This window comes from Podarcis liolepis, assembly GCF_965112155.1.
Source record: "Podarcis liolepis genome assembly, chromosome: 1".
Lineage (NCBI taxonomy): Eukaryota > Metazoa > Chordata > Lepidosauria > Squamata > Lacertidae > Podarcis > Podarcis liolepis.
The window spans coordinates 30,195,481-30,339,659 of NC_139554.1; the positions used below are offsets into that span (position 1 = coordinate 30,195,481).

At 45.9% G+C, this 144,179-nt stretch overlaps 1 protein-coding gene and 2 long non-coding RNA genes across 5 annotated transcripts in view; 2 read left to right on the forward strand and 1 right to left on the reverse strand.

The window, feature by feature from the left end:
- The window catches only part of IRF2BPL (interferon regulatory factor 2 binding protein like), an 8,395-nt gene extending 2,468 nt beyond the window's left edge, over positions 1 to 5,927 (forward strand). The window contains exon 1 of the mRNA XM_083499872.1: positions 1 to 5,927. This exon is cut by the window's left edge and continues 2,468 nt beyond it. Within this exon, the coding sequence (XP_083355998.1) occupies positions 2,931 to 5,117 (2,187 nt within the window). The 5' untranslated portion in view covers positions 1 to 2,930 and the 3' untranslated portion in view covers positions 5,118 to 5,927.
- Positions 5,928 to 11,033: 5,106 nt separating this feature from the next.
- On the reverse strand, positions 11,034 to 33,938 carry LOC310707334. The gene is made up of 2 exons (XR_014526432.1): positions 33,865 to 33,938; positions 11,034 to 12,149 (listed from the first exon to the last, which is right to left on the reverse strand). It is a non-coding gene; the product is annotated as an uncharacterized lncRNA (long non-coding RNA).
- On the forward strand, positions 12,658 to 112,864 carry LOC310707234. Of its 3 annotated transcripts, none has more exons than XR_014526397.1 (7): positions 12,658 to 13,041; positions 13,715 to 13,825; positions 50,490 to 50,608; positions 50,728 to 50,948; positions 60,344 to 60,672; positions 63,811 to 63,956; positions 111,458 to 112,864. It is a non-coding gene; the product is annotated as an uncharacterized lncRNA (long non-coding RNA). The 3 variants fall into 3 exon arrangements; XR_014526398.1 differs by lacking the exon at positions 111,458 to 112,864 and adding an exon at positions 99,463 to 99,690; XR_014526399.1 differs by lacking the exons at positions 60,344 to 60,672; positions 111,458 to 112,864 and adding an exon at positions 99,463 to 99,690.
- Positions 112,865 to 144,179: the final 31,315 nt, after the last annotated feature.

Sequence of the window (144,179 nt, forward strand, 5' to 3'; positions counted from 1 at the left end):
GTTCCCTGCAGTCCCATGGGACTTACTATTGGTAAGTAAGTCCCTTTAAACACAGTGGGGTTTATTCACGAGTAAATGTGAAAAGAATAGTGCTATAACAAAGCAGCCCCTTTATACAACACCTTGGAAGCAATGCCCATTGAGTTCAATGGGACTTTCTCCCAGGGACTTACTATATAGGACTGCAGCCTAAATCTTGACTGCAAGAATGTAATATTTGAAAGACAGTGGTGCTAATTTTAGCAGAAGAAGGCTATTTCCTCAAGATCTCAAACAAGGATTGGTGAATCCTTGACACACACAGGGGTTGGTGACTGAAAGCTCTATGCAAACTGGGGAATGAATGTGTGTTCTGGTCCTCCTTGGTGACACTTGTAAACCCAGAAGCAGGTTGCCCTAATGATTCTGGATTGAGATGAAGCAGAAGGGCGTGGCCCTCTGCATGCATAAGCACTTTGAATAAAAACAAAGGCTCTTTCAGTGTTTCTTCCCCCACCTCTCTTCCCTCCTCAGCAAAGAGCTAAGTAAATATTATTCCAAGGCAAGGGTTAGCCATCCCAACCCAGCTCATAATATCCTACGGTTTCTCCGCGGATAGCACCCTTTCTTCTCCCCGAGGAATGTTGACTCACCCCCGGGCAGCTCATTACTCTGCAAGGGCAGGAGTGCGAGTGGGTGACGCAACGCGGATCGCAGCCTGCCCAGGGACGCCTGGCAGGCAAGCCTCTTCGCAACCCGAGTCCCGGCAGGGAAAGTTTACGAGGATTGTTCTTTGGGGCGTGGGGAGAGCAGCTCCAGGCTCTGCAGGCACGGAAAGCGGCGAGCTGCGGGGAGAGGAAGCCGGGCTCGCAGTCACCCCTTTGCCTTGGCTGAGGGAAAGGGGCTTGGGCATGCAGAGCCAGCAAGGGCGGCAACTTCAAAGCAAAAGTGCGGCCCAGTATCTTAGGTCTTTGCGGTGGGGGTGGGGGGCGAGGGAGAAGCAGCATCAGAGAGACGCTCACCTGCTTTGGCCCAGTGGAGAGCCTTCCAGTTCCTTGCAATCCCAGACTGGAAGGCAGGAAAATGGGCACACAATGCTCCCTGCCTCCCTGATTTTACAGATAGATCTCACCGAAGTTCTTCACTCAAGAAAGACTCTCCTTGAAACGGAGCTGCATTAGAGAGCCCAGCCTTAATAGCAGGGGGCTGCAGCACTGACAAAAATATTTGTGTGTATGTGTGTCATTACAAGAAGATCCAAAGAGGGAGAAACATTCCGACCTGATACTTTTTGAAAATGATGCTCTGTTCCTAGTAAGCGAGCAAGCAAGCTCGCTCCTCATGTAAGTTATAAACAAGGCAGACCAGCCTCAGGGTACCAAAGGAAATGTCTCCAAATCCTCCTACATATTCGCCTTCCATTTTGACAGCAGCGAATTGTGCCGTTGCCAGAGCCTAGAAGGAGCACTTAGCGCCGCCCAGAGCTGGAAGGAAAACAAAACAGGGCAAAAACACCTCACCAAAACCCCCCCCAACCACAATCCACAACCCGACACGTTCGTGCAGGCAGGAAAACTCCGCCAGGAAGGCGCAATAGTATTCTCCTCCATGTGCTTTCCTGGCCGCGTTTTCCCTTTGGGGGAAGCTGCCTTGAAGGAGACGGGAAGAAGAGAGGGGCGGAGGAGGGGGAAGAGCCAGTGTTTAATTTTCCAAACATAGCCTTCGGTGTGCGTGTGTGTGAGAGAGTTTCCTTGGTTTCCAAGGGGCAGCTCGCCTCGCTTCAGCGGTTGTACACACACAAGGGGAGGAGGGAGGAAATGGGCAGGGTGCCGAGCATGCGCAATTTCCACGCAACAAGTGGGCTCCCTGTCCGTAGACACAGAGGAAGCGCGGGGCGGGAGGGGAGAGGAGAAGACGCGGGAGGGAGCTGCCCAGCCAGCCAGCCAGCGAGCGCTACGAAAGGGGAACTGCAAATGCTAGGGGGGGGGGGAGCGAGCGCGCGGCGGTGACGTGAACGCCCCACCCAGGTGGCATCCGAGCTGGGGGGAGCGCGGGAGCGAAGCGAGCGAGAGGCCAATGGAGCGCCGCGCCAGGAGGAGGGGCAGAGCCGCACTCGGAACGCGCGGCGGCGGCGGCAGCCCAGAGTGACACTCCGGCTTCCCCCTCGATTCGAATTCCGAGCGGCGCTCGAGGATGTGAGTGGAGGAGCTGGCGGCGCCGCCGCTGCTACTACTCGCGAGGATGCCGCCGCCGCCGCCAACCTGAGGCGCGCGCAGCCGCCCGCCTGCCAAGACAGCACCCCGCCACCGCCAGACCGCCGAGGCGCTCGCTCCGGGGGCGCCCTTCGTCCCTACCCCGCTCTGCCCACCCGTCCCTCCTTCCCCCCCAAACCACCTCCACCCACCTTGCCGCGCTCGGGTCAGCAGCAGCAGGTAGCGGAGCTCCGCTTGTCCTGTGCCCCCGCCCCGCGCTCAGCTTCCCTCCTCGGCGACGTCTCTTCTCGCCCACCCCTTTCCTCCACGCCGCCAACAGCGCGAAAGAAGAAGAGGAGGAGCAGCAGCAGCAGCAGCAGCAGCAGGAGCCGCTTAGACACACCGAAGAAGCGGCAGAAGCAGCTGCTGGAGGGAGGAAGGAAGGCGGGAGGGAGCAAGCGAGGGAGGGAGGGGAGCCAACCCCTCCCCGCGCCTCACGCCCCTCGCTCGAGGAGACTCGGAAGCGCTTCCCGCCAGGCCAGGTAAAAGGAAGGAGAGAAGGAAGGAACGGAGAAGCAGGGAAGGTTCCCCCCCCCCCGCCTCTCGTTCGCCCGCTGCCCCCCGCCCCCTCCAAAGAGCGGGAAAGCGGGAGCCGGTCCCACCCCCAGTGCAGGGTGGCTGGAGCAGGTTAGCGGCTGAGGCAGCAGCGCCCGCGCACCGGACAGAGCCCGAAGCCGCCCTCCTCGTCCCCCAGCAGCCATGTCGGCGGCGCAGGTGTCGTCGTCCCGGCGGCAGTCGTGCTACCTGTGCGATCTGCCGCGCATGCCGTGGGCCATGATCTGGGACTTCAGCGAGCCCGTGTGCCGGGGCTGCGTCAACTACGAGGGCGCCGACCGCATTGAGTTCGTCATCGAGACCGCGCGGCAGCTGAAGCGGGCGCACGGCTGTTTCCAGGATGGGCGATCGCCGGGGCCGCCGCCGCCCGTGGGCGTCAAAGCCGTGGCGCTGTCGGCTAAGGAAGCGGCGGCGGCGGCAGCTGCAGCAGCCGCGGCTGCCGTACAGCAGCAGCAGCTGAACCATGTGGACGCTGCCTCCTCGAAAGCGCCGTCGGGCCTGGAGCGCTACGGACTGAGCGAGCCGCGCAGCCGCTTCGAGTACCCGCCGCCGCCGGGCAGCCACGGAGGCCGCATGCCTAACGGCCTGGGCGGCCCCAACGGCTTCCCCAAAGCGCCAGACGACGGGCCGCCCGAGCTGAACCGCCAGAGCCCCAACTCCTCGTCGTCGTCTTCCTCGTCGTCGTCGTCGCGGCGAGCGGCGCACGGCGGCTTGGTGAGCGGCCTCCCTCCAGGAGGCGGCGGCGGCGGCGCCCAGCTCAACGTGCCGCCCAACCTGCTGCCGCAGACGCTGCTCAACGGGCCGGCCTCGTCCGGGGTGGCGCTGCCTCCTCCGCGGGGCCCTCCGGCTTCGTCGTCCTCGTCGTCTTCGTCGTCGTCCTCGACGTCCTCCTCGGGCGACCCGTGCGGGAAGCGCCCCGGCTCGGTGTCGAGCAGCGGCGACCAGGAGCGGGAGCTGAAGGAGAAGCAGCGCAACGCCGAGGCGCTGGCCGAGCTGAGCGAGAGCCTCCGCAACCGCGCCGAGGAGTGGGCCAGCAAGCCCAAGCTGGTGCGCGACACGCTGCTGACGCTGGCCGGCTGCACGCCCTACGAGGTGCGCTTCAAGAAGGACCACGCGCTGCTGGGCCGCGTCTTCGCCTTCGACGCCGTCTCCAAGCCCGGCCTGGACTACGAGCTGAAGCTCTTCATCGAGTACCCCAGCGGCTCGGGCACCGTCTTCTCCTCCGCCTCGGGCGTAGCCAAGCAGATGTACCAGGACTGCATGAAGGACTTCGGCCGCGGCCTGTCGTCGGGCTTCAAGTACCTCGAGTACGAGAAGAAGCACGGCTCCGGAGACTGGCGCCTGCTGGGCGACCTGCTGCCCGAGTCCGTGCGCTTCTTCAAGGAGATGGTGGGCGCCGACATGTTGCCGCAGCCCTACCTCGACGCCTCCTGCCCCATCCTGCCCACCGCCCTCGTCAGCCTGCCCAGGACCCCCACCTCCTCCTCCTCTTCTTCCTCCGGCGGCGGCGGCGGGGCGGGCGGGCCGGCCTCCAGCCGCGGGCCCGGAGCGGGAGGCGGAGGCGGCGGCGGCCTGCGCAAGAGGAAGGCCTCTCCGGAGCCTTCGGACTCGGCTTCGGAAGGCGGCCTGAAGCTGAGCGAGGAGCAGCAGCGGCAGCAGTGGATGGCTAGCCAGAGCGAGGCGCTCAAGCTCACCATGTCGGCGGGGGGCTTCGGCGGGGTGCCTCCTCCGCCGCCCCCTCCGCCGCTAGGGCCTCACTCCAACCGGACCACCCCGCCCGAGTCGGCCCCGCAGAACGGCCAGTCGCCCATGGCGGCGCTCATGTCGGTGGCCGACACGCTGGGCAACGCGCACTCGCCCAAAGACGGCAGCTCGGTGCACTCGACCACGTCGACGCGGAGGAACAGCAGCAGCCCCGTGTCGCCCGCCTCGGTGCCCGGCCAGCGCCGCAGCCTGGCGTCGCGCAACGGGGACATGAACCTGCAGGTGGCCCCTCCGCCGCCCAGCGCCCACCCGGGCATGGACCAAGTGCACCCGCAAAACATTCCCGACTCGCCCATGGCCAACAGCGGACCCCTGTGCTGCACCATCTGCCACGAACGCTTGGAGGACACGCACTTCGTGCAGTGCCCCTCGGTGCCCAGCCACAAGTTCTGCTTCCCGTGTTCCCGGGAGAGCATCAAGGCGCAGGGGGCCACGGGCGAAGTCTATTGCCCCAGCGGCGAGAAATGCCCCTTAGTCGGTTCCAACGTGCCTTGGGCATTTATGCAGGGCGAGATCGCGACCATTTTAGCGGGGGACGTGAAAGTGAAAAAGGAGAGAGACCCTTAAAAAACAAAACAATCCGAACAGCCAAGGCGACTCCCTTCAGACGCCTGAAGATGGAGAATTGTGAATATCGAGAAACAACCCGCGGGACAATACTGCAAAAAGTTTAGTCTTATGTATAGACCTTATTTTCGTCGTATGTTTCTATATTTTGAAACAAAGGTATGTACCCTTCTTCATTTGAAGGATAGAGCTGTTCTTTTTTCGTTTTGTTTTTGTTAAAACAGAATATAATATTGTTTGGTTACCACATAATACCTGTTTCTCATTTCTTTGGCAGTGTGTTGGCTAGGTACACAGTTAAATAGCCCTTAGCGATTACCTGCTGCTGGTGTGTATTTTTGTAAATGTATGCACTTCTCTAAAATAAGAAAATTGAAAAAAAAAAACCTTTTCTTTTTGCCAAGGCCAGTGTTGATGCCTAAAAAAATGCTACAAAAATGGTGACAGCTTATGTTTTAAAAGCCCAGAGTGTTAGTCTTTTACTTTTACTTTCCATCTTTTATTGTTTGTTTTGTTTTTTAATTTCTTTTTGTTCGTTTGCAAAATGGTGGGAGTGGTATAGGGGTGGGATTTTTTTTGCAACTTTGTAAAGAAAAAAAATGTTTCATTTTGTTTCTATTGACCTGAACATTTTCGATCTTCATGTTTTTGTTTTTGCTTTATTGATGCACGAAAGCTTTTGAACACTAGAGCAAAATTGCTGTACATGGAAAACTTGCTCTGTTTGTCCTTTATACATTTCTGTAGTTAACAGAACACTGTAATGTGCCTTGGAGCTTAGTAAATTGTAATAAATTCAATTGATATTAATAGTTTCTGAGTAAGTTTTTCTTTTCCCAGTAGTTGCCCCTTTTTGATTGCCTCACTATTCTGCTTCAAACCTGCGTTTTATTCTGTGTCATTTGTACATGCACAACTAGAGATTTACCTAATGAGGCTATCTAACATATCTAGCCATTGGCACTGTGCCTGCTTACATTTCACCTTTTAATATTGACAGAACAGTTGCTGACTAAGCATTTCCTATTCACCATTCTTGCCTTTCATTTTCCCTTCCCAGCTGCAAGGATTTTCTGTTCCACAAGAGACATCTTTTGTGTGAGGAATGCAATGGAATTAAATACTAATACTACATTTTCATGCATGTTTACTCAGAGGTTAGTCCCACTGAGTGCAGTGCGGCTTACTTCCTGATAAGTGTGTGTAGGATTATAGCATGAATTGGTTTCAAGCCTTTTTCATTAAAAAGAATAACACAACAGTATCTAATAACATTACAGTACTAAAATGGTAGTCCTATGCACAGTATCTAAGAGTAAGTCTCAGTGAATGTAGTCAACTATTGCTGAGTAAACATACATAGGGTGATGGCAGTAGTGATTGTGGATGTTACTATTTTCATGTATATATCATACTTCATAAAAAATCACAAAGCCTTTAGGCACTAGCTAATTAGGTAGTGCAGAGGAGGGGTCAGGAAAGGTCTCCACTGAATTTTGGCATTGATGATACACACCAGCCTAAGTACAAGGAGGATTGGTGATAATGCCAGATTTATGTAGCATGTATTTTAGTTGTAACTTGGCAGCTTGAAAATAGTTCTTAATCAAATAAATCCTTATCTGTGTTTGGTAAGCAATAGGGGATGTAAGTTGCTTCCTCTTCCTCCACCCCATTGGAGAGCTTTTATTGACTTCAGTAAATGAAACTGCATTCCTCCTGGCAATGGACAAATGCATTCATTCTTGCTAAGTTTGTGAAAGTAACATTTGCATTTTCAGGAGATCTGGATTGGTAGAATGCCTATTGGGTGACCAGATCAACAGGCAGAGTCAACACACACAGGCCCCTCTGACTGGCTGGAAAATGCAAACAAACCTCGCCTGAACTTTGCCTTTTTTCAGTGAAGCAAACTAGAGAAAAGGTACATAACAATCCTCACACCGAAACATCAACAATGTTATGGGGGCCCCAGTCCATTGTGCCATAGGTTGCCAGCAGCCAGTAGCATTTGCACTTTTGGTGCACTGAAAAACAGATGTGAAAAGACATTTTAATACAGCCCTCTTGGCCTTTGAGTTTGTATTTGGTTACTGCTAGTACTACAGTTTTGGTTTCTGTTCCTCTCAGTAGTGATAAATGAAGCTCTAAGGTTCAGGACTTTACTGTGTACCTAGATTACCAGAGCTGAGCCTCTTTGTAGTGTTTTTCTTTGCCTGTTTGGGATTCACCTCTGGATACTACTATGTTATTATTATTTTTTTAAAAAATATTAACTTTCTTTTTACTTTTTCTGCAAAGGATTATATTAATGCTATGAATCTCATAACCTACTGAAGTCTTTTTAGATTGGAATAAACATATACAAAATAAGAATCCTAAGTTTTGTTCTGTTAAAAAATAAAAAGTTTTTTAAAATGTGTGATTAGCATACAGGAATACTGTATATATTATATGGATTAAAATTATTTAAGTGATCAATGAGCAATATATATGTAAGGCTGTAAACATAAATACAGGTATTTATTAGGAAGTAAGCTTCACTGTATACATGCTTCTTATTTCTGAATAAACAGGAATAGGATTGTGCTGTATGTTTATCCTAATCCTAGACTTTTAAAATGGACAAATCATAGAAATAATAGCATCAGTCAACAATATGTCATCAGAAATATAGCAAGTTCCTCCCCTCCCTATGGTGGATTTATTGTACCCAAATATTCCCCAGAGATTTCTTTTTAATTTGCAGGGTTTCTCCCCCTTTATTCATTTTTTTCAAGGTAGTCTGACTCCTTCCCCCTCCCCCTCCTATTTCTGTTGACAAGGAGACTGTCAAGAGACAGTGGGCATGTGTGAAAAACAAGCTTGCTGTGAATTGTAATACTGTAGTTAATTAAAGTTAACCATAGCTAGAGGGCATTTGTTGTATGGAGGTCTTCTGCAGCCATGTGACCTTTCATTTTACTCTGACCCATTAAGCAGCTAGTCTGGGCATATGAGCCAGCTTTCTTTGATCCTCACTGCAGATGCTTTTCAAAAGTCATCTAGAGCTGACAAGCCATAATCTTTTCTTTTTGGTGGAGAAGGGTGTGCGTGTGTCACTTACTGGAATTCCTTCATTTCCCCTGCAATGCTAAGGGTTTCTTTGCTTGGGGGTGGTAACTAAACATTTTGAAAATACAGCTTTCCAAGAGTAGCTTATTCCTTGCTATGTCCTAAAGCAGCTGGGGGATTTTCGGGAACAAGGCAGAACATGCGTATCAGGGGAGACATTTTTTTTAATGTTCAGAAATTCCTTAGCTGAGAAGCTATGGAAAACACACCAGATATCTGCAGTAAAGAGGGATGGGCTAATTTTGAGGTGGTGGTGCTGAATCAGGAGGTGTGGTCCTAGTTATTCTGGCTACAACAAACGGAAACAGCAAAGCAGTTCCCTGCATAGAAATGTGGCTCAAGTGTCACTCAGATCCTATAAAGCCCAGTCCTTGTGCTTCAGGTTTCTGGATTTCATGCTCTTTGCACTGAGAGCCAATCTGCAACCGTGTCAGAGAAGCTGCACATCTCCTTGAGCTTTCTTCTCCAATTAGCCTGTTCTTTGTTTTTAAAGGGAGGCATGTTGTTTCCTGAGAGCAGCAGTGTGCTAGGGGGTTAGCAAGTCTCCTCTCCTGCTTCTGGCCATTTTCTTCCTGCTGATGTGTTTCTCTTTCTCCCCCCCCCCCAACCCCCATTCATAACAGGGTTGCTTGTATTGTGCGCCGGCAGGCAGGCCTGTCCGTGCCAAAGTGACACATCCTGTTGATTTGCATTAGAGGACTGGAGTGTCACTGTTATGCTGACTCTTACAAAGTTAGTCTTGAAAGCAGCGCAGCTTCCCCCTTGGCGTCGAGCCATTATTCTCCATTTACAGCGTGTAACTTCTATCAAAGCCACATATCTCCTCATATCGGTTACAAGAGCCGAAGGCCAGTGATTACTCTTTGCATGTCTCTTAAAGAAAACTACCTCTGGATTAACAGTTGGGTGGAAATAGGATTGTAGCCTGGGATGGATGGCGATGGTGGCATTTTTCTTTTTGGAGGGAGGCGAGACATCCTACAGTGAAACACATTAATTCTCCTGCTAGATTGGAAGTCCTTTAAGAGCACATGGGGAGAAGCGCATCTGTTTGTAGTCAAATACGAAAACAGTTCCAGGCAAGAGCATTTCCCTGGTGTGCATTTTTTTTTAAAAGGCAAAAAGATGGTTCGTGTTTGTAGCAAAGGAGGCTTGGTTCGAGGCGAATAGTATGGGATGGATTGCCCTCCTCGCCTCTACACGTGTGTGTGTCTCTCTGTGTGTGGTGAATGTTAGAATGCCTGTTAAACTCGCTTTCTTAGTCCTCCAAGCCCCCTTCTCTGCTCGTTCGCTTTTATGTGTGACTTCCACGATTTTTTCAGAAGCCCCTCGGTGTTGTAGCTGGACGCTTCAACCAAGGGGAGGAGTATAAACAAAAATGCGGATGGGGCGGGGGGCAGGGAATAAAAAACAGCCACTGGCTAGGCTCTCTGGGGCCATATTACCAGCCAGGGCGGCCTGTTTCCCGTTCTGTGTATGTTTGTGTGGTTACACACTGGCACAACTCGGCTCTTTCCAGCTTTTGGTGGTCGTCTGAAAAGCCAAGGCGAAGCGCGCATGTCCCCAGATTTAGCAGGCGCCGAGTGGCCAAGGCGGCATCCTTGCTGAGGTCTGCGACCCTTTTCGGAGGAAACTTTGCCTCTGAAACCCCGCGCAACCCCTTTGCCCCTCACCTCCCCCCGGCGCCGACGTCTGCTGTCCTCCATTTTGGGAGAGAAAGTCGGCTGCAAAACGAAACACAAAACACATTCCTGGGTGATCTCTGGATGGCTTTTCTCTAACTGCAGATTCTCCCTTCGCTCTCTCTTCCCGCCCTTCCTTCCCAGAGCGATGATGACTCTGCCCAGCTGTTCAACATTTCCCCCTCCTCCGCCTGCCTGCCTGCCTGCCCCATGCCTAGAGCTGCTGAGGCTGGTTTGTTTTCAGGCTAAAAAAAGAAAAGCAGCTTTAACTGTGGCGTGTGAGGGAGGGAGGGAGAAAGGGCGAGCTCCGGCTGGAAACACCGCTCGGGTTGCAGCTTTCGCAGGGAGCTCCGCCTTTGGCTGCTCTGCAGAACCAAACCCTGGGAGAATCAGCCCTGGAATGCCGCGGCCTGCGAACACAGAAGGAAATTAACTCCACTTGACTGGGCCTCGGACTAGACAGTCACGTGTCTCTCTCCCTCCCCCCCCCCAACATTGAGAAGGGCTCCGAATGGGGACACGCAACGCGCCTGCGCGGCTTCGAGGAGCCCGGGCAGAATTCCCCGCTGTCATCCTTTTCTCTCCCTGCTCCGGCCCCGCCAGCCAGGCTGCAGCGATGATACAGTCCCGCCATTGTTCCAGTGATATGAGGGGGCGTGGCGTTGTCGTGACAGGATTTGTTAACCGAGGCTGAACAAACACATCAGGATTATTAATCTCGGGTCTGAAAGGCTCTTCCATGTGGGGCGGCGGGGAGGAGCTCGATCCCTGCCTGAACCATTATTATTATTACTCGCCCCCTTCACCCTAAGCTTACAAATAGTTTTATAAAGCTACAATGGAATCACAAAGAACCCCCAACTAGCGTGGCTCCTGACAACGCACGTCTCAGGTGTCAAAAGCCAGGGCAGAGGTGCCAGGAAAAGCCTTTCTGCGTCAATTCTCAGCAGAGAAATAGGCTCAACAGCTTCTGCATCCATTACCTTAGAAAAAGTGTTAAACCCTGTTAGTTCATCCAAGACTGGATAAAGATGGGGGGGGCCTTGCCCTGTCCCCCCCAAAAAGGTTACCCTTTCCCACAAACTCCAACGAAAGGAATGCATGAAACAGAAAACTCATATCGAATTAAAGTTTATTCATTTATTGTACGTATGAGTATACCGAAGCACACGTAGGTGGAGAGGCAAAGCAGTCAGCTGGCAGACAACAAGAGGGCTTCTTGCAGACACAGGCCCTGGTGCAACTGCATCATTATAGTCCAGCTTTGGCTGCATCAAGTGCTTCCAGGAAAACCTGCACTTGCAAGACTTGTGTTTTCACCACTTGGGACCTTAACGTTGACAGTCCAGGGGTCTGAAGTGTCGCACTTAGTCGTTCACGTCCAGTTCAAATTCAGGGTACAAATCCTTGGTGGTCACCCCTCGGATCACCGCCAGCCTGCCCAACAGCATCTGCCCGGCGTCTTTTATCTCATTGTATTCATGGAGCAGAGAAATGTGGGTTTCTAATTCCTCCGGGCTGTATCCTTCAGCTGTCAGCTGCGCTATTTCCTGATCGAGGGCGAGGTCTTTGCGTTTCAGCTCTTCGATCTCGCGCTGCAAGGCGTCCTTGTCACTGGCGGGCTGACAGGCCGTCGGAGAGGAGGGGACGGGAGACTTGAACCTTGCACTGCAGGCTCTCGGGGTCCCCCCGGGCGTCCTCCTCGAGAAGGGTCTGGCCGAGGGCCTCCCCCTGACTCCTGGGCTCTGCTCCCATCCCCTAGCCAAGGGGCTGCCATCTCCTGGTTTATCCAGCGCGCCTTGGAAAGTGCGGGAAGGAAAGGCTCCGAAAGAAGCCGCGTGCCCTTGCAAGGGAGAGGGAGGAGGAAGCGGCGGCGAGCTCAGAGGCAGGGCCAGCGCTTCACCTCGGCTTCAACTCGTAACCTCCCACCCGCGCAGCGCTCCGCTCCGCTCCCTTCCGCCCCGCCCCGTTACTACAACTACGCTAGTTCCGCTGGAATGACTCAGGGTAGGCAGAGCGGGAAGGGGCGGGAGAAGGAGCCGCCGCCGCCGCGGTGCACCCTGGGATGGTTTTCTCTCCTCTTGGCTGTGCGGGGTGGCTGGACCCAAGTTGCCCGCTTTGCCAGAGCATACTGTAGCTCTGTTCCACGTCGAGGCGTCTCTCTCGTCCTCTTCTCCCAGCCCCTCACCCACTTCTCTGTGTGGCTTACAACAGTCTAAAACCGCAGTGCCTTAAACTGCAGAGATGTAAAATAAAAACAATTAAATGCACAATATTTCAAAATGCACATAATGAAGGCAAAGTCAGCAGGGCTTTAGAAAAGGCTATTCACACGGTTGTCCGAAGGCATTCTGCTGCCTGAGGAGGAACAGCAATTCCACACCCCAAAATTCGGGAAGGCTTCAATCTATTGTGCCGCCTGAGGTAGAAAATGCTGTAAGCGGCTCTCCCTCAATAATAACAACAATAATAAGGAACAAGAGCTAACAATTTGCTGTCATTTCATGATAATCCCAAATCAGTAGCCTGAATACTCAGTGGTGGGGTTGACCCTACTACATAAAAAAAAAAAATCCTGCAGGAGAGAAGCCCTTGTTTTTCAAGCTGTGCGTGATTTGGGTGCGCAAAGCACCAAAGGGCTAGAATTTGCCATGAGCCCCTGCTGGGCGTACACGCAGGCTGTGCATTATTTGCTGTCAAGTAAGGTTAGTGAAACCATCCTCATGAGACGGCTTCATAATACCTGAGGGACAAGCACCAGTGAAGTCATCTCCCTGCTAAATTGTTGTAGGCGAAGCCCCTGTCACTACCAATATGCAGAGAACAATTTTCTGATAAGAAGTGCAGTCCTGTGCATGTTTTCTCAAAAGTAAATCCCACTATATTCAATGGAGTTTACTCCCAGAAATACGTGCTTAGAATTGCAGCCTCAGTAATTTACCCCTGTGCTCAAAACATTTAGAAGCACATTTTTAGTTCTTAACTGTCAGAAATATTAAATACGTAGTTGCAATGCTTAGATCAGGGAAGGGGAAACTGTGGTCCTAAGTAAGCCTGGCACAGGTTACAGTTTGGCCCAGAGGCTGTTTCCTCAAAACCATGCCTCCCTGCCCCACATCTGACATCAGGTATGGAACTAGTAGGGCTATGGCTGTCGATGCACAATTAAAAGCCTTAAACAGTAGCATTAGGTGGGAGGTGGGCATTGAGGCATTTAATCCTCTCATCTAGTTGTAGTTTACCCTATTTTTGTGCATGATATAGAAAAGAATCCTATCCCAATTCTGCTGCCTGTAGTAACAATGACCTAATACTTCTGAGTGAAGGCTGAGAGTTGATCCCGTGCTCTCTTAACTCCACTGTAGCAGATGGTTTTTTATCAAGTGAAAGGGGAGCAGCTTGAAAATAGCATAGTAGTCTGCATAGCACAAAAAGAAGAATGATCATGTTTGGACTGGTACATCATTGTTGAATTAACAGAACAGAGAAATGACTGCCTCTGCAGCTGTGTGCATGGAAGTAGGGGAAGGTAAGGTAGAACAGGTCATGTGATGATGATGATAATGATAATGATGATAATAATGATAATGTATGAAATGAAAGTGTGTACCCCCCCCAATGTTATTTGGCACAAAGCTTTATTCAGCTGGTCCAGGGTTGAATAAGTTATCTTGAATGTAGTACTTGTGCAAATACAGAACTATCATCTGAGAGCATCCTTTGCAGTACCAGAGCTGTTTCTCGTGCCGTACATTCTTCCCACAACTAGTTGTCAATTCTGTATTGTGCCACATTTGTTAGGATCCCCAGGAATTGGGAAGAAGGGGTATGTTTCAAATGATGAACCCTGGAATAAAGCTCTGCAAGTTTGAAGATATACGCCTCAAGGAACTCAACGGAACCCAGTTTTAAGTAAGTGCACTTTGGATTGCGGTCCAAGTTACTAACCACTGCCGAGATGGAGCTTAGGGTTCATGTAATATGTTACAAAATGTTTACATGTATGCACAATTACATGCGTAGTAGGTTGCATGTTATTTCCTACACAAAAGGGTACATTTTCTATGAGTTTGTAAAACAGAAACAACATACAGATTTAGAATTTCATGCATATAGAGTTGGGCTGTTATTTGGGGGAGAAAAACCGAATATAAACCGCTAGTTTCAATCTACTTTTCAGTCATTGGTTGGTGGTCTTTAACATTCTCCTGTTCACTCCAGAACTCTGCAGGACCAGGCAGCTCTTCCTTTTCATTTCCATTTGTTTTTAATATGCCTAGACCCCTAGGTAAATATGTCACAAAGACACAGGGAAGAGGTCAAAGTATTGAATATGTATGAAAATAAACAGACATCCCTTAACACCTTCTAGCCAGGAATAAGTCAAAACATTTGTTTTCAATATTTTCATGATTTATTCAGTACTGATAAGGCGCTGTCTGCTGTGCATACAAAAACCACAGCTGCTTCTTTGAAGAACTTGCAGTGTGAATCTCAAGAGTTCAGTGACTCACTCTGGCTACCCTGGAGCAAGCGATGTTGGCACAACCTGACACTCCTAATATTTGGCAGGAACATTTTATAATGGGGTTCCAGCTGACAGGCAATTTAGTGAGATCAGTAGAATGCTGCTTCTGTTACATTGACACAAACCACCCAGAACTTCACCTCTGTTGCACTGAGGTATCAGAAAGCCTTTCCTGAGATACCAGATAAGAGCTGGAACTGGATGTCACTTCCCATGCCCTTATTTTCTTTTCCTTCTTTCATCCATAGACCTTAAAAGAACAATACTCAAGGTTTTTCAATTCTTTTCCAGTTTTTATGGCTGCATAAAAAAAGCAAATTGCACATGTTTTACAGGTTAGTACTTGAAACCCCTTTATTGAATAAGGCTCTATCATTTTGAAAGACTCCTTCTTCTGTGTCCTTCATCTTTTGTGTGATGATGCACAATTCACTGTTAAGTCTAGACATGTGTAGGGGGCCAGTTAAAGAAGTATAGATGCAGTGTGGTGCTGCACACCAATGTGCTCCATGTGCTCCTTGCAGTGGAGGATTTATTTCTGCATTCCATTTATTAAGCAAACAGAATCCTACAGAAGTACAAAATATTTGACTGACCCAGATTTTTGTCATGTTCAGACAATCCAGGGCAAGGGCAGTGCCCGCTGTAAATGGATTTCCTACTTTTCAGTGTTTGTTTTAATGCTGGCTTTCTCTTTGGCCAACTTGCTAAAGCTTTCTCCTTCAATTTTCTTCAGTTGTGAAATGTGGATATCTCTGATTTCACCACAGGATTGGGAGGCTTAATTATATCTCTATGAAATCTGTTGAGTCATTGAAGGCTGTTTTTAATGCTGTTGCCAAAATTGAAAGCAATATATTTTTGGTATGGAGCAAAGCCCTTTTTTATTTTTTATTTTTTTACCTCACACCAATTATGGTTAACTTCTTTAGCTTAGGTGGGTGAATCCTCTCAGGAGTTAACCTTCCACGCAGTAATGGGTGTCTTTATAGGGCGTGTGCAACTTCCTAGGCTGAAAGAATCAGCAGTTCTCTTTGGACAGAACAATCTAAAGAAAGCCTTGGCAGCCTCCATTTTTGTACTGAGAGGGGCACCTGCTGGTTTATGTGATAGGAACATGACCATAAAGCTGCTAATCTTCCCAAGGTTTATTAACATGATCAGTTAACCTGGGTCAATGGCCTTGTAATTTCTGATTTGTTTACATATTCAATGGGTGGATTAGAGGCTGAAATGAATAGAAAGAGAGGAAAGGAACCTCAGTAAAACTAGAGTCTCTTGATTAACTCCTCTTTCATTACTGGCTAAGGAATGTAAAAAAAAGTGTTTTAGTCTCTAGTAAGCATATGTGGGGGCACAGAGTTTCCTGAAAATCCATGTGGATGGAAGCTGTAGTCTCAGAGAAATCTGAGAAACAAATGTCAAATGTGGGGGTTTTCTGACATTACTACTTTCTCTTTCACACACACAGTTTGAAATTTGCACTCAGTGCTGACTTTAGTTGAATATATACTTCATTCATTCATTCATTCATTCATTTATTCCCGTCCTTCTGCCTGAAGGAGCCCACTATTGAAAAGGTCCTTTCCACTGATCATATTGGGATGGTCATTTCTGACAATAGTAAACCACCTGTTTAAGGAATGCAGTTCCCTATCCCTCTAAAGAACAGTGACTCTTTAACAGAGCTTCAAATATGGACCTTATTTTCAAATCTAGCCATGGTAATGATGTGAACATTCCCAGAAGGTGCTGAAAGAGAAGTACCACTCATCATGAGAATCATCTATGGAGATTCTATTTGTGTGGGCCATTCATAGTCCTGCAAAATGTAGTATTGTTTTTGTTTTTGCTGGCACTGAGTTTTCTACAGGGACATGGCTTGCCAAAGCTGAACTTTTATTGCATTCCATTTTCTGGACTGGGCTTTAGCTTTTATGCAAACTTGGCTGCTCCTTTGCAGGCCCCCTTCTCCTGTGGGATCATACGGGCAATACTGAGTATTTTCAAGTGGTGATGTAGGTGTTCTGTGCCTCAGGAGAAGCTAGGGGTTATTTATTTTGATTTCTGGCAAGGTTATTATTTACTATTTTTGTTATCTTTTTAGATACTGTGTTCCCAAAGCCTATGCATAAAGCCTTATGGTAAAGACTAGCAAATGAATGGAAATACATTAAACTTTGTTTTAAAAGCCCATTTATAAGGAGCAATACTAAGAGCCTGGATGGAAAGTTCCAGTGTGTGTGTATATGTGTGTGTGTCTTAGGCAAGATGCCCTTAGTAAGAATGGGGAAGAAATTTGTTTCAGTTAACCGAATTCACACTTCCCAGAACAATATGTGAACTGAAACACAGACATCCTTCTACATTAGCATTTCTCTGAAGTTTAAATCCCAGTTCTCTAGGCAAATATTCTGTACAAAAATGCATATACTGGGTAAAAGTCTGCATATAAATACAGGCAACTATCAAGTTGTGCACATTTGATGCACGCACAATGCTTGAGGAGTTTTTTTTAAAAAAATCTACAAACTGATGTGGAAAATGTGGAGAACTGAAGAATGGAAAAATGAGAAACTGAAAGCAATCAAAATTGACAGATTTGCTCAGTTGATCCCTCCTCCCTCTAGATCTCTGGGCCCAGTCATGCATCAGCACTCATTTTTCCAGACAGTATAGCAGAAGCTCACATTGTTGATGCACACTTTTTATCTGTTATAGTCAGCAATACTTGAATTCTGAGGAGAAAATTAGGGAGGTCTTCACTGAAACCAACAAGCCCAACTCCAAATTTAGCAGAATCACCACCCGCTTCCAGCTTCCTAAAAACAATACCTAAGTGTACTGTGACAAAAGGCAATGGGTCTAACTCCCAATGATTTTGAGCACAGAGGGCTCAGTTTAAGAGTGTCAGCCCAGCGCCTTCATATCAGCAAAGGCAAGCCCTCCTTCCCTTTGTGAAAGGTCATGGTGTTTAATGTTGAAAATGTAAATCATCCCGAAACTGCTGCTCCTGTAGTTGATGTTCCTGTCCGTACTTGTCAGTTGGAGAAACCTGACCTATTTTTGAAAAGATTTCAGAGTGACATTAGGTTGTGTCAGAGAGTGGAGACTGAGTGAGGAGGGAAGTAATTTATTTCAATAAGAGGCAAAAATTTCAGTGGCTCCAAATTATTGTCACTAGTTTAAGTCCACAAAAAAAGAATAAAGAGTTTTCAGAGCAGCTGGCTATCAGTAGGTGCAGTGATACCACTAGGGCCAGATGAATAGGTGAAGGTCTGGGGTTCCATACAGCACCCACCCTGTGGGGTGAAACAGGATGAGACTGCCCCTTACCTTAAACATGTGAGATAGCCAAGGGTTGCTGTGTGTCTCAAATCAGTTAAAAGCAGAGGAGCAAACCAGGCAGGGTTTTCATTTCCTTTTTCTGGCCGGATGGCAATCCTGTATATGCCCCAGATTCTGAACTAGGTAGTGTCTGCCCTGTTTGGTGAAATCATAGCAATCATAGCAGACTTTAAGACTCCATGGTCCTCGGTAATAAGCCTATTATTAAATGAAAGTTTAGAGGTATGAATGAATCAGTTATATAAATGGTACCTTGCTGAAGTGTGACTAAATAATGGATGGCGTAGACAGGGCAAGCCAGAATTGTTCAGAGATGCTCCTCACTTGTTTGCTTTTGCAGGGCAATCCACGTTTGGGTATGACGCCATAGTGACAAATACAGTGAGGTTTTAACATGGCGGTTGCTTGTGCTCAGATATCCCACCCTCAATCTGAAGTCATTCATTTCCCATGATTCTACACAGTAGCACAGCAGTTTCCTGAGAACTGCTGATTAATCAGAGAACAGAGCCACTCTGTCCTACTGCCGGCTCCTGTCCCCGGCCCCCTTCTCCTCCTCTGAAAGACAAACTAGACATGATGCAGGAAGTTTGTGAACAGGATATGCTGCTTTAAACAAGGCAAAAACAAAAAGCAACCCCCTAATTATTAGCAGTCATGTGGGGAGGGAGATTTGCTTCGGATCTATAGTGCTTTCTCTCCCAACAACAACCAGCAGTGTTGGTGTATGTATATGTCATTTCAGTTGGGATGGTGAACTGATTGTGAAACGGATTAAGCCGCCTTCCCTGCAATGTTTATTTGTGAAATCAGGTGTTAGCTCATAAAGTAGCTCCTAGGTCTTAGCTCATGACATTGATCCTTCCTGCTGTTTTGTCCATGTCATACATGTTGGGCAGCAGATTTCATGTTTCAAGTTGCTCAAACTTTTTCTTTTGCTAATTGCCCAAGTCCTCTGATGTGGCGTGGGCAGTGGATTCTCTCTTGGATGAAGGTGGCTGGGTGGAACATCTGAAAAAGTGTTGTAGTGGGTTGCCCTTCTGTCATAAAGCTATGTGTCATTATTTGGAGTACATATTATTAAAGACCTGTAGTCCATTCTCCATAGGTTTAAAAGTCCACCCAACCCCCAGCCTCCTAAAGACTCTGTTGCTTGTCCATTTTTCAGCAGTGTACCATTTCCCCTTCAGCTGCAGTTAGGAATGAGCCATAGCTCATTGCTATTTGAATTGCAGCACCATCTCAGTGCTTCGTATCTCCCGTTCAAATGTTCTTAAATAGAAGTTTTGGGGAAAGGTTTCCTTTAGACCTAGAAGGGCCATGCCAGTGAGAGTAGACTGGGCTAGATGAACCAGTCTGCTCAGTATCAGGGAGGCCTATGAGTTTATGTGTCCTTGGTCTGAAGACAGGAAGATTACAGACTGACAACAACCCATTTTTAGCCTATATGTTATGGTAAATGTCAGAAATGTTTGTTATTGCAATGCTGCTATTTTGGACATTTACAAACTAGTCATGATAAATATTCTTTGGTGGTATAAAGGAAACAAAAATGAAATGTTGTGATTTACTGTGGGAACTTGCTTGAGTTTCAGTTTCTAGATAAATGCTAGATTTTTTTTAATTTATATTATTACATTCTAATTTGATGTTCCATATAAGAGATATCCCACTAAGTAACACTTAAGTCAATGAAATCTTAAGTATTTATGCCCATTTATTTCAATGAGTCTACTGTGAGTATGACTTAGTTGGCTTTCACTCACTGACAGATTGGTAAAGGTGTTGGTTTTTTTAAGGCCTGCTGGACTTATTTTCATAGCCTGCTTCCACACTCAAAAGAAGAAAAAGACAAACCACCATGTCAGTTACAAGCCAATCAAGCCACTCATGTATAGCTTTTTGATAACTAAAGAAACAGAACACCCTAGAATCACAAACAGCTTTTAAAAATCAAGGGTTTGTCTCACTTTCTGAGGGAAAATTTGCAGAAGTGTCTAAACTGTAGTGCCTCTCATGCTACATTTTCTCTGTGAATGCAGAAATCTACATGCAAAATATCAACGTACATGTGTGTGTGTGTGTGTGTGTGTTCAATCCTTACATTAGTTCAGGGAAACTGTCAATTTACCCCACAGACCCCATTTTGCACTGATGTTTTCTGCCTGAATTCATAATGTAGCCTAAGATGCTCTCTAAGAAATAAAAGGCATGTTGACAACTCAGTCCTATGACTCACAGTGGATGCGTGTTAAGTGTTTTTCGAAGAGGAAGTGGCAACTATTGCGACATCGCAAAGCGCCACATCACTCTGACACTGCAGGAGGATTTGCTGATGAAAAAGTCATCTGATAATAACACATTTTGTTCCATGCAGGCGGGATAGTACTGAGAGTGAAACACTCCTCCCCTTCAAGCGATTTTATTCAGCATAAAGGAGGCTTTGTTCAGAGGGATGTCCTTCTAGCTGCCCATATACCATACTGGAAACATGCTAATGAGAACACATGTCAAACAGAAGGGGAAACATTTCAAGCCTTGTGCCAATTCACTATTGACTTAGTGTTTTCATTCACTCCAGTTCCCTGACTCAGATATAGGACGTTATTTAGCAATGCATCCCTCCCTCCCCCCCAGCTCCCCCCCCATGAAGGCTTTCCCCAGAGTGCCTCCTGTCTCATCCATGATTGACAACTGCAAGGCCCACACTATTTCTGTACCAATGATAACCGAGCCGGTTGTCAAGGAAATAATTATTTCTTGATTGCCTCCATTCCCACTGAATTGAATACAGAATGCAGTTTTTCTGCCATAATGAAGGAGCGGGGGGCGGGGGGGGGAGGGAGCATTTAAAACGTGGAACGCTTTATTCCAGCTTCAAAATAATTGGCTAAAATGTTTACAGTTGAAGCAGTATGTGCAAAAGTGAACATAATGGATATTTGGTTAATGAGTTTACCTCTTCCATACACAGGCATTGATTTTCTGTCATTTTGTATGTGTGTGTGTGTGTGGAATCCATTCAGTGAAAGTTTTCCACTATAAACTACAGCCTCCATTTGCTTTGTGTTTTTATTGTTATTGAGATTTGTGATGGCACAACGATCGCTCATGTGTAACATTTGGACCCTTATTACAGTGGAATTGTATACGAATATTGGAAAACATCAAAGAGGGATAATGTTACAGGATTAGTGAACTGTTTCAGTGGGTGTTCTTATGCAAAATGTACTTTATTTATTTTTAATTTTTTTTAAAAAAGAAGGTCTTTGTAATGAAAAAGTGGTCTGCGACAGTGAAAGATGAAAAATATTTGTCCAGACTAATAATTGGAGGATTTGCAACTATTTATTGAGACCCAAACATCTTTCATGAGCTGCAAAAGTGTGTGAAACAGGAAGCGGAATCCTAACTGGTAACAAACCATGAAATGAGGTGAAGTCTGGCTAACTCATTGAACTATTTTCAGTGGCAGATCACACAAAAGTGTGCTGGACTGGACATATTTAAAAGCCTGCCAGGTTACTATGAGGGGCATGATGAATTCACAGTTGGCAGCACTGACCCTACCATTAAGCAGAGGGAGGCAGCTGCCTCAGGCAGCAGATTTTTGGGTGTCATGAACAGGCAGCAAATTGATAGATGCTTAATTGTTTGTAATTATAATTAATTATTATATTTTTACCACCAGGGAGTGGAAAAGGTGCTTTCAGGATTTTCTGCCTCTAGTGCCAAAATAACTTGACTGCCCTTGGGTTCTGCTCTAACTCAGGAAACAAAATGTATTAGGCTGGCCCTGACAGTTGGTACAAATGTCATTGTGATTTCTCATGGGGAAGCATATTTGATGCAGGAATATCACTCAATTGTGTATCTCTCTGAAAAAAATACACCTCCCCCGTACACACAACTAATATTTCCATTGTACTAATGGAACATGTTTGGAATGGGTTTCCATAAGTGTTGAAAGCACCTTTAAATGGTACCCATTCTTTCACTGGGGATTAGCGTAAATTGCCTTTCCTGTGTTCACACCATTTTGTGATTTTCGTTTTTAACTTCTTTTTTTTTAAAAAAAATATTTTTTATTACATTTTCAGATGCACAGTCAGGAATATAAACATAGAAAAGAAGAAAAGAAACAAAGAGAGAAAGAAAAGAAAAACAAATTCCAACTTTCAGATCCATTTTTACATATCCAACTGGACTTCCCCACATCTCCCGAACCCTGCGTTCTTTACAATAAAGTTATCAGCAAATTAATACCTTGTTTCATACCTTACTTGTATCTTTCAAATATTATATTTCTGGATTTAAAGTACTTTTTATCAATTACTTATACCTTTAAATAAACATATTAATATTACTTTAATTTTCCACCTTGTCTTACTTATAACTTAATTTCCAGTTCACCAAATCTAGTTGCTGAAGCTGAAATTTCCAAATCATGCAATTTCTTAACATTCATACAACTTATAATGTTTTTGTAAATAGTCCTTAAATTTTTTCCAGTCCTCTTCCATTGATTCTTCTTCCAAATCTCGGATTCTGCCCGTCATTACAGCAAGTTCCATATAGTCCATCAATTGCGTCTGCCACTCTTCCAGTGTGGGAAGATCTTGTGTCTTCCAATGTTTGGCGATGAGTATTCTTGCTGCTGTAGTCACATACCGTATTTTGCGCCCCATAAGACGCTCCGGCCCATAAGACGCACCTAGTTTTTTTGGGGGGAAATAAAGAAAAAAATTTTTATTCCCCCCCCCCAGGTGCGGGGTTGGAAGAACCAGGTCGGGGAACAGTGGGAAGGCACGCTCTGCCTCCCCGCTGTCCCCCGAGCTTGTGGGGCTGGCGATGGGGAGGGCAGCTCTATGCCGCCATCCCGAGCAGGGCGGGACTTAGCGCCCCGCTCGGGATGGCGGCGTAGACCTGCCTGCCGTCCCGCGACGGCAGGCAGCTCTGTGCCGCCATCCCGAGCGGGGCGGGACTTAGCGCCCCGCTCAGGATGGCGGCGTAGACCTGCCTGCAGTCCCGCGACGGCAGGCAGCTCTGTGCCGCCATCCCGAGCGGGGCGGGACTTAGCGCCCCGCTCGGGATGGCGGCGCAGAGCTGCGCTGGTCCCAGGACCGCACGCAGCTCTGCAGGGCCACCGGGAGCGGGGCGGAGCTTCTCCCCCGGCTCCCGGTGGCCGGGCAGAGCTGCGCTGGTCCCAGGACCGCACGCAGCTCTGCGCGGCCACCGGGAGTGGGGCGGAGCTTCTCCCCCAGCTCCCGGTGGCCGGGCAGAGCTGCGCTGGTCCCAGGACCGCACGCAGCTCTGCACGGCCACCGGGAGCGGGGCGGAGTTTAGCGCTCCGCTCCGGATGGCAGCGCAGAGCTGCGCTGGTCCCAGGACCGCAGGCAGCTCTGCGCGGCCACCGGGAGCGGGGCGGAGCTTCTCCCCCGGCTCCCGGTGGCCGCGCAGAGCTGCGCTGGTCCCGGGATTGCAGGCAGCTCTGCGCAACCCTCGAGCCGGTCTCCCGAGGGTTGCGCAGAGCTTCCTGAAGCCTGGAGAGCGAGAGGGGTCGGTACGCACCGACCCCCCTCGCTCTCCAGGCTTCAGCGAAAGCCTGCATTCGCCCCATAAGACGCAGGCACATTTCCCCTTCATTTTTGGAGGGGAAAAAGTGCGTCTTATGGGGCGAAAAATACGGTACATGAAAAAAGTTCTATCCTTCTTTAGCACCTTCTGGTCGACAATGCCCAGGAGGAAGGCCTCTGGTTTCTTAGGAAAGGTGTACTTAAACACCTTTTTTAGCTCATTATAGATTTTTAGAAAGGTTTTTAGCAGCTTCCTGTTCTCTACCTGTAACAGCTGGGGGGGGGGTGGAATTCATATGACTCTTTAGACTAGAGGCAAGTGCTACGCTATCTTTCTAACTGTTGGAGTGTCCTGCCATTTTGGTGATATTATTCTATTGCCTTTTGAAAAGTTATTTGTTTTATGCTCCTCCACGCCAAACCTACTCCCCCCCACCATGTGTGTGTGTGTGTGTGTGTGTGTGTGTGAGAGAGAGAGAGAGAGAGAGAGAGAGAAAGAACGAAGAATGCTTATGCAAATCTACACTTCATTGCTACCTGTTCTGTATGACAGGATACAATAGAATCATAGAATCTTAGAGTTGGAAGGGACCCTAAGGGTCATCTAGTCCAACCCCCTGCAATAAAGGAATCTCAGGTAGAGGATTCCTGACAGATGACCATCCAACCTCTGTTTAAAAACCTCCAAGGAAGGAGAGTCCACCACCTCTTGTGGGAGTCTGTTCCACTGCCAAACAGCTCTTACTGTCTGGAGGTTTTTCCGAATGTTTAGTCAGAATCTCCTTCTTGCAACTTGAAGCCATTGGTTCAAATCCTACCCTCCAGAGCAGGAGAAAACAAGCCTGCTCCCTCCTCCATGTGACAGCCCTTAAGATATTTCAAGATGGCTGTCATATCTCCTCTCAGTCACCTCTTTTCCAGGCTAAACATACCCAGCTCCTTCAAGCACTCCTCATAAGGCTTAGTTTCCAGACCCTTGATCATCTTGGTTTCCCTCCTCTGCACACGTTCCAGCTTGTCAACATCCTTCTTAAACTGGACACAGTATTCCAAGTGTGGTCTTACTAAGGCAGAATATAGAATGGTACTATTACTTCCCTTGATCTGGACAGTATACTTCTGTTGATGCAGCCTAGAATAGTGTTAGCTTTTTTTGCTGCTGCATCGCACTGTTGACTCATGTTAAGCTTGTTGACTTATGTCATGGGTAGGCAAACTAATGCCTGGAGGCCAGATCCGGCCCAATTGCCTTCTAAATCGGGCCCGCGGACAGTCCGGGAATCAGCGTGTTTTTACATGAGTAGAATGTGCCCTTTTATTTAAAATGTGCCTCTGGGTTATTTGTGGGGCCTGCCTGGTGTTTTTACATGAGTAGAATGTGCCCTTTTATTTAAAATGTATCTCTGGGTTATTTGTGGGGCCTGCCTGGTGTTTTAACATGAGTATAATGTGTGCTTTTATTTAAAATGCATCTCTGGGTTATTTGTGGGGCATAGAAATTCGTTCACCCCCCCCAAAAAAAATATATAGTCCGGCCCTCCACAAGGTCTTAGGGATAGTAGACTGGCCGCCTGCTGAAAAGGTTTGCTGACCCCTGACTTATGAACAGGGCTGCAGAGAATGAATGGGAAAGCAACTGGAGATGGTGAAAGACATGTTCCTGCACCATGGCCACAGCTGCCTGACTTTTGATGAGAAAGGAAGCAGGCTCATACTGGAAAGCTTAGACTGCACCTTCTGCATTGGAAATAGTGGTAAAGAATGATGTACTGTAATGGGTATATGTGTTTTAAAGGACACGGGTGGCGCTGTGGGTTAAACCACGGAGCCTAGGACTTGCTGATCAGAAGGTCGGCGGTTCAAATCCCCACGATGGGGTGAGCTCCCGTTGCTCGGTCCTTGCTCCTGCCAACCTAGCAGTTTGAAAGCACGTCAAAGTGCAAGTAGATAAATAGGTACCGCTTCAGCGGGAAGGTAAACGGCGGTTCCGTGCACTGCTCTGGTTCGCCAGAAGCGGCTTAGTCATGCTGGCCACATGACCCAGAAACTGTACGCCAGCTCCCTCGGCCAATAAAGCGAGATGAGCGCCGCAACCCCAGAGTCGGGCACGACTGGACCTAATGGTCAGGGGTCCCTTTACCTTTATATGTACTTTATTTATTTATTCAATTTCTATACCGCTTTATATTTTTAATAAAAACCTCAAATCAGTGTACAGCATATTAAATCAATAAATCAATAAAACAATGTTCCCCCAGCCCCATGAGGAGCTTCTTCAGTGGGGCTGGTGAGTGTGGACACTGCCCCCTAGGCCAGGTGGAAAGGGCCTTGCAGGGAGCGACCTTCACTCCTCACAGCCCTAAGTACTTGATGAATGGGTATATGTATGCATAGATGTGTGTGTGTGTGTGTGTGTGTGTGTGTGTGTGTATACACACTATCTCTCAACTTAACCTACCTCACAAAGTTTTTCTGTACATTGAAAGAGTCTGAGCTATGTACAGTGGTGCCTCGCAAGATGAAATTAATTCATTCCGCGAGTTTTTTCGTCTAGTGAATTTTTCGTCTTGCGAAGCACGGTGTCGGAAAAGTTTTGGAAAAGCTTCAAAAATCACCAAAAACCTCAAAAAAGGCTATCACACCGCGTTCTATGAGTTGCTCCTCGAAGTCAAGTCGCAACTGTATTAACGGTGTTAAGAAAAAGGAAACAAACTTGCAAAAAACGCAAGACGTTTTCGTCTTGCGAAGCAAGCCCATAGGGAAATTCGTCTTGCGAAGCAGCTCAAAAACCGCAAAACCTTTTCGTCTAGCGAGTTTTTCATCTTGCGAGGCATTCGTCTTGCGGGGCACCACTGTACTCCGCTCTGAGCTCCTTCAAAAAAAGCAGGATTTTAAAAAATGAAAAACTATAATATAAATATTATTGAATATTTTCTAGACATCAGAGCTTCATGTGTACAAACATTAATATACTCAACCAGAAATGAACAGTGACAATCTCATCTCCGGTAGCATTCACAAGGTTTCACATTTGCAATTTCATACACACCCATTCATCAAGTCTTTCTTTACTCAGAGGCACATAACATGTGTTCAGTAATCTAGACAGCGGAGGATATTTTCGAAGACAGGGTAAGATGACTATAAACACACCCACTGATTAAAAGAAGCCAAGAAAATCTCAGTAGGAAATGAATTTGATCATTAATGTGGAACAATTTTCATTGATGAAGAAAAAGAAAGAGCGAGCGAGCGAGGGACATAAGCGGGTGGATAATTTAAGTCTTGGGTGATTAACAAAGGAACAGAGAAAGGAAACAGCCTTAAAAGAACTCTGCGGAGACATAGATGTGAATGAGACAGTTAATGTTTGCCTCTGAAGGATTATACTGTATCAAGGACTGTATGTAAATGGAAGTATTTTAAGATTTATATTTGTGTAGCTGAAAGGAAATTTTAGGTCAGAGGATTTGGACTTGTGTATAAAGTGTTGGCAAGAAAGGATAAATTTGTGTGAATAAGATGACATGAATAATATAGGACCATGTGGAAGAAATATGTATGTGAGTGGTGCTGAGGAGATCGCTTTGTGGCTCTGTATGAGCCTGAATGCTGTCTGAGTGGGAGAGAAAGAAATGCCTTTGTTTCTAGACTCCTTGGTTCACTGAAAATAGCTCCTGGAAATGCCATTTCAGATTAGAGAGAGATGGCTGGAGAAGGGGAGATTTCATTACCTTCCTCTTTTATGTGATGTTTTCGAGATGGTAATGTAAGAGGAGAGTTATAAATAGATCCAATCACAGCTGCAGCATTCTAGAGTGCATGTTAATACCAGAGATATTTGGGGTGTTTCACTGTGTGCAGTAAATCCAAATGAGAAATGATGGCCGCCAAACAGCAGCAGAGACCACCTGACTTTCTTGATTTACCAGGCTGGAGTGTGAGGGCAATAGGAACAGAACAGAAACAGAAATCTATAAACTGCTGCATTTTCCAATGTCATCATTTAATTTTTTTAAAATGAGAAGCTTTGAGGGAAAAAATGAATTTTGCTGTTTTGAACGTGAAATGTTTGAACTGAAAATTCAGAATATGAATAATATAAATTTGTTGCAATTTCCAGAGGTAGTCTTTGGTATAAAAAACAAGAAGTCTGGTAGCACCTTAATATCTCTCTCTCTCTCTCTCTCTCTCTCTCTCTCTCTCTCTCTCTCTCTCACACACACACACACACACACACACTGATGCTGTAATAAAAGTCCTTATCCTTTAAGAGCCATTTAGCACAATTCATTTAGGATTGTAGGATTTTATATTGTTTTAATTTTGGTAGCCTTCAGATATGAAATCTCATAAACTATCAGATGCCAAATAGCAAATACTAATTACTCTTCTTTATTTATCAAATGCTGTAAATATCACTGCATAACTTGCAAATGCTATGATTAAAAATGCTATTGCATGGCAAGTATAAAATAAAATAAATTTAGATACACCACTGGTTTGAAAAATATTTTCCTGGGGAATCCTGGTTTCTTTAGCATCAGATTACACCACCCTACATACTAATAGGAAAGTATGGATCTTTATGTATCCATAATAGGAGATATCAGCCGAGGGATATAACAGCAGGTGTGGTGAAACTCCAAGCTTTGCAGTACAAAGAGAGAGAGAAAAGCTTTTAGAAAAAACTCTAAGAGGAGGGCAGAAAAACAGCCTAATTATAGCTGAACATATTCAGTGGGCATGAATGCCCAACTGCTGATGGGAAGGGGCAAATAAACCAGAACACTGGGCCAGAAAGTATGGTGGAGAAGGACATGACAGAGTGCAGAATACCTGGAACTGTGAACAGAAGCACTCCAGACTGCAGCATTGTGTTGCAGGTTCCAGTTGTGTTGCTTTACATGTGTCTGAATGCCGTTATTACTTTACTTTCATTATTATTAATAATTAAAAGTAGCTGCAGTGTCGTCGTCGTCCCATCCATATCCGGACTGTGGGGTGCATGGGTGGGAAGTGGGTGTAATCCTTTCCCCTTGCACCATTCCCCTGAAGCTGCATATGGCACCCAATAGCTTTAGACTGGGGGATTTTCAGTGTGGGGAATAAAGGGTTACACCTCCCCATTGTGGTTCCTGGTATGCCCCAGGCTGCCTTCTCTCTCTCTCTCTCTCTTAAAGTAACATATAAGGAATCCCAAGCATGGAATTTGAAGACACAGTTAAAAGTGCAATTTGAACTGCCTTAGGCTTCCTTGTGTAAAGATCAGCTAAGAGGCAGCTTGGTCACTGGTTATGTGACTGATTTCCTTCCACCCTGAGCCAGTGACTGGGGAACGCTGGCTGTTTCTAAGGCACACTCTCAATTCACATTGGGCTCTGGCGATGCCCGACACTGCTCCATGTGAACTTAGTGGGCACATGCCCAGGAATCCTCTGCAATGCGAGTGGGATGCAGAAGTTTCTTGGCAATGTGGGGAGTCTTCCCTGAAGGTCAGCACTGGCGTCAGCATTGGCATCCTTGGGCAGCTGCCAGGGCCTGCTTAGTTCTCTCTCTCTCCCCCCCCCCTGCCAACCTAACACTCCTAGCAGCTCTCGGGTCATGCTTTTAATTCCTTACATTGCCCCTGGGTGCTGGCATCCGTAGGGAACATTGAGGACAATCAGAAAGGGTGGCAGGCCCCAATCCAGCACTGCTTGGAGCAATGCCACTGCAGTCGCGTAAGCCTTGCAGGGCCCACTGAAAGAGGAGGGACATGTAAGAGCTGTTTGACTGTGGAATGGACTCCCTCAGGAGCTAGTGGACTCTCATTTGTTGGAAGGCTTTTTAAGCAGAGGTTGGATGGCCATATGCCATGGATGCTTTAGCTGAGATTTCTGCATTGCAGGGGGTTGGACTAGATGGCTCTTAGATGCCTCTATACAGTGGTACCTCGGGTTACAGACACTTCAGTTTACAGACGCTTCAGGTTACAGACTCCGCTAACCCAGAAATATTACCTCGGGTTAAGAACTTTGCTTCAGGATGAGAACAGAAATCGTGCTCTGGCGGCACGGCAGCAGCGGGAGGCCCCATTAGCTAAAGTGGTGCTTCAGGTTAAGAACAGTTTCAGGCTAAGAATGGACCTCCGGAACAAATTAAGTTCTTAACCCGAGGTACCACTGTAGTTGTATGATTCTATGTAACCCACGACCACCTCAGCCCTGGCCCTGGCCCTACTGAAAGTAAAAAGCGTGCAGAGGTGGTTTTAGGGTAGCATGACCAGTTCAGTCATACTGGGTGCCGGCACCACAACAATTGTGTAGAATGCAGCGTGAGAGGCAGGGGCGCGTGCCAAATTTTAGCATCACATACAGCTCACTGAAATTTGAGAACCCAAAGTCTGCCACTGAACTGTGCATGTCGAATGGTGGTGGGAATCACTGTGATATTCAAACCATTGCATGTCAGGTACTATGTGCCATTGCATGCCCCCTTCCAAATACTTTCAAGGGGCTATTGATCAGGTATAAAACATCGATAATCACAGACTAGAACTATCACAGATATTTGTATGGGTATCCAGTTAAGTGTTGGGTATGTGAGCACTCAGACAAGCTGAAGATTATTCTACATCAGCATTTGCACAGGAGGATTTCGAAGAGAATTTTTTGGAGCAAGCATGTTTGTACTCCACAACTAATACACACACACACACACACACACACACACACACACACAATGCATGCTAGCCTGGTTTGCTCTATGTCATGGGAATTCGTCCTGTGCCTTCACATACTTGTGTCTCCAAGATGAAGCTGTTCACAATCCGCCTCCAGTGCCTGAACTGAGCATGGGGGGGGGGGGAGGGAGCAGAGGTCACAAGAAAAAGGCTTCTGCGTGCGAAGCTTCAGAGGCAGCCAGTGATGTATTTTTAGCTGCTCTAGATTCCCTCTGCTGTCACGGCTGGGATGTGATGCTCATTTTATTGCCACGGGGATATGCCTAGAATATCAGGCTGCCTGAAAAACAGCCTATGCAGCAGAACCAGGGCTTGATTTAGCATTTGTGGCGCTGATCGCCCACATCCACCGTTGAGGAAGGTGAGGGGGAAATAGTCCTCCCTGTGCAGTTCCTGCGGGAGGCAGAGCGGCAAAAGCTGGGACTCACTGAGAAATATGGTTCTGCAGGAGCAGCGCTTCTGAACCACACCTTAATCTCAAGCTGGCTGTGCTTGGTCTGTCTAGAAAGACGAAGTGAGTTTTTTAAATTATGCAATCAATACATTTTCTAATCGTTTTTGTGGCACATGATTCAATGTTCTTTACTGCAAAATAAAATGAAGTAATGCAAGGTCCCTGAACAAAGGATGCTATTATCTTAAAGGGCTTCTTCACAATTTACAATTACCTCCATGCATTTATTACACAGCTAAGCATATTTACTCAGAGGGGATTCTCCCCCCCCCACACACACATATTCAGTGGAGATGATTTCCAGGTGTCATGGAGGGTTCAGAGGAAAAAATCAGGAAAAGAACTTTATTTTCTCCTTTAAACAAGAACAGAGCAACAACACTCAGATACAACCAAGTTAAGTGCCACCTAGTGACTTAATTACATAATGATACACGGGTGGCGCTGTGGTCTACTAGGCTTCCTCAACCTTGGGCCTCCAGATGTTTTGAGACTACAATTCCCATCATCCCTGACCACTGCTCCTGCTAGCTAAGGATCATGGGAGTTGTAGGCCAAAAACATCTGGAGGCCCAAGGTTGAGGAAGCCTGGACTCTAAACCACTGAGCCTAGGGCTTGCACGACGGGGTGAGCTCCTGTTGCTCGGTCCCAGCTCCTGCCCACCTAGCATTTCGAAAGCACGTTAAAGTGCAAGTAGATAAATAGGTACCACTCCAGTGGGAAGGTAAACGGCGTTTCCGTGCGCCGCTCTGGTTTCGCCAGAAGCAGCTTAGTCATACTGGCCACATGAAAAACTGTCTGCAACCCCAGAGTCGTTTGCGACTGGACTTAACTGTCAGGGGTTCCTTTACCTTTTTTACCTTTACTAGCCACAGGCCAGACAAATTGCGCAAAGCAGAGGTTTTCATCCTTTGGGGGTCCAGAGGTCCCTTGAACAACTACATTCTTTCTGTGGCACCCCTGTGCGGTTCAGGAACCCAGTTATGTCACCCCTTGCCTGCAGAGCTGGCAGCCTCACCCCTTTTTGAACACCCTCCCTTATGGAGTGTTCCCTCAACCTCCTTTCTTCTCTTCTCTCCCTGGGAGTCCTCTGGGCAGCTGCACCTGCCACCCCTGGTCTCTGAGCTGCCCCCCTGCCCCAAAGAGAGGTGCCTTCTCCCACTGCCCCACAGGGGCCTGGGAAGCACCTCCTGGCCAGCTCCAGAGGCATCATTCGTCTGGGGAGCTTGTAGCTAGAGCTGCTGCAGCAAACAGCTGTGCAGGCATTCAGGAGGCAGAGACACAAGAGGACATCAGAGAAGGGAAGGAAGGAAATAGGAACAGAGACCAGTGTTGCCCACAGCACTCCTGACCATCATTCAAGGCACCCCAGGGTGCCACAGCACACTGATTGAAAACCACTGGCGTAAAGGATACTTTTGGAGGCAGCAATACGTCTGAATATCAGTTGCTGGAAGCTACAGGAGGAGAGAGTACTCTTGCACTCTGATCACCTATTTTATTTATAAAATACAGTGGTACCTCAGGATGCGAACGGGATCCGTTCCGGAGCCCCGTTCACATCCAGAAGAAAACGTAACTAGCGACAGCACGTCTGCGCAAGCGCACATCACTTTTCGCCACTTCTGCACATGCACGTGATGTCATTTTGAGCGTCTGCGCACGTGCGAGCGACGAAACCTGGAAGTAACATGCTCGTTTACTTCCGGGTTGCCGCGGAGCGCAACTCGAACGCGCTCAACGTGAAGCATATTCAACCCGAGGTATGACTGTACTTTGTGTTGCGGCAGGCTGTATAAAATGTGTTTGCAAACACGGGCTAACACTCTGCATGTTTAGGTGCACATGTTAGGTGCATGCATGGGGAATATCACCTCTCAGTGGTAGAGCACCTCGTTTCCATGCGGAAGGTCCCAGGTTCAGTTCCTGGCCTCTCCAGTTAATGGATCAGGCAGCTGCTATCTGGTAGCAGGTGATGAGAAAGGGCTCTCTCTCTCTGCTCAAGATCTTGGAAAGTCACTGCCCACTCGAGGTGTCAGTACAGGGCTCAGTGAATGAGACTGCCTGAAAGTCTGTTCCCTCAAGTTGTTTTTTAGAGGTTTTAGTGAAACTATTTATGTGAAACTATTTACTGTTGTCTTGTCTAGTCCCATAGAAAACAAGTTATCAAAAAATAAAAGATGATGGCTTTGATTTAGGTCTCGTGGCATGCAACAAAGTGTTGGCACATGACTTTGGTCCACAAATGGGGGACACCCCCCCCTGCCCACCTCCACGGTCTCAGCCAGCACTTTCAATGGGGTCTGCATGAGATCTGTGATGCCTACACAGAAGCATGTGCAAGTCCTAACCCAGCAATGAATATTTGCCTGTTTCCGCAAGAGCATCACATGGAATGGGACATATCTTCCTTATAGGGCCAACTCCACTTGGTTCACATTTTCTGCACATTTCTGAAACTGGATATGTAGCCATCAGGTTTTGTTTTTTGCTATTTGTCGAAAGTATAATTTACAAACATTCATAGGACTGCAGTAAAGAAGTATAGTATATCTCCTATTTTTTTTAAAAAATAAATCCATTTGCATTTTGTCTAAAACCATAACAGGCTGGAGTTCAGATTATGCCTGGTGTATGGAAAGGACAGTTACTGAACGGATCATGTCTATTGCACACCTGCTTGTCCCTTAGATTAGCCTATCCACACAAGGGCTGAGTCACAGTGGCAGAAAGCAGTGATATAGGAAATTTGCTTGGATATAATTTCTTCAGAAGATTTCAGTCACAGTGGATTTCATTCTCCTGGAACGTCAAAGCTACATTCCGTTCTCAGGAGAGAAATAAACCCCAGCAGGCAATAGGCAATGAGACATTCTGCTTGCCTTCAAAGTGCATGAGAGAAAGTAGTTGTCACACAGCAAGGGAAATGTGTGGCAATCTTTAGGAATCTTGCAAGACCTGGTAGACAGAATCTTCATATCACAGCACAATCTCTGAGAGATTTGCCAGTAGAAAACAAAAGAAAATGGAGGGATGGCAAGCTACCTATGAAGACAGGCATTATGCTTGCACAATGAAGAAACTGACTTTGCGGTAAAATTTTATTAAAATCTCTCCTGATTATCCCCCCCCATATTTGCAGCTCCCCCTACTCATATTTAGTCAGTGTCATTGATACAATGCACTGGGCACAAAAAAAACCCACATTCATTTTATATATGCATCTACTTTAAAAATCTCTCCTCCCTCCAAAGATTTTGTTCTTTGATTTTATTTTGATAAAGTAGTCAGGCACATCTTTTGCATTCCATAGAATGTACTTTTGAGTAGGATTGTGCAGGTAGCTACAATATTGCAAGTGAACATACAGAGTTGCATATGAAACCTTATTCCCTTCCCCTTTCTTTTCTTTCTCCTCCTCTGTTTTTCTTGTCTGTTTGGATTGTAAATTGCCTAGGCAGGAAGCAGTTTCTTTTCCCTTTTTGTAAAAAAAAACCTAGCACATTTTTGGTTCTATAAATAAAATGAAATGCAAAAAAATACCGAAATCCCCACATTAGTTTATGACCTATGTTTGCTGCAGCTAGTCAGATGGTGCTTCCAGATGGGGGTGTTACATTATCATTATTATTATTATTATTATTATTATTATTATTATTATTATTATTACTACTACTACTACCTGATTTTCCTATGTGTTTTTTGAGCAAGTTAGATTTCATACGTTTCTATTTCCCCCCAGTGGTAATCTTCATTGCTATTCTCCTGCTTGTCATCCAGCAACAGTGGAGGAAATGTACCAGGGTTATTTTTTGCTTTTTCTTTTCTCCTTTCAATCATGCCTGCCCCCAGCCTCCATTTGTTTTTCTGTTCTGGACATGCAGGGAGGTATTTCTGTACCTGCACATCTTTAGGGGGGGGAAATCCTCAGGGGGTGTGAAAGAGCAAACATTAGCAGCTCTCTCCAGCCAGGGACTGTATCATGTTTCACAATGAGCAAAATGGAAGCTTTTGGGGTTGGATGAGGATATTCATATACCGTACCTTTATTTTTGCTTTTGCTTTTGCTTTTTACTACTGAGGTCTTCTGTGCAAGGCTCACAAGAGTGCTAAAGACCTTTATCATCATCATCATCATTTTAATTTTTTTTAAGGCCACTGTATATACTGTACTGCATTTATCGTCTCCCAGGTAATGTTTCACATTTACTGTGCAGAGATCTTGAGAGAATACCTCTTCCAATCCTTTAGCATGCAGCAGTTACTGGAAATATTGATTGATTGACATGTATATCCCTTCCTTCATTGCATATGATGTTAGGATGGGTTAACAATACAGACTGCAGTACAATAAAATAGGAGCTATGGTTACAAGAGAAAAAACAATAAATTGCAATACAGTGGAAGCACAGAGCAAAACACTGATAAATGTCTCCTTGTTCAGGCCATACTCATATCTGTTCTGAAAGCCTGGCAGAAAAGAAAGGCCTTCAGCTGGTGCTGAAAGATGGGCAACAGCAGCACCAAACAAACATTGGTGGGGTAGGTGCTCCACAACCAGGGTGATGTTATTAGGAAGGCCCTCTGGCAAGTCATAGATCCTCTGACCTCCTGTGTTGATGGAATGAACAGAGGTGCCTCCACAGCAGATTGCAAAGAACACAAGCTCTTTCAGGTAATGGGGGTCCCTGGCCATTTAGGGCTATAGACATCAAAACTAACACAATGAATTGACAAATAGATGACCCTCACTTTGGTACTGGGGATCAATGGAAACAAAATGGGCAAGTTGTTCTCAGCTGAGGAACAAAGGGAAGTAGGGGTGTCGGTGTGCTACTCAGCCACCCAGAGCGGCTGGGGTAACCCAGTCAGATGGGGGACATCTAAATAATAAATTATTGTTATTATTACTCCTACAGCTACCACTACTAGAAACCACATTCTGAATGCCACCACAGACTTGATAAACTATCTGCTGCAAAACAGCACTAGCAAGTTTCCATATTAGCAACGACTACACATATATAACAAGTTCATTTCACTCAGCAGCTCTTCTGCTGTAAGAGAAAATGTGGATTAAATGTAAAAAGTATGGGCTGCTGTTTGATGACAATGCTGCAATGCCAATACTGCAAAAACAAAAAACAAAAAACCTTGCATACATGAGTACTTCCGATTCCACAGTAAACTCTTATCTCAAGGCACTAACACTTAAACTGCTTCTAGCCCTCAGTATTGGTTTCATGATCCATTCTGATGATGTTGTAATTCAGGCTGTTTGCAGCCAGCAGGTTCCCACAATGCTGGTTGTGCAATTAGGTGAGACACCACTGGAAACAAACCAGAAACGTGGGAAGCAAATTAGGAATGCAGAAAGCTGTACCTGGGGGAAAGAGGTGCAACATCACAGGCTGTTTTGCATGTACGACAGCCATTTGTTTGGGCTATGCCACCTGTGCTTCCCTTGCTATATACAATGCCGCAAGCCTCCAGTACAGTACTGTATATGCTACATGCTATATGGACGTGGGTGGCGCTGTGGGTTAAACCACAGAGCCTAGGACTTGCCAATCAGAAGGTTGGCTGTTTGAATCCCCGCAACGGGGTTAGCTCCCGTTGCTCGGTCCCTGCTCCTGCCAACCTAGCAGTTCGAAAGCACGTCAAAGTACAAGTAGATAAATAGGTACCACACGGGCGGGAAGGTAAATGGCGTTTCCGTGCGCTGCTCTGGTTCGCCAGAAGCCGCTTAGTCATGCTGGGCACATGACCCAGAAGCTGTACGCCGGCTCACTTGGCCAATAAAGCGAGATGAGCGCTGCAACCCCAGAGTCGTCTGTGACTGGACCTAATGGTCAGGGGTCCCTTTACCTTTTATATGCAATATAGGAAGGCTGCAATGTGAGATCAACATATAACACAAAAGAGGGAGGATAGAGCACTTGCATTGCAGGCAGAAGGTCTCAGGTTCAGTGTCCTGTACTCCAGGTATGGCTGGGAAAGGGTTCTGCCTGAAGCTCTGGAGAGCCACTACCAGTCAGTAAAAAATTCTGAGCCAGATGGACCCAATAACATGATTCAGTGCAAAGGCAACTTCATATGTAGTGGCTGGGTCCCCTTATCTGACATCTGCATCTGGACAATTCCCAGTCTGCTCTGGAAGTGACTCCAGATTTCTGTCCCTCATTTTAACACAAAGTAACACACTTCTGGAACTGTGCTGTATAGCAAAAGCAGGCAGTAGGGTTGAAACTGAATAGATCCTGTCTGGATCAACTGGCAGCTTTTGCAGTGGATTTCCGCATGGGGCGGGCATGGAAACATTACACATCAGGAAAACACAGCAATTTCTGAAGGGGAAACATAAAGGGTTTGAGAATCCCTGGCTTAACTGGATCAAAATAATACAAAAGATGTCTTCTTTACATGTGCACCAGACTCTCAACAATACATCTCGCCCTTCCTTTTCATCTTTATCCAAGTCAATTAAGCATCTTATGAAGCAGAAGGCTTTGAGTGGATTGGAGCTTGTTCTTGCCTTGCAAGGGAAAATGGAAAGTGGGGATTCCTTTTTTCTCCTCTCAGCTGGGCTGGGCAGCAGCATCCTTTTGTGAGCGCCAATGATGTCATCGGTAGCCTGGCTTCCTCTTTCTGTCTCCCCTCCCTTCCCAAGTCCTTTAAGGTGGGGGAGGGAGAAAAGTCATTAAGCACTACAGTAAAAGCTGATTCAGGCCACTGGGGTTTAGTCCTCTCAGAAAATGCGTTTGGGAGGGATGATGGAGGAGAGATTGCAGAGTCTGCTCACTGCTGACCTGCTGAATTATGACTTTAATGCAGTCACTTTAATAACCCGACCACCAGATGCAATTTATGGCAGAGCAGGCGCCCAGGCGTTTTCCTTTCTCTGATTACTGCTCCCCTCCCCCAGCCCATTACTTCTCCCTGCTTGCTCTGCTAATGGAAAAATGTTATGTGTCTGTGTGTGATTTTTCTCTCCCTCCCTCCCAAAGCAAGACTTGTTTTCAGGAACTGGTGGGAAATGAGAACCTAATGCACACAGCCGAACAAAAAAATGCCTTCTTCTTCCCTCTTCTTTTCTAAGGCTCCAACCAGGAAATCTGTAATGGAGTCTTATCTTCTTGTTCATTCTGCTTCTGGTGCCTTTAAAATCTCGCCTAAGGAAAGACTGGGGCAAACTAAGCAGTGGCCTAACTGAAGAGGAGTGGCACATGCTAAAAATGAATGGTTTTTGCAACGCATAGCCCAGTGTTTCTGCAATTCCTCAGTGATGTCATGATATCAGGACTGGTGAGAGGCATTGCCATGTATAGACAAATCTCTTCAAATGTGTTTACAATGGGACATTTACATACTACAGAAATGGGCTGGATAGATACTAAATGTCTTTGTTTGTTTGTTTGTTTGTTTCATAAAATTGATACACTGCTTGATTGTAAAAAACAACAACCCTCAAAGCAGTTTACAAAAAGATAAAACAAGAAAATTGAGAAAAGTTCACATTCTTTAAAACATACAAAAGTTAAATTACTAAAACATACCTCAACTTTCTAAATTTCTGGGTAGGCTTGCCTAAACAAAAATGCTTTTAGCAGGTGGTGAAAAGAGTACAGTGAAAGTGTCTGCTTATTCTCAATTGGCAAGGAGTTCCAAAGTGCAGGTGCTGCCTAAATGATCAAGTTATTGCAAATGCAGAATGGGTATGAATTAATCTTTATTTGCGTCAGCCATTGGCCATAGCAATAAAGCAGCAATATGATACACAAAGAATAAAAATAAAAAGTCAATTATATAAAACACATTTTAGGGTTTTGAATCAATAGTCAAATCGTGGCTCTTATTCTGATTGCCCCAGTTTAAAAACCTTGCAACCTTTGCTGTCAGCTGTTCATCTTGATATGCCAAGAGAAAGGACACTGTGGCAGTGGATGGGGAGAACGGGTATTATGTGGTAGCGACAATTCCGCCAATGTTTCAATTGTTGCAACACCATCCCGGGACTGCCCAGAGTTGTTTAGCAATCAATCCATCATCCAAGGGAACTCTGGGAATTCTAATTCTGAGAGGAGAACAGGGGTCTCCTAGCAACTGTCTTAACAAGCTGCAGCTCCCAGAATTCCTTGGGTGAGAGGGGGAAAGCCATGACTGTTACCATGGTGCTTTAAATGTATGGCCTGAATGTGGCCACAGGCTTAAAAGCAGTAGCGCAGTTAAGTATTTTCAGACTCTAGATATAATGGCTTCCCTCTTTCGATCACTTTGCTTACTTTAAAATATAGCCACCCATTTTGCTGCCTGAGGCAATGGACAAGATGGTGCCACCCTCTGTTCCATTTACAGAAGCTAACTGGCAGTCGAACCTGACTTCAACGCTGGCAATGGGGCACTGTGCTCCGGTGCAGCAGGCTAGCCTGGGGTGTATATGAGAGGTCTGTGGCACGCATAGCTCTGATCTCCAACAGAGAGGAATGGCTGGGAGGGCTCAGGAGAAATGGGAGGAAGGGGAAGGGGTCTGTCTCTCAAGCATATCCTGCAAGTGTCCCCCCCCCCCAAAATGGGACATCCCGTTTTCTCATGTGAGCGCACAGCGGCCATTTTGGGTGCTGTGATCTTGCACCATTTTGACCTTGCCTCCTCAAAAGGTGTTTTTTCAGGGCCACAATCTTGCATGACCCTGAAAAACTGCATCTTTGGGGCTCCATGACTCACACGGGCAGGAAGATGTGCATCCTGTTTTTTTTGGACTCAAAATGTTGGGTGGTATTCTCTAGGTGATCGCCTTACTCATCCCAGTGGTAGACTCAGCCCTGCCTGCTGCATTGTGGACCCACCTGCTCATTCTGCTGAGTAGGGCACTAGGCATCGACTCCAAATTCCTGCCCTGAGAGCATCGCTACTTAAAAGAGGCATTCCCTCCTGTGTGACAGAGGAGAAACACCTCCAAAACGGCGTCTGCTGAGATTCAAAAGTACTGTGTGTTTCCCCCCCCCCCTTTCTTTAGAAAGCTATTATTTCTGACATGTGATTTATGCATATTGGACCAATGGACCAAAATTCATCTGATTTAATCAGTCAAGACTTCTCCAATCTGATGACAGCCCTAAGAAAGCTGGAGAATGTCCCCAGTTTTGTCTTCTGAACTTTGGATCTCTCTTTTCTGTTCCCTTCTCATCTAATGTCTAGGCTCTTCCTCCACAGCTTCCCTCTGCTTCATTAGGTAATTTGTATAACTATATTCTAACCCATTAACCTCCATTTGCTGCCAGAGGGTGGAGGGGGAGAGGCGGAAATCACAAATGTGTCACATTCTGATCAATACATTCAATCTCTCTCTCGTACAGAGATGGAAGAAGCTAATAAAGAAAAAGAAAGATTAAGTGCATAATTTTGAAATAACATCCATTGTTCGCTAAAGAAAGTTTAACAGGGAAAAAAGCCACAACCCAGGTCTTTGGTGTGTGTGTGTGTCTCCGGGATAAGAACAAATGTGTTACATTTTACTCCTCCCCACCCTGCAAGTGTAGATTGTTACTTCTTCAACAATGAACAATGGCATCTTTCAAAAAGCTTCCAAAAATGACATTTTCGGAGCAGTCCTCTGCAGCTAGTGTTAAATATTTACTAGTGGGTGAGATATCCCTCCTGTTACAGCAAATACAATTTTTCTAATGACCTGGATTGTGAACCCGGGTGGATAAATGTAGCAAATTCCTTTAATAATATCCTGCTTCTCTTGCTGTTCAGAAAACACTTTCCCCCAAGCCTTTAAATTTGCCGTGTTATTGCACAACACTGAGCACAGCTCACCCAGTAAAGAGATGTAGAATACAAGGTCAGCTACTGTTTGTTAGAGATAGCCATAAATTATGTTTCGCTTTCTGCAGGAATTTGAGCTGACGTTGAGAATTAATTGACCTTCTTACAACGTATTCTGTATCAAAATAACTATCTTGATCACTATAGTATTATTTTCTCTCCTCCAGAGAGAGAGAGAGAGAGATGCATTAAGCCAGCTCATCACAGTGGTAGCAATAGCCTTTACATTTGCTGTGGGGGCGGGAGGGGTGACTTGCAGCCCTTGGCATCATTTCATGCGGTGTGGATTTCAGAGATTCGGTTGTCGCAGCAACACCACACATTCACAGCTTTAGTCTAGTGCTTTAATGGCCATGGTTTCCCCAAAAGAATCCTAGGAACTCCAGTTTGTGAAAGGTGCTGACCTCACAGAGCTATAGTTCCCAGCAATCGTATAAGCTACAGCTCTCGGGATTCTCCATGACGGTTAAAGCAGTGTAAGAATGCTTTAAATGCATGTGAGGATGTGCCTGAGACCAAGAAGCACAGAACTGTAGAGTTGGAAATGGACCCTGAGATCATCTAGTGCAACCCTCTGCAATGCAAGGAATGGACAGCTCTCCCATATGGCGATCACTATACCATCTGTTATGTTCTGAGTTGACTAGGATCCAAAAGGCAGCAGCCTGATTGGTCCTAGAACAATAGGATTCAGAATACAGCAGTCTCACTGGTCCTAGAACAATGCAGCAGTATGATTGGTCCACAGGAGCCACCCAATCCAGCTCCAGGTAGAAGTGAATCCGCAACCTGATTGGCCTACAGGAGAATCCCAGAATTAGCCAATCACGTGCGGCCCATTGTGTAAATAATGTATATAAAGCAGATATTTTGGGGGAACTTTCATTCCTCACTACTATGAGCTGAATAAAGAGCATGAAATCCACACTCGACTCAGAGTATATTTCACAATCCTACAAGGCTTACTGTATTTATAACTCGCCTTGCCTTCAGGGAGTTCAAGGGGAAGTACATGGTTCCTTCCGCACCTCATTGAAACCCTTCAACAACGCTGTGAGGTAGGGTAGACTGAGATAGAGTGACTGGCCCAAGGTCACCCAGTGAGCTTCATGACTGAGTGGGGGGCGGGATTTGAACCCGAGTCTCTCAGGTTAGCCACACTGGCTATATACACTGTATAGGCAGGCAGAGGACCTGGTAGCCACTCTCTGGTGGCATCCTTATTATTGTTAATTAAATTTCTATATCGCCCATCCAAGGATCACAAGGCGGTTTACAACATAAAAACACAAAAATACACAGCATAGTGGCAAGCACAGGCAGTCAACCGCCCCTATTTGTATGGGGAGGGTATTCCGCAAACATGACAGATGCCGACATTGTAATCTTTTTGGTACCAAGCCAAAACGAAATTTGTTTCCTTAGGGCTCATCCAGACTTCCTTTTATGCTGTGTTTCTAGGCACAGGTCCATGCTTTAAAGCTCTGTGCCTGAGTGGGTTTTTCCCCGCGTCCTACATTTTATCACTGAATTGGAGCAAACAGCAGTCGGGTTTCCTGCAGATTGCTGTTTGCTCTGATTCAACGGCGAAACACAGTCCTGATCCAACAGCCTCTTCTTCTAGCTAATGGTTGTACTTCTGATTTGTTCATCTGCAGAACAACTCACTATTCTTATTTCCCCACCTCCCCTTTTACAGATTCATGCATCTCATGTTAATGCCATGTCAGAACGAAGATGCTGTATAAACTGATGCAGTGGTATCCAATTCTGCAAGGGTTTCTCTCCCTGAGCCTCCTGCCCCCCCCCCAAACCCCCTCTTGCTTGCAACATAAATGGTTGTGTGTGTGTGTGTTTAAAAAAAGCATACCTCTTACATCAGAGGTGGGGAGCTGGAAGTGTTTTCATTGCGGAATAAACTTATGGGCTGTGAAAGCCTGTGATTCAGAAAATTCGCCTGCAATATTCTCCTCAGCTGTTGCCATAGGTAACCAGCCTCTGCAAAACACTATTTACCCTGGAATGCAAGGAGACTTGGAACTCAAAAGGACATTCATTCCAGTTAACCCCTTCCTAGCAGAAAACACACCACACTGTGGTTTCAGCAGGAACAAAAGAAACAATTTAAAGTCATCATCTTTTATTGGCCTGGCAGGAGTTCCTGTGTCTTTACCAGTTAGGTGACAGACAGAGACTTAACCAGGTGCCCCCCTTTTCAATTCCTGGGAGAATTTTGTTGAATTCTGGTGTGCTGTGCAGGCTCAAGAGCTTTGTCCACCAAAAGATGGCCATCCTACTCTTACTGTACATTTCATCATACTGCTCTGAATGTTCCCACAAATCTTTGCTGTAGGGTTGCCAACTGACCACAAAACAGCTGCCCAGCTGGCTCATGAGTTCTTCTACATTACCTTGCTATGCAGAAAGGAGCAGGTGGACCCTCTCACAGCATGGAGATAAATACAATCACTAATTGTTGCTGATCAATCTATTCTTAAATTATTAGCTGTAAGGGCAGAGTCAAACAGTGGCAACTCTACCTTGTTGTACATGCTGTTATAAAAATGAATGTGGTGGAGAAATAGATTCTTGCTGCCCTGATCCTCCATCTATAGCCACACTATGCCTGCCAATTTGCTACCTTTCCTCTCTTTTTGCTCTTGGCTGTGTGGCCAGTACATTGATCTGAGTTGTTTGGGGTTTTTTTTTGCACTAGCACTGGGAGTGCCTGATACAGAGAGGTGCTAGTACCCGGAAACTCCAGAGATGGTCCAATAAATGTAGGTGCCAGTGGCTGAAAATCCAAATCAAACCATCTATGATGCTAAAAACATTTTAAACAGCATTATGACCAACCAATTCTTTTGGCAGTTTGCTGCCCTTTATCAGTACAGTATCTCAAAAACTGCTGCCAGAAGGAAGCTGTCCCACCCTGCCTAATTATAGGGCCGGGCCGGTCAACCTCAGCCCATCAGTTTAAGCTAACTGAGGACAGCCTGTGTGGTGTCAGAATATCAGGCTAGGACCACAGAGACTAAATTTTAAAAATGATAATATTCTTCACTCGATAATTAAGGTCACAGGGTGACCTTGGGAGAGCCACTATCTCTTAACCTGACCTACCTCACAGGCTTGTTGTGAGGAGAAATTGTGGTAGTGGAAGAAATCCTATACTTGTCGATCCATGCTGCCCTGATTCCTTGAAGGAAGGACAGAATGAAAATGTATATATATATATTTTTTTAAAGAAACCTTGAGTAATACTGAACTATACATCTTTTGAAGTGGTGTGATTTTTAACTAGCGACTGCGTTAACATGCTCATATAAGCAGGGTGTAGTGGTCCAACCCTCTGCAAAAGTGTACAGGCTGTCTCACTTTCAGCTCCAAACTTTTGGCACCAAATTTATTTTCATCACTTCTAGAAAATGCCATGCAATTCGGCAGCTGGCATCTTCATGATTACCTTCCTTCTGGAAGGGGAAGACTTTTCCAGAAACATTTTTCAAAGCCAACATCTGCACATGAGGAGGTGCATATTTGCCCTGTTTACCAGCCCAGGGTCTTTTGCTGCTTTGCTCTGCTCACAGATGCTGGAAACCTTCAAAGAGCTTAGCTTTAATTATTGCTGACTCACCTGGCCAGGTGTGATTCATTAGCCTGAGGCCCATTTCTTTCGTTCTGACCTTCCCCATCCCCCCAACCACACCTGCAACCCAAGATTCTTGTCTTCATATGAATGCAAATTTTTCGTAGGTCTGTTATGCTCCCTGCAAAGGTGCACATTTCACCCACCCTGGCTTGGATCTATTTATTTATTTCCCAGTGCTTCGTCTATACCAGTCAATTGTGCATAAGTGGGGGGAAGCCTGTACTAAAACAGATTAAAATCCAAAGCATTTCTAAGCATAAGGGGAGGTTTGTCTAAACAAGAATGTTTTTAGAAGGTATTGAAAATAATACAGGGAAGGCATCTGCTCGATATCAATAGGCAGGGAGTTCCAAAGATGCTGCCACACTAAATGACTGAGTTCTTACCAATGCAGAATGAGTATTATGTGGTGCTTGTAGTAGTGCCAATTCCACTGATCAAAATGGTCAAATGGCCACATATGAGGTAAGGTGATCTCGTAGGTAGACTGGTCCCAAGTTATTAAGGGCTTTGTATACTAATGGCAAAGGGATGCGGGTGGCGCTGTGGTCTAAACCACAGAGTCTAGGGCTTGCCGATCAGAAGGTCGGTGGTTCGAATCCCCGTGACGGGGTGAGCTCCCATTGCTTGGTCCCTGCTCCTGCCAACCTAGCAGTTCGAAAGCACATCAAAGTGCAAGTAGATAAATAGGTACCGCTCCGGCGGGAAGGTAAACTGCATTTCCGTGCGCTGCTCTGGTGCGGCAGAAGCGGCTTAGTCATGCTGGCCACATGACCCGGAAGCTGTCTGCGGACAAACGCTGGCTCCCTTGGCCATTAAAGTGAGATGAGCGCCGCAACCCCAGAGTCGTCCACAACTAGACTTAACTGTCAGGGGTCCCTTTACCTTTATACTAATAGCAACATCTTGAACCTGGCCCAGGAGCAGATCGGCAACTACATTTCAGATCTCTGAGCGCAGGTGTCATGACAAGGTCTCATTCCTGTCAGCAATCATGCTGCAGCATTCCAATTTTTAATATTCTTTGGAGAGCTTACTGACTTCTTTCACAACCAGTATACTGTATAACAAGTATACCAATTTTCCTTCATCCAGTGTTATTGATAACACACATATCAGCAATTCAGGAGAAGAGAATGATTTCCAACCAAATTGTTTACTTCATTCATTCAATTGTGCAAGAGTTCTAGGGTTATCACCTTGGAGGTTTTTTTTCCTTTTTTTAAAAAAAGGCCCAAAGGTGCACAATTTAACAATAAATAGGTTCTGGGCATTCAAAATCCAGCCAGGCCAGCCGGAAACCAGTTGGGGGGAATCCGGTCTGACTGGAAGCAAGAATTGTGCTGCGAGGCTCTGGATGACCAGGAAATGAACCCAAAAGGCAGCCATGGAATTAAGCACCAAGCATGAATGTAATTCCTTGAGCTGAAAGATTGTGATCTGTTCTCCTTCCCTTTGTGCTGTCCTGCCATGCTGCTAAAGAGGTAAAGGGTAGGCATGGGGGAGAAAGGGGACTCAGTTCATATTTAAAGGCAAACCTACTGGTACCTAATTTGCACCTTCCAAATCAACATGAGAACTGCAAAAACACAGCCATTCTCTGAAGTTCACACTTAGCCAAATGTTGTGATGCGTTTTTCCAGTCAAGCAACATGTACAAAAATGCATATGCTGGGTTGCGGTATCCATAAAGAGGCATATATTACTGAAAATAGCTTGCACCATGCACAATTGCTTTGCAAAAATGTGCATTTTGGGAAGACTAGCCCATGAGCATGTGTAGATTTGCAGAAACTTAAATTGAAATGTTGATGGATTTTCATGAGACTTAAAATAAATAAATAAATCAGAACGATATGGAAATGTGAACTACGAATTAGAAAAGCGAGTAACTGAAACTGAGAAGCTGACCTCAGTACTTCATGAATCCCAGAGGCAACAGGAGGTGCCTAAGCTTCACTAGGGTGCTTACCCCAAGAGCAGGCAACTGCCCCTTTAACTGATCTCCTCTAAGGATGCGCGGGTGGCCACTGAGCCTAGGGCTTGCCAATTGGAAGGTTGGCGGTTCGAATCCCCACGACGGGGTGAGCTCCCATTACTCAGTCCCAGCTCCTGCCAACCTAGCAGTTCAAAAAACACATCAAAGTGCAAGTAGATAAATAGGTACCGCTCCTGCGGGAAGGTAAATGGCGTTTCCATGTGCTGCTCTGGTTTCGCCAGAAGCAGTTTAGTCATGCTGGCTGCATGATCTGGAAAAACTGTCTGCGGACAAACATCGGCTCCCTTGGCCAGTAAAGCGAGGTGAGTGCCGCAACCCCAGAGTCGTTCGCGACTGGACTTAACTGTCAGGGGTCCTTTACTTTTTTAAGGATGCGATGCCTACCTAGGACACGCACCTGAAATATTTCAGCCCTCAGTAGGAGTTGTTTGTGTGTGAAGATAAGAGCATAAGATACCTGCTGGATCAGACCAAAGGCCTAACTAGTCCAGCACCTTGTTTTCCACAGTGGCTAACCAGATGCCTGTGAGAAGCCCACACAAAGGCTGTAGTCCTCTTCTTCTGCCCTTCCTCAGGAACTGGCATGCTGCCTCTGGCCTTAGAGGGAGGCCAGTCCAATATATTTTGCTCCCTTTGACCACAGACAAGATGGCACCCCATCCATAGTCCTCATACAGAAGCCAACTGGGCTGCCAGTCGAATCTTTCTTCAACACTGTTGATGGGATAGAAAGTCTCTTGATTGTATTTGTTTTAAATTGATGTTAACTCTTCAGAAATAAATAAATTGTTGTGTCCTTGGGCCAGTCACAGTTTCTCAGCCTCACAGCCTCTCTCAATCCCTCACAGGATTGTTGTGAGGAACAGAGCCTGGTATTCCACATTGAGCTCCTTGGAGGAAAGGCAGGATATAAACTAAAAATAAATAAGGGCGGGTTACAAATAATCTTAACAACATCATCTTCCACTACCCCTGAAGGCAGTAGGCTAGTTTAGCAAGTCCAGGTCAGCTGTGTTCTCAAGGAAAGGGGAATACCCTGGCCCTTAGGAGGAACAGGCCACAGGCTGTCACCACTGCCTCCAGCATCTACCACCTGAGGTGGCTGATTTACTTTGCCTAATGGTAGGGCTGGCACTGTTTGGAGAACAGGATGTCAGAAAATGTAGGAACAGGATGGACCTGTTCTTAATTCTTTCGTTAGATGGAACAGATTCCCTCATTGAAATAGGCGAAGTAATCTCATTTATTGAACTAACTTCTATCAACACAGGGGCATGCAGTAGTTGAAGCTCTGCATAACTCTTCATCAAGCTGATTAAGAGTTCAGTGTAAGCTTGTATATTTCTACTGCAACCACAGATTGGTGCAACAGAAGGATTTATCTTAACCTATTTTACATCTCGTTCTCTGCTACCAGCAGAACATAGACTATTGATTAAACAAGACCTTTCAAAACGAATTTTCCTTTAGGTTAACCTGCATGGAGAATCTCAGGGATATGTTTTATTTAGTGCACGTGAAACATCCACTGTTTGCAGGCAGGCACAGTTGTGTATGATAAATGCCTCCCACTCCATACAACTCTTAACGCTGCTGTGAAATTAAGACAAATTCTCTTCCTTGTTTGTTACCCTCTCTAGTGGAAAGGGACAGGTATTTATTGGGAGATGGGGAGGAGAGGAGAGGAATATTTCTTATAGGTTAGCACGTTAGCATGCCAGGGAATTTTCCTATGTGGAACACCATCTGGTTCTATGATGGGCAAAAGTGTTATTCCTCATAACCTGGAAGGGATGGTTTGAAAATTCTTTGCCCGCTTAGAACAAATGGAGAGAGAGAGTGAGGGAACACATTCTGAAAGAGAAGCCTGAGCAGCCCGGGCTTGGGCACAAAAGGGTTACAGGCTGTTCTGCTGCATCCTCTGGAGGCAGGCAAAAGCAAGTGTGAGACAGTGAGGTCAGCATTACCTTCCACTGCCTAGGGCCCCTTGCCTGACAATGCCGACATTCCAGCACATTCCAGCCTTCCACAATAAGAGCCTTCATTGCTCGTATTTCCTGACCCCTCTAGATTAAAGCATGCGAAGTTCGAGATATATATATTGCTCGGCACCACAAACGCACATAATACGTTGCACCAGAAATAGACGGATGGGAAACTGTCTGCAGCTGTTGCTGCATAACACTCATTATCTGTGCCAAGCTCATCAGCAGAGGGAAGCATGTAGGGTGAGGGGAGAGAGGAGGCAGAAGCAAGATGTGCAGCCCAGGAGTCCCAGGATTCACAGCCGGTGGGAGAACTGCCAGATTGCGCCGCACCATTTTCCTGATCCTGAAAGCCGCCTGAAAAGCGAAGGGAATGGAGAGATAATAGAGGAAGCGCGAGGTGTAAATACCACCCCTATTAGAGATATTGCATGTTGTCTGTCTGTTCAAAGAGGTGACCTTTTAGTTCAGCTATGGGACTCACTCACACAGGAGGCAGTGATGACTGCAAGGAGGACTATGCAAGTTCATACAGAAAGCTATCAATGGCTACAAACCTTGATAGCTATGCTGTGCCTCCCTGGCCAAAGGCAGTTAATGCTACTGAGTACCAGTTGTTGGAAACCTCAGGAAAGGAAGACTCATCTTGTGCTCAGATCCCGCTTTCCTGTTTCCTGCAGGTATTTGGTTGGCCAGTGTGAGAACAGGATGCTGGACTAGACGGGCCATTGGCCCAATCCAACAGGCTCTTCTTATGTTCTTTGTAATGTCTTTAAATGAAATATTTAAAAAAGAATATATCTGTGTAAATGCAGTTCTTATAAATTTAGCTCACTTCCTCACTAAAACAGGAGTGGGAAAGTGGATCCAGAGGTGGCCAACCGTTTGTGCACCCACCTATCAATCGATGTCATATGATGTCAGGTGATTTAAATGTCAAGGAAGAACTGGTAGCCCTCTCTAACAGGCTGTGTACACACCACAAAGCACATCTGAAGCACATTCTTTCCCTCAGAGCATTCTGGACACTGTCATTTGCCCCTCACAGAGTTACAGTTTCCAGCAACCCTTCACAAACTACAGCGCCCAGAATTCTTTGGAGGGAGAAAATTGAAGGCTCTGAATATGCCTTCAGAGGTATGAGGGGTATACAGTCTTGGATAATTCAAACCATGGTCCCAAAGGGAGAGTCTTCCTTTGCAGTTCAATCCAGGGCTACAATGACAATGAATGTTATTACGCCCATATTAAAGACTGAGGTTGGGTGGACTGAAATGTGCAAAACAACAACTTGCTTAAATCTTCCAAGAAAGTTCATTGCAGCACAGGATTTAAACTCGGGTATTTATATTATTATTTAATATGTTCAAGTGTAGTATGGCCTGCCTTTAGCTGGTATGTATTATGATTTTTCTTCTGTTCACCTGTCTTTGTGGTTCTATAGTAATTTGAAAACTAATAAAAATAAAGTAAACAAAAATCTCTTGGGCTTACCCCCAGCTAATTTTTTGATATGACTGCCATCTCTATCTCTTAGACCTATCCTCCTCGACTGTGTCTAATCCTGGCTATCAGCTACTATAAGCCATGATGGCTAAAAATAGAATAACTATATTCACAGGCAGTAAACCTTTGACATTCACTTCTCCGCGACAAACAACAGAGAAGAGCTGTCTCCATCATGCCCTGCTTATAAGGCTCTGACCGACTGTTGCTGGAAAGACATTTGCTTTACTATATGCACCTCTGTCTGATCAAGCAGCACCGTTCTTATACTCTTAGATTAAGAGAAGGAAACAGACAGAACCCATCAGTGCGCCCTAGATAGCATTTGTTTGTTTCAAAAGCCCGGGCTTTATAATTCTGGTGGCAAACTGAGGTCACACATTGTTTGGGGCTGTCGAATAGCAGATATGACACATGTTATAAATAGGCCATCTCTGCACATTGCCTCTTCAAGGTGTAGACTGAAATGTTGATGTTGAGTTTCTTCAGGGAGAAGGTATCAGATGGGTGAAGTTCAGGGAAATTTTTGTTGTGGTCCTCTCATCTCACTCAGGGGCATAAAGGTGAGGACCAATAGGCAGGAACAGCATCCTCTAGGGCCTAGAACAGACTGGATAGGCTTCAGATTTGTGGGGTCTACTTGGGTCCCCCCCCCCAATAAGAACCATGAGGTATGGTATACCAACCAGGGCCAGGTGCAAAACAGTGGCTCAGCCAGACTGACTTATGCTAAACATGAAGGATCAGGGTGTTTCTTGGCTCAGCCCAGGCTCACAAGTCCTTTCACACAAAAATCCTGTCCTGATTTCTCCCCAAGCATTCCTTTTTCAGCAACCTAATTTAGGAGGGGAAAGCTTATTGGTTGTTGCTCATATTAGACAATTAGGAGCCACAGACCCTTGCCAATCTATTTCAAATCATCCAAATATCTATTGACAGATACTGAACTACCTTCTGCTTACTGTCCAACAGTGAGGATCAATAGGTCTGGCCAGTTTCTTTGTGCCCTAGAATGACGTCCCAGAATCCTTTAACAGTTGACCTGAAGGAAGGTACTGACAGGAAGTCAACAGATTAAAGCTTCCTTGAAGGTAGGAATTTTGAAAACCACTGCTACCGTAGGAGATGCTTAAAAAAAATACAGTTGGACTTTCCCCCACAATGTGCTCTTCATACATTCTTCTTTCTCTCTCTCCCCTTCTCTTTTCAGCTTGTGTTGTTGAAGGCTTTGATCTCCTGAATTCCTGTGGGCAGCTCTGGCTTGAGCAGTCTACCCTTCATATGGCCCCTGACCAAAAGATCTCAAAGCTTGGAAAGCAACGAAGAGGGGGAAGGCCAGGCAGAACAAAAATAACCTTCCTGTAAAAACAGCTGTGTCTCCCTCCTGCCCACCCCAAGGCACATAAGGAGCCATGTGGACAAGTTTAGAAGGTAAAACTCTAATCGGGTGCTGGGAGGAGTGAGGCCAAAAGTTTAATTTAGGATAAAAATGCAAACACCTTAAATCTCTTAGTGTTAGGCTTTAACCTTACCTTGACTCTGCAGAGATAGCACTAAGGAAGGAAGGATGAGCTTGTATTAGAAACAGAATTCTCTCTCTCTCTCCCTCCAGCCCTTCTAAGCTGCCTAGCACCATTACTACAACTTACCAATGTAGAGTCAATCTTCCATATTGATTTCTCAGTCTGTTAAGGGTTGGGCACTCGTTTCCCCCACTGCTCCATTAATGTAAGTGTAACTGGAGCACTGGTGTGGCGCTAGAATGATCTGAGCATGCATGCTTTCTTTACGGTGGATTTAATGTGGGCACTTGGTCGCAGGTAATTCTCTGTTAAATCAGATTTACGACTGCACTATATCCTATGCTGCTTTTCAGCTGCTGCCACTCAAGGAAAGGCCCGAGCTGGCATAGCACAGCAGTGGAAGTACCATCCGGTGCCATCTAGCTACCTTATGCTTGCCAAGGGGATGCCCTTTGTTTCCTCCTTAGTGCAGAAAATCCTGGGTGCTTCAAAGCAACGCAAGTGATCCAGGACCGCTTCATTGGCTATTTAAACACCACGCAGACTGTTGTCAACAACAGCCCTATTTTTGTGTCTGGGGAGCCAGCAGAGCAGCCTCTACTTCTGTGCTTGGTTTCTGATAATAAGGAAGAATAAAAATAGAATTTGAGGGTCCTGAGATCCCATCTGTTGTATGAATCATTAATTAAGACCCAGCGTGGTGTAGTGGTTAAAAATGTTAAGAGCAGGATTGGAAAGAGCCAGGTTCAAATCTCCCACAAGTAAGGAAGCTCCTCCTGTGGCACAAGGTTTGGAGGGTAGAAGGCCCAGAGAGGCATGTAAATGGTCCGAAACAGCTTGAAGAAAAGGGCAGGAGAAAAATGCAGTCAACAGTAATAACCAATCAATATACAAATCCAGCCTCCGTGCTTTTAATAAATTGACACGGCTTCCTAGGAGCTTTCCGTTGCTATTTTCTACTGTTTTAAATAGAGTTTAAAAGAATACATAAAGCAAACACTCCAAATGCATACATACACATATGTGTACACACACCACTCTATATGTCACCCAGCATCTATTTATACATATTATTGCGATAAAAGGATTAATGATCACTGTTGGTTCTTTCGGCATGTCTGATGGATTTCCAGTCTCTTAAAAAATCAACAATGGATACTTTGCTCCCCATGTCTCACCCACATTCCTCCTGTAAGTTTCCCCAAGTACAGCTAAATCCCAAACTTCAACACAGGGGCCCATTATCAGGCATTTAGAAAGATCCTGCTGAAGGCCTAAGAGACAGCCTTTTCCGATGGTGGTCCCTCTTTAAGGAATGCTCTCCCAAAACAGAGTCACCTGATATCTACAATAACAGTGACAGGCAAAGGCTTTCCTTTCCCCCAGGCATTTGATTGTTAATTTTCTCTGCTGTTTGGAGGTTACTACTGCTGGTTAACTTATAGTGGCAATCATGCTGATATTGTTAGAGGGTGGTAGGCATTTTCTTATTATCTTGAGAAGTGGTATATGACCCCGTTTTAGTGCTTTGTTGTTTACTGCGCTTTTGAAAAAATGTCGTCCCCCCCATTTTACTGTAAGTAGCCTTGAGACAACAATAACATAACAAAGCTTTGTTCTGAATTCATATACTGTATTCCGTTAACCACATCCTTTCTGTGTTTGCACACTGCTTGGACCCCCCCCTATATATATATGTGCACTTCTTTGATTATACACTTCTTTGTGCACTTCTTTGATTATACACACACACACACACACACACACCTTTTCTTCAAGCTGTGTGTGTGTGTGTGTGTGTGTGTGTGTATAATCAAAGAAGTGCACATTGCTATCCCTTAATTTTGCTTCTTTTTCCAGCAACTGGAATATTTTGGAATATTTTGCTGCAGAAAACTGATTTTGGGTGTAAGCTGCTCATTTTAACAGCTGAAAATTTCCCCAGACCAGAATAAATTAAGTCTGGCCCATCTTTCTAACACACTGAATTTTCTATAATTAAGGGAACATAAACCCTCATTGTTTTCCTGTCATACAATCCCCAAACAACACATTGGATGATGATGATATTATATTATTATTATTATTATTATTATTATTATTATTATTATTATTATTATTATTATTATTATTATTTTATTCTGGATTAAAACAACTTGGTTTTGATAATTTCATCCAAAATGCAGCCAGAATGTGAGCTTTCCTTTACAAGGCGAAAGAAGGTGACATCCTGAGACAGATTGTGACATGGCAACATTAACAGAATGTTAATTCTCCAGGATTGGGCGAGAATTGATTTGGAATCGAAAGTGTAGGAAACCGAGCCTCAGTTTTCTCGTTGCCACCTTCTTAAATGCAAACATCCCCTCTCGGTTATCCGGGGGGGGGGGCAGGCATATTATGGGCGACTCGAGGATGCATTAATTGGGCAAGGGCCACGTTTCCTTCCTAATAAACAAAGGTGTAGGGCCAAAGAAGAGCAACTCCACGCTCCCTTGCCAGGCAGAGGCCGCGGCTGCTCAGCAGATGGATTGATTCGGGTGGCGAGAAAACGATATTTAGAGGTGCCTGAAAGCACTTGGCAAGTTCCAGGGGCTCGAGCCACCCTGAAGGGGCGGTGTTGTGTGTGCGTGCTTGAAACAAGCAATCCCAAAGGAACGCCCCCCCCCAAAAAACTGTATTTATTAAATCTTTCAGACAAAAGTAGCACACAAGCAGCATATTGTGTTTGGAGGGAATGAATTATGGGACAACAGCTGAGCAGACCAAAGAAGCAGCCGCCGCCATTCTGGCTTTGAGTAGCGGCGAGAGCGCCTGTCAAGGAAAAACTGGGCGCGACATGGAAGGAGGAGCCATCGCGCTTTTCCCCCGGCATATGAAACAGGGAGCCGAGTGCGGCAGATGAGGGAGAGAGATGCCATGCAGAAATCCCCCCTCCTGCCCAACTGGGAATCCGGTGGGGGGTGGGGGAATGCAGTAAATGGGAAATTGGTCCCCGGCACAAAACTCTCCCAAGCCTGAGGGGACCCGCCCGGATGGCTGCCAAAGAGTGAGAAAGAAAGGGTCCGGATATCGGGTTGCCTCAGGTCCCTCCTGCATACATGCATTAAGCGTCGCCCAGTCTCTCTTGATGGTGCAGCCATCCTGATCTGCTCCCCCAGAGCTGACGTGGAGATTATAGGCGGCCTTCGCTGAGCATTCCTTGGGATTTCTTGTCTCTTTTTGCAAGGCCGTTATGCAACATAAGAGCCTGCTTGCTGCATTCGCCGCCCTTTGCTTGGAGGTGGGGTGGGGTGTTACTTTATCAATCTTCCTGCCAGTCGTTCGTTCGCAATGCATTTCCCCCTCGCTTTGCACAAAAAAGTGCTTATCATAGAATCACAGAATTGTAGAGTTGGAAGGGCACCCTGAATGAGGATCATCTAGTTCAACACCCTGAAATGATGCTAAAAAAGGGGATACGTCAGTTGCGCTAGGGCAACAGAAACCTTTAATCTGCTTTAACCTCGCAAACCTAGAATCCCTCCTGCGATATGGTGACAGTCTGGGGCAGGGCCGGATTTAGGTTCGATGAGGCCCTGAGCTACTGAAGGTAATGGGGCCCTTTATGTGTCCAGCTGTCCTTTGTCAACAACAAGTCACTTTTTTGTGTTGAATATATGTGATACGTGATATGAATATGGTGATATTTTAGGGAGCAGGCTAGCAGGTGGGGCCCATTACTTACATCTTAGGAGCCTACACAACACATAACACTGTTGCTGTATTAGAAAATAAATAAATAAATAAATTGTCCAGTAGCACCTTAGAGACCAGCGAAGTTTGTTCTTGGTATAAGCTTTCGTGCGCATGCACACTTCTTCAGATACACACACATGAAAGCGTATACCAAGAGTTGGTCTCTAAGGTGCTACTGGACAATATATATTCCAAGAGCTGCATATATATATATATTTCAACTACGCCAGACCAACAGTGCTACCTACCTGAATCTAGAACTGTTTCTGTATGTAGGTTATATTTTATTTGTTTTTATCTTATATTTTGGAACTGTACATCCAGGTTTTTTTTCTTTAATTTTTTGGGGGGGCCCAAGAGACAGGCCCTATAGGAGCTATAGCTTGTTTAGCTTATATGTAAATCCGGCACTGGTCTGGGGTGAGGCACCCTCCCCGGTTGGTACATCAGCCTTATTCTCTAGTGAAGTATGGAGAAGCTATGTTAAGGCTACCAAAAATCAATCAATCAATCCAGGGCTGGTGACAGTGGAAATTTATTATAATTCATTTATATCTTTTTTAAAAAAGTTTTATAAAGTATGGGCCCTTGAGTGGAGAAAAGCAAGCAAAGGGAAGTGCCCCTTTGATGCCCCCAACATTAGAAGTAGCATGTAGGATCTGCAACAAAATTTTGCAGACTAAAAGCCCTACTCAGGTTCCAGCCGCTCTTTCCTAGGATATTCTACTATGTTCCCTAACCCCTCTGGGTTTTTATTCCCCCCTCACCCTGTTCCAACATTCATCCAGCATTTTGTGGCTGCGCAGCATGCTCAGTCCTTGCTGGGCTCTCTTCAGGGATTCAGACCTTAACGTGCCCTACCCCACAAATCCCCCTGGATTCCTCCAAGCCTGCAAATACCTTTCTTGTCTCTGTGGATACTACCATTTTGGCTCAGGATCCGCACGTGTAGAATGAGATATGATAAGTTGCTGTTGTTATTCATAAATAATAATGATGCTGATGATGCAGTATTTTTGCTTTACAGAGCAGCATCAAAAAAAGAGACAAGGTCCTTCACACAAGGATCTTACAGCTGAAATACATTATTCCAAACTTTTCATTTTCAGTCAACAGAAGACGGCATATATCAGTAATACTTGGCATCTCAGAAGGGTGCCATGCTTGACAGAACTCGCTGAGTTTTGCTTTTCTCAGGTGTTGTGCTTGGGAAAAGATGGCATTCCTTCCAAGAGCTGCATTCACATGGCTACTGACAGCTTCCTTTAAGCGACTGTGCAGCAAAGTGTTGAATGAAGTGTGAAAAGCTGTATTTTAAGGCCAGCATAACCAAAGCGTGACTTCTGGATCGAAACCAGAAAACAGAGGAAGGGGGAGGGGGAAAGTAAGGAGAATTCACGACCCCAGGGTTGGCCTACTTTCAGACTGAGTTGCTAGTTCTTGATTTCTTACAGTAGCCACAATCCATTCAAAGCCTCTTCTGTCAAGAACAGCTTTTATTTTTATTCGGATGAGCGAGTTATTATGTGCTAGATTCATTGGTAAACTGTACATGTAAGCACAGCCAATACGTCACGGCCACACTGTTTGACCAAGGGCAGAGGATGCCGATAATCCCTGGATCAGCTGTCCCAACTGAAAACAGGAAGAAGGAGGCCTGGACGTTTCTTTAAATGAGCAAATCGGATGAGGCTCTGGCAATGCTGACTTACACTGAGTCAGCAGAACCACACAACTCAACAAAGAATATTTATTCACACATGAATTATTCAGCCGGCTTGAATAGCATCTCTGCAACAGCAATTCTGCAAGCAAGTTATTGCATACACATAGGCAGTCGTCCAACCACAGCTGCAAAGCGGAATCAGGATAGTTCTCTTGACCAGTCAAGTGGGGGAGAGGAAGCCTCTTGCTTCTGGGAGCCGCTGAGGCAAAATAGTAGTCAGAGCTTCCTTTGCAAAGTGCTGGAAGTCAGCAAAATGACACGGAAGTGAGCTCCTTTTTATTTAGCCTCATGTGAAAGTTTTCTGTGACAAATTGAGAGGTTTTTACCTATGCACCACCCCGATTTTAATTTTAAAGAGACTTTTGAGCAAACTTCTGTTCAGGAGGCTAAGATCCGAACCAACAGACTGAAGTTACACAAAAGGATATTACAACTAAACATCAGGAAGAACTTTCTGACCATAAGAGCTGGTTCAACATTGGAACAGACTCCACTGAGAAGTGGCGGACTCTCCTTCGTTGGAGGTTTTTAAGCAAAGGTTGGATGGCCATCTGTCATGCATGATCTAGTTGAGATACCTGCAGTACAGGGGGTTGGACTAGATGACATCCAGGGGTTCCCTTCCAACTCTACAATTCTATGATTCTATTGTATCTTTTTAATAGACTCAAGACAGACCCACAGAGCTGGAAGAAGCCTTGAAGAAGCTGAGAGGAGCCCTCACCAATTTGGTTCCAGTCAAGAGGTTTCAGGTTTCGGCTCAGTCCTGGTTCACTGAAAGACAAAACCCTTTCTGAACTGATTTTAAGGATAGGTTTAGATTCTGTGTGATTCCCTAGGTGGTTACCATGCACATTTTACAGGCTATATACTGAAGCATAGAAAGCGAGAGGGGCTACAACTTGCTGGAAACCCTCCAAAAAACAATTGCCTACTTGAGGGACTGAAACCCAGGTCTCCCAGATGGGTGTGCACTTCACCACATACCATCTCTGTTTCACATATTTAGGCTGCATGCATAATATTCATCTGGATGGAGGCATATTTTCCACAATCTCTGAAGTTGCTTTTCTTGGCCGGACTACTGTCTGGCCAGAGAAGAGACCCAAAACATTTGTTTGAAGTAGTAGCGAAGCTTTGGCAACCCTAAACGAGGAAAAGGTCGGAACGTTTCAAGAAAGTGTTGGGCTTTGCTTTCTCCAGACAGAGCCCAGTTGTTGGTGATGTCTCTCAATTTCCCCCTGCACATGGAATTTAGGCTTGGCATGAGTTTCGCAGCTGCGGTTGCTGCCGCTAGCCTTGTATGCAAGCGAGCTGTTTCCCAAGTCCTGGTCACACATTCATGGCCCTTTTCCTGCTTTGATGCTTGTTCAGATTCCATTAGGATTTAATGAGGAACCCACCAGCCTTGACAAGCAGAGCGGCTGACTCATGGCTGAAACCAAGGGCAAGCCTGAGATTGGGAATTATCCAGCAAATTAGTTTGTCACCTTTGGCTCTGCGTTCGTCTGCACAAAAGCATGGGCCTGGTTCCACCCTCTCCCTGGCCCCACAAACCCAGAGGGAGCTTGTGTTAGCACGATCACTGCAATATTGCAAGCAGGAACCTCTTGAAATTCTCCCTATTTGTGGAGAGAGGAACTGGGAGGATGATTTCTCTTGCATTGATAAGAAATTCTCCCAACAGCTCCTTATTTATTTATTACATTTCTATACTTCCTTTCTGGCAAGGGCACCCGAGGCAGTTTATCAATTTAAAATATTTTTTTAAAAATACATTATATAAAATGTAAAGTTGTCCCTGTTGGTGGGGGGCAGGCTGAGGTCGTCTTTGGCTGCTTGCCTGCCTCCTTTTGCTCTCTTCTGCCTCCCCACAGGACAGATGGTGTCCATTTCTTGGGGTGAGGGATGCAATTCAACAGGCAGCAGTTCAGCAGCTTTTATCTTCTCCAAAGGATTGTTTTGTTTTTGTTCTTTGCTGCTATTGCAAATAGCAAGAGCAGCAGTGTTGGCTGCCTGGCTGCCATCTTGTCTCTTTTATAAAGCTCCAGACCTCACATCATTCCAGGGCCTTTAGGGTGGTGGTGGTGGTGGTGGAATTTCAGCTTCCACAAAAAAATGGTGGAGAATATATTTGGAGAGTATTCTACAAGGTGGCCATTTTTTTTAGGAGGCAGCAAACGTTTGTCAGAACTTTTGTCAGGAAAATGTCTTCTGAGAAGTTTTGGGAGGTAAGAACATTAGAAGGAAGGTGGGAACATCAGGCGATTCCTGCTGGATCAGACCCATCCAGCATCCTGTTCTGTGGCCAAGCAGGACCTGAGCACAACAGCACTCCCGCCGTGGCCTGTGCTGGAAATTTGCTTTCCACTCTCAGGTGGTTTCCTTTCTCTTGTTTGCAGAGCCACAAAGATATGGGCTCTTTTCTCCACAGGCAGGGACAATCTGGGTCATGCCTCCAATTTTAAATATTCACTACTTCTTAAAAAAGAATTATCTCTCTCACCCTCAACGTATGCCAAACTGCCCAGTAACTTCACACTTGAAGTTCTACACTTTGGTTTTAATACACATTTTTGTTTTGTTAAGTAAACTGGTTTACAGCTTGCAGTCATGCATGTAAGACACGTCAAATGAACGCTTGTCATGTTCACACATCGCATTTTAAAGCGTACTCTTAAAACAGCCTCGGTGTACACACACAAATTGCTGCTTTATGAGAATTGGCCCTAAATTTGTCTGCTCAGACCATGGATGCCAACATCTAAAGCTGCAAAGTTGTTGAGGAAGACATTGCTTGATACCTATTAATAGCCTAATGTTTTAGTTACAGAAAGGTAGCCGTGTTGGTCTGCCATAGTCAAAATATCTGAAGAAGTGTGCATGCACACGAAAGCTCATACCAAGAACTAACTTAGTTGGTCTTTAAGGTGCTACTGGAAGGAATTTTTTTATTTTGACTAATGTTTTAGTGTTATGCTTCTATTGCATCATGCAATTGCTTTGGGATGTTTCACAGTAATCAATTTGTAAATGAAAGAATGGATAAATTTGCTATCCTGTCGTTCGGTCAAGGGAGACCCAAACATGGCCTACAGGTGAGGGAACAACTGCACTTTGAGATGAAACAACTGACAATACCTGTGTGGTTTAAATCAGCAGTGTTTACACAGCCTTTGTCCTCAGCAGGGCTGGCATCAGCACCCAAGCTGCTAACAGGGTCAGCTATTGACCCCTGCCCTAGCCCCGTTTTAAAGTCTTGCTGCCATTTTAATTTCCCACAGTTCTCCTGATGTGGCATTGCTTCATTGCACTGCAATAATTTTTAAATGGCAGCTACACAATGCTGCTGGGACACAGGTGGCGCTGTGGGTAAAAGCCTCAGCGCCTAGGGCTTGCCGATCGAAAGGTCGGCGGTTCGAATCCCTGCGGCGGGGTGCGCTCCCGTCGTTCGGTCCCAGCGCCTGCCAACCTAGCAGTTCGAAAGCACCTCCGGGTGCAAGTAGATAAATAGGGACCGCTTACCAGCGGGAAGGTAAACGGCGTTTCCGTGTGCGGCTCTGGTTCGCCAGAGCAGCGATGTCACGCTGGCCACGTGACCCGGAAGTGTCTTCGGACAGCGCTGGCCCACGGCCTCTTGAGTGAGATGGGCGCACAACCCTAGAGTCTGGCAAGACTGGCCCATACGGGCAGGGGTACCTTTACCTTTTTACACAATGCTGCTAGTGTTGGGGCACAAAGTACTGTTAGGTGAGGGCCCACCTGAAGGCACTTTGTCCTTCAGATCAGGAGCAGAGCTTGTCTCCCAGCCATCTCTTGTCCTACTCTCACCCGGGCAGGGGCTGCGTCAAATGACAGCGGAGGAAGCCTAGTTGAAGAAGGAAAACAACAACAGCCAGCATAAGCTCAGCCTGACCAATCTGCTCCCTTCCTCAACTATCCCTGGCTGGCGAGCCTTTGGATCAAAAGCTGTCCTAGACACAGATCCTCTGAATGGAGGTGGTCACCCACAGCCACCACACAAGGCTCTGGGATGAAGGGAAGGCCGGAAGAATAAAGGCGTCCGCTCCCCGATTGCACTCCTCCCTGCAAGCTGGCCTCCCTGATGCTGAGTCAGCAGCGTCTGACAAATTAGTCAACAGGATGACTGCTGGGCTCCCGGCTTCTGGTAATTAACGTTGACAAAGCTCTGTGTGTATGTTTGCTTCTGCGCCTGCTCGCTTCCCAGGCAGGAGGAGAGCCGCCAGGAGGGGAGAACGGAGGGGAGAGAAAAATGGAGCAGTGGCTGCTGATGCTTCCTTTGCAAAGGCTGGGAATTTACATTTCCAATCCCAAGACAGGCAGCCACAGCCACATGGCTTTGCTTCCAGCCCTTCCTGCATCCTTAAGGGTCCAGGTGGGATGAGGGCAGGAAGGGATGAGGATGGTGAAGGGTTAAAACAGCCCGGAGAGGCAGCTTACAGCTCAAGCAGACACAAGCGCCCTTGTAAAACACAGGCCTGGACGCAGGAAGTGCACAATTCGAAGCCTCCGCAAGGTTGCAGAACAGGATGTTAAATGTTCCGAGCTGAGATTTGTCTCTGGTTGGGCTCTGAGGTTATTTCCTCAAAGCGCTCTGTTAAGATCATGACCTCTGAGATGCACAATGAGGCTGTTGGCTTTGAAGCTTCTGATTCTTTTGCTGCTGTTGTTTGAGTCGTGTGAATTTCTCTCCCCAGCGTGGAATGCTAAATTGCCTGCGGTCTGCGGATGAGAGGCCCCAGAAGCAAGAGAGGTCAAGGGCAGGAGAAGTTGTTTCTTCAGCTTCTCCATAACTTTATGTTCGCTAACTTCAGATCCTGCGGTTTGTCCCTGCTATTTTAGACTTGTGCTTGAAGCCAAACCTCAATTGTTCCAAGTGCCAAAAGCTGAAACGCTTTGGTTTGAGCACAGGGAGTTTAAATGGGTGGCGATAGGCTGTGTTGTGTGAAAGGGCTCTTGGTTGGAAAACTCGCCCGACAAAGCCTGTCTGGAAACGTTTAATTCACGCATAACATAACAGCACCAAATCCAGGTTTGCCAAGGAATAGTGCATCCAGCACAGGGAATTACAGTCCTGATGCATCTGAAAGAGTGGACTCTAGTCTACAAAAGCTTAGGCCATAGTACATTTAAGGTGCCACAAGACTCTTAGTTGCTCTTGCTGCCACAGACTAATGTGGCTGTCTCTCTGCAAACAATGGAAAGAACTCTGACTTTCTGATGAGTGCACAGGAACTGCATGATACGTTTGTGTTTGCAAATGAGTGTTCATCATGCTCAAGCATTGCACTTTAAAGGGTATTCTTAAAACAGCTTAGGCATACACACACAAACTGTTGCTTTATGAGAATTGGCCCTAAATTTGTCTGTTCAGACCATGGATGCCAACATCTAAAGCTGCAAAGTTGTTGAGGAAGATGTTGCTTGAAGAGCATAACAGGAGTTATATCTGTTATTATTATCATTATTATTAATAGCCTAATGTTTTAGTGTATGTTTTTATTGCATCATGACATCACTTTGAGATGCTTCATAGTATACAATTTGTAAATGAAATGATAAATAAATTTACTAGCCCGTCGACTGGTCAGGAGCAACCCAAAAATGGCCTACAGTCGAGTTAAAACAAAGCAAGAAAAATAGTAAAGCTATATACAGGAGTGACTAGAAGAGAAATGATGGCTGGGAGGAATGTAGAAAGAAGAAACACCATGGTACACTTGTATCAGCACAACTGGATGCCTTCATCTGCCCCAGCTGCAACAAAACATGTTGCTTCCATATTGGTCTTCATATCAACCGCTGAATTCTCCAACGGCTTGACTTCACCCCCAAAGGCACACTCTTCCATTGTCTCATGAAAAAGACTGATTCCACCACCACCACCGACATAGTACAGTAGGAAATATATGTAATATGTATGTATATGTACATATATGTAATATATGTCATAGAATCATAGAATTGTAGAATTGAAAGGGACCCTGAGGATTGGCTAGCCCAACCCTCTGCAATGCAGGAACATGCAGTTGTCCCATATGGGAATCAAACCTGCAACCTTGGCATTATCAGCACTACGCTGTAACCAACTGAGCCACCCAGTGTCAAAAGCAAAACAACCCAGACCAGGGTTTCAGGCAGGGCTTCATTCCCAGCTGGAGATGCAGGTGGGGGGGGGGGAGGGAGAGGATTGACCCTTGGCATAAGGTCTAGTGCAGGGGGTGAACTTTTGCACCCCTGTTCCAGTTTTCCTAGGATTAACTCTTCAAAGGAAGGTTAAGCCAAGAAATCTTCCCCAGCTTGGCTTTTAACTTGAGCTAGAGAAGAATTCAGCTGCTGCTAATGCTCGCCTCTTTGAGATGAACATTTCCCAACTCCCAAAATCTTGTTTCTGGGTCTGAACCCGGTGAGCTTTGCTGATATCTCTAATCTCAAGCTGTGCCAGTTCGCTCCCAAATTGGTAGCTATTCTGAGGACTTGCCAGTTCTGTGTGCACCAAATGCCTTCTGTTTTAACTGGTGTGCTATACGTGACATTCCATATCTCACGTGTCCTATATAATTCTTGGAGGAAATAGTAAAACTGTCGCCACCTTTGGTGCTGGGAGATGCTGTCAAGAAATGATGCCCTCCTGTGGCTGAGGCTGCGGAGTTTGTTTCTTTTCTCTCTCTCTCTGCCTGTGCTGTCTGCCCAAGCATAGTGATAGTGCTTGGTAAATAATGGAAGTTTATCTTTCAGTTTCCTGAAGATGAGAGATTTTTTTCATTTTATTCCATCGATGTTGGGTTTGTCACTTATAAATAAAACATTGAGGTGTGGAATTTTGCCAGTCGACTGCAGCTGCAGCACCCCCCCCCCTGGATGGGCACTCTCTTCTTGCCCCCTGTAGCACAAAGACATGGTGTGCCCCAGTTTTCCTGCTATGGAATCATCACTATTGCTGTTTTTGGCTGCAGCAAAGAGTTCTTGAGGGATCTCCCTTGCAAGCACTTGAATCGTGCTTAGCTTAAGCGAGCAGCCTAGAGACGGAGAGTGCAAATGTGGGCACAGCACAGCGAGCACATTTAATCCATTCATACCGCTAATAGGAATGTGTTATGAATGCTGTTGGGGGGAGATACAGGGAAAGGAGCTTCCTGTAGTAGAAGCCTTGAAGGGAACTGACATTGGTTTCTGTAGGAAGCTTACGAGAGCTTCTAAATGTTGCTTTAGTCAGAATTCTGGGGCATAAAACCTCACGTTGCTTTTTCCTGTTTTATTTCCACCACCCCCCTTTCTTTTGCAGACAGCGCTTTTTGGACTTCAGATCTAACACAAATCCTGAAGCCAGCAAAGCAGGAAGCTGTTGCCAAGGAGACCCTTATATTTCCCCTGGTAAAAGGTGTTTCCCCAGCTATTCAGTGGGGCCATCAGACCCAAAGAGGATTCCAGGTAGCAATATTCCACTTTTCAGAAAATTACAGGCTTTCCATAAACGGTTATCATTTGTGTGTTGAACAAACAGGCATCACATGGTTATTCCCTAAATGTAAATAAATAAATAAATAAATAAATACATACATACATACATACATACATACATAAATAAATTTGGATTTGATATCCCGCCTTTCACTCCCTTTAAAGAGTCTCAAAGGGGCTAACATTCTCCTTTCCCTTCCTCCCCCACAACAAACACTCTGTGAGGTGAGTGGGGCTGAGAGACTTCAAAGAAGTGTGACTAGCCCAAGGTCACCCAGCAGCTGCATGTGGAGGAGCGGGGAATCGAACCTGGTTCCCCAGATTACGTGTCTATCACTCTTAACCACTACACCATACTGGCTTCCCCCTGGGAAGTTGATTTGGCCCCTCTTGCTTTTGTGGCATGCAAAGGTTTGGAAAATGACGGTGATAGAGAAGCTCTGTCTAGATTAGCCAAATTATTTACATCTTAGTTACAGTTTTAGATCACTTTCCCAAGAGAATTTACAATAAGATACAAAAAACAAAATACATATAATAATAAAAAAACATAACAATGGCCCAGGACCGTTGTTATTCTTTAGTCGTCTTAGTTGTGTTCGACTCTCCGTGACCCCATGAACCAGAGCATGCCTTGGAAACTCTCACTTTCTTCTTAAAGCTTCTCCTTTTTTATGTCCATGGAGTTTTCTTGACAAAATACTGGAGTGGTTTGCCAGTTCCTTCTCCAAGTGGATCACATTTAGTCTAAACTCTCGGCTATGACCTGTCCGTCTTGGGTGGCCCTGCATGGCAAGGCAAACAAAGGCCCGGGGGCCAGATTCGGCCCAATCACCTTCTAAATCCAGCCTGCAGATGGCCCGGGAATCAGCATGCTTTTACATGAGTAGAATGCGTCCTTTTATTTAAAATGCATCTCTGGGTTATTTGTGGATCATAGGAATTTGTTCTTTTCCCCCTCCAAAATATAGTCTGGCCCCCCACAAGGTCTGAGGGACAGTGGACCGGCCCCCTGCTGAAAAAGTTTGCTGACCCCTGGCATAAAGCACCTAGCTTCTCGGAGTTATTGAAGCCCCTTCGCCATGACAAGGCAGTGATCCATGAAGGGGCCAGAACCATTAACGGCCCCTCAAAAAAGTCAGCAACTGTTAGGTATTAACAATCTAGCCTGTGTTTACAAAAGACTGAGTAAATGAAAACGTCTTCAGTGGCCATCTAAATTTGCAAATGGAAGAGGGGAGGGCACTGCAAAGTGGGGGTGGCACCTTGGAGAGCCCTATCAGGTGTTCCCCATACTGTGAATTCCTGTTGGGAGCACCAATCTGTGGTTAGGTAGAAGAGACACAAATGAAAACAGTTACTTCTTCCTTTAGAAGTTTGAGTAGGAAGATCCCTCTGCTAGGAGTCTAGATTTTTAAATTTCCTTTTGTGAAAGGATTTTTATAACATTTATTTTTACGTATTAGTTTTAAAAAAAATCATACCACCACCATTAAGGAAAAATACCAACTCTAAAATTGCATCCATTAAACAAGCACAAAATATATCACGACTGTTTTACTGAACTTGGAGAATAATAGTGTTAGGAGTTTGTGGGTGCCAGAGACCTATGATTCCTGGCTCCAGTAAGTATTAGACTTTAATCAAGGCTTGTGGGTGTTAAACTGGTTGCCTGGCCTCTCTAATCACTGGATCCAGCGAGTGTTAACAGCTAATTAAACCAGACTGGCTTCCTGTGTTGAGTGATTGCCTGAGTGATGGTCCATTGAGTGAACAAAGGATCAAAGAGGGCTCTGTGCCAGGCAGCAAATTGGGGGGGGAGGGGCTTCCTCCCTCAACAGATAAAGTCAAGAGTTTAGAGTAGAGAGGTTGGAGTTAGGAGTAAGGTGATCTAGAAGAAAATCAGCAAGTGGGAGAGGCAGAGCATGTTGTTTGATTTCTGTTTGAATCCAAGGCTGTGGCTATGGGAGAAACAAGATCCTTTTGGGCTGTTAATGCTGTGGACTCCTCCAAAGTAGGTTCAGGTTGTGTCAGGACCTGGGCAAAGGTGCCCTCGGGAGACGAGGGAAGTGGTTTTGTGGGCACCTGAACCAGGCAGGAGGCAAGGGGAAGCTTCAAAGCTGGAGAGTGGAGTGCAGGATGGCTCAGAAAGGGAGGAGGAAGAGGCCGGCCAGGCAAGTGAAGGGCCAAGTGCTTCTCCCCGCCTTGCCTGCACCACTGTCTCCCAGAACTAGGAGAGAATTGAAGCAGGAAGAGCAGAGGACATTTCCACACAGGCGTAGTCTCCAGCTACCTGTTCGCAGCCTGTCAAGGGAAGGTACATAAAATGGTGGAGGGGGAGTGGTGCCCAGTTGCTGCAACACGCACCTGGGAGTAGCTACCAAGACTAGATTGGTGTGTGCAGCTATCCAGAGCTGTAGAAGTGACTGTAAGCATTACCTTTGACCATAAAGAGTCCAGTCTCTGCCGTGTGCCTTTCTTTGGCTGCAAGCACCCTTGACAAGCTGCGTATATGTGTAAATAAACCATAAATCCCAAAGATTCCACAGTCTCCACTGTGCCTCATTTCCAAAAGGAAACACTAACCTTGCGTAAGCGTCTGGGACCCCTGGAATCTCACACTGCTCAGAAATTAGGGCAGTTTGCAACAATATGCATGCCTGTAAATAAAATTATTTTTTATGTCCTTCCAACCTTGAAGTATAAGTCCTTTTGAAACCATAAGGGCTCAATGGATCCATCTGTTGCTCCTCAGATCATAGGATTTTAAGTCATGAACATCTACAAATATCAAAGATCCCCCCCAAGCAAAATAAGAACAATTTCTGACCTAAAAGAGGACACACCCACGTTCTCTGCCTCAAAGCAGCAATATCAACATGACATCACCAGCATCTATCTGAATTAGCCAATTCTTTCCTATAAAGAGGCTACGGAGTCCAATCTACCTAAAACAACATTTTTGTAGTTGTTTTTGAATAGGGCTGCAGTCTTAATCACCACTGATTACAGTGGGAGAATAAAGTCTATACGTAAATGTTCCTTTCTAAAATCAATGGGACTTAAGTTGGTAATGTTTGTTAAAATAACTATAGCAAATGCTAATTGAACGGCAGCTTGACTGAAAGGAAAAGCAGACAAAGTTAAATTATGCAGCTGTTGGAAAGATACTGGAATATTATTTAAGGGGGCCTAAAAGGGAATGTTTGATTGAAATGCATTTGATAAGAACAGGACAAGACTCAATAACTATCTTCTCGCTATAATCCCAAATCCCCACAAGGTGTTCTGTCAGTGTTGACTGAATGAAAGGGTTGCTTCCAGCTAAGGACAGGGGGAGAAATTTGATTCGGTTCATGTTGAAAGGTGAGCACAGCCATCATCTTTCAAAATGCACGCTTCTCTGAATTTTGTAATGTAATTATACTAGTGTGAGGTGTGCAGAAGAATGCAAATGTACTAGCAAAAGCAACGTTTTAAAATGCATTATATCAGGGAAGATTGCAAAAATGTTTACATTAGGCAAAAATGCACACATATTTGTATATTAGGGGAAATTCACTGGTGAATTTTCAGGTGGATTGCCCCCTTTAAGTGCAAACCGAGGTAGAAATGGGGAGAACTGAACTTAAGAACTTGGAAGAATGAGAAATGGAAATGGATGGTTTCCCCCATCCTTGCTTCCAGTACAGCGTTGTGCTTTCTTTCTTTCTTTCTTTCTTTCTTTCTTTCTTTCTTTCTTTCTTATCTACTCCCTGTAATAATTTAGCAGCAACCTAGCTTCTAGCAGCAGAGATGCCTGGAGGAGAAGAGGAGGGGGGAGTTGTTGATGGAAAGAGGCAGACCCAGGATTTGTCATGGGGCTGTTTGTCCTCTTGGTGACTGCAGCACCAGCTGTGCATGGGAAGGTAAAGTATAGGGAGAAAGGGAGGGGGCAGTGAAGGGCCTCAGGCTCCTTCACAGCTGACCCATAGTTATTTTTAGCTTTGGAATGCTCCTGCCAAGGCCCTCTGGGTCTATTTCTTGTCTCCTGGCAAGTGGCATTGTGTGAGCTTGACGGGAGAAGGCTACCAGAAAAGACCAGGAGAGCCATATGGGGCTGCCCTTTGGAGGGAGAAGTATTCAAAGAGTCAGTGCAAGCAGGAGATGGAAGTTAGAGCCACTCTTTTTCTCATTTCCGAGCACAATTCAAAGTCTTGGTGCTGACCTTTAAAGCCCTAAACGGCCTCGGTCCAGTATACCTGAAGGAGCGTCTCCACCCCCATCGTTCTGCCCGGACACTGAGGTCCAGCACCGAGGGCCTTCTGGTGGTTCCCTCACTGCGAGAAGCAAAGCTACAGGGAACCAGGCAGAGGGCCTTCTCGGTAGTGGCGCCTGCCCTGTAGAACTCCCTCCCATCAGATATCAACGAGATAAACAACTATCTGACATTTAGAAGACATCTGAAGGCAGCCCTGTTCAGGGAAGTTTTTAATGTGTGACATTTTAATGTATTTTTAATCTTTGTTGGAAGCTATCCAGAGTGGCTGGGGAGAACCAGCCAGATGGGCGGGGTACAAATAAAAAATTATTATTATTATTATTATTATTATTATTATTATTATTATTATTATTATTTGCTACGGGTGCTTCCAGGTAACCTGCTCATTGAGCATTCATCTTGCTAGGTTTTCAGGGAGATTAGATAATGTTGACTGTTTAATGAATATTCATTCTGATTTGTTTATGGGGGAGGTTAGATGATATGCATCAAAACAAGTGCTGTTCCCCCCACTTTCTAGTGGATTTCTCTGTCACTTTCCCTTACAGCAAGAAGCCTGACTTGGTGTGGGAAGTGGGCTGGTTGCACAAGACCTCTCAATCCAACACAGTTGCTGGTGAATCCCACCTGAAAATGGTGGGAGATTTTGCAGTGAAACTTCACAATGCATAGCTATGCTAGTTAGCAAATGAAGTGCTTAAGGACTACAGAGCTGTAAATGGCTAGAGAAGGCTCGGCTAGGTTGTGCCCCCTCTCCTTTGGGGAGGGAGGAAGTAAGGCTTGTTTGCTATGTGATTTTTGAAAGACATCTGAAGGCAGCCCTGCTTAGGGAAGTTTTTAGTGTGTGATGTTGTGTTGTAGGGTTGCCATATTTCAAAAAGTGAAAATCCGAACAGAAAAGTTTTTGAGCTCTTTTTGCAAAAATGCAAAGAAATTGGATGTTTTTGAGCTATTTCTGAGGGAAATTGATATTGCTGACCTAGGCTGTAATACGTCTGGATTTTCCTGGACATTTAGTTGATTTCTGCCTGGACACTGCTTGTGGCTGCAATATTTTGCATAATTTTTTTATTTGATTTTTAAAGGTATATACATACAACAAAAATCAGTTCTGACTCCACATGTCAAGATTGCTCTGAATCTCCTGACTCCCCCCCCCCATCCCTTCCATGGGTCCTAATGGTATTTTTTCTAACTGCATATCAATACTTATCCAAATTTTTAATTCTTCTAAATTATCCATACTTTCCATTACTTTACAAGTGTGATTAAAATTCTGCTAATGTTTTAACCTGTTTACAGTGGTCTCGTAAATAAAATATAAACTTTCCCCATTCCTTATTTGAGTTCTTGTCTTCTTGATTTCTGAGCTTCCCAGTTAAATTTGCCATTTCAGCATAGTCTATCAACTTGGTTTGCCATTGTTCTCTGGTCAGGTAGTTTCTTCCTTCTATCTCTGGGCTAGTAGCATCCATGCAGCTGTTGTCACATACATAAACAATCTTTTCTGATCCTTTGGTATCTTGGCACCTATAATTCCTAGTAAAACTTCTATTTTTAAAACAAAAGTTATTTTAAACATTTTTTTCATTTCATTATATATCATCTCCCAGAAATCTTTAGTTACTTTAAACGTCCGCCGCATATGATAAAAGGTACCTTCTTTTTCTTTACATTTCCAGCAAATATTTGAACTTGTTCTGTACATTTTTGCTAACTTGACGGGTGTCAAATACCACCTATACATCATTTTCATATGCTTTCAGTGAACAACATGCCGTGAATTTCAATTCTGTTTTCCATAGCTTCTCCCACTTTGCCATTTGTATATTATGTCGCAAGTCTTTTGCCCATTGTATCATTACAGATTTAACCTGTTCATCTTTTGTATGCCACTCCATGAGCAAATTATACATTTCCGACAATAATTTTCTAAAACATCTTTTTGAAATTTTGATGATTAATAACTAAAACCTTCCTTTTATCTATCACAAAAATATCATTTAATTGATGGTACTGTAACCAATCTGTTACCAATTCTCTTATCTCCTCAAAGTCTTTTAATTTTACCTTCAGTTAACAGCTCTCTGTATGTCGGCCAATTAGCCCTCATATTCCATTTTTTCAAAGATATTGCTTCTAATAGGGAGAACCACCATGGTATTTTTTTGTTCTAATAGATTTTTACTGCGGCTGCAGTATTCTGGGCGTATGGCAACCCTATTGTATTGTGTTTTTACTAGTTTTGTTGGGAACTGCCTACTGTGGCTGGGGCAACCCAGCCAGATGAGCACAGCATATATGTCAGAGCTGCTTGAAGATCCTAGCTCACAGAGGATCACGCTAGCCAGTGATCATTAAGTAAAAGTCTTTATTGAGTTACAGTTTCCATTCTCACGCTGCTGCGCGCAACTCTACGTCTAGTAGCTAGATCGGCGAAGCTCCGTCTGAGTCTCCGCCCCGTGTGCACCAACTTAATATCCTAGCCCGGCTCCACCTTTTCCGCCTGACTGTCCTCCTCTGGGTCCCTCTACCCCCCGGGGTCTCTTCCTTCCGGGATTCTTCTGACGCTGACCCCCCGGACCCTCCTGTCTCCTTGCGCCGGGCTTTAGGACCTGGCTCCCTTTCCGGGCTGCTTACTGCGCCACCTTCCTCTGCATTTGAACTTGGCGCGCGCGCCCAACCTTCCACTTTCCGCTTAACCGTTTCTTCGCTCCCCGATGGAGGTGTGGCCACTCCTGACTCGTGCCCTCCCTCCTGTGGTGAGCTGCCAGCGCTTGCCCCCTGGCTCCTTTCCTCTTCCCTGCTCTCTGGCGGTGACGCTGGTCCCGATTTCCAACTGCTCTCCTCTGAGTCCCCTCTGGCTCTATCTTCCTGGGGTGCCCCCCTAGACTCCCCCCTTGCCCTGGCCACTGGTGCTCCTTTCTGTGAATCCTCTGATTCACTGGAAAGACTCGGAGATCTCGGGTCGTCGTCATCACTCATCTTTTCTTCTGCCTCCTCCCCTTCGCTCTCTGTTTCCTCCCTTGCCCTTGCCTCTGCTCCTAAACCCCTGACATCCATCCCCCCCTCGAAGCCCCCCATTCCCCCTCCCCTCCTTCCGGTGCTGGGGCTGGGTGCTGCTGTTGCAAAGGGACGAACGTCGGATATCGTTCGCTTCCCGTGGCGGGTCTCCATCTGAAGTCTCCCGGGTCTTCCTCCCTGCTCTCGTCGACGACGGTCACCTCCGCTTCCATCTCTGTGCCGCCGTGCTCGAAACCAGGGTCGTCCCCGAAAATGTCCATGTCCGTCTCTCCCTCACTTCCTCCTGGCGGCGTTGCTCGTCCTGAGCATTCCAGCCACTTTCTGCGGAACTGCTCCTCTGGCCTATCATCCCACCAATACGAGGGTTCTGATGCAGATCCCGAGGGTGACCCCTCCGGGGAACGGACGTCTCGTGTCGGGTCCTCGTCCGAGTCGAACCCCCGGAACGTGCTGGCCGAAAGCGTGGGCGTGAAAAGCCAGTCGTCGAAAAAGTCTGCTGGCATAGGTCTATGTGGGAAGAGGGCATGAAACTCGTCTTTGAGCAGAGGTTCGTCCAAGGCGTAGCCCGGCACCCAGCTGTTCGCACTGGCCGGGGTGCCCTCCTTGGCGAGAAAGTATTCTACCCCCTCTTCCCCCCATCTGGAGTCCAAAATCTCCGTGACTTCGTTGATGCGCTCCTTCTGTGCCACTCCCGCGTGCCCTGTTCTGTCTCTGACCGGACTCGGCCCGTTCCGGGTTCCTGGAACCTGTGCGGTGCCTCGTAGGGAGTGAGCACCGATCTGTGGAATACCGGATGCATTCTGGAACCCTCCGGAAGTGCCAGTCTGAAAGCTACCGGGTTGACCTGCTCTTCGACTTGGTAGGGCCCCAGTTGTTTATGCCCTAGTTTCTTCTTGGCCAACGACCTGGCCGGCACTGCGTGGGCTGCCAACCAGACCCAGTCTCCCACGTGGAGCTCTTCACCAACCCTTCTGTGTTTGTCCGCTTGTACCTTGTATGCGTGCTTGGCCAGCTCCAGGTGGCGCCTCAGCTGATCGTGGACTTCCTGCAGCTCCGACGCGAACGCATCTGCTGTCTGCGGCTCCCCCTCCCCCATTCTTTCCAGTCCCGGGAAGGTTCTGGGGTGCCTCCCGTTGTTGGCGAAGAACGGCGTGACCCCCGTGGACACGTGCTTCGTGTTGTTGTAGGCGAACTCGGCAAGCGGCAGGTAATCCACCCACGTCGCAGGCTGTTGATTTGCATAACATCTCAGGTACTGCTGCATGATGGCATTGACCCGCTCCGCTTGCCCGTTGGTCTGCGGGTGTCTCGCCGACGCCAGGTTGATCTTGACGTTCAGGAAGCCCATCAGCTTCTGCCAGAAATTCGAGATGAACTGCCGCCCCCGGTCGGACAGAATAGACCGTGGCATACCGTGAACCTTGAACACGTGGTCTATGAACAGTTTGGCGGTTTGCTCCGCCGTGGCCACCTTAGCACACGGAATGAAATGTGCCATCTTGGAAAACAGGTCCACCACCACCAGCACTGCCGTCTTGCCCCTCGAGCTGGGCAGATCCGTGACAAAGTCCAGGGCCACCCTTTCCCAAGGTTCGACCGGAGTTTGCAGCGGTTCCAACAGTCCGGCCGGTGGTCTGTGCACTGGCTTGGCCCTCTGGCAGGTGTCACACCTCGCCACGTAGTCTGCGACCTCCCCTCTCATTCCAGGCCACCAGAAATCCCTGGCTACTAATTCCACCGTCTTCTCCTTGCCGAAGTGCCCGGCAGTGGGCGCGTCGTGCAGCTGCTGCAGCACCTTGGCGCGAAGGTCGTCTCCCGGCACGTAGATGGCCCCTTTACGGATGAGCAAACCATCTCGTAGCTGGAAACCGTCGGCCGCTGCCTTGCCCCTTTGCACCTCTGCCATCTTTGCTTGCGCGAAGGAGTCATCCTGCAACGCTCGTCGCACCGCCTCCAGGTCCACGGTTGCCGCGGCGCACGCCCACACTGTTGGTGCGAAGATGTGCATGGCGGCTGCTGGCGTTGCGTCCTCCAGATACTGCGGCTTACGGGAGAGAGCGTCCGCCATGATGTTGGTGTCCCCCGGGACATACTCTATGCGGAAGTCGAAGTTCGCAAAGAACTCAGCCCAACGTATCTGCCTCTGGTTTAGGAACTGTGCCGTGCGCCAGTGCTCCAGATTCTTGTGGTCCGTGCAAACCTGCACCGTGTGCTTGGCGCCGATCAGGAAGTGCCTCCACGCTTTGAACGCTGCATGAATGGCCAGCAACTCCCTGTCCCAGATGGTGTAGTTCTGCTCGGACTTGCTGAGCTTCCTGGAGTAAAACGCTCCCGGTCGCCACACCCCCTGCGGGTCCTTTTGCAGCAGGACCGCCCCCACGGCTCTGTCCGAGGCGTCTGTCTCCACCCTCATCGGCCTGCTGGGGTTGACGTGAAGCAGCTGCTCTTCCGACGCGAAGAGACGCTTGAGTGCCTGAAAGGACTGCTCCGCCTGCTCTGTCCAAACGAACTTCTTTTTCTTGGAGCTAAGCGTGTCTGTGATGGCCGCTGTCTGCATAGCGAAGCCCTTGATAAACTTGCGATAGAAGTTCGCAAAGCCGACAAACCGTTGGACCTCCTTCCGGTTGCGTGGACTCTTCCAATCCAATACCGCTCGAACCTTGGCGCTGTCCATGGCGAGCCCCTTGTCAGACAACTTGTAGCCCAGAAAATCCACCTCCGTCACGTCAAATTGGCACTTCTCCAGCTTGGCGTAGAGCCTATGTTGCTTTAGCCTGCTCAGCACTTCCTTGACGTGTCCGTCATGCTCCTGCTGCGATTCCGAAAAGATCAGGATGTCATCTAAGAAACAGACGCACGTCTTGTAGAGAAGTCCCGCCAACACGTGATGCATGAAAGCTTGAAAAACGTGGGAGCCATTTTGCAATCCAAAAGGCATAACTCTATATTCGTAGGTACCCAGTGGCGTGAACATGGCCGTCTTCCACTCATCTCCCTCCCGCATGCGAATGAGGTTGTACGCCCCTCGCAGGTCTAACTTGGTGAACACTTTTCCCTTGCGTACCTTTGCGAGGAGGTCGTCGATTCGGGGCATGGGGAAGTCCGATGGCTTGGTCCCATTGTTTAAAATGCGATAGTCCACGACCAGTCTTTTTTGGGGCGTGTCTCGCTTTTTAACAAAGAATACAGGACTGCCCCCCGCTGCCTTGGACTCTCGGATGAAACCGCGCTCCAAATTATGATCTATGAACTCTTTGAGTTCCTGCAGTTCGTCCTCTGACATGGAATACAGTTTCCCTTTAGGCAGCGCCGCCCCCGGCAGCAGGTCAATTTTGCAGTCATATGGTCTGTGAGGGGGTAGCCTGTCTGCCTCCTTCTCGCAGAAAACTTCCAAAAATTCTGCGTACTTGTGGGGAATCGCTTGCAGCGTGCCTAGCAGCAGCTGTGACTCCTCTTCCTCTCCTTCCTGCCGGGGCACGATGCAGTGTTCAGCACAAAAGGAAGAGCCGAAGATCAGCTGCCTCTGGTACCAAGCCAGCGTTGGGCTGTGCTTGTCCAGCCAACTCATTCCCAATACAATGGGCGTATGCGATAGTTGAGTGACATTGAAGCTGATGATTTCCCTGTGATTCCCAAGTCGCATCGCCATCGGTGGCGTCTGCTTCACCACTTGCCCCCCTAGCAACTCCCTGCCATCCACCGTGACAACCTGCAGGGGCAGTGTGGCCGGCAGCAACTGTATAGCGTGTTTGTCGACAAAGTCCTGCCCTATAAAGTCCGCATTGCTGCCCGAGTCAACTGTGATTGGCACGTCCATGGTGATTCCATTGGGCAGCTGGAGAGATGCGGTGAGCCTCACTACTGGTTTGGGCGGGAGGGGGTTCACGGGCTGTAAAATCTCTGGGGACTGCGTCACTAACACGTCTGGCTGGGCCCCAGGACCTCTTCCTCCAGCCAGACTGCGTCGTTTCCCTGCTGTGGTCCTCCTTGCTGCGTTGCTGCAGTCACCATTGCTGAGGCTGCAGTGAGCTTGTGGAGCCTCTGGGGACACTCTTTCGCCATATGCCCTGGCTCCTCACAGACGTAACACTTCCTGTTCCCTCTAGGAGGCTTCGCTTTCACTGCTGCCGGTGCTAGGGCTCTGGTTGCTGACTGAGCCCTTGCACCTCCAACCTCCATAGGTTCCGCTCCTCCTCCTGGCGGAGGCGTGGATTGCGCACGCGCTGCTTCTCTGGGAAGGAAGGAGGAGCCCCTGGCTGGTTCGCGCCCTCCACGCCCTTCGTCCCTGCTCCACGGACGTTCTTCCAGCCGCACCCCCACTGCCAGTGCCCTCTGAACGACCTCCTGGGTGGTCCGGGGTCTCTCCCCCCTCGCGATCTCATCTTTAATCGAGCTGTGCAGCCCCTCCCAAAAGAGGTCTCTTATAGGGGCCGAATCTCTGTCCCATTCCAGGGCACTGACCAAAGCGAAAAAGCGGGCATGGTACTGCCTCACGCTGGCCCTCCCTTGCCTTAGTCCATGCACCTCCTTCCGGGCAAGATCCACGTCAATGCTTGATAAAAAACACCCATCCATCGCTTTAATAAAGGCATCCGCATTTTGGAGCGCCGGATCCTTATCTCTCCATAAATTGCGCAGCCATGCTTTAGCATCCCCATGCAAATGGGACATGATGAATCCCACTCTCTCTTGCTCATCTCTAAAGTCTTTATTCAGCAGTTGCAGTGCGCACAGTACGTCTGCTCTAAAGTTGGGATACTGTTGCAGGTTCCCATCGAAGTGAGAGACCAGACCGCCTGTTCGTCTCGCCAACCCAATTCCCTCCTGCCTGGGTGTCTGCTTTGTCAGCACGTCTAACCTGACCTGGAGATCCCTGCAGGCGGCAGCTGCCTCCTCCTCTCTCTTCCTGGATGCGAGAGCCTCGGCATTCAGTTGTGACACTGCTTTTCTGAGTTCCTCTATCTGCTGCTCAGCCGTCATGTCGTCTGCCGTTCGTGAGCTCGCTAGTAGGCACCTGCTTCTCTCCCCTCCTCGAGGCTGTAGATGCCCACAATTCTGAGACGGAGCTTACTGTCAGAGCTGCTTGAAGATCCTAGCTCACAGAGGATCACGCTAGCCAGCGATCATTAAGTAAAAGTCTTTATTGAGTTACAGTTTCCATTCTCACGCTGCTGCGCGCAACTCTACGTCTAGTAGCTAGATCGGCGAAGCTCCGTCTGAGTCTCCGCCCCGTGTGCACCAACTTAATATCCTAGCCCGGCTCCACCTTTTCCGCCTGACTGTCCTCCTCTGGGTCCCTCTACCCCCCGGGGTCTCTTCCTTCCGGGATTCTTCTGACGCTGACCCCCCGGACCCTCCTGTCTCCTTGCGCCGGGCTTTAGGACCTGGCTCCCTTTCCGGGCTGCTTACTGCGCCACCTTCCTCTGCATTTGAACTTGGCGCGCGCGCCCAACCTTCCACTTTCCGCTTAACCGTTTCTTCGCTCCCCGATGGAGGTGTGGCCACTCCTGACTCGTGCCCTCCCTCCTGTGGTGAGCTGCCAGCGCTTGCCCCCTGGCTCCTTTCCTCTTCCCTGCTCTCTGGCGGTGACGCTGGTCCCGATTTCCAACTGCTCTCCTCTGAGTCCCCTCTGGCTCTATCTTCCTGGGGTGCCCCCCTAGACTCCCCCCTTGCCCTGGCCACTGGTGCTCCTTTCTGTGAATCCTCTGATTCACTGGAAAGACTCGGAGATCTCGGGTCGTCGTCATCACTCATCTTTTCTTCTGCCTCCTCCCCTTCGCTCTCTGTTTCCTCCCTTGCCCTTGCCTCTGCTCCTAAACCCCTGACAATATAGATTTTAATAAATCCTCTCTCCCGCTCTTGCTGTGCTTATGTGAAAGACAGAGATGCAATCTTAAGTGCAGTTCCATCAGGTGGTTTCAAAACAGTTGATGGTCGTGTGGGGAGGTGCATCAAGAACCACATTTCATTCTTCCTCAGTTGTTTCCCCAGCCCCTCCATTACCTGCAAACAGGGTGAATGCTTGGTAAATAGCTGATTTCATCTAAGTCCCCTGAAACTTTGTGCAAACAAATCAGGATGAATGTTCAATAAACAGGTTGTCTGGAAGCAAATAACAATACTGATGTGCGTTGCAGGGTTTTTACGAGGGTTACTGCTTAATAATGCACATGGAGTGTTCAAAACACTTGATAGCAATAGTTCAAATGCTGTGGTTATTATTTGTTTAATACAAGCACTCATAAAATCTGCACCTTCCTAGGAGGCATTCTCCCTTCTCTCTCACACACAGGGGAGGGCTGCCTCTTTTAAGATTATGCCAACTATGGAACACAGATGTGCATCATCCAAAAAGAAAAAGGAAATACCTTGGTAGTATCTCGCTTCAGAAATATTGTCCCCTTCCCCCCATAAGCACATTCAGTTCATAGACTAATCTACTAAAACTCATAAAATCAACTGTAATAGAAAACACTTGCTATTCTTTTGTTTAGGTTTCAGTTCTTTGAAAAGAAATATTGGAAAAAATATCATTGAATCGGGTTACAGCTTGTGTACTTGTGGCAAAGATCACACGGGATAACACAGCATGGGGAGGCGTATGACAGACATCTCAGTTCAAGAACCTGCTTCTCCCCTTCCTTCCCCTCCCCCCAACATGAGATCACTCTTACAAGTGGCTTAGGTGCCACTGAAGATGCAATGGCCACATGTGTGTGTCATACATACAATTTGCTTCCTGGCTTGGCCAGGAAGTTAATGGTTTATATACACGAGAGTGATTTTTGATGGCCAAATGAATTGTGTGTTTTCATTCCCTCCTCTCCAAGAGGAGGAACTGATTTTTTAAAGAGAGAAATAAACAGATGCTGGGAGTGTTGGAAGTGGGGTACAACTCAGCTTGCTGAGATAAGAGGCTTAGCATGGGGTGAAAACAGATAAAGCAGGAGACTTCCAGCTTCCTAAACTGTTGCTGTCCTTTTGAACTGGGTGACCCTCTTTTCTTTGATGCGGAATGGAATTCTGAGGTTGCAGCTTCCACTTCTCCCTTCAGACCTCAAGGCGAGGTCATCTGGGATCGCGATCTCTCTCCCGAGAACAAAACAGCAAGCATGGCTGCCTTTGTTTCTCCAACTACTTGAGTTAGCTGGACTAGGAATCTTTTCTATCCAAGTATGTACTTCCTATGATAAGCAGAAGGGTTTTGGGTTTGTTTTTTTTTACTCAGAAAGCCTCAGCATGAATGCCTTTCCATTACAAGTGTGCCCCAAACAAGGATCCATTCACAGAAATTCACTTCTGCTGTTGCCTACAAACTCAGGTCTGCCTGGAAACACCAACCTCTGATCAGGATTGCCTTTCTCTGACATGATTTGAGGAGGACTCCTGGTTGCTAGCGAGAGGAAAAAGAGGTCATTCCCCCCCGCTAGCTACGAATGTTTGAGTTGCTCGTTATTTCTCTTAGGCGTGGAATTTAAACCTCATGCATTCATCCTACAGGTAAGTGTACTTGGAAGCAGGGTGGCATCTTGAATAAAATATTGGGGAAGGGGGCAGGTAAGCCCTGCCCCACATAATCAATCATAAGACGCACACCATTTGAATGGCAATGCCTATCAACTTTGCTCCTATGCTTGGGAGTGTTATTCCTGGTTCACGGCCGGACTTCCTTCCTGACATTGAAATCAGTCTTCCACAACCCAGGTGTTTTTATACTACAAATCCCATCAGCTCCAGTCGCCACCATTTACTGGGTGTATAGGCAAGACCAATTTAATCGAAGCAGCCTTGAGTTCAGTGCATGGTTCAGAAAGAAAAAGTGGCCATTTGAAGTTTGGCCATGGCGGCCATCTGTAGCTGGGCAAATGTTATGCCTACAAGAAGGCAGCCAACCTCTCTCTCTCTCTTTCTCCACCCTCCTCCCTTCTTGCTCATTTTACAGTAGCTTCTCCTAGTTTTCAAAGCTCCCAGCTGTTTCTGCTTGTCTCAGGCAGGGGAGGCTGGTTGCCTGGATACCAGTCCTTCTGATGAGCAGTTGAGTCCCTCCAGGGATTCTTGCCGCTGCCTCCCCATCCCTGCAGTGCAGTATCCCTGCTTGAGTGATGAAGATAGAAGCCAAGCACGTCTGAGTGCCCATGGGGCTTTACAATTTAATAAGAGAAAGGAAGAGCGAGAGCGAGGAAGAAGCTGCAGACTGACAACGCTTTCTGTTTCCTACAAAATAACTGCCAAGAGTAGAGATTACAAAGCAAACCAAAAATTAAGGGGGAACCTATACATTGCTTTTTTGGGGGGTGGGGGGCAGATGTAGGGTGAGGAGGGAATGAAGAAGGCAAAGCCCTCTTGGCAGACAGTATCATGTGTTGTTTTTTAATGTTTAATTTTTTAAAAATAAATAAATAGAAATAAATAAACCATGTGCCTGAGCAATAGTACTGAAGGGGATCCACGCCAGTGAAATATTTTAGTGTGTGTATCTGTGGGCATTCATCTTCCAAGAGCTGCCCCATGAAGGACAAATGTTATACCGTGTACTGACTCTGTCTGTTTGGGATTTGGCTTAAATTGTGCAGGGTAGCAAAAGAAGGCGTGGCTCTCTCCTACCTTATTGCTCTTCCTTTCTGATTCTTTCTTATGTAAAGAGATTATGCACATATATAGTTTAGGAAGGGGTGTAAAGGAGGGGAGAATTAGCTGTTATAGAAGGATCCTTCACAAATGCACACACCTCATTTCTGCAAGGGGGGGGGGGAGGGAACCCAGAAGAGATTAGAACATCTAAAACAGGGAAACATTCAACATGCTTTTGGCTGAATGAAGGCTAACAAAAATGTGAGCAATGGGAAAGAAATGCATGAATAATGCAGAGCAGGATTTGGATCAAGTAGATTGTCACACTGTCGCGTCTTCTGCTTGCAGCTTCTCAATGTGAAATCAAGGAGAGACGGAAGGAGGGTGAAGAAGTCTGTTCTGTCACCTTCGGAGGATGAGACTTGATTAACAATCTAGCCCATAGCACAGAACATTAGTTTCGTCTTGAGGCAGAGAAATAATTTGTGTCAGAGCTGTGAGTTATGACTGGTTCACACAATCAAGCTCATTGCTTGCTGGCTGTAGCATCAAGTGCTGGTTTGCATATGTGAACGCACCATCACATACGTACATATTGCCTTGAACCCATTTCACTTGAGGCCATTCACACATTCAGCTGTGCGTCCTCATGTGTTGTGTAAATGTGTGATGAGAAATCAAGTGATGTAAGTGCATAGATGAACCACCCCAGACGCATCTACTGAAACAGGTTAGGGGAACGAGGACAATTGTCCCCAGATGTACTCCATTCACACTACAGCACTTTATGGCTTACTGCAAAAGAGGAAAACCATATTGGGCCAAACTAGTGGAGATGCTGGGGAACCTTGATTGGGTCTTTGGTTTCTTAAAGGTAAAGGTAAAGGGACCCCTGACCATTCGGTCCAGTCGTAGCCGACTCTGGGGTTGTGGCGCTCATCTCACTTTATTGGCCGAGGGAGCTGGCGTACAGCTTCCGGGTCATATGGCCAGTATGACTAAGCTGCTTCTGGCAAACCAGAGCAGCGCACGGAAATGTCGTTTACCTTCCCGCCGGAGCAGTACCTATTTATCTACTTGCACTTTGGCGTGCTTTCGAACTGCTAGGTTGGCAGGAGCAGGGACCGAGCAATGGGAGCTCACCCCGTCGTGGGGATTTGAACCGCCAACCTTCTGATCGCAAGTCCTAGGCCCTGTGGTTTAACCCACAGCGCCACCTTTGGTTTTTTAGTGCTTCTCAAACTTTTTTGTAGATCACTTGAAAATTGGTGGCGGTCTTGGTGGATGACTTAATAAACTTAAAAACAACAACCCCCAACTCATATTTTAATAACAATGGTCTTGCCTCTCTAGTGTGACGGATATGCCTGCCTTTGTAATCAAAGTTATGTGAAGTCAGTTATGATTTTTGTTAGGCTTAGCAGGGCTGAGTGCAGATAAACATGACTGAACCTCAACCTTTCTGCAGATCACCTCAATGGAACTTGCAGGCCACACATGGTCTATGGGCCACAGCCTGAGAACCTCAGGCTTAAATGACTTAAAAAGCTGTTGTAGAGGAAACTTGAATATGGAGCACACAGCTGGAAGGATAGTGGGTTTAGCTTTCTTCCCCATGCCATTCTCTTTTGGCACAGATCACACCTCTCCAAAGCTGTTTCATTGGGGAAGATGTATGCATACTCATGTATTTTCCTTAATGGGGCACACAGCAATTTTGGAGAGACAATAAATGCACACACACACACACCATCAGCCAGTCTGGCTTAGGGGAGAGAATGCTTGATTTGGAACAAGCAGACCTGACTTCAAATTTCTGCTCAGCCATGAAGGTCATTGTATGACTTTGAGTTACTCATCCTTTCTCGGCTTATCTCACAAAGCTGATGTGAGGATGAAGTGTCTTGTGACACAGGACTTTTGCCATCTGCACCACTTATACCTTGGCTTTGCTGATGTCTCTATGCCATAAGAATATCCTCTCAAGAAGTATATTTTGAGCTAGCAGGGTGGGTGCAAATGAAGCAATAAATCAGGGATGGAGACCTCTCCTGACTCGAGAGAGTGCAGCTTCATTGTACCTGGCACCCTCTGCTCAAATAATTCTTATTTTGTTGAGTTTTTAAGGTTATTATTCCTTTCCTTATTTTGATCAGTTGGTGTACTGAATAGCTGAATTGCTCCCATTGCTTTTTCTTGGGTAGCTTCTGCCTACCTTCCTCTTGTTTTTACTTATCCTTGTTTCTCATATTTTTTGGAGCATTGATGGGTATTGGGTCTGTCAGATTTCCCCAAAGCAGTAGTTTACTAGCTACAGAACTTAAGCACTCCTGTTCAGGCATAACTATGAGATTTTCCCAGAGAACATTAGGAGATGTTGCATGGTGTGAGTGTGAATCTTTCATTTACTGCTATATTAGAACAGTGAGAGATATAATCCATCACTTTATAAGATGATGGGGCTGACTGAGCCAACAGCATAGATGTCAAGATATAAAGGATTTTTCGACAGAAGGAGGAGAGCTCATCTGGTTGTTTAACAAACATTGGCTTGGGCTGCGGACATGCAACATTTTATTCTGGAATCAATGAAAACAGAGTACTTGTTTTTTCCAATATGGTCCACACACAAAATCTAGATCTATGGCATATTTTCTGCCCTTGGAAAGTTCTGATTGAGAAACTAGTTTCATTCCAAACTTAAAATGTCCTTACAGTTTGATTCCACGCTATCCAGCAGTGTGTCCACACCTGTCAAATGATGTTATGGTTGGGCATATACCAAGATCGCAATCGCCACTTCCTTTTTTATTCACCTAAGGCATGTGCAGGGAGAAAAAGGTGCAGCTATCCTAATCAAGAGGAGGGTTTTCAAGTAGCCACAGCCACTCTTGTGGGTGGCAGGATCTAGAAACAACCTAGATTGAAAGCAGCATGTTGAAGACGAACACGAACAATTCTGGATTGAGGAAAAACTATACTTTCCCGCATACAAACGGGTGAGTGTGTATGCAACCTTACAGTATTTTCAAAGAAGGAAATGGGAATAAACCATAAATGGGCCAAAGAGAGGTGGATTGACAGTGGATATAAAGTTTTGAAGAGGATAAAGTATGAGAAGAAGAAAAGCAGCTGCTGGTTGGTTGGTTTCCCTCCCCAAAGAATACTCTGTCTAGTCCTCCAAGTTCTTTGCTGAAATAAATGGTGATCAGGTCTAGGAGCAAACCTATAAAAACCAGAGCTCACTGCTGAAACCACCCCCCTCAATAAACCAGACTGCCTGCATCCAAATAATTCTCTCCATTTGGTTCATCTATTGAACCCAATCTGATAGGAAAGGTCAGACTGTAAAAACTGCAGTTTATTGTAGAGACATATCACACAAATGCACTTTTAAATACAGGCAGTACATAGGAGAAGAAAGGGGGGGGGAGCCAGTGACACTGCAGCAGACGCGGCGGAGACAGAAATATACTTGTCGGTTGCTGCATGGACGGGGAAGGCACAATGGCTGCATTCCATCGTGTAAATCTTCTGTCTATGAGAAGCATGCCATAACCTAGCTAATAAAGGTGTCAAACACTGGCAGAAAACAACTGTCTCGTTCCTTTCCATTTGCTTTACCCTCCACAATCCATAAACAGGGATGGAGAAAAGAAATGGGGATTTTAAAAACATTACAAGTCTATTTTTTATTATTATATTAAAAAAAAACCCCACATAAATTGGATGCTATAGATTCAGTGAAAATGGGAACTATAGATGCAGTGATGATCAGTGGGATAAAACTCCAGGTAAACTGCCTTCCTGGGCAACGTGCTACAGCTGTTATCTCTTTAACTGCTGTGCCCAGAACCACAGCGTTCATCCCTCTCACATAGCAGGAGGGCGGGACCAGGATAAGGCCTGTGTTGTTCGCTGCAAGATGGATGCCTGAAATGGCTGCAGTCCTCCGCTTACCTTGGTGCCTACCTTTGCAGCTGTAGACCTGTAGGCTTGTTGTCTCCTCTTCATAGACTCAAACTCAGCAGGGATCAAAAGTGGCCATGTCTGAGCATGAGTACCACGGAGGCAAGCTTCTTTTGGAGGATTCATATTGTCAGGGCTGCCAACTTCGCTTTGCTGGTGCTATTCCTCTGCTTTAAGTAAATTAAGCGGATTCGTTTTCTGGTGGAGAGATAACACAACAGGGAAAGCTTTGCCTGCTAAATTATTGCATGTCTCGTTACTGTTAAAAGCACAGGAGCCGGAGCAGTAGAAAGCTGGCAACCCAGGGGTGGGTAACCTCAGGGCTTGCAGGGTCAAATGTGGCTGTCCAGGCCTCCCTATCTGGCCCTTGGAACTAGCTGCAGGACACACACCCTCTCCCCAAACCATAGCTTGTACTACCCTGCTTCATATCTCGGGTGTTTTTGCCTGTCTGGAATGTGTCAAACTCTTGATAATGCTTCTACCCTATGTGGATGGAGGACAGAGGGATTTACATTTGTTGCTCCACCCACTTTGCCTCTAGCCCTGCCCACTGGTGGAAAATGCCCTTGGGGAGCCGGCCCTGAATAGTGGGATTACTTCAGAAAGTGGTATAGTCAAGTGAAGTCGTGGTCAGGATTCGAAATACGGGCAGCAGAAGGGAGATGATAGCAGAGGAAATATGTATTAGATAAACAATATGCCATATAATGCAGCAGAAAAAGGGTGGGACTAGAACAGGCATAGGCAAACTCAGCCCTCCAGATGTTTTGGGGCTACAACTCCCATGATCCCTAGCTGACAGGACCAGTGGTCAGGGATGATGGGGGTTGTAGTCCCAAAACAGCTTGAGGGCCGAGTTTGCCTCTGCCTGGACTAGAAACATCACGAAGGTAAGGGTGGGAAGTCGAAATGTTAAGGGAAATTTGTGTTGAAGTTTAATTTCTTAAAATTTTCAAAATCCAATAAGAAAGTCAATTTAAATAGACAGCTGCCCTTGGTCTGAAAAAAGTTCCCTAACCGATGCTATGAGAAAAATTGGGAGGAGAGCTCATGAGAGGATATTGATCAATGGGAATCTATATAGGGAAGTGGAGGACGCATGAGTTAAGAGGCACATTACTGACGGAAGTAATAATTTGCTGGCATCTGACATGCAAGGAAGAGAGAATGGAGGCGCACTGCAGACAGCGAATCGATGTGCACTACCTGGGAATTAATGCACAAAGAATTTGCAAAGTAGTTGAGGAAGAAGGAAAGCTTTTCATGCAGTTTTCCCCCAGTGCACCATGCAGGCCCTTCTCTGGAAGGGATCATTCAAAGCCACGCCAATCCAGAATAAGCTGAGTTTAGTATGTTCTCTATGCCAATCACTTGATTTCTCTGTTGCCCCACATTTCCCTGCCAGCTGCTGCCAACAGAGATGCTTTACATACTCCTCTTGGCATGGTTTAGTTTACCCCCCCCCCGGTTTGCTAGTGAAGGTCTCTGCCAGAATGGGCTGGTAGGAGGCCCATATAAGATGAGATGGGCAGCTGGTCCTCAGCACTGCTCTTTCCAGTTGAACGCCATTTGCTTATCCCACCAGATTTATACAAAATGGATAAGGCACTGGCCTCCTAAAACAGGGATTGTGGGTTTGCATCCCATCTGGGGTGACTTTGTTTGATGCCACCCTGGTGGTGTAGCAGTAGAACTGTGAGCACGTTTGCAAAGCTAAGCAGGGTCTGGTATGGTTTCAAAGTGGATGGGAGACCGTATGCTGAGATTCCTGCATTGCAGGAGGTTGGACTTGAATGACACTCTGGGCCCCTTCCAGTGCTACAGTTCTATGATAATTCTAGGTGAAGCACCCACAGGACACAACATAAAGCCCTTGCAGTGGAGCATGGCATGGGGGCAGGGAGTGCTTTGCCCATCTTCTCCGATGGGGAAATCCTGTCCCAGTTACAGGTGGGATGAAGAGCAGGAGATGGGGATTAAGAGCCACACCCCAAGCAGCCACTGGTGGATGAATTTGCAGGCACTGGGGGGCAGCAGTCATATGTGGCGGAAGCTGGGGAGATATACCAGATTCAGCCCATCAGAGAGCCAGTGTGGTGTAGTGGTTAAGAGCGGTAGTCTCGTAATCTGGGGAACCGGGTTCGCGTCTCCGCTCCTCCACATACAGCTGCTGGGTGACCTTGGGCCAGTCACACTTCTTTGACGTCTCTCAGCCCCACTCACCTCACAGAGTGTTTGTTGTGGGGGAGGAAGGGAAAGGAGAATGTTAGCCGCTTTGAGACTCCTTAATGGGAGTGAAAGGTGGGATATCAAATCCAAACTCTTCTTCTTCTCTTCTTCATCACAGACTGGGAGTGTCTAGTCCAGTCCAGTGGCAAATCATTATCTTAAATCAGGGGTGGGAAACCTCCAGTCTGGGCCAAATCTGGGTCACCACAGATCCTATTTGGTCTGTGTGGCAGTTCCCTCAAAAAACTACACCCATTTGTGCTGTCAGGTGTGGTGCAGGTAGAGATGTCGCTGGATTGGCTGCACAGCCAATGTCCCATGGGGAACGTGATTGCTAAATTGATCCCTGCAGAAGGCAGGGCTGAGGTCACCTCCCACCAGCTGCTAGGAGGTGAGTTCAGCAGTGCTGCATTGGCTGTGCCATCAAGTTCCCCTTGGGAAGTGACGTTTGAGCAGTTCTTTGGGTGACGCTTTTTGAAGGAACGTGTACTAAGATCTTAGAATCACAGAAGTGTAGAGTTGGAAGGGACCCAAACGGTCATCTAGTCCAGCCCCCTGCAATGCAGGAATCTCAGCTAAAGCATCCATGACAGGTGGCCACCCAACCTCTGCTTAAAAACCTCCAAGGAAGGAGAGTCCACAACCTTGAATGCACACATGGCACAAATCCATGTGTGCTAAGAAATACTTGCTCTCGTGCTTAAGATGAGATATCCGGACCTATAGAGATCTGTCCACCACAGGGAAACTGCAAAGCAGGGGTGAGGGGTGCAGAAAGCAGACTGTGCTCCACTTCAGCTGTCATTAAAATATCCAAAGAGCTTAATCACCTCTACCTATTCATCGGAGAGGGAGCCATAAACTTAAGGAAGCCAGTACCTTGCAGACTAACATGTGCCTGTCATTTCAAAAAGGTTGGCGCCTTCCCCCAATGCGCTTTGAAAAGTGCTTTGCAGTTGGCAGGCTTGGTAAAATGCCAACATCCAGTTCCTCTGCCTGTGCTCATCTCTTTGTAGGAAGCCATTGTCTGGTTTTAGCTGGGGAGATAAAAGCAAGAGAGAAATGGGGGAAAGGATCTGGTTGTTTTCAACAGTCAAGACAGGTTTTGCTCCACATGAAGCATATGGAATACTAATCTAATTTTTACTTCATTGCATCCTTTAAAACACACACACACACACACCATACCCTCCTAAATCTCCAACACTACAGAGTTGCCATGGCAACTACACATATGAGCCAGCTGCAGTTGCTGTGGAAACGGAAAGAAAAGTGAGAGCCAAAGAAATAATCCCATAGGAAAATCTGTTATGACAAAAATAAAAATAAAATCTTGTTCACAATTCCTGGGGCATTGGGAAAAGGGGGAGGAAACAGAAGGAGGGGGTGGGGAAGAGCCAACACACAGCACTGCTTATACAGCATAATGAAATTTCCTTCATAAATTACTATGAATGCTTGGAAAGTAATTTCCCGCTGCTTACCCCTCCGAAAAGCCAATCCTACCTCCTCAGAGGTGTGTCAGTCAGATCCAGATCGGGATTTGTGTGTGTGTGTGTGTGTGTGTGTGTGTGGCCAAGCTGTCCACAGTGGCCTCTGGGCACCTGCCACAACTTGGGCCTCTTGGCAGGGCTTTTGCTGGGACCGTCAGTCTCCCCCTTGCTCACTTGTGGGCTTATCCAGTCACTGGCTTTGCAATGGGCCAGGAGCCAAACGAGGTGAAACAGGGTGGCCCTGCCCTGTCCACATACAAAGCGCATGGCCGTGGGAGCCACAAACAGGGACATACTGGTAAAGGGAGTGAAACCCATCTCCTTTCTCCTTCTTCTTCCTTAAATTATATATTTATTATTTTTGATGTATAAAAGTACAAAGGTAGAGAACAACGGCATTAGCAAAGAGAGAAAACATTTCATGTAGAAGAGCAATCACAATCTGTCAAAATTGGTGGGGACACGGGAGAAGGCCTTTTTTGAGGGCTGCTCTCAGACTTTGGAACCCCATCCCTAGAGAAGTTGGAGTGACTCCTTCCTTGTTGTCCTTCTGCTGGCAGGTGAAGGAAGACCTTCTTGTTCCAACAGGATTTGGGGAACTGACTGTTTTTAATGAGGGGGCAGGTGCCATGTTGTTCTTCTCTGTATGTTTTTAATAGATTATGGAAGTTCTCCCAGAAGATATGCATTTCTCTCCTGGCTGTTTGAAGATATGGAAATCGTAGCCGACAGGGTGGTAGCCACACATCAAGCAACTAGGCAGAATACACCCAAGAACACTCTCGCCTATTTCACCACACATTAATATTTTCTCAAAAATATCTACCTGTGATCAAATATCCCAAAAGGCTGAAGAAATTTCCTATAGAATCATAGAGTTGGAAAGGACCCTGAGGATCATTCCTTCAATGGAGGAATATGAAGCTGAACCTGCAACCTGGGCATTATCAGCATCATGCTCCAACCAACTGAGCTAACTTCCTTTGCATCTTTGCAAAGCCAAACACCAATTGTTCCTATTTTTAAGATGGAATTTAATTACAAGCCAGCAAGTTCAGGTTGCAGAAGGAGAGCTAATTTGAAACAAACCCCTCTTCCCAATAAGATCAGATTTATTTTTTCCATATGGAAAGTGAAGGGAAAATGCGCTGCAAAATGTGGGGTGACACTTGCTTTGATGCACCGTAGTCGAAAATCTCCCCACGAACGAATCAGGATGAATGCACATTAAGTAGCCACCGTAGTCTAATCTCTCTTCAAACAAATCAGGATGAATGCTCGATAAACAGGCCCTTTTGGAGCAGCCATAGATGTCAGGGGATTTTTGCTTGTTTGTTTACCAGTGTTTTTCCTAAGCTGCATTTAACATTGAGATTGCCCATTGACATCTTCACTGATCATCCTGTATTCTGACTGGAAATGGACTTTTTAAAAAGTTTGCACAACAGCAGGCATTTCTGAGCCATTCCCACCCCCACAAATGCTTGCGACTTGCTCCTTTCAGGCTTGTTCCCCTCATTCTCACTCCATAATGAGAAGCCAATGCATTTGGTCTTTGTGGTACCTATACAGTCTATGCAGTTCCGTACTGAAGTCAGCGGGAATGAATAAATAAAAGGAAGACACAGAGCAGAGTGCTCCCATTTAAGGGAATAAAAAAAAACTACTCACATTTACTAAAGGGGTGGGGAGGGAAAGGGGGAAAGGGGACTCTTTCTTCAAGATATAATTCTCTCTTTACTACCTAGGAGCAAACCCCAAAACCAGCCTTCAGGGTATAAATATTTATGCCTTCTGCATATAAGCAGATGTAACATTTCCAATTAACTGTCGATCTTTCCAGACTCTCTCTCTTTTTTTTGTCTGCTGCAGTTTCAGTTCAGAATATAAAGATGAAATATGGATGGGGCTTCCTTGATTTGCTGAGCTCAGATGTCTAATGCATTTCCACGTTCCTGAAGATAAAAATTGCATGGCTTGTATGTTTCCTTCTCAAGCTTTCTCTTACATTCCTTCTTACTTTTTAATGCGCATGTATTTTCATGCAAATGGAAAAGTACCATTCCAAAGGTCTCTTGGTGCAATATAAATGTGGGCTAAGAAAGTGGTAAGTGCTAGGGGCAGCTAATGTGGGAACGTCAAGGAAGGTAGGAGAGGATGTATTGTTTTGATATTATCCTTCCTCACTCATGCGAGTGAGTAAACAGCAGAGCACATTCCCTTTGCAACTTATTGGAAGCAAGTTGATGATTCGCTCAAATCCTTTTATGAAGCAATCCAGTCTGGATTGTTCCTGGTACCGTAAGTTTCCCCTTTATTTCCCTCTTAAAATAATAACAACGCCACATGGTCTTCTTTAAAAGTAAGAATTAAGTTTTATTCATACTCAGTTCACAGTAGTAATCTGAAGGCAGGCTTTATCTTGTAGCTACAGTGAAAAGAAGTCTGAGCTACATCTCACACTCTGCTTGTGGGCTCCACCCTATGCTGGCTAAGAGCCAGGAGAGTCCAAAAGTAAGGGAGTCAAGAGACCAAGAGAGAGATACTTGCATGGCCAGCTTTTTTATCTGGTCAGCTAGGGTCAGGCCCATCTATCTGATCCCACGCAGGGGGAAGAATCTCCAGAGCAGGTATGACAGGAAGTCCTCCCTGTCTGGAGCCACATTCCCATGTGTCCATTCGAGGCAAAAGGAAAATGTTGTACTTGACTGCTCTAATATGAATACACCCCATAGCTAACAGTCAGAGGCACAGGAGCCAACTCCGAGGGGCCAAGGTCCATTTGGCCCTCCCAATAAAATATTTGAGGGGGCCTGGACCCCCAAAGTTGATGGTCATTGCCATTCAAAGGATGTGTGTGTGCTGCGTCATGTGATTGATTATGCAGGGCTTACCTGCTGCCGCTAATATTTCATTCAAATTGGCACCCCTGGTGGGAGACAGTAATGCTTCTGAATACGAGTTGCTAAAAACCTCAGGAGGGGAAAGGACTCTTGCCTTCAAGTCCTTCTTTGCAGGCTTCCCTCAGGCTTCTAGTTGGCCACTGAGAGAAGAGGATGCTTGACTAGATGTCCGGAAGAGGCCACAGAGGCCAATTTCAGTCCTCCACTAGCAGCTTTTTCAGAAAGACCTAGCCTCATTTTACACAGATAATGCAGGTTTACGGAACTTCTTTTTATACTCACACCAGGAGAAAATGGCTTATCTTCCATCAAGCCCTGTTTATAGTTAGGAAAACAGAAGAAGATGCTTCACTGCTTAATCTAAACCAGGGCTCATCAGAGGCCCTGGAATTGGAATGATTTGGGTCTATAAATATAAATCGCAGATTGAGGACAGGCATAAAACACAACTTTAATCTGTGGAATCAGTCAGCAATCTCAGACCTTCCTCTGCTCCAACAGTTCCACTGACCTGGGGCATGTTCACGAATTACTAATTTCTGAGAAAGGGTTGAGCAGCGTTCCAGATAAGAGAATGTCTCTAGACTGCAAACCATCACTTCAGGAACCAGTTTCAAAAGATGCTATTAGGCTGCTGACCTTTGCTTCCATGCGTTATGTGGAACTCTTTTTTAATCCTTTCTCTGCATTTGTGACTTGCATGGAGAAAATTGCCTCTGAGTATGGGCAGAGTGCTCTTTCTCCACCACTGAGGGCTGCTTCAAACATCACTTTTTCATATAGATAGATAGATAGATATAGATTATAGATAGATATAGATATACATATTAGATGTTCAGGTGTCCACTGAAACATGCAACTGTGAATGCAACAAATGTATGAAACCATGTAGGTACACTCATGAAGTAGCTATGAATGGTTGTGTGTCTCTGGCACCATTTCAGTTGAGCGCATACTCTCTAGATGAAGGTTAGATTCACCATTGCCAAATGCATGAAGCACCTTCAAAAACCATAGGTAGGCAGTGCTATTTTTCTATAAAAAGAGGTGCCGGAACTCACCATGAACGTCATTCTCTTAGAACAGCAATGGCGCCCACCTGAGAGGTGCCGGAACTGAGTTCCGTCAAGTTCTGGCTGGGGGGGGGGGAAGCCCTGCTAGTGAGTCCATGACACCTGAGATTATTTATTATTACACCTGAGATAACTTATTTACATCCTGTTTTCCTTCTGTTAGGGTTCAAGGCAACACACTATACAACAACCATGTGAGGAAGGTGAGCCTGAGACCACAACAGGTCTAAGTTCAGCTGGTAAGCTTCATGGCTGAATGTAGATTTGAACTGAGGTCTCCCCAGGGCTTGTCTGGCACATTAAGTGCTTCATCACACTGAGGCTGTGTATATTTAGAGCAGGGGTAGGCAACCTAAGGCCCAGGGGCCAGATGTGGCCCATTCGCCTTCTCAATCCGGCCCACGGATGGTCCAGGAATCAGCATGTTTTTACAAGAGTAGAATGTGTCCTTCTATTTAAAATGCATCTCTGGGTTATTTGTGGGGCATAGGAATTCGTTTTTTCTCTTCTCCTCCAAAATATAGTCTGGCCCACCACATGGTCTGAGGGACGGTGGACCGGCCCATGGCTGAAAAAGGTTGCTGACCCCTGATTTAGAGCATCCTGAAGAATCCTAGGCCCTGTGATTTCTTAAGGGTGCTAGGAATTATTATTCTCTAAGGCCTAAACAATAGCTCCACGATTCTTTGGAGGAAGCAATGCGCTTTAAATGTGTGGTGTGCATGCAGCCATTCTCCAATTAGGGAGCATGGTTTTGGATCAAGCATCAAGGTCTGCAAAATAATAAAATTGTACTGCAGAAGATTGATTGAACTTCTGACTGCAGGTGGGGGAAATGATTTACCGGAAAACAAAATGAGGCAGAGCCTGGGAAGAAGGGATACAGAAAGAACAAATACTGAAGGCAAGGGGGAAAATGCTTTCTACTGTCACAGTCTGAAAGCGGTTTTCAACAGACTCCACTTCCTCCCCTCATCCACAGAAGGCTGTGTTCTTCTAGTGCTTTCTCCATTTAACGAGATGGGAAACCCAAGACACGCAATGTGAGGCGAAAGACGAGAACCATTTCTCTTTGGGACCGTCTTCCATGTTGAGGGAAATGTAGGATGTCCTGGCAGGGGTCTCTCCTGGCTTCAGTTCAGGGAGAACGTCTAAACTGGGGACGGCATAGTTATCTGTAATTCAAAGCCCCCATGAGGCGAGTATGCCTCTCCTTGCTTTTCACCTTCTGAAGCCTCTCAAAGTCAGCTCTTACACATGCTGTTTCTATGGAAACGGCAGAACGGCTTTAAACCCATCCATGCTGCAGTGTTATTGGACGTGACTCTTCTGCACTGATCCTGGCCTTCTCTTGCTTGCCTTTCCCGGCCCCAGTTCAACCTGGCAACTGTGCTCTGCTTTCTTTTTTTCATTGATTACTTCTTTCCTAGAGACCTTCATTCCCTGTTTGTGCATCCTTCAAGTCCAAAGCGGGAACAGGGCCCAGTACTTGCAGACCTACATTTTTGAACATTATGGATCGACAATCTGAGAAGCACAGCATGGGACCAAGCAGAGGCAGTCAGGGGCTGTCGAGACATTCTACATCGAGGTTCGAAAGCATGCGCTTGGTTATATTAAAGATTAAAACACAAGAGGTAGCCTGACAGCCACAAGGCACAATTCCCCTTGGTAATTGCTGTTAGTTTAAACAGAGCGTTGCGGAATTGGGTAAGATGGCACAGCCCACATCAACAAGTGTGGTGCTACACCTTTTTGTAGCCTTTCCTAGAGGTCCCTTCCCTCTCTACTTTCTGCTTAGTGCTGTAGGAGCTGAGGGGAAGGTTCTGTCTGGCACTGTCCTTGCGCTCCTTGACTTCCCTGTCAATACTCCTTTCTCCATCACTGACCTTAAGGACATGAGACAAGCCTGCTGCATCAGCCCGATAGCCCATTTGTTCCAGCATCCTGTTCTCACGGAAGCCAAACAGATTCCTGTAGGAAACTGGCAAGCAGGAGACAAGCGCAAGAGCAATCTCCCCCAGGATGCTTCCAGCAATGGACACTTCTGAATATCCATGCCTATGACAATGGAAGCACAGCATAGTCAACCTGGCTAGCCGTCAATGACCTGGCAATCCCCTTTCTGATTGTTTCAATTGCTTGGAGAAGTGGTGAAGAATGAATGTTGCAAGAATGCTTACCCTTCTACTTCCTACTGCTTTTTTGTTAAAGGGGAACTTGCATGGATAGCTCAGTGGTTCAGAGTGTGGTGCTGATAGTGCCAAGGTTGCCAGTTCGATTCCCGCATGGGACAGCTGCATAGTCCTGCATTGCAGGGGGTTGGACTAAATGATCCCCTGGTCCCTTCCAACTCTATAATTCTGTGATTCTATGCCTCTCCCATGGGAAAATGCGAAAGCTTCACAAGCATCCAGGGCCTACAGGTCTTCCTGCACAGGAGAGAAGAGAGCTGCCTTATCAACTGTTGGAAGATGCAGCACAGACTCTGTAATTCTTCTGCTTTGAGTGGAAACTCCTTTACTGCTAAGGAGAGACATTTAATAATAATAGTGATTCTCTCCATGTGTACATGCTACGTGGCTACTTTTCTGATTTATTTAGCTTTTCTTCAGCTGTATCCATGAATAAGGCCCAAAAGAAATCAGAGACCCAGGAAATGGTGCAGTCCCCTCGGAACATTTCCCTATGGAGCTGGTCACAATTGCTGCATAAATCCTAGATGTGTGGTTGAACTGCCAGAAAAAAAGCTCTAAATTCTCCAGAGCACCTATCAGCACAAGGGGGGAAGAAGCCTCATCAAACTATGTACAACTGTGGCCTCATCTACACATTTGTTTGTCCCATGACAAGAAGTCATGGGTCCAAAAGGCTGGATTTTTCGCCCCACCACAAAACCCGCTGTTCACTGCTGAATCGGAACAAATAACAAGCCACAGAACATTACTATTCATTATATACCGCCACCCATATATATTGGGCTTTACAAAGAATGGAGTCTGTTTCCCAAGGGCCTTACAATCTAGATTGTCCTTTGCTTTGATTCAACAGGGCTGCCCTTGCATTCTTGTAAGAAAAGGCAATCAAGGGATGCAGAGCCCCATTGGCAGAACAATTTAGATCAGTGGCTCCCAAACTCCCTCTCCCACCACAAACCACTTGAAAATTGCCAAGGGTCTCAGCAGCCACTTAAATGAATTCTCTGCCTTTGTAGCAATCGCACTGCGCTGTGCCAGATGCTGTATGGTTTTGTGTTGTTGCAGACAGGCCACCGGCTACCTTAATGGACCTTGCTGACCACCAGTGGTCCACAAACCAGTTTGGGAAACCCCCCCCCCCCAATTTAGATCGCTGTAATAAGAGAAGGATGCAAACCTCTCTCTCGAGATACAAACAATGTTTCTTGGAGGTTACTGTAGTAGCTGAGGCTGCAGCAGTGAGTGCGATGTGGGTTGTATAATATCTAGCCAGGTGCCAGGTGGGGAGTGCATCTGTTGTATTGAAATCAGTGCTGTCTGTGTTTCTAATAGTGACATCAGCAGCTGGTTATTTCACCCCTGAGGCTGCTTCTGCTGCGTCGCGAAGAAGATGCATACCACGTGCTTGTTGTTGTCCCAAAGGACGGCCTTTTGTTGGGGCATTGCACCATTAAGCCTGGATGATTTCTGTCCCTTGCTGCTTTTTGAAGTAGGCTTGGGGTGTTTGCAGCTCTGTGCTGGTGGTAAGTAGGCAAAGATGTTTCAAGATGGCTGAAAGAAACATCGAGCAAGGAACAGAGCAACCACACAGTGCCTGTTCCCTTATAAATATGGAGTGAATTATATGGATGGCAGAATCAGAAAGTGATGGCCTTTCTGAACACTCTTTTTTAAGCTTTGTTAAGGGGGGGGGGAGAATCAATATAGCATTTTATACAAACCTTCTCCCAACCCTGATGTGCTTTCGGCTTCACTGTCTCAGGCTGCATACACACTGCACATTTACAGCACATTACCTTTGCCCCAAAATATTGGAAACCGTAGTTCACTCCTCAGAGAGCCACAGTTTCCAGCACCCTTAACAAACTACCATGCCTAGGATTCTTGAAGTGTGCTTTTAGATTTATGAAGCATACCCTCCAACATTTCTCTGATGAAAATAGGAACATCCCATACCATACTTATAATTTACTATTTATACCCCACACATCTTACTGGATTGCCCCAGACACTCTGGGCAGCTTCCAACATATATAAAAACATTATAAAACAGTAAACTTTTTTTTAAAAAAAATCCCTATACAGGATTGCCTTCAGAGGGCTTGTTTTTCCCATCAAAAACTCCCATCAGTCTCTTTCAGTATGAAGGACACCAGATTGGGAAGTTTATTTTGGAGGGGGAGGGGAGAGCATTGGAGGCTTAAATTAGGGTTGCCATATTTCTTAAAGTAAAAACCAGGATACCCCAAAAGTTGTTGAGCTATTTTTTACAAAACGCCAACCTCCCCCCCCCCCATGCAATTTTTCAATTGAGTTGCCTAAGATCCAGCACTGCCTTTTGGAAATTCCCCCCGGACATCAATTCTGCCTTTGAAATCCCAGTAATAATAAATAATAATAAATTTTTATTTATACCCCGCCCTCCCCAGTTCAGAAAACCCGGCTCAGGGTGGCTAACAACAAATTTAAAACACTTAATTGTAATACAACATAGAAGCAGCATAAAATACAGTATAAAAGCATGAATGACAATAAAATTCAAAGTTCAAAAATCAATTTGGGGGAAATTCATCCAATAAGCATTAGATAGTCACCAGGGCTAGCTGGCTGAATTAGTCCTACTTGGGCCAGCGAGGAGGCCAGGGGAGAATTAGCTGTGGGGTCTGAGAGAGGGCAATCTTCATAAAAGGGGAGGGGGAGGGAAGAGAAGGGAAATAAAAGATCAGGCTGGATTCAAATTAAAGGCCAGGCGGAATAGCTCTGTCTTACAGGCCTGGCGGAAGGAGGTTAAATGCTGAAGGGCCCAAGCCTCATGGGACAGAGCATTCCACCAGGTCAGAGCCATCACTGAAAGGGCCCTGGCCCTGGTGGAGGATAGAATGACTTCCTTAGGGCCAGTAATGTTCAGGAAAATCTGGATGTATGGCAGCCCTACTTAAATTGCATTTTGTAGTATCTGTTTATTCAAAGCCCTTTAGGCTGAAGGAGCAAAATCTCTGCTTGCTCCAGAGATCCAAAGCAGCTGCATCTATCAGCCAGGAACCTCTTTGCAACATTCCCATTTGGAAACCATTTTTTAACATCCAGGGCTGGGCATCCAGTACTCCTATCTTCCCCTATTACTTTGAATTCTTCACCTGAGCATAGAAATCTGCAGCTGTCCCATAGCACAGATGCACAGTGCACAGTGCTCCTTTCCCCTCCCCTCCCCTCCCCTCCCCTGCTGAACTGCTCAGACAGGAAAGAAAAAACCACATGCCTGAAGGGTTCTTTGGAAAGACATTGCCCAGAATACTCCCTGCTGTTTCTGCCCTGCCTCTGTAGCCTTGCTTATGGTACTGATGCTGGCTCAGTCCACAGGCTTTGACAAGATGTATTCAGATCCATTCCAGTCCTGGAGATCTCCAATTCTACATATGCACATGGTGGTTAATGTTGCTTTGTGACTGCTCTGACAGCTCCTTCCTTTTAAATGCATGGGTTTGCAAGCTGGAGTGTTATTAATTGCCAAACAAGCGCTATTATCGTTTATTCTGTAAAAGTTGTTAGCTCGCTTACTTTGGAAGTGTCCAGCTGTGTCCCAAGTAACCTTCCTTCATTCTGGGAAAGTCAACTGAGTACAGTATAAAAATTCACCTGTATCAAAGCTCGCTTGTTCACTAGACAGTGACTGCTGTCTGATATTTGTCCTGAGTTTTTACTGCTCGGTAAAAACTGTGTCTCTCCTGAATTAATAGCATCCATTAATCATACAGTAATGCCTCTTTGCTGCATCACAGCCTACAATTCAAATTATTCTCCTCCAGCTGTGGTACTGCCCTGCAGGATGAGGGCACTCCTAGGTCAAGTGGTTGCCCAAAATCCTATGTACACTGTACAAACAGTGAAGAATTCTTTGTTGGAAAAAGATGACTACTCGCACTGTTCCTAGCTTAGCAGAGATTCTGTCTCACACCTTCCAATGCTGTGATATTGGCTATGACAAATCAGATGTACAAAATAAACTGATGCCTTATACTGGACCAATTTCAATTGTTTAACTAAAAGTATAAAATTTTACCTGTTTTATAGTTCTCAAGCCAGTTTTCAAGTTCCAGATTTCACTCTGGTTGTGGGAGTGACCTAATTCTTCCTCCAGGAAAGCTTTGCTTCCAGACAGAGCCGTTTGCGGTATTAAGACATGCTAACTCAGCACACCTAAATCTGTTTACACACTATATTTTTAAAGCACATTCCAAGCACACACACACACACACACACACACACACACACAGAGAGAGAGAATTCTGGTCACTGTGGTTTACCCCATACAGCATTACACTTCTCAGCAACCTTTAACAAACTACAACACCCAGAATTCTTTGAGGCTAAAATGTGCTTTTAATGTGCTTTAAAGGTATAGTGTCTATGCAGCCTGAGAGGCACAACCCGCAGATGGCTGTCATCCCTGTACTGGTTCCTGCTAGCATAAATTTCATAGGACAGGCATGGCGTCCTCCAAATAAGGGAACATCCTGCAAACATTGTGCAGTACATTTGTACCTCATGTTACAAATGCTTCACGTTACAAACACTTCGGGTTACAAACTCCGCTAACCCCGAAGTAGTACCTTGGGTTCAGAACTTTGCCTCAGGATGAGAACGGAAATCACGCACTGGCGGCAGTGGGAGGCCCCATTAACGAAAGCGCGCCTCAGGTTAAGAACAGTTTCGGGTTAAGGGCGGACCTCCGGAACGAATTAAGTTTGTAACCCAAGGTACCACTGTATTATGCCTCTTTTCAATTTTATTCTATCGCAATGCTGTGCCGTACACTTCTGGTTCAGCACCTCCTGACCCAGTGATTGTGACCTTGGTCTCAAAATGTGCTTGCGATCTCTGCAGATGGCTGCCCTGTACTCAGCACTAACTGGAACACAGAACCATGCTCCTGTTGACGCTGCCATTTGAGGGTGAAGAGAGATGGTTCTCACCCTAGAAGGCCTGATGGCATTTTCATTCATGTCACAGCTGGGGAGCTGGTTCACACATGCACGGCCCCATCTTGAATTTTCTCCATGTCTATACAATGACTGGCCAGCAAGAAAAGGAACTAACTCCCCTGAAAAGATACAGAATTTCTATCTATGGTGCCAAATCTGGCTCATTCACACACCCGAGTAATAACTGCATGTTGCAGTCACCCAGTGATAAGGCGGACTTGTGTGCATCGATCAGCCCTTGGCCTCATGCCGGTCAGGTGCATGTACGAATGCTGCACAGAAGAGCGACGAGGGAACCATTTTAAAAATGAATGGACATTAGATAGCTAGTGCATATTTTACACCCACTGTACAGGTGCAGAAAATGAAGAGGGGAGAAAAGATGTATCTGTCCTAAACATAGTTCCCTCCCAGTCTCATTGATTTTAGTGACCAGGAACTAGGCACAGCCTCAAAGGAAACTCCATAAAATCCTCCCTTCCTGATTTACTATGTACTGTATGTTCTTTGCTTCAATACGGTTAGACTTTGAGCTGCTGGCTCAAATGCAAAACGAGCCCAGTTTGTGATATATATCAAGGAGGAGAGGAAAGGCAGTAGCTTGTTGGCACGAAGGCAGAACCCTAACAATATCAGGCAGCTGCCATTTACAAAATGGTCCCCTGCAGTGCCTGGCTCCATCCCTGGAGCGCGTTGCCTTCCTCTGCTTGTGACCTAATCTCTCAACCTGCTCCTCTTCTCCTCCCTCCCTCCTCTCTCTTTCGTTTCAGCATCCAGTCACTCATCACTGGTGGCCTGGCAGGAGCCTGTTAAGGCAAAATCAGACCCTCAGCATCGATCCATCAGAAGCCATTCACCCTATGCTTTATGATGAAACACACACAAAATAATAAATTGTGTGTGTGTCTTCTACATTGCTTCGGCTTCATGGTGACATCTCTCTGCACCTCAGGGTGAAATTCATTGAGAAGGGCTGTTTGCGATGGTCATATCTGGTAGAGCGCTTTCCACCCATCTTGTAAGCTTGCTTTGTTTTTTCTTCCCCAGGGTGGGGATGTTTTGTCAGTACAGTGGTACTTCGGGTTAAGTACTTAATTCGTTCCAGAGGTCTGTACTTAACCTGAAACTGTTTTTAACCTGAAGCACCACTTTAGCTAATGGGGCCTCCCGCTGCCGCCGCGCGATTTCTGTTCTCATCCTGAAGCAAAGTTCTTAACCCAAGGTAATATTTCTGGGTTAGCGGAGTCTGTAACCTGAGGCGTATGCAGCCTGAAGCGTATGTAACCCGAGGTACCACTGTATTGAGCAGTGACAGCCCTGCATAAAGAGGACTAGAAGGCTGACAACAACAGCAACAGTGATATCAAGAAAGGCAAGGGTAGCGACTCCGTCGTCTGCCAAGGGCTGGGGGCTGATGGGGGAGAAACAGAAAAAGAGAGAGAGAGAGATTTCCAAGTAAACAAATCCACCAGAACACCAAACCTCGCTGATAAACTGGAGCAGGGTATCTCTGGGCAGAGAGTTAGGGACACGTTTCTTTCTCAGCTTTGCCAGGGCACGTTGGGAGGGGAGGCAATTACTTGCTCTCCAACACGGTATCGATCGATCTGCTGCCGCCGCTGCGGCATATCGGATCTCAGGCCACGTCCCCGCTGCTTGTGGCTCCCCTCCGCCCTCTATAAATCCCCCTCCTCCTGCTCCCTCCGTAGCAGCACGTGGCTTGCAGCCAGATGAGGCGATGCAGGCATATCGATCAATCTGCTCACTCGCTCCGTCGCCATGGCAACCCCTTTGCTGCTGCTGCCCCCGCCGCTACCGCAGTGCTGTTTACCTGGCTCAATTTATTCTCCTCAGCAGCCTCTATTCCACTCCTTCAGTTACTGTTAACCTGGCATGATATTGACAAAGTGCTCAGCAGATGGGGGGCGGGGGGGGCGTGTGTGTTGTTTTTAGCTGTTCATTCTATGGCGTCTGGGATCCTAAGAGCTTGGATCCGGGATCCCATGCCAGCAGAGTCAGTCTTTAAAAAAAGACTCTGTGAAATTGGTGCAGTGTCTGTATATAATCTTTCTGTGTCTCACCGGGACAGAATGTTACTATTTGGAGGGAAGAGCCATAGTTTAGTGGCACAGCCTCTGCTTTGCATGCAGAAGCTTCCCTGGCCCCGTCTCCTGCATTTCCAGAACTCCCTGTGTAGATTATGTATAGTAGTTTATTGTTCTACAATCTGCATTGGATCCCTGTTCATTCTGCAGCACGGTTCAAAGTGCCGGTTATTAAGGCCTTAGTTTGGGCCCAAGGCATTTCTTTTAGGGTTGCCATATTTCAAAAACTAACCCCAGTTCCGTTAAAAACGTGGAAACAGGACTGGAGAAAATAGCAACAACGTATGACAAATCCTACCAATTACATGAGGCATACCTGTTCCTCTATAAACACATACTGCTGCCCTGGTGTCTGCTTTAGTCATCATTTTGTTTTGGTCCTGTTAGGCTATGACCACCAGACAGGGATGGGCCAGAAAACTCTCCTCCCTAATTAGCCTATAATTAGCCCAAAAGCTTCCTGGGTACTGGGGTGTGAATAAGACTAGAATCACAACACACGGTACTCTATCATGATCTCCAAGGCAGCTAGGTAAACTTTATGTGTTGCTCTTACCAGACAGATCCATGCCTGCACATGGGCCCCCACGATGGATTCACATCTGGGACTTGCAGCATGTAAACCGGGAGCTGACCCACCTCGCTGGGGCCCTCCCTGCAGCCTTTGTGCTCCTGGCATCTGTGACTGGTTCTCGGGGAGCAAGGGAGAAAGAAATTCCTTATCATGGCACATCTGTGGCTGAGTGGTTAAGAAATGAGGGAGGAGCTCTCTCGCTTTTGTCCCTGAAATTTCCTTCCTTCCCTCCTGGTGGGACTCAAACTCCCATCTCCTGCTCCCCAGGCCTATGCAGTAAGCCACCGGATAATGCCGTGTGAGTCTCTGGCTGCCCTTGTCACATGCCCTGGCTTGTCCCTGCTTGGCAAAAGCATCCTTCCCTCCCTGGGCGAGTCTTGAATCCACCACCCACCCCCAGGCCTGTGCTTCTTCTCTGCAGACCTCCTGCTCAGAGATGTGTGTGTGTGTGCTGTGTTATGTGGGCTCTTCTTCCTTCCCTATGTAGGTTGTATTTCAAAGCAGTGCTTCCGAGCGGCATAAGGGGATTTGAATCCCAGTCTGGAGAGGCGCCTCGGGACTGGCTGTGCTGGCTGATGGATTGGGGTGCTGTGCGGTGGTTTTGCATATTGTGCTGCAGGGGGGTGTTTCTGTCAGGACTACATTGGCTTCTTCCATATGTGGGTGGCATGTGGGTATCATCACTCACATGTTTTCTGACAAGTGGGCATTTCCAGGGATGATGGTGTGTGTGTGTCATTTTACAAAGCCAAAAGTGAGTGATGACAGCCCTTCCTGCCCCCTCTCTCTCACACACAATCACACCTCAGCTGAGCAGTGGGACTCTGCAGCCACCTCACCACTTCCACATATCTCTGATTCTTCTTGCCAATTATCTGATGACTGCAGGGTGATTGTGAGGGGCAGGGCAGAGAGATTTAACTGTTTCCTCCTGAAAAACTTAGTAGAAGCATGTGGGGCAATTGTCATCAGGTTTGCAGTGGAGAGGGAAGGGTTAAGCACCTCCCCTGCACTGCTTATTTGGTCAGTGGGGAGCAGCTGGGCAGCCCCCCTCTCTTTCCCCAGCTACTCTGCTATTCCTGCAGGACTCTGCGACCTGTGATGAGGAGAGGGACAGGCCTAGATGACATGTAGCCTCTATCCTCACCCACCAGCCTAACTGGTGCATAGGATTCCTCTGCTTGCTCTTTAGATGTCTCTGTTGAACCCTTCCCTCAAAGGGTACTTTTTTAGAGCCTTACAAATAATGCATTCTCAGAGACATACAGCAATAGGCACTTGGAAGCCTCTCCGCTACAAACACTGCAGGGATGCTGCCTATAGCATATTATTGGGTAGCAAAGCCCCATTCAAGCCTAGCGTACAGGGTGTGCTTTTTTCATTTCAAGAATGCCATTGAGTACTGCCACTTGCCAGTACCGCTAATGCATGGCAGAAAATGGGTTTCCCGCCAGGATTTGGATTGGCCCAGCCACTTCATTCGTTTTTTAAATGTCCTCTTGCTTGGGCCCATTAAGTAAAACAAAGTTTGATAATGCTAGATAGAAATTAGAAACGAGCTGTTCTTAAATTGGATGATCATACGAGCTCCTTTCATATGATAGATATGGGAAATGCAGCCAGTTTAATCTTCACTTGCAAAAATGGCCTCCAACCTTTTTTTAGCAGCTGGCTCTACGACAGAGCAGTGCTGTAAAACAACAACACCCCCTCGGCCCAATTTGCTTGTCTTGCTGCACTAAGCTGAGATACACCTTCTACTCCAGATCCCTTTGTGTGCAGTTTTATTTTCCAGAATGTATTGAGTCGACTGTCTGGGTAGCCGCCCCCACCGTCCAAAACTCTTCAAGGTTGGGGTGGTATTTGTATGTTTGTGTGTGCATGTATGGGGGGGGGGGAGACTCCTGCTGGGCTCCCCAGACAGGGAAATGTGCATCTCTCCTCACACTGCTCAGGCTGCAATTTCCGGCAGACATTTGAGGTCCTCGACATCTGCATAATGTGCGCTGGTCTCCTAGCAACCGGGAACAGCTGTCTGACATTTCCAAGATTAAACTGTAACTATACACGGCTATTGCCAAGGAGTGGGGGCTGGGGGGGGGTGAAGGAGAAAGGCCTTTCGCTTCCTGGCTCTTTCCAAGCTATTTATGTTTCAGTCATTTCCCGCTCAGAGGAAGGAGGCTCCAGCTTTTGAGGTGCGGCCACCATTGCGGCTGAGGAGGCAGATTCTGCACATATATGTTTTTGTTGCAGAGGGATTTCTTTTAGGAGGGGCAGGAAAGGAGGCCACGAAAAAGCTCCACAAGCAGATTCCCCCTCTCCTGCTGAACCACAAGCATAGAAATCATAGAAACCCCTGCTCTTCCCCTTTTGGATTCCTACTGTTTTGACAGCAGTCCTCCTTTGGCGTAATAGGTGTAGTAGATGCTAGCTGTCCCCCACATTAACTCTTTTCAATGACAGCAGCATAACCGTATAGATGTTAGACCAGAGGTTCCCAAACTGTGGCCTGAGGACCACCAGTGGTCCATAAGCTCCATTCGGTCATGTCTGTGGATTTGTGGTGGAAGCCAGGAGACGGCACACACAACGCATTAAATATTCAGATTGACTTTTAATTGAAGTTTGCATTTTGTTTGCGTTACAAATTGCATTTTATTGCATTACAGTTTGAATTCAAATTGGAATACCATAAAATGCAACACATAAGAAATAAAAGAAGCAATAAACTTACACTTAAAAACCATACAGCATCTAGCACAGTTGGAACGACCATTGTTGCAGACGAATTCTTCAAAGAAACAGCAGTGAAACATAACAGCATAAGGCACGCCCCAGTTCTAAATGTCTTTAGGCTATGATTCTTAGCACACTTACCTGCAGGTAACCCCCACTGAATGCACTGGGACGTACTTCTGAGCAAATGTGCTGTACAAACTTACTTGGGAGTAAATCTCATTAAAGCCCAGACAGTGGCGTAGCAAGGTCAGGTGGTACCCAGTGTGGATTTTTTTTTGGTCACCCCCCCCCCATTGAAATTGAAATCTGTCAAAGAGAGCCGTGCAGGCAATCACGATGTAGATCCTGCCTTCTCCCCCTTCCTCCCTCCACCCCCCATTAAAGAAAGCCGCGCAGGCGATGATGTTGCTGGTCCTGATCCCGCCTTGCCTCATCAGAGACAGCTCCTTCTCGCCTCCCTCCCTCACCCCCAAACCAGCGTGCCTTGGCCCTTAAATGAAAGGCAAAAACAGGCGCCTCCACGCCCTTCTCGGGAGTCTGCGTCAGCCCCAGAAGGACCCTGCTTTGACCACGGCGTGCACGGCCACACAGACACACACACAGCGCCTGAGCGAGGGCAAGACATGGACGGGCAGGGAGAGCAGGGTCTAGCTGACTGTGCATGCGCCCGGCCACAGAGGTGGGAAGGGGACGTGTTGGCGTCGCGATACAACTCAACCCCACGAGGTTCCACTACACAGGCAGTGTCAAGTTCAGCTGGCATTTTGTCACCCCCCTCACAATGGCACCAGGGGTGGCCAGCACCCCCCTTCCTACACCCCTGAGCCCAGTTTGCCAGGGCTTGTATAGCTCTGTGTGTGGCATTTTGGAAGTCCAGATTGTAAATCAGGGATTGTTTATCCATGTGCCATATCTACCCCATTTAGCATTTTTAAAGACCAAAATGATTTTCTGCTTACTCCTCATCCACACAGTCCTTGCTAGTTGCTTCAGGTGTTTTAGGGTACCCAAAACTCATTCAGTCCCCAAATCGGGTGGCTCTTCTTGTCTTTAAAAAGGACCTCTTCTTCCTCTGGGGTGGCACCAGTGCAAGAAGGTCTTACAGCTCAGGAAACAGGAATTCTTCCGGTTTTCTAAGACCTTCTTGCAATGGTGGCACCCCAGAGAGAGCAGAGATTCCTTTTAAAGGCGACAAGAGAACTTCCTGCCTAGTTCCCTCTCCCCTCCCATTGCTGTACAGTGAAGGGCAGAGATTCCCCTGCTCCACTGCTGGTTAACAGAAGAATGAGAGTGCTGTCTGAATGTGTGTTTCTGTTTGACTTGATGTGTTTGTGTGAGCATGCCTGCTTGTCTGCCTGCCTGCCTGCCTGCCTGCCTGCCTGCTGACAGAAAGAGGTGACAAAAGAGAGAAAGGGAATACCGTATTTTTCTGTCTATAAGATGCCCCCATGTATAAGACTTCTCCTATTTTGGGGGACTCAGATTTAAGAAAATGGGGGGAGATGGCCCAGAATATAAGACGCCCCCTAATTTTTGACATTATTTTTTAAGGAAAAAAACCCTACTTATACATGGAAAAATACGGTAGTTATGCTCACTTTTGATCTGGCTTCTACACTACCCACTGCCAGCATGCAACCCTTAACAGATTACCCCTGTTGGGGTACTACCCCCGAAGGAACATGATCCTTGCAATAGAATCTCATTCATACCAAAGGATAGAATCATAGAGTCGGAAGGGACCCCATGGATTATCTCATTCAACTCACTGCAATACTGTACAGGAATATGCACCCATACAGGGATCTAACTTGTGACCTGGGTGTTGTCAGCACCACGCTCTAACCAACTGAGCCAACTAGCAAGGCTAGTGCAACTTGTAGCACTGAAAAAACTAACAAATGCATTGTGGCATGACCTTTTGCGAATTGGAAGGTATGTGAAATGTTATCTTCAGCTGGTTACACTCTATTCATAAACTGGAAGGGGTGGGATGAGTTTGTCATGAAATACAAAAGTAGAGACAGGGTCTCATTAGTGGTGGCTCCATGATTACAGCACTTCCTCTCAACTGAAGTGCAGATGGCTCCATCAATACAAGCCTTTAAATAGATTTTTAAAAATTCCATTTATTCCAAGTAGTTTATTCTTAAAGATATGATGCTGTTATTTTTTTGTTTTTATTGTAAAATACTGTTGTTTTAAAGAACGGCTTTTCTAGTCAATTTTGGTGGCATTTGTTGCATATATATATATATATATATATATATATATATGTTTTCGTAGATTTTCACGGGTACAGGAATGCAGGTTTTGGTGTCCTCGGGTGTCTTCCCGTGTAAAAGTTGGGGTGTCTAGGCGACGTTTCGACGAGGTCTCACTCGTCATCTTCAGGCTGGTGCTTTCGGCTTCTTGTTACTGGAACAGAGCGGGATCTCAGTGTTTGAGTTCCTATAAATACTGTAGAGGGGTGTGGTGTATTGCCTCAAAAGTTCTGGGCAGAGGGGAAGTTCCCAGGCTAGTGTTCTTTTCTTCTTTTGTTCCTTAATTACTTGAGGGATATCTTGAGTGATTTCTTGAGTGATATTCTGAGTACCACTTAGGTGGGTCATTAGGTGTGGATTAGTTGCTAAAGCCTTCGTGTCTTGACCTCTTGAATTTGTGAAGAGTTTTTCTGGGAAGATGGCTGTACTGCACTTAGTTGTGCTTTGGCTTGGCTTCGTGTATAGGGGCGAGCTGTGGTTTTGTGCCCTGTGCCAGCCAGATCTGTGTAGGGATTGCAGGGGGGTGCAGCATCCGGAGTTGCCACTATGGTTTGGTTACTGGATGGTGTCTGTAATTTATCTGTGGAGAGGGTCTGGGTTTGGGTCTGGTGTGGTTGATTGGTGGTGGCGTTCTGTGTGCCTCTGGATCTGGTGTCGGTTTTTGTGGGGAGGGCTAATTTCCAGATGTCTGGCAGGCGGGACGTGTCGTCACGCTTGTTCATGTTGTGAGGGTGTTTCTCTATCTCGATGGCTTCCATGATTATTCTCTTGTGGTGATGTTCCATGTTAAAGAGCAATTTGGAATCTGCAAAATTAATTTCGTGTCCTGTTTCTTTCATGTGTTGGAAAAGAGAGGAAGATTTTTCTTCTTTTTTGACGGCATTCTTGTGTTCTGCGATACGTGCATTTATTCGTCTGTTTGTTTGTCCAATGTACGTGGCTGGGCAGACTTTGCAGGGTATTTCATAGACCCCTTGGTTTTCCAACTGGATTTTATCTTTGGGGTTTCTGAGGATATTGGCTATTTTTTGGTTGGTGCAAAAGGCTGTTTTGATATTGTGTTTATGGAGGATTTTGCTAATTTTATCTGTAGTGCCCTTGATATAAGGAAGGAGGGCCATGCCATTGTTTTCTTCCGTGTCTTGGTTTTTGGGGGGTGTTTCTTTTTGGATTAGCTTCTTAACCCTGTTTTGCTGGTATCCATTGGCGATTAACACATTTGAGAGATTCTGTAACTCAGTTGTCAAGTGGTCTTTGTCAGCCAGGCGTTTGGTTCTGGAGATGAGGGTCTTGGCTACGGAGTTTATTTGTGCAGGGTGGTGGTGTGATTGAGCATGTAAGTAGCGGTTGGTGTGTGTTTTTTTCCGGTAGATAGTGTGTCCTAGGGAGCCATCAGGTTTTTTGTAGATTAGGACGTCAAGGAAGGGAAGCTGGTTGTTGGCTTCTATTTCCATAGTGAATTGTATTTTGGGGTGTAGGCTGTTGAGATGTGTGAGGAAGCTATCTAGTTTTTCTGGCCACACGGGAAAGAAAAACTAGATAGCTTCCTCACACATCTCAACAGCCTACACCCCAAAATACAATTCACTATGGAAATAGAAGCCAACAACCAGCTTCCCTTCCTTGACGTCCTAATCTACAAAAAACCTGATGGCTCCCTAGGACACACTATCTACCGGAAAAAAACACACACCAACCGCTACTTACATGCTCAATCACACCACCACCCTGCACAAATAAACTCCGTAGCCAAGACCCTCATCTCCAGAACCAAACGCCTGGCTGACAAAGACCACTTGACAACTGAGTTACAGAATCTCTCAAATGTGTTAATCGCCAATGGATACCAGCAAAACAGGGTTAAGAAGCTAATCCAAAAAGAAACACCCCCCAAAAACCAAGACACGGAAGAAAACAATGGCATGGCCCTCCTTCCTTATATCAAGGGCACTACAGATAAAATTAGCAAAATCCTCCATAAACACAATATCAAAACAGCCTTTTGCACCAACCAAAAAATAGCCAATATCCTCAGAAACCCCAAAGATAAAATCCAGTTGGAAAACCAAGGGGTCTATGAAATACCCTGCAAAGTCTGCCCAGCCACGTACATTGGACAAACAAACAGACGAATAAATGCACGTATCGCAGAACACAAGAATGCCGTCAAAAAAGAAGAAAAATCTTCCTCTCTTTTCCAACACATGAAAGAAACAGGACACGAAATTAATTTTGCAGATTCCAAATTGCTCTTTAACATGGAACATCACCACAAGAGAATAATCATGGAAGCCATCGAGATAGAGAAACACCCTCACAACATGAACAAGCGTGACGACACGTCCCGCCTGCCAGACATCTGGAAATTAGCCCTCCCCACAAAAACCGACACCAGATCCAGAGGCACACAGAACGCCACCACCAATCAACCACACCAGACCCAAACCCAGACCCTCTCCACAGATAAATTACAGACACCATCCAGTAACCAAACCATAGTGGCAACTCCGGATGCTGCACCCCCCTGCAATCCCTACACAGATCTGGCTGGCACAGGGCACAAAACCACAGCTCGCCCCTATACACGAAGCCAAGCCAAAGCACAACTAAGTGCAGTACAGCCATCTTCCCAGAAAAACTCTTCACAAATTCAAGAGGTCAAGACACGAAGGCTTTAGCAACTAATCCACACCTAATGACCCACCTAAGTGGTACTCAGAATATCACTCAAGAAATCACTCAAGATATCCCTCAAGTAATTAAGGAACAAAAGAAGAAAAGAACACTAGCCTGGGAACTTCCCCTCTGCCCAGAACTTTTGAGGCAATACACCACACCCCTCTACAGTATTTATAGGAACTCAAACACTGAGATCCCGCTCTGTTCCAGTAACAAGAAGCCGAAAGCACCAGCCTGAAGATGACGAGTGAGACCTCGTCGAAACGTCGCCTAGACACCCCAACTTTTACACGGGAAGACACCCGAGGACACCAAAACCTGCATATATATATATATATATATATATTAAAAATATCATAGAATCATGCATAGGGAAGCCACTTTGACAAGTCTGTGGCCTATAATTGTTTTAAAAAATCACCTGCAGATCTCAGACCTCTGTAACAGTTGTGAAAGTGACTGCATGTAAAATTATATCTATATATACACCATTTCCACCAGACCTCATCAAAAATGACAAGTGAACTATTGGGTGCAATGTGGTCAAAGTAATAAGCTCAAGGGGGACACTGACTTGAGACCAGCTCAACTTGTTGCACCAGTTCTAATTTAAACCAGGTGAAAGATTCAGGCACGTAACCCAAGGCTGAAGTTCCAGACTTTATTTTAAGCCAAATAAACAAAGCCTCTGGTGATGCAATTCCGTGTCCCTAGCCCACCCTGAAACCCAGTGAGCTGTTTTCCTTCCCAAAGGCCAGAAGAGACAGTCCATCTCCACCCCGCACCTGCTAACGCTGAGCTCTGTTATTGCTCTGTAATCATTGACTAACTTCACATTGGATTTGTTTTGCTTTTAATTCTTTTGCTCTGTTTTTAAGCAAACAAGAATGGAAAAGCACGCGCTCTGTGCACAGTTTGGCTGCAGCTGTCAGTTCCTTTTGGCTACTCTCTAGTGCCAAGGGCAGCAGGATCCAGGAATTTATCTGCTGGTGCCAGCAAGAAATCACTGACCCAAACAAGGGAGTCAGGAGGACTTGGGCTGGAGTTCTTGCCAGGGATCAGCAAGCGGCCAGAGAGGGAGAGGCTGCTGAGTCATCACTGTTTCAGCTGCTGCAAGCCTTTCCAGGGGACACTGCTCCTGCTGCTGCTGTTGCTAAGATTCTTGGGAGCTGACTGATTGCTCCTTCTATAGTCATGTAAAACACACATGCAAGTCAGAGGAGTAAGAAAATACCAGCTGGGTTTGGCTTGCATCAAGGAAACAGCTTGCTGTCTACGGTTGGCCAATCTCTGTCTGCTCTTCCCCCGCCCCCTCAGGTATCCTGGGACTACTGAATCTAGTGCTGGTTCGAAACATGGGGCCTAAAGATGGGAGGATAGCCTTGAACTCCGGAGACCGAGTTCAAATTCCATTGCAGTAATGGGATTTAAGGGATAATAACTTTCCCAAGGCCACTCGTTGGGTGGCCTTGGGCAAGTCATGAGCGTAATGGAACGCAGTTAAGTTTCCTGAAGATCTGAAAAGTCATGAGTGAAAGGATATGAGATGGGCAAGAAAAAATGCTTTGCTGGATCAGACAAAGTGATCCTTGCCACATTCTGAGGTGTGAGAGGCTCGGAAAAGGCTTGAGTCACACTAAGGAAGAGCACACTTGAATTGACTCGCAGCATTCCATAGGCTCATTAGGATAAATCGCTCAATCCTGGCTTTTTAAAAGGCAAAAGTAATAGGAAAGCGCACAGACTCCTTTAGCAAAGGTGTTCCTGTGGCCATTTAACAATCGCCTCTTTGTTTCTTTTACGGACTTAGCTTCAGCTTTCGCTCGCTTTCTTTTGGTATGCCTTTTGTCATACCAACAGTTATTTGGACAGTGCTCTGCTTGAAACTGGATATGCTGATCTGATGCTTCAGGAAATTGCTGGCTGAGGTCACAGAAGGGTAGTGGAATGTTAATATTGGGCAGAATGAAATGATGCTGAACCAATACACACCCATTTACCTCAGAAAACTAGTGAGTTTTGTTCACATGCTCCGATCAAACCAAATCTGGCCTGAGAAACTTGGACCAGGCTAGCTGGCTTTATTTGCTTTTGTTAGCTTCTGATAAGTTTGCTTTCTTCAGTAGACGGGAGCTTACCTTGTCTTGCTCAAGTCAACTGGGCGTACCTTATGAAATTACTTTCCCTGCTGTCGGAGAGCCTGCAGCATGCATGCCTCTTGACCTTTGCAATTACTATGCTATAGTATCTTTTGATGAAGGTTCTATATTTTAAATAACTGGGAATTTATATAGGAGCATGGTAGCATACCTTTGACTCATGTGCTATACATGGTGTAATACTTAGCATTCCGTTCCTTTCTGACCCTTGATGCTATAAAGCATCTTATTCATTTCCCCTACAGATTCAGTCTCTTTGTTCTTGATATCACAAGGGAGCAGAGAGATTCACAGATGAGAAAAATGTTTCACACTCTACGTGGGGCTACCTTTGAAGATGGCTCAGGAACTGCAGTTGGTGCAAAAACGAGTCCTCAGTGCAGCTTGCGGCATGGAATGCATGCCTGCAATGTTATTCTGTACAAATTGTTCTTGGGCTCAATTCAATGTACTGATGTTTGCCTTTAAAACATGAAATGATTTGGGGCTTGGATACGTAAAGGACCATGTCAAGCAGTAAGTGCTGCCCTTCCAAATAAACATAGGCAGGTGGGCATGGAAGACAAGCCCTTCTTGGCAGTGGAACCTACAAACAAACAAACAAATCTGGACAAATGCTCAGGTCATCTGGAAGTTACTCTAGTCTCCTGCATAGCATGTAATCTGGCCCCATCTCTGCTGTTGGCCTATTCCAATATTTCAAACCTCCTACCCATTTGTCCCCCGGGTGGACCCTCACCCCTACTGCCCCTCCCCCATTCCTCTGCTGGATCTGGGGAGGCAGAAAATACTTTTCCTGCCACACAGGGCACATCTAGACATCTCCATATCTGTTTATGCCTTAGGGCAAAAAAGGCTTTTCTTCTTACGTCCTTTTATGAAATCATGCACGCCAATTGGTACATAAATAAACCAACGCCTAATTAATAATAAAATTAATCACCCCTGCTCCTAATCTTTTTGTTTGTCGTCTTTGATTTCCCTGCAGGGCTGCAAAGGGCTTGAAGTCAAGTACTGCAGAATAATGTTTTTCTAACCTAAGTTCGGTTTAGCAGTTTATCCACATCCTGGGTATATGTGATGGACCTACCAAAAACAATTTAAGGATGGAATACTGAGGGAGTCTGTGTCCCCTCTAAATTTTAGATGAAGTCCAATCATTCCTTCTTCTTGAACTCTTTGAAGGAATGACCATAACAAACAGTACATTGTCTCAAATAAATAGTAAGAGGCAACAGAAAACCCATGCGATAGCATTCTCTCCCACCCCCCACCTTAGTGATTGGGATATATGTTCATCTCCTTCATTTATGGAATCTCAAATACTGACATTCTTCCCCAACCTTTCAGCACAACAATTTTCTATTTGGGAGTGTTCCCCACCCAAATGTGTAACATAAAAACTTATCTCATTCTGATAAACTTGTGTGATGCCATGACAGATACCCTCTATTACTGTATTCTAAGGACATATTAAGAAACAGATGGAATCAGACTGAAGGTCCATCACATTCTCACACCAGATGCCTATGGGAAGCCCAAAAACAGGACTTGAACACAAGAGCCCTCTCTCTCCCTGTGCTCTCCAGCAACTGGTTTTCAGAGGCATACTTCTCCAACCGTGGAGGTAGAATATCTTGGCTAGTAGTCATTGATAGCCTTACTATCCAATAATTAGTCATTTTTTAAAGACCTATCCAAGTTGGTGGCCATCACAACATCTTGAGGAAGTGAACTCCATAGTTCTGTGCTGTGCTGTGTGAAGAAGTCCTTCCTGTCCTGAATCTTCCAACATGCAACTTCACTGGTTGGCCCCAAAGCAAACGACGCCAACTGGAATCGCTTCAATCTATGTACTTGTTGACACTCTCAGGGAATGCTTAAGGTTAGTGAGACAGGACTTACCATAGCAGAAACCAGGACGGTACTGCTTCAGCAAGACTTGTTCTTCTATATATTTGGCAATTCTGTCTTTAACAATGCTTGCCACCAGTTTTCCCAAAAGAGAAAGCTAGCTAGCATGTAATTTCCCCGATTCTCCCTAGATCCCATTAAAAAATTTGGTGTTGACCCCTTTCCGGTCCTCTGGTACAAGTTACAGGCTTTTTTTGTTTGTTAGAAGATCAGGAGTTTCACATTTTAATTCTTTAAGTAAAGGTTCTCTCTTGATTTCCATTGTGTCAGGGACTGCAATCACATGCAAATGCATGCAATGCATGAAATGATTTTAAGAATACAAAACTATTATGTAAAAATAAAAATTGAGGACTTCTAAGCACTTAGCAAGCCTTTGTCTTACTTAGAAAACGACATCTAATTCCAGCTTCCAATTCTGTATTTCTCTCCTTGATTCCTTAAGAGTTTGGCTGCAACTTCTAGGTGTCAAAAGATCAGCAAACCACAGCCTTGACTGTTTTGATGGCTTGCCTAGAGACAGGGTGAGGGTGGGGTTAAGGGAGTGGAGAGAAGCCCTGAGTACAGTCACTGAGGCACTCAAAGCTTTTGTTCTGTGCTGAAGGTCATCGAAGGCAGATAGTGATCTCCAAAGACAGTGACTTTGCTTTTCGGAGAGGGGAAAAACAGAGCAGTGGCCACCAAATAACTTGGGGAAATAATTCCAAACATGGGTGCCTATTAATGTGTTGAGCGTGCACAACCGCTAGCCATGCAACACATAAATATTTTCATGGCACAGCAACAAGGGGTCATGTTCAACTGATGCCAGCGACTGCCTTCAAAACAAGTCGGTGACAATGTTGCTTCTGCCTTTGCAAAGGAAAACTGCTCTGTCTGTCTCCCAAGAATTCCAGCGGCCAGATCTGCTGACACAGACTGCAGCTAGCCCCCCATCCCTAGGTTAACACAACAACAGTGCTATGGATAACTAAGCTGAATTGTACACCATCTCATTCTTTTTTTCTTTTTCTTTTGGCACAGACTGTTGCATCCTGGTTTGTAATCAGAACCATTTGTAGGTAGAGTGCATAAAATTCCAAGTCACAGGTCCCTTGGTGAAGATACAGAATGCTTTTAGCATTTATACTAGTTGTATTACTTGTGGTATTCTTCCAGTGGAAGAATGCAAAGCAGAATCTGATTTCAGTGGCTTTGTAAACAAGGCTTCTATTCTGAAAAAAATATGCCGGGTAAGTAAATAAATCTAAACGAGTCATTGTAGAAATGGGATACCGCCTGCTGTGGAGTGGAAAGACACTTGAACTGGCATGGCAAGGGTTCAAATCCTCCTTTAGCCATGAAATCACTGGGTGGCTTTGATCAACCTACTTGAAGACACCAGCAGGCTTAAACCAGGAAGTCAGGGAACAGGAACCAGGTCTGCACTACCAGGACCATGAATGGCTCATCCCATTTTGCTGCCCGAGGTGAAATGGGAAGGTGCTGCCTTGCGCATGTTCCACCTTGCCACCTCCACTGAAGCCTTGTGGCTGCTTGGCAGGGGGTTGGACTCGATGGCCCCTGTGGTCTCTTCCAACTCTATGATTCTATGATTCTATGGCTGTGGCTTCCAAGTTCCATCGAGATCTCATGACAGCCTCATGGGAGGCCTCACATGACCTTCCCTAGCCCCTAAGTGAGGGTCTCCACTGGAGAAGCAAGAAGTGACTGCAGCTGGTTCTGGTGAGATCTCATGAGAGACCCACAAGATTGTGTGGAGGCAGTGGTGGAGTATCGTGGCGGAATACTGTGGAGTATTACACCACCTGAGGCAGCTGTCTCGGTCTGCCTCATGGTTGGGCTGGCCCCAATGAAGACAGATTGCTGGCTAAGGAAATGGCTGGCCTGACTCCACACTTCATAGTGCCAGGAAGAGGCTGGTCAGTCCAGAACCAATGCCTGCGGAGAGGAGTAGAAGGCCAGAGCTGCCTGCATGGGGGTGCCTGCTTCTTGCCCCCTCAATAATCTGTACCCAGAGTCATGGCCCCTCTGGCACCCCTGATGCCACACCCCTGGCAGTGAGTCACACTGGATTTTGCTGCACAAGAAGCACTTCTAGTGGGAAAATAGGAGCCAGGTTATCATGAAAGGTTGGCAGTTCACCAGACATTTCTTCTCTCGAAAACTTAAATGTGAACATGGAAGCACCATGTTTCATGGTGTCCATGGGCCAATTTCAATGAAACACAGCTATCTTTCAAAATCTGTACTTCTCTGAATTTTACGACTTAGGTTCCCCAACAGTATATAGAAAAAATCATATATGTACTTTAAAATGCTTTATATTAGGGGAAATTGCTTGCAAAATGTATATGTAACACCAAAATGTGTTTATTGGGGGGGGGGGAAATCACATTAAAATTTGATGAATTTCCATGAGGATTTTTTTAAAATTGCAAATTGCTGCACAAATGTGGAGAAATGAATTTGAGATAGGAAAAAAGAGAAACCCAGAGAGCTGAAATTCCTCATTCCTAGTTAGTAGTGCCCCTACCTGGAAAAAAACCAAACCCACGTGATGATCCATGTATCAGAATGCAACCTTCCAAATGGATGCTAAATATTAGATTTTGGCAGTAGCTCTCCACACTCTTGCCTGCTCCCTCACGCTCTTGCATCTACAAAATGCATGCTGATTTTCCATTCCAAGGTAATATCATACTACTACTTAGTGTGCATATATTCTGGCACAAGTATTCCCCACAAAGGAGCAACGCGTTATCAGATTCTGCCACAAAGCTGCTCGACTTCCTTTGTGTGTTACTGCTGAAGATGTGCAAGAATAGGAGTTTTTCCAGGCCAGCCATTCAGCCTCCCCCCTTCCCACAATGTATCATCCCAAACAGATCACAAGATTAGCCCCCAGCAGTGCTGTCAGATTTTGTTTCTTTTAAAAATTCCACTCTGACTTCCTTGGAAAAAAGAAAAAAGCAAGATGGCTTATAAAACATCAGCATTATAAACATCAACATTGCATGTCAAACCACAAGAAGTCATCCCACTCTGAACTCATTTTTTCCCTTCTGGAAATGTGTGACAAAAACGATGCAGCGTTTGTTCAATATAAGTATTTCATGGTAATTAAAATATGTGCTGGATGACAACAAATTCCAGTTAATTTTAGTCAGGCTAATGTAGATGTAGCACTTCTTGGTTTTATCAGTCAAAAATGGTACATTGTGTAGAGCACAGACAGTGTGGCCATTTCACCTCAGCCATAGGAGAACTAGGGGCACAGACAGTGTGGCCATTTCACCTCAGCCGTAGGAGAACTAGGGGCACAGACAGTGTGGCCATTTCACCTCAGCCGTAGGAGAACTAGGGGCACAGACAGTGTGGCCATTTCACCTCAGCCGTAGGAGAAGTAGCACCCTTAGTGAGAAGTGACTTTGGTGCCTCCCCACCTGGTGGTCAGCTTTGCTTGGCCACCTGGAGGGTTTATGGGCCCTGGTGCAGGTGTGATGTTGGAGGCCCTGATGCTGCACCCTACCAGGATCCATAACAGCTAGTTGGTGCAGTGGTTAGAGTGTTGGACTAGGACCTGGGAAACCAGGGTTCAATTACCCTGTCAGGAGCTGGAGTCAAGCGTAGGCCATCTTCCCCATCGCTACCCTTTGTACCCTTGAAACTGGACAGCCTATTCTGAGGATCTTATCAGGGCATGGGTAGGTCCATGTGGGAAGCAGAAATCATTTAGACCTTGAGGTCCTTGGCTATGCATGGCGTTTAAAAGCACTACTTAGAAGTGTATTTGGCTGAGAAATTGGGCAATCTAATAAAATGTGGACCAGTAGTCTCCATCAAAGCTCCATCCTGTTAGTTTTTAGGTCTTGGGACATTTAACCTGTTCCAGCAAATGTTTATTGACATGGAAGTTCTATACTAAGGCTAAATATGCTGGAGGTCTGTGTGTAAACTGTCCTGGAAGAATGATGGGAGTTGTATTTTTAAAAATGCATTCCAGTACACACATGACTTTAAAGTAAGGCAAACGTGTTTGAAAGGTTGGAACCAAAGTCTAATCTAGCCATCTTCTTTGTCATTTTTGTTTACATGTTTTCATGTAGATTCACATTTTGATCACAAATTCATCATTACTTGAGTATAAGAAGGAGCAGCAAGCACACCAGAGGTCCCCGTTTCCCAGGGACAGTCCCCGGATTGACAAATCAGTCCCCATACAAAATCCATTGAAGTTGAAAAGTGTCCCCGGATTCACTGAAAAAAATCTGGTTACCTTATTCTAGGTGCTATTGTAGTGTGACAGCTCTTAATACTGGAGTCACCCCTCCAAAGCATCACCCAAATCAGAGGTCACCTGGATTGCACACCTCACAAGCGCTAAGTCCTCTTACAATATCTGATGCATAACTAGTTTTCACAGGAGATTGTTCCAGTATTTGAAAGTCAGGACTGATTATAGAATAAATATGCTTTCCAAGTACAGAAATATTAGGGTTCAAAATTCCCCTTCAATATATATTTATTACATTTCCGCTACTACTACTGATTGACTATTTTTATTTTTATTTTGTGCACCAAGGGAAATTTCCCTGCATCTGGTACTAAAACTGGCCTGCCGACTCGTAGTGCTGCCCAGTTGGAGCCACAGCGCCACCCAATGGACAGTTGGTGGCAAAACAGGAAGGCAAGCCTGGCAAGCCTTCCAAAGTGTACAGTACTGTAAAATTGCCTCCGAGCTTTGGGCAATGGAATCCTTTCAAGATGAAGAAGCAGCTCCTCCGTGATTGATTCTGGGTTAGATCTTTCTCCTGCTTTCCGCTCTTTGTAGTCTGACGCAGCTGCTATGAGCATAATGGACATCTTCAGCGACTTGATATTTGGGATGTTCAAGCAATTGGGCACTTAGGCAATTGTAGATTCAAGACTCTTATGATCTTACAGGGCCCATCTTTTTAGATGGCAATGTGCATTTCACTTACTTAAAAATGCAGTCAGCCAGCCCTACTCCTTGAAGCTCCCCCCCCACCCTGCTCATTCTGCTGCTCATTGTGCCCCCCAATCCTGCTCCAAGTGCAAAGCATTTTGATGTCTGAACCAAGGCATTTTGCTGCCTGAACGTGTGGGCAAGTCAGACCAGAAATATGCCTTTATGGAGAAAACAATTTTTAAAGGTCGGGCGATGGACCCCGTGGAGCTCCGGAAGTTATTGGGCAATGGCTTCCATTGTCTCTTGTCCAGTGAGATGCTTCCTAGGGCTGATGGGAACTGGGACCCAACATCTGGACAGGAACTGCAAGTCAGGAATGGATGTCCCTAGCTGCAAGAACCAGCACGTTCCTATTTCAAGGGTAGAATCATAGAGTTTTAGAGTTGGAAGGGACTCTGAGGATCATCAACACCCGGCAATGCAGGAATATGCAGCTGTCCCATATGGGGATTGAACCTCTAACCTTGGCATTATCAGCACCACGCTCTAACCAATGGAGCTATCCAAGCTGAATCTCTTGGCAGCCAAAAGAAGAAGTAGCCTGGAAGTTAATTGTGCTCCTTCAAAGGTGAATCCTAAGGCCACACAAAGACACAAGGGCTCAGAGGAACCACCTTGTGCTCAAGATTTGGGGCGGGTGTTGCATGTGCATGTGGTCATGTGCGTGTTGTGCATCACATGCATGCTAGCCTGATCAATAAATCTGCCCACATTAAAAATGGCCATCTATCTCCATTGTTGGGATGGGGTGGAGCGGGGAGGGGGAATCAAGTTTAGGACTATTTTGGAACTGTTCTGTGAATCATCTGAATGGAGCTAATGGATGACCAGTGCTCCCCAGGTGATAGTTTGGGAACTTCTGATACAGGCCATCCTGAAGACAGCTGAGGGAGTAAAAAGCTTTGAGGAGAAAGGGCCCTTTCTGCTAACATTCTGGATTTGGGTCTCTGGTGTGTTCTCCCTATCCTTGTGCCTTCCGCAGCCTGGAGTGTCTGTTTTCACAGGCTGAAAAATCAGACATCTCTGCCATTTCCAATGCTTTCTTTGCAGTCGTAACCAGCTCCTTTCCTGGAAAAGTCTGCAAAGAGCACAGGAGCCTTCCAAAACTGGTATGCGAAACTTTGTTTTCACAGTCAGGCCCCTGGAGGGTTCTGATAATTACTTCACCAGTATTCATTAATACTGCATCAAGGAAAAAAACCCGCCAGCACTCTGGAGAAATAAAGGGGCTGCATTGCTTCATCTTCTAACCAGTGAAGTGACTGTGAATATTATGAGAACATAAAGGCTGTCAGTGACGTAGGCACACACACACACACACAACCTCTCGCAATGGCGTTCATAATGCCATAACACATTCTACGCTCATAAAAGCATTTTTTTAAAGCCATGAAACTTCACCAACACAAATCAACAGAAAACTCACAATCCTTTCCTCATATATAGCTATTTATGCACTCAGTTTCACTCAGATACAATCCCACAGACATGTATTTTTTAATGTGCACACACATACAGATAGAAAATTGCACCCTAACACAGCATGTGCATCTATACACGTCACTTTTTGAGAGGGGGGGGGAGGAGAGAGAGAGAGACTAAAGTGAAGATGTTACTGCATTCATCTGAGTAGCTTTAAAACCGTATTCCCTCAGTACCCATGAGTGAGGTGATAAATATATGAGGCCATTTTGAAAGCTGACAAAATGCCATTTCCCACATGCTAGCTCTCAAATACAGAGCAAATAAAGGAGGACAGTGGCATTGTAAATGGCAAGGGTTTTTGCTTTTCTTATTTTTAACAGACTGCCCCTAATGTAAGAAGCTTCAAGGCTGTGTAGAAAACTCTGCGGAGTCTTGCGCCACACCATCCTGTAGTGTTTTTGACCTAGCAGCCTTCCCTTCCCCACAGTGCGTTGGCCTGTATGAATTATAGGCACTCCACATGCACATAGATTCCTTGGTGAACTGGGGGTGGCGCTTTCGTAAGGGTGCTTTAAATCTAAAGAGATTTCAGGCAGTGAAATCTCTGTCCCCTACGCTCTGCTCCCTCTTTTGCCTGCATTCTCATGAGCGCATGCAGGCTGCCATTCTGCCCCCCCACCACCACCTCAGGGCACTCACCTCAGCATGTGGTGGATTTGAAAGGTGTAGGAGTGACGGAAGAATGAGTGAAAAGCCTTTTCTTGGTTTTGCCATGCACAACATTTCTTCCTCTCTCCTTCATCTCTTTGGAAGCCCAAAGCTCTTTGGAGATCCCAGAAGGCGGTGTCATTTGGGCATGTGTGTGTGTGTTCAAAGATTTATTGGATTTGACAAACAATGATTTATGACAGGGCAGCCTGGGCAGGGTGCAGTGAGGAATATCTGCGCCTCATCATGACTCGGAGATCCATTTCAATCCCCGTCTCGGTCCTCTGCTGCCTCTTATTAAAACGCTGAGAGGATCAGACTTGACAGATGCAGACAATTTATTTCTTAGTGCAGAGAAGGAATGAGAGAAAAGAAAACCAGGAGGGGCCAGCCCAGTGTGTGTGTGTGTGTGTGTGTGTGTGTGTGTGTGTGTGTGTGTAAATGAGGGACTTATATATCAGAGTTCCTTATCTCCAAGGCTCTTGGCACCTGCTCCAGATCCACTTGGACACTTTTAAAGCATTTTAAATTAGCTTTCACTTATCAGAAGCGTTGGGTTACAGGCCAGGTTCTTGAGGGTTCTGCGTGCCCACGAGCTTGATGTGGTTTGAATTCTCAAGCTCTCTCTCTCTTCTTCCTGGTAGGTCTTTAGGTTTCCAAAAATGTGACATGAGTTGATATGAAGGCCCCATTCCTCAGGCTACTTTCAGCTTCGCCATCCAAAGCTTGTCCAGGCTATGACTGCCAGATGAAAAAAAAAATAGATAGAGGGATCATGTCACTTCTGCTCCATCCTGCAGAACTTTATTGGGGCCGCAGGGTTCTGAGATAAAGGATGGTTGCTCTGTTTTTCTGTGCTGTTGTTTTGAAGGAAGCTGCTAGACCTGTCTTTTGTTTATACAGATGTGTTTGGTATTTTTTGCTCCTTATTGGCTGCGTTTATTGTACTTAGCTTTCAATACAGTGGTACCTCCGGTTGCGGACAGGATCCGTTCTGGAGGTCCGGCCGGATCCTGAGGTTTGTGCAACCTGAGAGACCGCTTCTGTGCACACACGCGTGCAAAAACCTGGAAATATGCTTCTGGCTTTGCCGCTTACGTATCCCGAAGTTTACGTAACCGGAGGGATATGTAAGTGGAGGTACGACTGTATCTCTGTTGTGTTTCTAAGTTGCTTTGAGTCTTCATAGAGCCTGCTTGGCTCCTTGGTATACTCCAAGTTCAATGAAACAAGCTGGAAGATGGCTTGAATACAAGTGGAGGAAAACTCCTGATAAATGCAGCTGAACACTGATGAGGGCTCATTATCAAGTGTACTTAGTGGCTGTGAAGGTGACAAAGAAGGCATACTTTGCTGTCTCAATCCAGATAAGACTGAGGTGGAATCTAGACACATATAAAAAATGCTGTGAAAATGCCTTTTTAAAAAACGTTTTGAAAAAATGTATTGCATTTGCCATAGCTCACCATCGCCATCTAGTGTCACATTTGTATAATGCACTTTACAACGCACTTAACATGTTTTATTTGCAGCTGTATAGCTGAGTCCTGAGTCACTGTTAGTGGGCAGTTCCCTAGATCAGATGGTTGGGAGGTGGTCTGCTCTGGATAGGGTTACACTCCCTCTGAATGAATGGGCGCATAGCTTTGGTGTACTTCTGGATCCTTTGCTGTCACTTGAGGCTGTCACTTGGTGCAGAGTGCCTTCTATCAGCATCTGGACAGGGATAGCCTAACATCTGTTGTATATGCTCTGGTATCTTCTAGGTTAGATTACTGCAATGCATTATACATAGGGCTGCCCCTGAAGATGGTTTGGAGATTGCAGCTGGTGCAGAATTCAGCAGCCAGACTGCTCACCAGGGTGAGACAGTTTGAGTGCTTCACACCAATCCTACCAGAAATAAGCATAGAAATTATCTAAATGAAATAAAAACAACACAGATGCAGGACATCAGTATTATGAAAAATGAGGACAATGTGAATATTTTTAATTCCCATTTGGCAAATGGAGAACCGAGAGTGAAGGTAGCCACTTTTGCAAACACCTCCATAAATCTGTGGCTTTGCAACCCAAAACTCAAAACCTTCTCACTGTCTGGCATTGTTGACTGAACCAAACCAACCAAACCAAAGACCTAAAAGACATTCTGAGTGCAACACATATGGTTTGAACACATATCAGCTGCCTTGAAAACAAATGTCTAGGAATGAATGAAATGCCTATCAAAATCACTTCCAATCCCAGGCTACAGGTGAAGACAGGGAGGTATTTTAATTGCCACCCATAGGCTGAGATTGCCTGCTCCCTGACTAGGGCTGAAGGCTTGTTTTGCATTTGGAGAGTCATCTAAAACCAGCATTGGATTTCTCCCATCTCTTTTTTTACCTTTTGAATACCAGCTCTAGGCCCCTTACTTGACCACGCCAAATTGGCAGCAACAATTCCCCTCTATTTTAGTATCCTTTCCCTGAAATATTCCAGTTCTAAATCTCCAGCATAAAAACATTGCTAGTGCCCTTTCATCCTTGTCGGCAGCATCCCTGGCAGCTCCTGCCCCCATAAATCAGATTCCATACCTAGAACTGGCTTAAAACTAAGTCAGCTCACATAGGTGCCTTGGCTTCTGCAAGGCTACTATCTCTCCACATGCGCATGGGATGTTTTACTTAATAAAAAATAAGATCTTTTGGAGACTCTTTTGGGAATGTGGTCAGCACACAGTGAGCAGCAAGGCTTTGCAAGGGTACAAGAGTCACTGTAGCCTTGCTCAGAGATGTGGGCCTCTAAGAGGGGTAGAAAGCATCTCTGCTCAAATGCCACCATAAGGGTGGCATGTTTGCTTCTTACAGATGGAGCTGATTAGCTGGGAATGTCAGCGATGCAATTTGGGGCAGAGCAAGCAACTTATGCATTACTCTGAACCTCATAATGCAGAATTGGAAAAGGTCACGTTCCCTTTCTTTCCCAGTTGCTTCTTTTACTTCCTCCTGCTCTTCAAAGATAGATAGATAGATAGATAGATAGATAGATAGATAGATAGATAGATAGATAGATAGATGATAGATATGGTTTTGCTGTTTTATTTCTGCCACAAATAAATTGACTACTATATGTGGCCAGTCCTCAATTTTGATGATTGTGATGATGATGGTGATAAATTGTTTATTTGAGTTGTCATATTATTATTTTTTGAAATAAATTGTTTTTAGACTGTTACTAGCTGTCACTCCCCCCCCCCTTACTTCACACACCCATGGAAAGTTCTCTGTTTTCAAAATGCCCCTAACTTTTGAAATCTTATACAGCCGTTCTGGTCCACTGTGTTGAACCAAAGGTGAACTGTTCCAGAAGCTCTGCAAACGCCATCTTGGTAGTCCAGAGGACCCCACAATTAACTGGTAGTTGTTGTAGCAATGAGCTCATATATGTTTATATTCACTTGCATTGATATTGGCTAATTGGCATGCTTTGATGCTATCCTTATCTGTGGGCTTGGGGTGTTCAGCTCTGATCCCAGAAAGAGGAACTATCTGTAAGATTTGGGCATTTGCCATCTATGCCCTCATCTGGGCAGGTGAAGTGATGGGAAATCCTAGACAAAGTGGCACATGCTGCTTTGTGTAGAAAGAACATATGAATGTTTGCTTGGGTGCAGACAAGCCATCTCCTTGCTGCGGTGTCCTTCCCACATGTGTAACGGCTAGGAGACCTGGCAGACTATAAGTCCACACCTTTCTTTAACAAAGCACTAGAACTGATCACTCTGGCATTGTTGGCATCCTTCCTTGGTATACCCACGCCCAACCACTCTCCTCTGCTAGGCCTATGGTTCAGAACATCAATCCCTGCATTCATGCCCGCTTGCACCCATGACTGTCCACAGACTCTGCTTCACTTGTTGTGAAAAAGCTGATCTAAATGCCCTCTCCAGGACTGATTATGTGCCTCAGCACAAACATTAGGTATGTAGAATTTTTAATTTGCAAGGTACTTTAAGTTAGCTTGATTGTCGTTCCATCAGTTCTGTTAATTTTAAGATATGGGGAGCAGAGGCTGAAATATGACCCAGGACTATCCAGGAAGTCCACTGCAAAGCAAAGGTTTCAGCCTGTGTGTTTACAACCCATCCAATGTCCACCCACTGGATCACACTCACAGAATTTAAGAGTTTGCAATACTCCATTTGCTTCTTTACATCTATGAAGTCAGTATCCTGAAATCTCGGTGCTTGTTGGACCACCATGGCCACAATTCAACGTGCCTGTTAGATCTGCCAAGGCTTTCACCCTTTGAACGGCTTCCTTTGTGCCACTTTTGAATTTCACCCATACTTCAAAAGTAGCTTGAAAGCAGGACAAGCACATTGCTGTGGAAAAGAAGTGCCAAAGGCACCTCCGGGTGCATATATGGAATGAATCACTCGGTTCTCTAGATTATGACCTATATTCTGAATCTAATATTTGGATTTTCTCAACATTTTATTTTTTATGAGTTGTAACTGATGCTGGTCCTACTCAGAGTAGACCCACTGAAGCTAATGAACATGACTAACTGAGGTTCATTGATTTCAGCAAGTCTACTCTGAGTCTAATGTAGTTGGATGCAACTTTATGTTTACATAAGTCATTGTGATATTAGGGACTAATTCATTATGGATATTTCTGCTCCATGGGTTTTGATTGTAGGGTCATTAGTGCCACCGGGTGAACACTGAAAATAATGCTGGCTTACACAGAAGAAGGTGGCGGACAAGTGGGTGTATTGATGGAGATAAAGCAGACCTTCTGGTGCTCTCTGCTATGACCAGTTCCTCTCTCCAGAACCTCTGGGGTGGCGATTGGGGCAATCTTCACTGGACAGACCCCGGAGACCCCCTCCAGCAACATGCGTCCCAGGAAATGGCACAACTAGGTGGCAAAATGGCTTTTGATGGAATCTAATACGCATGGCAGTATCTTGAAAGAAAGCAGATGTCAGGCAGAATCAACCCTGGCTTTTGGGATCAGTGCTTGGTTCCGACAGCAGCTTAATATCGCTTCCCAAACACCTCCAGGAGGGTGTCTTGGCTAATAGGGCTCCTTTTTGTTAACAGCCCTTCTCAGTTGTCTCAGAAGCCATGAAGCAAAATTGCTCTGGGGTAGAAAAGAAAACATATAAAGAAATGGGCAGTGCTAAGGGAAGGGCCTCTCCTGCAGAATTAATCTCTTGCTGTGTGGGTTACCAAGACATCTCAACTGCACAAAGCCAAGAAAATCTCATTACAGTATATGCATGAAACATGGATACCCCAAGTTTAAGGCCACGAACACACTGTACATTTAAAGCACATTTGAAGCACATGGCACCTGCCCCAAGGATCCTGAGAACTTCAACTTCAGCAAAGCTACAGTTCTCAGGAAAGTGCAGTTCTCAGGATACTTTGGGGGAAGTCATGTGCTTTCATTGTATGGTGTGCAGCCTAAGTCTCTACTAATGTCATTTTCTTCATTTGCCATTTTCTAGTGTCATTTGAATTATGGTACTGGAGGAGACTCTTGAGAGTCCCATGGACTGCAAGAAGATCAAACCTATCAATTCTTAAGGAAATCAGCCCTGAGTGCTCACTGGAAGGACAGATCGTGAGGCTGAGGCTCCAATACTTTGGCCACCTCATGAGAAGAGAAGACTCCCTGGAAAAGACCCTGATGTTGGGGAAGACTGAGGGCACAAGGAGAAGGGGATGACAGAGGACAAGATGGTTGGACAGTGTTCTCGAAGCTACCAACATGAGTTTGACCAAACTGCGGGAGGCAGTGGAAGACAGGAGTGCCTGGCGTGTTCTGGTCCATGGGGTCACGAAGAGTCGGACACGACTAAACGACTAAACAACAACAAGTGTCATTTTCCTTTGCTTAGGGATTATCCACATTTCCACTTGTCCCCATTTGCCTTGCTTCTTTCCCTGGGAAAACCCACTCTTTAGTGCTGAATTGGAGCAAATGTCAATCTGTAGAAAAGCCCACTGACGCTAAAAAGCTGGTTTCCTAGAGGGGGAAGGAGCGGGATGTGTGGACGAGTCCTCACAATTATAACTCTTCACATCAAAAAGTGGTTATGTGTAATGTCATTTTGTTCCAAAGATTTCAAAACAACTGCAGCACTGTGCTAAATTTCACTAAGAATAAATCTGGGCCAAGTGTTAGACCAGATGCAAAATTCAGAAAAGGTATACAGAGATGCTATTCTTGCCAGTTGCCAGGGAAGAGCAAGAGATGTCAGTCCTCTCTAGATTCCCAGGTTGCACAGTATTAATAGCAGCATCGTGTCACAGCGATGGCATCAGGCACTGCATATGGATAATGTGGATGACAAATACATGACAAATGGATTTTTTTTATATAAAAAGAAATGTTTTGATTTTGATATTCCAGCATCAATATACACAAAAAACACACACAAAAATTATATGTCTCTCCCCACAGCTGAACATAAGTTTGATGAAATACATTGCTCCATAGTTGTAGATGTGTCAGGCAGTGGATGCCAATATATTTCTTCATGTCTGTTATAAGCGGACATCCGGTTTCAATAAAGTTTTCATCTGACTTGTCCTTTAAATGTTCTCACCTGTTTCCTAAGTTTCTCCATCAATGCGACTGTCCGCACTTTCTGCCCCCAGTTGTGAATTTGTAAATTGTGCAAATCTTTACAGCTGGGGCTATGAGTTGTCTCACTGCCAGCAAGAGGAAGGCGAACAGTTCCTTGTGTTGAAGATCTTTCTAGTCTCCGTGAAAAATCATTAATAAAAGCAAGCTGTGGAGTACCTAGCATAGTTTGCTGAATTACTGAGCTGTTTTCTGTGAAAACATTTTTCCAGAAAGGTTTGATTAAGCTGCATGTCCACCACACAGATGAAGAGTTATGGTTAATTATGGAGAGAGAAAACTTCGCTTACATTTAAGGACGAGGGGGAAATCTGAAAAATTCACTGCGGATAAGGCTATCAATGGCTGATAGCTATGCTCTGCCTCCATGTTCGGATGCAGTAATGCTTCTGAATGCCAGTTGCAGGAAACCACAGGAACAGAAGAGTCCTCTTGTGCTTTGCACTTGCTTGTAGGTTTCCCACAGGCATCTGTTTGGCTACTGTGAAAACAGGATTTTGGACTAGACCCTATGTTCTTATGTTCACAGCTAGTCTTCCACAGGCCCAGCGTGGTGTAGTGGTTAAGAGCGGTGGACTCGTAATCTGGTGAACCGGATTCACTTCCCCGCTCCTCCACATGCAGCTGCTGCGTGACCTTGGGCCAGTCACACTTCTCTGAAGTCTCTTAGCCTCACCCACCTCACAGAGTGTTTGTTGTGGGGGAGGAAGGGAAAGGAGAATGTTAGCCGCTTTGAGACTCCTTCGGGTAGTGATAAAGCGGGATATCAGATCCAAACTCCTCTTCTTCTTCTTCCACAGGCTAGCTAGATTTTTAACATTTGCTTTTCTTGTAGTACCAATCTGTTTTTCTTCTTTGTGCCCCTTAGTCTTATTCTTAATAGCATTTCTCTAATTTGGCTTTGTCTTGGCTTGAGATTGTGTTCTGCGACAGGCTCAAGGGACTATGTTCCTCCCATGCGCCGAGATCTGTCGGCTTCAGGCTACCCGCAGAGCCTAAAGGGATTCACTAGAAAAGCAAGCTGTGCTGCTTTTGTGGAGATGGGGAGATGTTTGGGGTTGCTCCCTCCTCCCAGGCAAAATAATCCTGGCTTATAACTCCTCTCTGCCTTGCGCTAAAGGGGAGGTGGTGGTAGACTATAAATGCATTTACACCTGGCTTGACACCTAAGGCAGTTTTGGCAAAAGTGGAAGTGCTGTTCCTTTACACCAGGGGTCAGCAAACTTTTTCAGCAGGGGGCTGGTCCACTGTCCCTCAGACCTGGGGGGGGGGGACTATTTTTTTGGGGGGGGAATGAGCAAATTCCTATGCCCCACAAATATCCCAGAGATGCATTTTAAATAAAAGCACACATGCTACTCATGTAAAAACACCAGGCAGGCCCCACACATAACCCAGGGATGCATTTTAAATAAAAGGGCACATTCTACTCATGTAAAAACACCCTGATTCCTGGACTGTCCGTAGGCCGGGTTTAGGCCGATCCGGCCCCTGGGCCTTAGTTTGCCTACCCATGCTTTACACCATCTGAAGAGTCCTCAACATAAGACAATAAAGTCTAAAATTACCTAACTGCACCATTTCCCCCCACAGAACCTGAAAATTTGAAAATAATAGATCCATCCATCTCTCTCTCTCTCTCTCTCTCTCTCTCTCTCTCTCTGATTAATTGCAAGTGCTGTAGAGCTCTATGACGTCATACACTCTGTGGCAGTTACCGTATTTTTCGCCCCATAGGACGCACCGGCCCATAGGACGCATCAAGTTTTTTGGGGGGGAAATAAAGAAAAAAAAATTATTTCCCCCCCAGGCGCTTGTGGGGCAGGCAGCGGGGAGAACCGCTCTTCTCCCCGCTGCCTGCCTTCAGATCAGGTCCGGGGACAGCGGGGAGACGAGCTGCGTCTCCCTGCTGTCCCCGGAGTGGTGGGGCAGGCAGCGGGGAGAGGCGCTCTTCTCCCCCCCGCCCGCCTGGAGATCAGATCCGGGGACAGCAGGAAGACGCGCTGCGGCTCCCTGCTGTCCCCGGAGTGGTGGGGCAGGCAGCGGGGAGAAGCGCTCTTCTCCCCGCCGTCAGCCTCCAAACCACTTCGGGAGACAGCGGGATGGCGGCGTTCCGCCTCCCTCTGTCCCCCGACCTTGTGGGGCTGGCGCTGGGGCTCTCCTGAAGCCTGGAGAGCGAGAGGGGTCGGTGCGCACCAACCCTTCTCGCTCTCCAGGCTTCATTGAAAACCTGCATTCGCCCCATAGGACGCACCCACATTTCCCCTTCATTTTTGGAGGGGAAAAAATGCGTCCTATAGGGCGAAAAATATGGTATTTTCAGTCGGTATAGTTATGGCAGTTAGTAGAACAGTCTTAATAGAGCAGCACAGATGTGTTGTGCTGCTGTCTGCCTCAGAGTTAGTCTATGTAGGACGCATTAGCAATTTAAGAAACATTCACCTGCATTGTATATATTTTAATCAGCAACTGCAATTACACTAAGAAAATATTTTTGTTCTTTAAACTTTGAAAGAGAATGTCTTGCGCAGTTTTTTATAGGAGGGGGAAAAGAGAACTAATTAAAGGCCTGTCTTCTTCATCCTCTGCAAACGGGAATGAGAGTCCAATTCCCACAGTTCAGACAGTTTTGAACTAATTCAGCAAACTCTGTGAAACTGAATGAGTTATCTCCTTCACCGATAGACTTCTGACAGCAGCACCTAATATAGTCACTAGGCTTCAGTTCATCTTCTCAGCTAGGAAGTTGCCGCCGCCCACGACACAAGATCAGTTTCAGAGATGCTGTTGCCATAACAACCAGGCTTTTTGGATTCTCTCTTTCTCTCTCTCTGCTGAATGGTTAGAAGAAAAGCAATACCACATCTGGAGTTGCAGTAACTCTTCCCCTACCCTCATTTTCAGACTGAAACAGCAAAGCAGATGCAATTAACTTGCAAGCTTTGAATGAAATGTACCAAATAGCAGATAGCAACAATCACCATCTCAGGCTCAGGCAATATAGAAATGCTTTATTGTACAGTTTGGGATCAACCTCACAGCTTTCTGACGGGGTGCATTGCTAGTTGAAACTGATATTCTTCTGTTCAGCTACTGTGTATCCATCATATGCCGCAATTAAAAAATATTGGATATAGATGGAACAAAATTTCATAGCCTCCAGTTGTCGAGCAGTGTTAAACAAATCCCACAGATTCAATTGTGCAGGTATCAGAGGAAAATAATGTTCTATTTTTAACACACCACTCCCCATTCATTTTCCATAATCAGGATTTTAGAGTACAGCTCCAGATCCCCTTTCAGGTAAGCTTTGTTTTACATCATTTTTTTTGGGGGGGGGGAATTGGAAATCTTCACTTCACAGTCAGATAAAGATCAGTACCTAATTTCCAAGGCAGTAGTCGACATAAGTGTGTTGTTTTGATCCCACTGAGTTAGAAAATGAGGGCAGACATCTCACGTGCATTCTAAAATGTGTTACTTATCACTTGTGAATCTTCTCTTGCTTCAGTATATGAACATTTCCCCCGTTCACAAGTTATTCTTTCCCAGGTTAAAATGTTGCCAATGCCATGCACTGCACCAGAATCAAGTCTGTGTTAATGGAACCTGCTTAGTCTTGCCATGGCCTGAAGACGATTGGCTTGTGGTAGCACAGAGGTGAGCTTTTTCACAAGTGCTGTGGAATGTCTTCACTGCTGAGATGCAAGAAGCCCTTCCCACAAAGATACAAAAAATGCATGACAGCTGAAAATTTTGATTGTAAATCCACTTTCCTATATGGTCACTGCACTGATGGGATTTAAAGACTGGATACAAGCGAATTTTAAACTGCATTTCTGCCTTTCACACAATGGTAGAGGGAGGGAGACAGCACCGACAGCACTTTCGGAGACACACATGAAATGGGAGGTCATAAGAACAGAGGAGTCATGGGAAAACAAGGAAAACATACCTAGAGACATCACCTTGCCAACAAAGGCCCGTATAGTTAAAGCTATGGTTTTCCCAGTAGTGATGTATGGAAGTAAGAGCTGGAAGTAGGCTGATTGCCAAAGAATTGATGCTTTTGAATTATGGTGATGGAGGAGACTCTTGAGAGTCCCATGGACTGCAAGAAGATCAAACCTCTCCATTCTGAAGGAAATCAGCCCTGAGTGCTCACTGGAAGGACAGATCCTGAAGCTGAGGCTCCAATACTTTGGCCACCTCATGAGAAGAGAAGACTCCCTGGAAAAGACCCTGATGTTGGGAAAGATGGAGGGCACAAGGAGAAGGGGACAACAGAGGACAAGGTGGTTGGACAGTGTTCTCGAAGCTGCCAGCATGAGTTTGACCAAACTGCAAGAGGCAGTGGAAGACAGGAGTGCCTGGCGTGCTCTGGTCCATGGGGTCACGAAGAGCCGGACACGACTAAACGACTAAACAACAATGGTGAATATTAAAAGACACATACTTGGTGAGCTTTTCTCTGTATCCAGAAAAAAGGAAAGCCAATGAGAAGCAAGATACCCCCCCCCCCCCATTCTGGCATTTGGAATACATTTAGCACTCAAATGTGAATGTAAGGCATTGTTGTGATGGGCTCACCCCCTCCTGGCCCGGCCCTTACATGGATTCCTCCTTATGGCAAATGTGTCTTGCATTCTCAAAAGAGAGAGGCTTTGCCTATTTTGTTCCTTGGTTTGCACTTCCATCTCAAGCAAGCAAATGTGCTAAAAGAGAAGCTGACGGCACATGGCAACAATAGAAGGAGACAGAGGGATCAGGCTCTGTGCCGCAGTCGGCTTGCTTAAGCGGGAGGGATGTGGGGAAGAGCACATTCCAGACCTTCCCAGCCGAGTCAAATTGGCCTGAAAAAGACTTCCATTCCTAAGGATCTTTTAGATTAAACAGTGGCCCGAGCCAACCAGATTCCACCAAAAAATTTTTTTAATGTAACAACTGGTGTTCAATTACAGCTGTTCACTTGTATATTTTTATTCCCCTCATCATTGTTTGATTTCTCTATTTTTAGAGTCCTAAAAATGTGACTCTTGAGCTCGTTGCCTGGTTTTCCCAACTCCTCCACAGATACTTTTTCAGCTTCTATTAGCTGATTTCAAAATGTATGATTAAAACCTTATGATAAAGATGTTGGAATTAATGTCAAGTCAGAAAACTGCAGTTACACATCTAAAAGGCACTCAGGTCATAAGGATATGATTTTGTTTGTGTGGAAATTGGGCACCTTTCCATCTTGTTGCTGTTCCACTGCTGCCTGCCAGCCGCAGCCGTAGGTGGAGCTTTGTGGAATGCATTTGGACAATGTTTTCCTCTCCTTCCCCTCAGACGCTCCTCCTCTGCTCTCCACGGCCTTTTTCCAATATGGGGGTGTGAGCAGGTGTGCATGCCCCCCCTTAAAGAAAACCAGAAAGTGTGCAGGCCAGATTTTCCTATGTATGGCTCCCAAAAGCTGACCATCTTGCTGCCTACTCATAAATAGACTGCAGATACCGTAATGTTAGTCAATAGGCTAGGATTAGTCACGTTTTAGAGCCACAGTACTACATTTTGCTCCAGTATGGGCAAGCTGATAGTCTAACCTCCCTGAAAACAAATGAGGAGGAATGCTCAATAAGCAGGTTGTCTGGAAGTGGCCTATATCTTCATCTCATTTCCTTTGCAAGAAACAGCAAAAGAAATCACATGGGGAAGGGAGACTTTTCCCTCCCTGACACAGTCAGAGCCAACATTTTTCCTTTGTGTGGCTTTCATGTTTAGGAAAAAAACTTCTGATTGGTGTCAGTAAGACATTTGCCCCCCCCCCCCCCCGTATTGCAGCTGTCCACGGACAGTGCGTTTAGCTTTGACTGCAGTAGGAAGAAAAGAGACAAGCCTTTTCTGCTACTACCTCCCTTCGCTGTAAAGTTATGTGCCTAAAATGAAGGATATGTAGCTACATGCTACACTGTAAGTGTAACATCTAGTTTGACCCTCTTTGTGGATGAAGACGGAACAGAGGCTTTCTTTTAAGGAAGAACAAATTGAGATACCTGCAAGCATCAGATAGCTGTTGGAAATCCTTGTTTTCTAGTACACATTCTTTATATCCAAGGCTGAGTGGCTGTAATCAACTCCCACTTGTTGGGGAAGCGGCAGAAGAAACGACTGCTTGTTCTTCCAGTCCTGCTTACCTCGAGGGCCATCCAAGTGTGGTCTCATGCAAGGCTGCAATGGAAAACTGGCAGGAGCACAGAGGTCGCACTTCATTTGTGTGACGGGTGCTTACCAGCATGGGGGCTGCTACCCTTTTCCTTCTAGATAAAAACAACACTTGCCTAACAAGTAATGTCTCAGTCACAGCAGACTCCACCTCCACTCAAGTGAGAATAAGGAGCAGCAGAAGTCTTAGGCAAAGATTCCATAGGAAGAAAAGAAATCCCCCAATGGGTAGATAAGCTTAATAAATTCATTTAGCTGTGTGAGAGGGAAGACAAAAGAAAAAGGCATTTGAACACTAATGGAATTCATTTAGTTTCTATACAATGACAATATAAGAGAGGACATTCATATGGACCTTTTTCTTTTTTCTTTTTTGCTGGTAAAGGTATTCAATTACTATGTCCTAGGATTCCTGAGCTATAGATTTTTGTGCTACCCATCTACCCTTGCTACATTAGTGGCTCCAAGGGTGCCAACAGGATTTCCTCGGTCTGATATATGTGTATTAGGCCCTCTGCCTCACCCACAACCAAAGGCACAAATGTGCATAAGATTTGCATGCATATGCAGAAGTATGCAAATTTGTATATTTTTTTGTTGTATTTCCAGGTCTTAACCTATTGAACTTCTGCCTGCCCAACAGCTATTAATAATAATTTATAATAATAATAATAATAATAATAATAATAATAATAATAATAATAATTTATTATTTATACCCCGCCCATCTGGCTGGGCCTCCCCAGCCACTCTGGGTGGCTTCCATAGAAACCAAAAATGCACTAACATATCACACATTAAAAACTTCCCTGAACAGGGCTGCCTTAAGATGTCTTCTGAATGTCAGGTAGTTGTTTATCGCTTTGACATCTCGTGGACACCAGAACCTTTATGAGTTGTGAGCTCATTACATTACTGGAGGTTTTTCATAATTTGCTCTTAAGCTGGCAATATTATGCATGAGACCAGGTATTCCATATCAGATGGTGGTGCAGAAGGGAATGGTCAAAGGGATTCAAGATTTATTGCAACCAAGGTCCCGATTCTTTTGCAAGGCAAGGCAGTGCATTCTAAGAGAAGGTACTTATAAAGAACTAGAGCAATGCTAGTGTATATACTAGAAGCAACTTGTACCAAAATTTAGATTGTGAGCTCCTCATGTGCACTGATGATATTCTCATTGGTTTAACTGAACATGCCATTAATAACTTTAAGAACCATAGTCCAGGAGTGAGCTGTTTTGTAGCAATGCCACCACATGTGAACCAAATCTGCTTTAAGTGCTTGGCAATGCCTGATGTTGTTATTATGAAGCTGGTGATGATGTTGAACTTATATGCCACTTTCCTACAAAGCATATGAAGTGACTTACTGCTATAAATGCAACACAATCTCAGTGCAGAGGTACTGTACTGAACAGGGAGCTACTGTACTGTTGCTAGGGAGAATTCTTTGGCTGAGCCAGGTTGCCTGGCTGAAAGAGAGTAGACTCAGTTTTCCAAGGGCCTTTGCCTCAGCTGTGCTGTAGTCCATCCATCACCACCAGGGCCGCTCTGAGACCTTTTGGTCCCTGAGGCAAGATGTGCTGCCAGTGCTCCTAACCAACAGACCCAGGCCCATGTCCTGGTCATGCCACCCAAAGCAGTTGCCTCAGGTTGCCTCATCGGTGTGTTAGACATGCTAAGGCAGCAAGCTAACTTAGGGTCTGCAGGGCAGAACACATGGCACTGCTTTCTAGCTGCTTTCCAGCCCTCAGAATTTGCTGCCTGAGGCAGCTGCCTCACGCTACCTCATAACAGGACCAGACCATGCTCTCTCCCTCCCTCCCTCTCCTACATACTCCATTAGCATCATTCCAGCTTCTACTGAATAAAGAAAGAATAACCCGGCAGCCCTCATTTGGAGCCTCTGAGCCAAGGGGATTCATCAGTCAGGCTGGTTTCTTCTGAACCCAAAATAGGCTTTATTAATAGTCCAGGCAGGGATTTTTTTTATCAGCTGGTGGCTGCCCTGAGCCAGGAGCAGAGTCAAGTTACTGCATCCGTCCGGGAATCTTGACTATTCCAAGAGTAGGGGTGAGCTGCTGACTCAGGAGGTTTTCTGGTATTTCATGGGAGGCCCACAGACCCTCCAGAGCAAAGCGAACTATGGAACTGACTCCCTTTCTTTCTGGCTCCATGCCTGACACTCAAAGTGGAGTGAGGCCATTTGAGCTGGTCTGATTCCTCGTCACCAAGCCACTTCCATATGTGCAGGCAAAGAAAAAACTCTTTGAGAAGCACAACAGGGCTGACTTCCTTTTAAGGACTTCTCTGATCTATATCTTCCCTTAGCCCGTGACATGTCTCCTCATGGTTCCATTATTTAAGGAGCAGTTTTCAAACTGTGCAGGGCCAGCCCAAAACCATCTTCCTGCCTGAGATGGAAGACAAAATGGTACCTTTCCTTCACCTAATACCAGCCAAATGTTTATTGCAGCAATTTCCCTATCACTTGCTAGACCTGATGAATTTCAGCCTACTGCATCTGTAACAAGTCAGACTTCTCCCCCACGAGGGACATAAAAGGTAAAGGTAAAAGGACCCCTGACCATTAGGTCCAGTCGTGGCTGACTCTGGGGTTGCAGCGCTCATCTTGCTTTATTGGCCGAGGGAGCCGGCGTACAGCTTCCGGATCATGTGGCCAGCATGACTAAGCCGCTTCTGGCGAACCAGAGCAGCACACGGAAACGCCTTTTACCTTCCTGCCGGAGCGGTACCTGTTTATCTACTTGCACTTTGATGTGCTTTCGAACTGCTAGGTTGGCAGGAGCAGGGACTGAGCAACGGGAGCTCACCCTGTCACGGGGATTTGAACCGCCGACCTTCTGATCGGCAATTCCTAGGCTCTGTGGTTTAACCCATAGTGCCACCCGTGTCCCTGAGAAGGCTGCAATTTCCATTCTGACCTGTCTTTATCACTGATTGTAAAGGTTTTTTTAAGTGGAAAATACTTTTAAAAATAAACAATCCTGCTCTAAACTTAAGCATGGCACACCATTCTTTAAAAGCGCATTAGACAAAATCATGGAGGAGAGGGCCACTGATGGCTACTAGCCATGTTGGCTATGCTCTGCCTCCATGTTGGGAGACAGCAATGTGCTGGAAACCACAGGAGGGCAGAGGGCTCTTGAGCTTGAATTCTTTAATGGTTTCCCACAGACATCTGGTTGGCCACCGTGATAACAGGATGCTGGACTCGATGGACCACTGGCCTGATCCAGCAGGCTCTTCTTATGTTCTCTTGTGAGGATTTTCTTTCCAGCTCTCCTGTAGAGCTGCCTGGCTCTGGAGAGTGAGATTTCTGCCATGGATGTGCTCCTCCAGAAGAGAAGTAATGCAAAACACAAGTTCCTCAAACACGGGATTTAGTGGAGAATGCAAATATTTTCTGTGCTGTCCATGTTTAGCAGGAGACATTTTCAGAAAGAAAATTCATAATATTTCCAGGAAATGACTTTTAAATAGAGCTGAGCTAAACCTAGCCAACAAATGCTCACATTCATTTTTTGCCATTGCTAAGAAGGGAACAATGGTTTTGAGATTTGTTCAGAGCTAGATTGGAAATGTTCCTCTGCATTTGGGATGATGTCGCTGACATTGTCATGTAATATACATAGGCAATTATTCTGCAGTATGCTCTCAGCATGGCTAATGCAGTTTGCCGTCCCAATTCATGAGATCTATGACCTAGTGTACTGATCCTTTGATGTGCTGATCCACCTACTCGATCATGTAATCTGACACCACACATTTCCCACATGCAAGGATGCTCCTTTCCAGTTACCAAAATGATCAGGGGGCCCTAGCATCTTTTACCACAACATTTGTGGTCATTTAATTTAGAAAGGAGAGAAAGGGGGGAAGGGGAGACATGAACAAGATCTATAAAAGGACACATTCATTCCAGAGGTGCCAGAGAAGTAAGCAGGAAGAGAGTGCCAGGGAGAGGGTTCAGTGATGAAGATGATTAAATTTATGACCCACCTTTCAGGTGACAATCTCAGCCTTGAAAAGCACATAGAGCTGAAGTGTGAAAGAGTAAAACTCTTCCTCTTTCAGCTTTATGTGCTTTTCAAGTGAAGGGAATTTTTGCCACGTGATAGCATAGTTGGCAGGGAGTGCAGAAGGGGCAGAAAGACTTTCTGGGCACCATGGGAAGTCCCGGAGGGCCTAATTGTGCCCACAGTCACCATTTTGGCAACCACAGCTCTGGAAGGATCAGCACAGTGTCAGACCCTCCAAGTGTCCCTATCTTCCAGGGGTGTCCCTGATTTAGAGAAGCTGTCCTGGTTTCTGATTTGATCCCGGAAGGTCTCACTTTTCCTTAGGATGTCCCTATTTTCTTTGGAGAAATGTTGGAGGGGATGTCTCTAGTTTCATCAGAGAAATGTTGGAGGCTATGTGACTGCATTCATAGAATATAGTAGACACTAGATTTTGCCACCTACAAAGTGTCAATGAAGTGGATGAGAAACACGGCCTTCGTTTAAGCGAGGGAAAGGGAATCACAACAAATGATATGTGTTGAAGGATGTCTTGCCGTGCTTGTTACTATGTTCTTATCTCAGCACTGGAGCTACATGTTCAAAATAGTGTCTTGCCTCTGATAACAGAGGAAATATATGGCCATCATGACTGGCAGCTATTAATAGCCTAATCCCCTAATCCCCTTTTATAATTGTCCAAGTTGGTGGCCCTCACTATGATACTAAGCTAGATGGGCACAATTTGACTTGGTCTAAGGGCCTCTCCATACCAGTGGTTGTATTCTGCGACATGCCATTGAAGCAATAACAGTGCATTGGTAGTGATCTCATATTGGGCCATCCACATGTCATTCTGCTTTATTCGTTCTGTGATGCTCCCCCACATTTTTGCTGTCTGATGGGGCACTCTTGAGCCATGGTGCAACGAAAGCACAACACTAGCCCCCTGCCAGAAACTTTGTGGTGGCAGGATTCCAGTAGGGAGTTATGGGACATGGACCAATTGGAAACAAAGCAGCATGTTTGCCTCAAATCCTTTGTATCATGAGCACAAATCATAATAAACACACCAAAAAAAGGATGTCTGCAGGAGCCCCTAGAGAGGCTCAGAAAACAGGAAGTATCCCTCCTTCCTGTTTTTGAACTCTAAGACCCTCATGATCTCTTCCAACTCTACAGCTCTATGATGCTCATAACGTGCCTGGTTTTGAATGACATTCCTCCCTGTTGCTGATATCTGGAGGTGCCCCAAAGCCACTCCCTAAACATCTTGCCCTTCTTTTAAGCACAAGACCCTCTAAGCTATATGCATGATAAAATTATCAATAAAACAGCTAAAATCCACAAAACATTTTCTTTTAGAGATACATAAAAGAATCCTCAATGGGATTCAGATAAATTCATGGTTTGGTTGGAAAACTGCATTGCAAAATTCGGGTAAGTGTGAATTTTGAACAAGCATAGAATCATAGAATTGTATAGAGTTGGGAGGGACCATGAGGGTCATCTAGTCCAACCCCCTGCCAAGCAGGAATCTCTTGCCCAATGTGGGGCCTGAACCCACAATCCTGAGATTAAGAGACTCGTGTTCTACCAACTAACACATCCCTCTTCAGTTGCCAAACACAATGCCCCCCCAGCACACTAGGAGACATTGCTTGCGAAAATGTGTACGTTTGTCAAAACTGCATTCAAAAATGTGTTTATTAGGAGACATTCACACTAAATCCACACTAAAATGTAGGTTAATTTTCATGTGTTTTAAAAATAAATGGCTGTGTTTTGGTGCTCATATTGTTTCAGAAGATGTGGGTTTGAGAGAATCCCCTTTAACCGTGAACTGAATCAATTTCTTCCCTGTTCCTCCTCAGAGCCTGTGATAAGCAGCAGGCCTTCGGGGGAAGATGGGAAAAGTTCCCTACAGCTTAAAGGAGGGAATGAAAAGCCAGGCTGGAAGGGGCACAAGTATGTTCCTCTCAATGGAAAAAGGACACAGTAGGTTCAAGGATCTGAGCCATGGCTCCGTTTCAACTTATCTCCAGCCCTCCCAGAGAGAGGTTTGCTTCTCTACAGCACTGTGAAAACAATGCATCTTCATATTTAAGGACATGGCTCTCCATGATTCCTTTGGGGATTGTGGGCAGGTGAGAGTGGGTGGGTATCCCTGCTTGGTACCAGACAGTGATACATTAAGGTCAAAGACAGCTTTGCAGATTGCTGGCAGGGTGGTGGTGGGGAGAGTCATGCTCCTTCTTTGGCTCACAAGCTGTTTGTCTGCCAGGACTTCCAGAGACTTAAGAAAACTTTCCAAGAGCAGAGTTCGTCTGAGGAGTGTGTATGCAGGGCTGGGAGAGAGAGGGATACACAGACAGACAGACACACTCCGAAATTTGGCCATTCAACTCTACTCCTGGCTTAAGGCTGCCAATGATATGTGTGAGAACAGAGCGCTCTCTGGTGGCTGCTAAGAGACACGCGGACCCAAACAAACATTGGCTACGGGATTGCAGAGTGTTGAATGGACATCCCATAGAAGGCATGGCCCTTCTAAGGCTATTGAATAAAAATGATTTTTGACCAATGCAGAGTTTACATTGGAAGTTTGGGTGCAACTCAGCTTGCAGAAAGCCATTCATATGGGGTTAAAAGAGACAGAATAAAGGACTTCCAGATTTGTATACTATGCCTGTACCTTGCACCTCTATGGTGACCTCTCTATCCTGTGAACCTTAGGTTGCATCCTGTGAATAGTGAGCTATCCAGGTGCTCAAGAATTGAAGGGGTGTTGGAAGATTGGGTCAGCTCAATTTGCTTTTGTGTAACCTGTGTTGCATCCAAATTTTCAACAGATTATGACCTCAATATCAAGCCTGCTCCCCCTCTCCCAGTGCTCACCTCCTGCCTCCCATATTGCTTCACATACAGCCAGATGAAAAGTTCTGGTGAGTTGGAAACTTTACTCACTATTCTGTGATGTTTTGGACACACTAAAAATGCTGAAAGTTGTCCAGATAAAAGTGGCACTCTAAACCTTTGCTATGTGTTTAAACCTGCCTCTTCCTCCACTTGGCTTATTTGGCATGCAGCGGATCAGAAAATAGCACACCGGCAGATGACATCATAGTCCTGAAAAAAGTGGTGGCGCTTTGTTCCTGCCTGTCCTGGCTTCTGCCCAACACACGCAGACAGAGGCTCTTACTTGTAAGTAAGGAAGAGATCCTTGTTCAGGAAAGTGAAGGTACGGGCTCAGCAGCAGACACAGGGCCGAGGAGTCACGGATCAAGAGTTCAGGGGCAGGGCAGACAGCTTAGAACTGGACAAAAGTTATGAGGCTGTCCCAACAAGTTTCACCACCCCTTCAACCAGCTTTGAAAGATGAGGTGTGGCCTTAAGGGAATGTCTAGATTGAAAGTGCATGCTCCATCTGCAAAGGCATTCCATTGTTCAGACTCCTGTTCAGGCTCCCCTGCTCATAGCTGATCAAAGCCCTCCTCAGCCTCCAATGAGGTTCTCTGTTCCAGAGGAAGGTCATGGGGGAGCCAGTATCCCTGCTTCCCCTTCCAAAGTGATAGAAGTCAGGTTGGAAAGCAGAGAGCCCCACTCCTCCAACCCAGGTTCCCACCACTTCCATTTCTTCCTCCTCTCGCATTGGAGCCTGCCAGCACAAGCTCAATCACACAAGGGCTCACAACACAGCCTGCCTCTGCTCCACTCCATCCCTGCTTCCCAGAGCTCTACAGGAAACTGTTCAGGATTAGGCTGGGGCAGGGGCAGGTGAAGACAGTAGAGCTGGGTGTCAGCGGCAGCTCCTTCAGGTCCTTTGAATTCTTTTGCAAGCCTTACTCATAAAGGGCTCAAGCTTCTGTGAGTGCTTAAGTCCATTCTCCATTTTACACATAAAGTTATTGCCCCAATGGAAACCACAGCCCAATAGTATGTCAGTCTCTTGGTAGCTGGGGGTTCTGGTTTCTGGGAGAGGAACAGCATTGCAGGGCAAATGGAATGACACTTGGCATGAAAATCTGCCAACAGGGAGGTCTCCTACCACCAGGAATAAGTGCACAGCAGCTGTTTTCTAGGTCATGCTCCCCGCAACTCAAAGAACAAATATGTAATGAAAAACTACCAGCAGAGATTTTTCCAAGGCACTAGTTCCAGGTACATGACTTTCAGAAAGCTTTTCCTTGTTCAGGATATTCCTTGACTTACAAAATCACGGAGAAGCTTTAGGACTGTAGCCAGAAGAGGAATGAGTCATCTGTAATAGAAGAACTCGTCTGATTTATACACTATCAGAGATATCCGTTATGGCTTTGACCTTTCCTGCTGTCTTGCGAAGAACATTAGCATCAATCGCATGGCCCAGATAATCTGCAGTGCTGGAAGCGGTCACATTTGTCCTTGCAAACTTTCCTTCTTTGGGCTCTCTGAGGCAGGGGTGGAGAAACTCTGGGCGGTGGGCCGAGTCAGGCCTCCCCATTCCTGCCTTGGACTCCTCCGAGCAAAGGGCAGGCTATAAATCAAAGAAATGAGGAAATATTTGGCTTGCTAGGACATCTGAGCAAAGCCACACAACTCGCCCTACACCTGGCGTCTGAATGGGGTGGGCACAGGTAAGTAAAGTTGGGATTGAACCAGGAAGGCATTTGCAGGATGCTTTGAAGTCCTGTTGGTCGGCAGACTTGCAAGCACCAGCAATCAGCTGATTATCTGAAGAGAGTCTTGCCAAGCCTAAGGCTCAACTATTAGCTAGATCGACTGGAGGAAGTAGCTCTGGTTGTTCACCTATAATTCACCTAAACAAAATATGTGGCTTGTGACTTGGCTCCTGGTTAATAAGGAGTCTGCTCCTGCATAGATATCTGCAAAATTTGGGATGGGTGGGTTAAAACCTGCAATAATTCCCTGGAATACAAAAAGAGGGGCACATTTCATCTCCAGCAATTAGCAGAGACCACTGAAATGTGCTTTTATGCAATCAAAACAATGCATTGTGATACTAAAAACAGGCTGCTTTATTGATAGCTATCCTGTTTTTTTTGATGTTCTTAGAAGATTCTTTCTGCAACATGATACCCAGGCCTCTTCCATATTTCTGTTATCCGAAGCTCTCCCCAATGTAGATGGCCTAATTTGAGATGCAATGCTCTCACTTCAGTAGGGACAGTTTCCATATGATGGACACATTCATGGAATTCTTTGCCATATTTCACAGGAACAAGAAGTCCAAGAACTGCTGTGACCAAACAGGCTTGTGGTGACCCCTGCAGCCTTGTACATCTGATGGTATGGGAAAGGATGGGGCAATAAACTATGCAATCAAGTAGGCAATGAATGGAAGGTGGATAAACTGGCTTTTGCTTTCCGCATGCATACCCAATTGCAAACACATGTGCCAGCACGCGAGCACAAAGCAGGCAAGACTTCTGGCGATTCCTACAAGCCAGGAATTGCCTTAAGCATGGGAAATGTTTGTTTCTTGTTCTTTCTGTGTAAATTTCCAATCTCGTCTTGGAATTTGCCTACTTTCTGGGCTTAAGTAGCAAACTCCATTGTCCTTCTCTGTGGATTTTCACAGCACAATTGGATGGAAGATACGGCACTCAATAGAACAAGCCAGGAAAGCCCTCTGGCTTCTGGGTGGGTGGGATGCGGGGCAACGAAGATGTAAAGGAAGGCAAAGTAAAACTTGTGGCTGCTGTTATAAAAACAGGAAGGTGTTGGCCTGTTTGTGAGCAGCCAGATATATGAAAGAAGGGAAAGGGCGCAGGGTTGTTCTTGGCTCCGGGCTTCTCTAGATGCCTTCATAACTGTGCATTCCTGATGCTTTCCTGAGGGGGAACGTTCAAAGCAAATAGATTCTGAATTGTATCATTCTACTGTTGGAAGTCTGATGTATATTTCTCAATGGAGTAGGCCAGATATCAGTTATTCTGTTGGGATATTGAGTAGGCTTGCAAGTAATCCTACTGAAGTGGTTTGGGAAGGGTTAAAACATATTTTCAGATATCTACAAGGGACATGTGATTATTGTCTCAAGTTGTCCTCCTCAGGACCAGAAGAACTAAAGTGTTTTGTAGACAGCAATTGGGCAAATTTACCCGACAGAAAGTCAGGTGAATCAGGAGCTAAGTTGGACATATTTTGTGGGGCCAGGCTAAGACATTTTAATGCACCCAAGTATTTCAATATTGTTATCTATTTTTCACTCATTCCATGGATGGTTTTAAGCTGCTTGGTTTTTTAAAGGGATCCCTGGTGATAAATTTATGGGGGGAAATGTGTAGTTGCAGGAATTTTTGAGTGTGTTCAATTTTATTTATTGTTGTATATTTTTAATATTTATTTCTTTACTATGTAAGTTGTGTTTAGGCCTTTGGGTATAATACAACACATAAATAAAGTCATAATGACAACAACCAGCAAGGAAATTTAAGGATGGTGGAATAATGTGCTAAGGCCTACAAATAAAAACAGCTGGAAGCTTGTTTCCATGGATTCACTCAGCAGGCAATTGTTGGTAACATCATGGGTGAGTTTCTCCTTATAAAGGTAAGGTGACATGGAGAGACTAGACTTCCTTTAATTTTGGAACTTTGCTGACACCTAGTGGCCAAGTGGTTGCATAAGCAAAATCAAGGATGCTCATCTATAGCACATATCTGTTGGTTTGAGAGGTTTTTCTTTTGCCCTGTCGCTTTACCCAGGAACAAACATCAACCAGGTTAACTGTGGAATGACATTTGTTCCAGTTCAGCAGTAAACCACGGGTTTTCCTGGGGAACGTGGTGGGACAAAAGAAAATCACGGCACAAACAGAATAAACTGTAGGGATGTATGGATGAGTCCTAGTCTGTTCATTTCTACCACCAGTGGTTTTTTTTCTTTCTAAAAAATCTTTAGGGGTACTCTCATTTCAACTCAGGAAAACCACCATTTTATAGTTCAAATTGGGGAAAATAAATACAGTAAATGGACAAAAGTACAAGGATTCACAAAATGTTTAGGGGTATGCAACAGTCTGAAGCTCAACATCAAAAAAACGAAGA